Here is a 107086-nt window from a genome sequence, read left to right on the forward strand (position 1 = left end):
GCCAACAGAAATCAGCTTCACACATGGTACAACCCATGTCGGGAATCAAACCTGGGTCTTTGGGGTGATGAGTGAATGCTTTAACCACTAGGCTACCCCAGCGCCAACACAATGCCGTACTTGTGTTGGGAGTCACGAGCCTCAGCCATGAGGGTATTCCAGGGTCAGGACCTCCTCAGTACTCGTGGATAGAGCGTCTGCCCAGAGGGGAGTTTGGGAGTTCGATCCCTTAGCCGCGTCATGTCAAAAGACGTTAAACAATGGTACTTGTTTAAACAATGGTACTTGTTGTTACTCTGTCTGACCCTCAGCTTTAAGGGACAAAACAAGGACTGGTCGGCTCAGAGTCAGTATAATGTGTGAGTGGGGTATTCATGTTAAATTACGGCATGGTATCTAGTGGGCTAGCACAAGCACACCACACACGCACGTCACAACGTAAGTGCAATAATTTAAAACCCCTAGTTCACCTCAACTCAACTCGCCCATGCCATGGTCACTTCCTCACTAAAAAATCAAATAGCTGAATACCTTATGAAACAATTTATTTACCAAAAAAAATCAAATTACACTTGCATTTGTCAACAGAACATGATTACTAAATACTGAAAGTGATAAACAGAAGTACAATGAACATGTATCAAGACAATATTTGGCGTGCTTGCTCTAACAACTTGTATTTGTTACTTTCAAAATAGTCTTGAAAGAAATGACTGCAAAATTCCGAACAAGAGTAGTTTGTTGTTTAATGCTGCACCTGGCAATATTCCAGGCGTGTCATGGTGGGCTGTAAATAAAACCTGGACCAGACACACATGAATACTGAAACACTTCAATTGAAGATCGGTAACTATAATGGTTACACCAAGGACAATAGATTTCCACCGATTCTCCAGTATATTTGAAATATTTCAAAATTATGTTTCTTTGTGTTGGCATAATATACCGGTACCAACTATTTGTTAAGTTTAGATGTTTCTTGTTAAATCACTAAAAGTTTGAATTTTCAATTTTTATTTTTGTTTATTCAACAGGACTACATAGATATGGAACAGTAAACCCATCTCAATGAAGCTTGGTCAAACTGACCAATGACTACACTGCTTGCAACTCAACCAAACCATCAGCAGTGTTTCTGGGATAAAACCGCATCCGGAAATCATCCATCAAATGACAAAGGGGTACAAATTTTGATAATGACCTGATTACTGAAATACTTCAATTGAAAGTGATAAATTGTTTCAACTCAGTACTCTTAATTAACACAACTAGGCAATGAAACAATAACGAATATCTGTCTAACAAAGAACCAATAATAGGCCATTCCAGGCACTTCGAAATGATATTTTGAAATATCTGTTATATAAACCACTATGTGGGTAAACAGGAAAAGATGCGAAAGTCATGTTCCCGTGGACTGCGCACGACAGTCATGTAACGGGACATCAACATAAACACTGGCGTGGCCAGTAGGCTCAACTTCTTCCTCATACCATCTACTGAGGTAAGGGACCGGTCATTTATTACTGGGGGTGATGGGTCAGATGTTTTTGTTGCACTAATGTACTGAAGATGATGACCCTCCTGCAATGCTTGTCACATTTCTGGAAAACCCCATGTCCTTGTTTATTATTTTTATGACCCTGCCTGAAAAAGCAAAATCAATTAATATTTTTTTTATAAAGTGTCAATTTCCATGACCCTCCCCAAATATGTGCATTATTTTTTATTAACTTCAAATTTCAAGCACGTCATGAATCGTGTCGATGCACTATCAATTTATATTTGACAATATGTCTGATACATAATATACCTATCCATGTCTGAATTCACACTTTAATCCTGTTTTGATTTTCAAAAAGTACTATTTACTGTAAATCATGAATGTGTCGCCAAATTAATGTGAGGGTCAAAACATGGCCTCAAATGCTTCGTGACATTAATGCCAGTAGTCCTGTCCTTGAACAATAAAAACTAATCAGCAAACAATAACACCAAGACAAGACTTAAACATCCATGACATAGTAAGGGGCGACAGCAGTTTGCTTGAACAATATCACTATCTTCACAAACTTTGTTTCAACTGCTTGACACTAAATCAAAAGCAGGAGATTCCAATAGCTCAAATGAGATAGGTCGGGTCTCCCAAGGTCATACAGGTTTCATGTTGTTGCAAGAGTCGGCAGAATACTTTGATTGTAAATGAAAATGTGATGATTATGACTGCTTTTGCTTTACCGGACACATTCACTATGTGTTTTGCATGTACTAATGTCATCAGACAGGTTACCTAGAACAAACACAGGTTTGTTGTTTAACGCTGCACTCAGCAATTTTCCAACTATATAACAGGGTATCATGTTGTGAGGTAGACGTATCATGACCCTAAAAAAGTATTGACTGCACATTAACAATATAAATTCAAATGTAGGTTGTGAAAATATTGATATAAAAGTTACACATAAATCAAAAACAAATTACTTCTCAAGCAGTCCTGCTTTGAACAACTTTCAAAAATGTCAATATTTGTTCATCTATTCTTCGCATACATGGGAACTTCAATACTGAATATTGGACAGGCCAGCCATCGCCATTTCTACCATCAAGTTTATCGACAGGACCAGAATGGTCAACTGCAAAGACGATCGATTGGACCAGATTGGTCAACTGTAAAGACAATCGATTGGACCAGATCAGTTCATCATCAAGGCAATATATTGGACCACGTATGCTAACAAGTAAGTCGATTTATTGGACCAGATTGGTCAACCATAAAGACTTAACAATCTATTGGACCAGACCTGCATACTGCAAAGTCGGTCTACTGGATCAGATGAACCGTCCAGATGATCTATTTGAACAGAGAGGCCAACCATTAAGATGATCTATTTGAACAGAGAGGCCAACCGTCCAGATGATCTATTTGAACAGATAGGCCAACCGTCCAGATGATCTATTTGAACAGATAGGCCAACCATTAAGATGATCTATTTGACCAGAGAGGCCAACCGTCCAGATGATCTATTTGAACAGAGAGGCCAACCATTAAGATGATCTATTTGACCAGAGAGGCCAACCATTAAGATGATCTATTTGACCAGAGAGGCAACCGTCCAGATGATCTATTTGAACAGAGAGGCCAACCATCCAGATGATCTATTTGAACAGAGAGGCCAACCGTCCAGATGATCTATTTGAACAGAGAGGCCAACCATTAAGATGATCTACTTGACCAGAGAGGCCAACCATCCAGATGATCTATTTGAACAGATAGGCCAACCATCCAGATGATCTATTTGAACAGAGAGGCCAACCATTAAGATAATCTATTTGAACAGAGAGGCCAACCATTAAGATGATCTATTTGAACAGAGAGGCCAACCATCCAGATGATCTATTTGACCAGAGAGGCCAACCATTAAGATGATCTATTTGAACAGCGAGACCAACCATTAAGATGATCTATTTGACCAGAGAGGCCAACCGTCCAGATGATCTATTTGACCAGAGAGGCCAACCATTAAGATGATCTATTTGAACAGCGAGGCCAACCGTCCAGATGATCTATTTGAACAGATAGGCCAACCATTAAGATGATCTATTTGACCAGAGAGGCCAACCGTCCAGATGATCTACTTGACCAGAGAGGCCAACCATCCAGATGATCTATTTGAACAGATAGGCCAACCATTAAGATGATCTATTTGAACAGATGCCAACCGTCCAAATGACCTATTTGACCAGAGAGGCCAACCGTCCAGATGATCTACTTGACCAGAGAGGCCAACCGTCCAGATGATCTATTTGACCAGAGAGGCCAACCGTCCAGATGATCTATTTGAACAGAGAGGCCAACCGTCCAGATGATCTTTTTGAACAGATAGGCCAACCATCCAGATGATCTATTTGAACAGATAGGCCAACCATTAAGATGATCTATTTGAACAGAGAGGCCAACCGTCCAGATGATCTATTTGACCAGAGAGGCCAACCGTCCAGATGATCTACTTGACCAGAGAGGCCAACCGTCCAGATGATCTATTTGAACAGATAGGCCAACCATTAAGATGATCTATTTGAACAGAGAGGCCAACCGTCCAGATGATCTATTTGACCAGAGAGGCCAACCATTAAGATGATCTATTTGAACAGAGAGGCCAACTGTCCAGATGATCATTTGAAAGAGAGCACTCAGCAGTCCATCACCAAGACAATGTATTGGACCAAACAAACCAACCTTCAATGCTATCTATTAGACAAGTTCAGTCAACCATTAAGACGGTTTATTGGAACAGATTGGTCAACTGTAAAGGCGGTTGACTGATCTGGTCTTGACGGCTGGCCTATCTTGTCAAATGAAGGAGCTATCGAGTTTGGTTTCACACCCCAATACTGTCCAAAGCAGCATTAAACTCAGCTCAATCACATATTTGACCAGATAGTCAAACTGTCAAGATGATCTACTGGACCAATCATCAAAGTGATCTTATCACCCAGATCAGTCAATCGTCAAGAGGATCAAATGAACCAAACTGGTCAACTGTTAAGTTTATAGGCAAACATCAAGATAATCTACTGGACTAGCTGGGCCAACCATCAAGATAATCTACTGGACTAGGTAGGCCAACCATCAAGATGATCTTTTGGACTAGATACGCCAACCACAGAGCTCCAGATAACTTTTTGAGCAATTAAGTTTTCACTCAAAGGTTTCTATTTAAATTTTCACTCATCTATCCATCACTCCATTGGGGTTTTCCCAAAATGAGTAAGCATTTTGAGATTTAAAAAAAAATGAAATAATATTTTAGATGTATCTAACGGTTCTAAATACAGCCTTGGCTCGGAAAGTAAATTTGCTCGTAATTGTGTTTTGGAAATGAGCTCCGTTGAACGCATGCTGAAAAAGCTCCTCTGGGTATTTATGCGTACTGTTTTCAAACAATTGAGTTTTTAATTTAATGCATGCGTTTCTGTACACAAGTTAATTGAAAGTAATTGGGTTTTGAATACATTTGGGGGGTATTTTACGCAGCTTATCTGTAGCTATGCAACCATCAAGACAATATACTGGACTAGATAGGCCAACCATCAAGATAATCTACTGGACTAGATAGGCCAACCATCAAGATAATCTACTGGACTAGATAGTCCAACCATCAAGATGATCTATTTGACCTGATGGGCAAAGGGTTAACGAGATCGGTCAACCATTTCGATGATTTATTATACCACATAGACCAACCATCAATCTATTGGACAAGTTCAGTCAACCATTAGGATGATCTATTGGACCAGATTGGTCCACTGTAAAGACGATCTATTGGACCAGATAGACCAACCATCAACATGATCTACTGGACTAGAACAGTCAAACACCAAGATGATCTATTTGACCAGATAGACCAACCATCAAGATAATCTACAGGACTAGGACAGTCAAACACCAAGACGATCTATTGGACCAGATAGACCAACCATCAACATGATCTACTGGACTAGAACAGTCAAACACAAAGAGGATCTATTGGACTAGATCAGTGAACAATCAAGACCATCTACTGGACCAGATACCTCAGTCATTTGACATGACCTCTTGGAATAGAAATCTGAGTTCCTCAAGATGATGTCTGGACACCTTGGCTGTGCTCTCCTCTCTGCGAAACTGCTTGTACATGACTCTATAGATCAGTTGTTTCCGAAGATACAGATGCAGCTGCTCAGATCTCAATCTGATCCAGTCAAAGGTAACGTCTCTTACTCGTTCCTTCAGGTGCCTGGTGTGGTCTGTATACCAAACATAGAAATCGTCATATGTAATGTTGTCAACTATAGTGAATATATGACTTTGTTTTGTGTATGTTAAATATTTCCTGTAATCAAAGTTGGCATCAACCAGAGCCAGACAATCTGCCACAGTAACACTGACACCAGAACCACCACTATTGCTGTTTGATTCAGTGTCATCCAAGAGAGCCTTGAAGCCTGATGTTGTGGTCCTGGCACTGTTGCTCTTTTCAATGTTCTTTCTGGTTTTACAACTTGTTGTTGGCTTAGCATTGATGTGTTTTTGCTTCTTTGATATCCTGGAAGTTGACATTATGTTTCCATCTTTTCCTTTCAATAGACGGCTGACAGTGATCAACTCACAACCTTCTAGGGACACGGAGATTGTTGTGGCTGTTTTTTGTTTATCCTTATCTTCATTCATTTTGACAATTGCGAGTGACTTAGTCTTCTTGGCTTTAAGTTTTCTCTTCATTACCTTGCCAGAAGTTGGCACATTTGCTTCTCCTGATTGTTGAAATTGGTAGAAGGTCAACTGCCAACCTTGAAATAGCACTATGGTTATTGTATCTGCTTTTGTTGTGACATTGAGAGATTTTTTCTTTTTAGAATCTCCAATTTTTCTCTTCTTTGCCTTGCCAGAAATTGTCACATTTTCTTCACTTGATTCTGGAAAATGGAAGGTCAATTGCTTATCTTGGAATGGCACCATGTTGATTGAATCAAACTTTCGTTCAACTTTATCTGCTTTTGTTGTGACATTGGGAGATTTTTTCTTTTTAGAATCCCCGATTTTTCTCTTCTTTGCTTTGCCAGAAGTTGGCACATTTGCCTTACTTGATTCTGGAAATTGGAAGGTCAATTTTGCTTTTGTTGTGACGTTGGGAGATTTATTCTTTTTAGAGTCATTAATTTTTCTCTTCTTTGCCTTGCCGTAAGTTGGCACATTTGCCTTACTTGATTCTGGAAATTGACTGTGCCAACCATTTGTTGGCACTTTACAGGTTTTGGCAGATTTTTGTTTATCTTGATTTTCTTTCACAGTGACATGTGTAGGAAATTTATTCTTTTCAAGATCTTTATGCTTTCTCTTCTTTGCCTTGCCAGAAGTTGGCACATTTGCCTTACTTGATTCTGGAAATTGGAAGGTCAAGTTTGCTTTTGTTGTGACGTTAGATGATTTATTCTTTTTAGAATCCTTAATTTTTCTCTTCCTTGCCTTGCCAGAAGTTGGCACATTTCCTTCCTCAGCGTCTTGAAATTGGCTGTTCCAACCATTTGTTGGCACTCTACAGGTTTGGGCAGATTTTTGTTTATCTAGATCTTCTTTCCCTGTGATGTTGGGAGATTTATTCTTTTTAGACTGTTTAAGTTTTTTGTTCTTGCCAACATTTTGCACAAATGATTCCTCCACCTTTTGAAATTGGCTGTTGCAGGATGTCGATGGTTTAGCTAGAACTGTGTTGATTAAGTTTTGTTTGATTTCTACATCTTTGATATCTACCACGGTCTTGACATTGATGTGAGATTTAAACTTCTTTGATTGTTTCTGACTTGGTTTCTTTGGCTTTCTGAATGTTGAAACATTAGGTCCTGGTTGTGAAGGCCTGTTGGCTGACTGAGGGTGTGTAGGGAGAGTTGACTGAGCGTGTGTAGGGAGAGTTGACTGAGCATGTGTAGGGAGAGTTGACTGAGCGTGTGTAGGGAGAGTTGACTGAGCGTGTGTAGGGAGAGTTGACCGAGCATGTGTAGGGAGAGTTGACCGAGCGTGTGTAGGGAGAGCTGACCGAGCGTGTATAGGGAGAGCTGACCGAGCGTGTGTAGGGAGAGTTGACTGAGCGTGTGTAGGGAGAGCTGACTGAGCGTGTGTAGGGAGAGCTGACTGAGCGTGTGTAGGGCCAGTTGACTGAGCGTGAGTAGGGAGAGTTGACCGAGCGTGTGTAGGGAGAGTTGACTGAGCGTGTGTAGGGAGAGCTGACTGAGCGTGTGTAGGGAGAGTTGACTGAGCGTGTGTAGGGCCAGTTGACTGAGCGTGTGTAGGGAGAGTCTCGGTGTTATCAGTCATCATTCCATCACCAACCTCTGTCACCGTGGACAAACCTCCAGCCAACACTGTGTCAGTGAAGTTGGGCCTCTGTTTCTTTGATGGACCAGAGCAGTGTGACCTGTCGTCTGCTGCCACAGTCCAAAGTCGCTTGGAGGAAACTCTTTTGAATGTATAGTTACGAAATCGTCCCCTCTCATTGTTGCAGCTAGGAACACTGTCTGCATCACAAGACATCCCTTCAGTTCTACCGCCGGTCACTTCACTTCTACAGCCGGTCACTTCACTTCTACCGCCGGTCACTTCACTTCTACAGCCGGTCACTTCACTTCTACCGCCGGTCACTTCACTTCTACAGCCGGTCACTTCACTTCTACCGCCGGTCACTTCACTTCTACAGCTGGTCACTTCACTTCTACAGCTGGTCACTTCACTTCTACAGCTGGTCACTTCACTTCTACAGCCAGTCACCTCACTTCTACAGCCGGTCACTTCACTTCTGCAGCTGGTGACTTCACTTCTGCAGCTGGTGACTTCACTTCTACAGCCGGTCACTTCACTTCTGCAGCTGGTGACTTCACTTCTGCAGCTGGTCACTTCACTTCTACAGCTGGTGACTTCACTTCTACAGTCGGTCACTTCACTTCTACAGTTGGTCACTTTGTCAAGGAATCTTCCAGGATGGCTAACCCTTCTGGAAATGTTCATATTACCATTCTCATCACTTATTGGATTGGCCACTTGTGTTGGAATAGTGCCACTGTTAACACAGAAAACCTTTCTTGCATGAAAAACGTCACTGTTGACATCGTCAAGTTTTCTGGCATGAAAGTCACAGTCAGTGTTAAGACTGCAAACTTTTCTTGCATGAACAGTTTCCCTGTTAACATTCCCAACTGTCTTGGCACTGTTAACATCACCAACCTTTCCTGCTTGAACATCACTGTTAACATCAACTGTTCTTGCTTGAACATCACTGTTAACATCAACTGTTCTTGCTTGAACATCACTGTTAACATCACTGACTTTTCTTGATTGGACATCACTGTTAACATTGCCAGCTGATTTTGCATGAGCATCACTGTTAACATCCACAACACCATCACCACTTAGTCTGTCTCCTTCTAGGACTCCAGCCTTGATGTTGATGGGCACTAAAGCACCCATGGCTACTGCAGTATTTGTTCCATCCATGACCTTCCACTGAACCTTGGTGCCAGGGGAACAACTGCCGCTGTACAGGGCAAGTTGACACTCATCCACACTCTGGACCTTCGGCTTTGCCCCTGTGAGAGTTAAGGTAGCACAATCCTTTCTCTCACAAACTGAACTTGAAGTTACTGTATTATGCGCCGGTCTCTCTAAATTCCAAGTGACTTCTGGAAGCAGCTTCATGTTTTTCAGGTCTGTTTCTACTTCCATTATGCGACTGAAAAAAGTAAAGTAAAGTAATTCAATAAGATGATCAATACTCAAAGGAGGTTAAATCAGTCTAGCAGTCTTCTCCTGAGCTCAATGCTGATAGTTTCAAGAATCTTAGGTGTGAGCCTATGATGTTGTTTTAATGGCAGTTTGTAAAATTCATATAAGCCTTGCAAAGAGAATATGGGTTGAAAGCAAGCAGCAGTGATCAAGACTAAACATGGCAACTTCAGTTAAAACCTAAACTAGAGATTTATCTAAACCTGCTAAGAGTCCGATATTCGGCCCCATGTCTGCAGCAAATGTCAACAAAAGTTCCAAATTTAGAACTAAATATTTCACAATTCATATTACAAATGTCTGTTTGTTTGTTGTTTAATGCCGCACTCAGCAATATTCCACCGATATGACGACAGTCTGTAAATAATCGAATCTGGACCAGACAATCCAGTGATTGACATCAAGATCATCCATCCATGTAATTGGGATACGATGAAATGCATCAACCAAGTCAGTTAGCCTGACCACCCTATCCTGTAAGTCGGCTCTTACATCAAGCATGGTCTCCTTATACGTCAAGCATGGGATGCTGTAGACCTATTCTACTACAGATCTTGACAGTATGTATGTATGTATGTATGTATGTATGTATGTATGTATGTATGTATGTATGTATGGAGATGGGTGAATGGAGATGGATGGATGTACATGTCTTCTTTTAAATAAACAAGTATCGTCTGCTACAGGCAATCATTTTAGGATTGACGTCCTATTTGTTGACGCTCATCAGCTGATGAAGAAAGTGCCTCACGTGAGAATATTTTGTCCCTATTTGACGTTATTTTTAGACATTGGGGAATTCCCTCAAACTTGTTCTGTACCCCTGCTGGAATGATAACTTACTAGAACGTGATTTTGTAAACAAGGCGGAAAGTTCACTTTGGCATTCGTGTTTGACTATTTTCTAAAACATTCTAAATGACTAGGGTTATCAGCAATGTTTCAGAATGATCACTGGTAATTTGATAAAGAGCAGTTCCTCCAATCACAAATATGCTATTTTAGTAATTAAATTCTCCTTGTATCCGATATTTAGATTTCAAAACATACATGAAATATCGCCGTGAATGGTGATTTAGTATTATGTATCTAATTTTCAGACAATTTTCTACAGAATTCAAAACTAAGGCTGATGGGGTTGTTATCTACCTGGGAACCATCGATATGTACCTGGGGTACAATTAGACAATTAGATATGTCAAACTGTACCCCGAGTTTTATGTTTCATATACACCTCGCCAATAGTATCGCACCACCAAATCTGAAGTGTAATTGCAAGTTCATTTTCAATGTAGGGATATTCAAATGTTACACTATGTTAACACAGTCTCTGCCTGTAGAATGGTAGCCACCTTCACTGCCCAACCTTGTGGGTGTGTTAATGCAAGCCGTATGCACACCTAAGAGGTTTCTATAGAGAAATTTTATGTTTGATGACAGAAAGTTCATGTGTCTTTACTGCTTTTAATTTTGGATGAAAGTTCTACAAATTTGAAGGTCTGTGTTTGAAAAGATTGTAACTGAAACGCCAAAGCGTACTATTCCAGAAAATCAAAGTTGGTTGGTTGGTTTGTTGTTTAACGCCGCTTTCAACAGTATTCCAGCTATATGACGGCGGTCTGTAAATAATCGAGTCTGGACCAGACAATCCAGAGATTGACATCATGAGCATCGATCCACGCAATTGGGATCGATGACATGCATCAACAAAGTCAGGGAACCTGACCACCCGATCCCGTTAGTCGCCTTTTACGACAAGTATGGGTTGCTGAAAACCTATTCTACCCCAGATCTTCATGGGTCAGCGGGCGAGCAAGACCTGGGTACCTAATGACAGAAACTGGATACAAACAGATAACATCAAATTGGGGTACAATTCCATCTAATTGATAGACACATATATATATCCCTGTGGCATTCATGGTGTTAAGCTGACAATGAGGGATGAAGAAAAAACAAGTCAGGAACGGAAATTTCTTCCAAAATGGTCAATGGGCAATGCAGTTGCCATGGCATCATAAATCTGAAACTAGCTCGTAACTTTTAAGACTTGCCAGCCCACCTGCTCATAAATATTTTGAGTCTTTTTCACACTGTCTTAGTAAATATATTTTTGTTGCTCGTAATTTTGTCATCACAGTTTACACATTCTGGGGACGACCACGTGACATAGGTCGATCTACAGACTATGTCCCCGTACTCAACAGGATCGCGTGTTAAATATCAGTCTTCTATTTTTTAGCTGTTGTTTTAAGAGCGTTTTTTCTGTTCAGTGGTCTTTTATACATTGACTCAAGAAGTTGGTCACGTAGACGCAAATAAACTCACTGTTCTGTCATCTTTCGTCAAGTTGTCTTCTGCCGCCTGAACGTTGTGACGTAAGAGCTCGCGGGAGGAGACAACTCTGTAAGGCAAACTGCATCTGTGCAGCCACACGATGGAATTCGTAGAGAGCTACAAATATACTCACCACCAAAAGAAACGCGAACCATAGATAGATATATATATAGAGAGAGAGAGAGACGATTGTACGTAAAGAAGAGAAGTTTCCAATGTGTAACACTTATATTATAATGACAAAACTTTATCACAGAGTCTTTATTCTAATCATGATATATGCTGCACGTGACTTTACTCGATAATCCTGCTTCGAACCAATCTAATATCTCTTAAAATTTCTCTTCATATATCAACCAACATATGTATGGTATTCGCGTTTCTTTGGGTGGTGAGTATTTTAAACATAAATTTTATAAACCATCAAAATATATTTTTATTTGTGTACAGCTACGAATTCCAGTGGTGGATATCATTCATAAACTACCGGGCAAAAGAAGGTTTTCACCGACTTCACTTGACCAAACACCAAAAACAAAGGCATATGTGAGATTTATGATGATTAATTTATAAACAGAAATCATTTTCCATGAATTAGAATGAAAATGCATTGTAATGCCGATATTGCATTCTCCGCAATACACAAAGAAAGAGCCAAGGGGTCCAAATTATAAATTACACAAATCAGAGTTCATTGAAAAAGTGCACGAAGAGTCCATTAATGACACAGTAGTAGGTAACACGTCATCAATAGCGAGTGTGACCACCCTGGGCATCCATGCACGCCAACACGTACACGCCTCCTCATTGACGTAGTCAGTCGGCGGATAACGTCAACAGGAATCCTGTCGGTTCGCTGGAGGCGGTACATGTTGTCTCAGCTGATGATCCCAGAGATGTGCAATGGGGTTCATGTCTTGAGAACAAGGTGGCCAGGGCAATACGTTGACGTTAACGTTGTTCAGGTAGTCTTGAACCATTCGGGCGGTGTGAGGCCTTGCGTTGTCTTGTTGCAAAATTAATCCTCTTGGCTGATGTTGAATAAAGGGCACCACAACAGGTCTCAACACTTCATCCCTGTATCGCTGAGCATTCAGGTTTCCTCGGATGATAACCAGCCGTGTTGTAATCTGGCCACAAATGCCACCTCATACCATGACGCCTCCACCTCCAAACGGGTGAACTTCTCTAATGCAGTTTGGCGCCAGTCGCTCTCCCCTGCGTGGAAAAAATCGAACTCTGCCATCGTTCCTGAACAGACAGAACCGACTTTCATCTGTAAAGAGCATGCACTCTCGCCCAGTCACGTTGCTGCCACCGACGTACAGTTCGTGCCCATTGCAGTCTGCGTTGACGGTGTAGACGGGTCATGGCCACTCTACGGAAGGGTCGGTAGGCTCGTATACCAGCAGGACTGTTCGTCTGCTGATGGCATGCCCTAGTGCTGTTGCCGCCGTTGACGTCGCCGTCACACATCTGTTTCGGAGGTGAATCTGCCGGTTGTAACGGTCTTCGGCCGGTGTTGTCACTCTCGGTCTTCCCGATCTTGGCCGGTCTTGAGTCTGTCCTGTCTGTTGGTAGCGGATTATCAACTTGCTGATGGTGGTCTGGGAGCAGTTGAAGGTTCTGGCTATCTGACGTTGAGTAGTCCCCATATTGGCCATACCGATCGCTCTGTCTCGTTGCGCTTGTGTAAGTCTGGGAATATTCTTGGTGGTTTTTTTTGCTCACTGAATGCCTGCTCTGTCCAACGTCGGTATTTATGCCACAATCACACACGTGCATTTGGACCTATGTCTCAAAATAACGTTTTGCATGTTTTCAACAATGCATGATTTGGAAAGCTGCGTTTGAAAATCTGAGTTGTGGTTGTGGTCATGTTGCATTTGGTCGAATGTTTTCTGCGGGGTTTCAAACCTGCCTTTTTCCCTTTTTATACAACTATTTTTAAAGGGAAAACTTTCTTTTGTCCGGTAGTTTATATTCATAATGTTAAAAAAAAGTAGGGTGTACTCGAAAATAACTTAAAATTTCCAAAATTGTAACATTGGGTGAGTGAGTGAGTATGGCTTTACTCCCCTTTAGCAATATTCCAACAACATCACCAGAAATTGGCTTGACACATTGTACCAATGTGGGGAATCGAACCCGGGTCTTCGGCGTGACGGGCGAACGCTTTAACCACAAGGCTACCCCTAAAACTGTAAGAAATGATAGATTCTAGTAATAGTTGTATGATAAAAATGAACGAATTGGGAACACATTACAATTCGCAGTGAAGTATGACAGAAGATGTTATGGCCGCCAATTTCAATGTTGACGTTTTGCAGCGTAGATCTAATACCGCCTCGATTTGTTAAAAATTCATTCACTCGACGAGGCACGCTGCGTATGAGTCTGCCAATGGAGATTTAGGGAACTCTTTTCTCATGGGCAGTATTAAACACATGTCAGTGTTCCTATTCACCACGTAACCACAGTCGGAACACGTGCACGACGCTCAATTTGGATGTTTGTGTACATGGTACTCTCACACGTGTTTTTGTTAATGGGAACAGAACACAATGATTGTTTGGCTATCAGGCAGGCGCTCATAAAATACACTTTTGTTTAACCGTAATTTAAATAACTCTTACGCAATGCCACGGCTTGCAGAAAACCAATGCCTACACGCCACGAATATACTGCAAACATGCAGAAATGACGCAAAATGAAGTTGCCGGTCACTTTAATTTTCATCTAAATACAATATCATCTCTTTCTGCGACAGGGAATGACAGATGACTTGCCGCGAGCCGGTAGTCCACGTGTGACGTCACGTCAACAAGAAAACCATATTCGGTTCGTGCATCTATATACGGAATCAATACCAAACTGCCACAGCTCGGACAACAGCATAACATCAGTTTGCGAGCGGAAGTGTAATGGTGTGAGGTGGCATCACAACTCATGGAAGAACACAATTCATCATTTTTAATGGTAATTTGAATGACGTACTCAGCCGGGACGATATCGACATCCGGCGTACGTAATCGAATCTGGACCAGACAATCCCGTGATTGACATGAGTTAAGGCGAGGCAGCGGCGGTGCACCGGAGACACCAGATAGTTGAAAACAGCCTGAATCTGGGGGATGCTGTTTCAAATGTCAACCAAAGATTGTCCCAACTGAGCTAGCATTACCGGCTGGTTCTGGACCTGTCGTAGGCGCCCTCCATCTCATCCCAGACATATCCGATGGGAAATAGGTCTGGACAAACATCCGGTCATGGCATTAAAGCAATGTTATGATGCCTCAAAATGCCTGTTACAACACGTGCAGTATGTGGGCGGACATTGCAACGTAACGTTACGTCCCTTCATTTGGACAGAGGATAGAGTAGGTCTTCAGCAACTCATGCTTGCCGTAAGGGCTCACACATTCAGGATTTTTACTGCCGTCCTTGATAGGGCCATTCCAGATAAAAATTTGTCAAAAGTCTGATCAAGATCCTGTGATTCGTGGCAGAAAATTCACAAACAATCAGATATTGACCAGGAAGCGTCCCGATTCAGCCGTTTCCAGCCGAATTGGTCCCGAGTCTCCCGTTCTCAATCCGAATCTGATCCGATTTGTATCTTCCGAATGGTTAAAAACGACCGAATCTGTCCCGACAGCGTCCCGATTGAGATCCGACAGAGATCCGACAGTGACCGGACAGTGAACCGACAACGACGATTCGCATTTGGCAAGATCTGGACGCAGTCTTGACTCAATCGACAAGAAACGGCAATGAACAATTCATGCCCGTTCATCACGACAGCGTCCCGATCCACAGGACACCGTCCAGACAACACAGGACATTGATACGATTTTGATCCGATACAGCAGAATCTGTCACGACATAGTCACGATTGTAATCCGACTCGACAAAATCGGCTGAGTTTCCCAAATGTTACGGGACGCACCATATACCGTCGGGAGTGCTTGGCCGACCTCTCTGGACCTTTCCCCATCCGCATGACTCTGTTACGAACGTATACGACTGCGTATTCACAATGATAGGACATTCCAGATCATTGAGGATAGTAATCCGACATTTTTGCTTTTCGTGTCGTAGCGCTGTCTTATCTCAAACGGGATCCATAATCGGCACTGTGTGAACCTGCCCTAAAAGGCGACTATGCTTGTCGTAAGAGGCGACCAATGGATCGGGTAGTCATACTCGCTGACTTGTTTATTGCATGTCATCGTATCTCATTTGCGTAGATCGATGCGCATATGATGTCAATCACTAGAATGTCTGGTCCAGACTCGATAATTTACAGACCGCCGTCATATAGCTGGAATAATACGGCGTTAAACAACAAACAAATCTGAAGCACGGTTATACTTTTCCTCGCTAGTATCTAAGCAGTCCACGGCAGGTTATTCGATAACCCATGCATGGGGTTGTTATGTTAATACATGAACCTACACAAACAGCAGAGAATCATCCCGTGGGGTGTATAATTAAGAAATAAAAGACGAGTAGGAGTGTTTATCGTGCAATAAAACACTGCAGGGAGAATATATATCATGATAAATCAATATACCCCGAGTGGTTTATTGACCCTGCAGTGTTTTCAAAGTAGACACAATTTATGGATAACAACTTCTTTAATACTGTAAAGGTATATAGATCCTTATACCGTTGTCAAGACTATCTTGCTTGACAATGGTATAAGGATCTATACCGAAACGTCGCCTTTGACAGTATTGAAGAAGTTTTATCCATAAATCATCAGTGTATTTACTTTGTCATCCGTCAGCTTCTAAATAATGCTTATCAAACAATTCTGCGGTGTTTTATTTTACTTTCCCTCGATAAACAGCGACCACGAGTCGTTTATTTCTTATATGAGATATCAACATTATGTGCAGCCTCTTTAAGGATGATGATGAAATGTTCAAGCAATCATTTTCGGATTCCCCGCATATTCTCACAAACCTCACGCCGTTTACCTTTACTTTTCCTCCTAATGACGATTGTCATAGCATTTTTGTGTAAAATGCAGAAATGTCTCCTGTTGAACTTATGTACGTGGGCATACGGCCTTTTTTACCGAATTAAGATTTGTACAGTTAGTATAAACATTATGGCATGTGAAATTTAAAATGCTTGCAGGTTACGGAATGGGGCAGGTGGTTACTAATGGTTACGGAAAAATGCGAGTGTTCACGACTGATGTACCCACTGCATTCGTGACCAAATCGTGTTGTTCTGAGAGGTGCAGGTGACGGAAAGGGGCGAGTGGTGACGAATGGAATGGTACCCAGAGTTCTAACCTGGTTCCCGGCTCCCTATGCGCGTCGTAAACTTGTGACGTTAGAGACGGGGCTATCTTACAAGTTGAGGACGCGCATAGGGAGCCGGGAACCAGCTTACCCAGAGTTCCTCCTTCGCGTGGTAAGTTCAATGTTTGATACGCGCAACAATCCTAGCGCTTAATTTTCTCGGTTAGGTAATAGACAGCTCCCAGTCCGATTGCGTGTGTGCCTGATAGAAGGGAAATCCCCTTTCGCCATAGATTTCGTTCCCTGTTGTATATCCATCGAAAATGTGCACTTATCATGGGATAGAATGGTAATTCAGACGAAATACGAATTTCATCTTTTAGGATATATATTAGACAGTCGCATTTCAAGGTAAGTTGATCTAGTAAACCTTATAAAATTTGTAAACTACGCACTGACAATGTTGTTTCACCCATCAGTGACAATATCTCTCCGACTCGATTCGTCGTGACTTCCTCAACACGATTTTCGGCGTAGTCACTGACGTTGTAGCTCACAGATTAGAACGCAGTGTATGTGAACGACATCTTACTTGTTAAACGTTATATGTAATGCTTTATATTCAGAAATTATGAAGACGTTGTACAGGTACGTATATGATCATTGTCAGGCATCTGCGTAGTAGGACAAGTTTATATATTACATCATTATTGTCATATCTCACTAGCTGTCGTCATGCGGGGGGACATTCAATCGTAATGACGAAGTTGGTCATTTTGAGCAGAGACCATAAATTTTATTTATAATCCAATAATTAGTCTCTATTTCCAGTCAAGATCTAAACCAATGTTGTTATTATAGCTGATTTGTAGTGTGGAATCAGGACCGCCTTTATGTTTTGATTTGAGTTGTTATCTTGGTCATCATAATACATTTCGAGTTACGAGACATAAAGGGTTCATCCATCAGCAGACTGGTAAGACATACCTCAGTAAGTTTGCTTCCCACTCGATATGATTTGAGCTTAGTAACAAATTTCAGTCAAAATACATTATTATTTACTTAGACCTCTATGTGTGAAAGACTGATTTTTCCGAATTTAAGAAAAGTGATATTTTCATTGCATTGAACATAATAATTGCTATTTCACTGCGGTGAACATATCACTTCGAAGGAACTACAGTAAAGTACGGTTATAACGAACTCAAAGGGACTACTAATTTTAGTTCGTTATAACCGTAGTTCGTTATAAGCATATATACAGCATAACTACAGCAAATAGTCGGGACCAAAAAAGTAAGTTCGTTATATCCGTCAGTTCGTTATAAGCCTGTTCGTTATAACCGTAGTTTACTGTATTGTCATACAAGAGTGACTGCCCCTCGAATTGTCTCCCTTTATTTTTTCTGGCCTGTACACAATCTGTTGACTTCCTTTTTACATAAGTTCCACATTGACAAGGCAAAATAATGACAGATGGTTATTTATGGAGTTAATATTGCTTCATGCTGTTTGTTATTCCCTTGAAATATTTCGTTATTTACTGTAAATTTCTCATTTAACTCGTCAATCGAGACTGTTCATTTAGCAAAGCTCCATTTTTGTTCCTTTACCAGCGTGTATTTTTTTGCTTCCAACAGTGGCCTCAAAGTTTTCAAGAATATTTTTTGTTAGATTTGATTTTGTATATAATAATATCTTTATGTATGATACAGAATTTCGTGACCCTAAATCGCTTGTCCTAAAAGGAGATATTTTTTTCACTTGTGGCTACGCCACTCATGAAAATATCTCCTTTCCCGACGTCACTCGATGAGAGAAGCATGATATTTCACTCAAACAGGAGGGGCGGTCGGGTAGCCTAGTGTTTAAAGTGTTCGCTCATCACGCCGAAGACCCGGGTTTAATTCCCAACATGGGTGCATTTTTGGTGTCCCCTGCCGTGATATTGCTGGAATATTGCTAAAAGCGGCGTTAAACCATACTCACTCACTCACTCGAAACAAGAAATATCCTCTATATATTCATTATCATTGCAAAAACATTTTATCCATGTTAATTACACTAAACGGTACTTATTGACCTATGTTCATTATGATTAGATTAGATTGTCATGTAAATCTATTGACAGTTTGAATGTGTCACCACTGACGAAAGAATGGTTTATGACTGAGAGGGATGTATCCAAATCTTTTCGCATTTTTATCACAGTTGTTACTCTTGTTAGTTGAGATGTCTTCTTCTGTTCCTCATACGAACATAGTAATAAGATATGTTATACAGTGTATATATACAGTTGATCATATTTCACTCATCCATTTTCCTACATAATGTGTTTTCCCCATATGCTTGGACCACTTCTGCCACATGTAAGAGTGTTGATACACTCAGATTTACCTTCTTCAGATACATATAGAATACTAAACGAGCTCCCGTGTAATACCAATTTTATGAAACGAGTGAATAGTTCTGGTATCTGACGAGCGAAAGCGAGTCAGATACCAGAACTATTCACGAGTTTCATAAAATTGGTTTTACACGAGAGCGAGTTTAGTATTTTATTTATTACTTGTCATTTATAATGTTTTTAAAATTATACTGTTGAGTGTAAATAGGCTGACACCTACAGGATCCATGGCATAATCCAATTGAGTTTAACAGAATAATACTTCAAACACGTCAAAAGTTGAAACGTATGAATTTAATATCATACAATGGTCCACCTTTAGAATTCAGGCGTTCGTCCCACAAAATTATCGTAGTGCTAAGGCTATCACAACTCACATAATTTAACTTAGACTAACGACTGTCGTTGCGCTAGAGTACGATCGCCTTGTGGAACGGGGCCTTGCACCTCAAAGTTTACAATCACGTCACAATACCCGATGACGTAATTTGTGGAATTTTGTTGCAAGATCCATCGGCGAAACAATGCCATGTGACGTCAGCCTAGCAACAAGGTTGCTGGGGTCATCGAGTGTGCATAAGCTCCTCCCAGTGATCTATCATCTCCACACACAATGTCGTTGAATACGCCAAGGGATGTTGAGAGCTTTCAATATTTGTTCGTGAAACGTGTTCCGAGAGTACATAAGCACGCCTTTTGGTATTACACAATGTGTAATAAAGCTGTATGTTTATTGAACGGGTGATCTCTTCACGGGCAAGTAATAAAGGTTGTTATCACTTGGGTGGAACATACTCCAGTGAAAGTATGGCAGTCTTACACTGACGATTATGGGAAAATTATTTCCTTTTCACTTTTGACACTGATCCTCAGTATCTGGTGATGTACATATTCCAGTCCAATTATTGATGCTGATTGTGCAAGTTTTTGTTCCGAGTGTGATATGATATTAATTAAGTATATACTTATTGATGAAATGTCTTCATTTCTGTACTTTTAGAAATGGTTGTATGAATCATCAGGGTTAGAACTAAACTCCAAAGCTTCACTAGCCCGGGTAAGGATAGATAAGTGCCATTGTAATGTTAAAACAAGGGGAAACTGGGAAATTTGTACTAGCCTACAGGAATCTGTACTAGCCCAGGGCTAGCGACTAGTGTTAATTTCTAACCCTGATGAACAGTTTATCATTCTCTAGATACTGAAGGTACTTGGGAGTTTGCTTTAAGACACATAGGCAAGTAGTGGTCGGACGATACACCGATGCATTGGTGGATAGCGATTTTTTACTTCTCGTGACAAGTATCGATCACAGTCGCACACTAACTAAATGATGTCCATTCTGACCTGAAATGTTTGCTTTAATAACTGTTCCACTAAACACTAATCAGTAGTGCAAGTTAATAGTTAAAACTTAATATTTTCATCCACTGTGCCATTCTTGACACTGCCACCTGTAAATCATCAGGGTGCCAGGTATATTTGGCCGTCCTGTCTATGAAAAAGATGGCTTACGCACCACAGGTAAGAGCACATGCAAGTATCCTGATACATATGGGATCGTGAATAAGGTATCTTGATACATATCGGATCGCATAGTTGGTGTATCGTCCCAGCCCTAAAGGCTAGTGTGTCAGAAGTTATGAATACGGGGTAATTAGTCACTTGCGCTCATCGTGACTTCCTCAACAGGACAGACAACGTCACTGCTTAGCTCACAGATTGGAACACAGTGTATGAGAAAGACATCTTACATTGTTAAACGTTATCTATAACACTTTACTTACAGAAATTATTATTATTGTTATCTGCGTATTAGGACAAGTTCATATCTTACTGTCGTCAAGCAGAGAAGGGAGACTCAATCGGAATAACCAAGTTGCTTATTTCCAGCAGAGACCATAAAATAGTTAGTCTAATAATTAGTCTCTATTTCTAGTCAAGATCTAAACCAATGTTGTAATTAGCAGCTGATGTTATGAATACAGGGGAGTGTAATATAACAGGTATAATGTTATATTGCAATATGGCCATCAGCATGACACGTATTACAATACAACCCTTGTGTATTGATATTGTCCAATCCAGTCACAGAAGAATTAATATGTAATTATATAAATTATATCTACTATCTGGAGGTAATTTGATAGACTGGGTTCCTATCCAAACCACACGCCAGAAACTATTGTGGGTTCAAATCCAGGTTCGCCCTGATTATGTTTCAAGGTTTGTCTGCACCATACCCGTGCTCGTGGGTTTCACCGAAGTGGTAATTGTCTGAGACCTGCATCACTTTGGGCTTTCCTCCCACATTAAGTTGACACGCCGTGATATAACTGGAATACTGTTAAAAGCAACTCACTCACTATCCAAACAGCACACGCTTCACGCTGCTTGCGTTACATTCCATATTGATGACATAATAGGTAGCCTTGTTTATCCATACTAACCATCTCACAATCTGAAGGCTGAATTATTGAATGAAGAAGTACCATTTGAACAGTACAAATATATATCAGATATATAACTTGGGTCCCGATACATATTGCAATATGTATCACAATACCGCTCTCCATACTGGGATATATTGCAATATGATTTATATGCCAATACGCCAACCCCAGCATTAGAAATTGGCACTAGTCCTATAGTCCTTGCCAAACTGCCCAATAGTTAATGTATCATAAGGACTAGTAGAAATTTGCCATTTTTAAGGGTTTTGCTATAAGTTATCATTATAAGGACTAGTAGACTAAAACATTTTCTATTGCTGCAACCCTATCAGCCCTCTAAGTAGCGACCATTTTGGTGGCCAAATGTGACTTAAATGTATGATTTGTAACCTAACTTTATCTTCTTCTCGCCACTTGGCTACCTAAAAGTAAACATAACTGGCAACTATATCTGTTTAAGATATCTGTTGGCTCCTAAAACATTCCCGCTTGTCTTCCTTACAAAAAACAAACTTAGAGGGCTGCCTATCCTAGACGCATTTTATCTTCAATGTGTTGCTCCACACAACTACAGTGGTCCCTCGCTACAAGGCTACCAATGGGGTCCAAATAATTGGTGGGCGTTATAGACGATGAGCCATTTAACCGAGGCCAAGGCGGGGGAGCGCTTGACCAATCTCACGATCTTCGCCTTGTCTCGCACATTACAATGATACAAGTTGTTTACGGTTCATAGTGTAAAAATATATATCCATTATGTTTTCGCCGTTTGTTATTATTTACAAGCCTTAACTGTTACATTCAATGTGAATGTAGTCTACTTACATGAAAATATCGATCGATAATGGTAGTAACAGACGCTATGAGTGAAGAGCCAATCACAATTCATTACACATGTACAGAGTGATTCAGTGGCATTGATTGGTCATGTTGCTTAAAATACGGAAAACGAGAGTTTTGACCAGCACTACGCTCATTCATACACATCCATGCTAATATAGATACACATTCAAGCCAGATTAATTGGTTTGATACGGTTACTTGATCCAAATCAAAAGGAATGACCGCCGTGTAGTGACAGCAACTACATGTGAGTTGACAGTGTCGCCTCAAATTGGATTGCCCACTAATTAAGAAAATAAACTTCGCTTGTGGTTCTCTTTTATTGCATGCATGCGCTTCTAAGAACAAAGGATGTATAGTGTGAAAAGTTAACTAGTAGAACAATCGTATTTCCGGGACTTGCCGCGGATGTTTTCAAACAGATTATTAGAACTCCATTCAGCGATAAACGGTTGATTATGCAATGAGAAGCGTTATGTGCAAATGAACAACCAACAACAATACAATCACGGCTGTGTAAAACTCTCAGTATTAAAAGTGTACATTAATTTTGGGAGCCATGCGATACCGCGCGTAGTAACCGAGGTAGCGCTTTATCGAAGAGCCCAATAGCGAGGGTACACTGTACCAATATTTTCACATCCATGACCGCCAACGATTCACCCCGCGCAAAACAATAAGCTTTGTCTGAACACCAATTTTGTTGATGTTCACTTGGCCAGCCCCTGCCTTCCTGGTGGAGCTCCTTGTCAGTTATCTTTTCTGCAGCCATTGGTTAATTTTGTTGATGTTCTCTTGGCCAGCCCCTGCCTTCCTGGTGGAGCTCCTTGTCAGTTATCTTTTCTGCAGCCATTGGTTAATTTTGTTGATGTTCACTTGGCCAGCCCCTGCCTTCCTGGTGGAGCTCCTTGTCAGTTATCTTTTCTGCAGCCATTGGTTAATTTTGTTGATGTTCTCTTAGCCAGCCCCTGCCTTCCTGGTGGAGCTCCTTATCAGGGATCTTTTCTTCAGCCTTTGGTTAATTTTGTTGATGTTCTCTTAGCCAGCCCCTGCCTTCCTGGTGGAGCTCCTTATCAGGGATCTTTTCTTCAGCCTTTGGTTAATTTTGTTGATGTTCACTTGGCCAGCCCCTGCCTTCCTGGTGGAGCACCTTGTGTTCTCTTGGCCAGATTAATGGGACTTGACTGTAGTATACATTCCTTGAAACCATACTCACCCCACTTTTACTTCAAATTATTTGATGCAAAGATAACACCAATACATTGAAATGCGGCTGAAATTTGGGAGTTCAGTGACGTAGAACCACTAGAAAAAGTTCAATTGTATGCCTGTGAGCATGAAGTTATCAACTTCAAATAATGGGGTGTTAGGCGCATGTGGAAGATACTCTATTCAGTCGCTTGCTCTTTTGAAATGTGTCAAATATTGGCTGTCTCTTTTCAGTATGCAGGAATCTCATTTACCCAAAAAATGTTACAATATGTTGCGCTTGTACGATGAATAAGGCCACGTAAATTGGGTAACGAAACTTAAAACTGTTATTTTTAGATTAGGATTTGGTGATGTCAGGTTCTTTCAAACATGTGGTAATAAAACCATATTTTTAGATATGTTACGTCAACTGTTAAAAGACAACTCTTTTTCAGGTTTGTCATGGTAATTTATCTGATAGCCCCAAAATGGCTTATTATGCACAGTTTAAAACATCCATTTTATGTGATAACTATCTGAGTAGCATTACTGTTAATATATTAAGAAACACATTGACTTGTTTTTGGCTTAGTTCTCACAATTTATAAATTGAACGTGGACAACATTATAATATTCCTCGTGAATTTAGAAAGTGTAAAGTTTGTTACTTAAATCGCATCGAAAATGAATATCACTTTTTGTTAATTTGTCCAGCTTATAGCCATCATGAGCATCGATCCACGCAATTAGGATACGATGAGTCAGAGAGCCTGACCACCCGATCCTGCTAGTCGCCTCTTACGACAAGCATAGTCGCCTTTTAACGGCAAGCATGGGTTGCTGAAGACCTACTCTACCCTGGATCTTCACGGGTGTGAGTTTTGTTATATATGTCATTGTTTCCGCCCAGTGAACCTGACACGACGATATTCTCCAATATGTCAAGACCAAAATGCGTCACTATTAATTCAAGCAAGGGACAGTCACATTTTGTTAATTTTCTTATTTACAAGATTCGAAACTCATGTATGTCTTGTTTGGGTTATTCTTTTGACTAGGGTGAATTGAATATATTGGTATTCTTCTAATTGCTCCCTTACCTTTTCAACTCATGGACGTTTAAATGTTTCCCATGCCTGTCCAATTTTGGTGAGGAGACATTTTGACGATGTCAGCTCACCCCCTGTGTCTTGGCAGGCCCTGCATTGATAGGAAGGCAATTGTCACAGAGCCTGGCATGCCCCTAATTACTTTTTTCTAAAAATATAACAGAAAAGTTTGCTGTTTTTTCCTTCTAGATACCAAAGCGCCTCTTAACGAATTCTACTCCCAAACATGCGAATACGTAAGAGTTCTGTTTGTCTCTGTCTGCTAAGGGCGGTCGGGTAGCCTAGTGGTTAAAGCGTTCGCTCATCACGCCGAAGATCCGGGTTCGATTCCCGACATGGGTACAATGTGTGAAGCCCATTTCTGGTGTCCCCCGCCGTGATATTGCTGGAATATTGCTAAAAGCGGCGTAAAACCTTACTCACTCAATCTCACTCACTCACTCTGTCTGCTAAACTCCTAAGCTTCCAAATATCGTCCTTGCCTTCTCTGGGCGGTCGGGTAGCCTAGTGGTTAAAGCGTTCGCTCGTCACGCCGAAGACCCGGGTTCGATTCCCGACATGGGTACAATGTGTGAAGCCCATTTCTGGTGTCCCCCGCCGTGATATTGCTGGAATATTGCTAAAAGCGGCGTAAAACCGTACTCACTCACTCACTCACCTTGCCTTCTCACCAGATATACAGAACATTTCCCAGGACAACAGCAGCAGGCCTAGTGATTATGATCAATCTAGTTTCCTTTTCTTCACCTTTGACCTACTTCTTTTCCTTCCTCATGGTCTTGTGCTTTTCCTCGATGGCAACTGTGGTACAGGTGTGTCAGATCCTCTGATGTACAGGTGTGTCAGATCCTCTGGTGTACAGGTGTGTCAGATCCTATGGTGTACAGGTGTGTCAGATCCTATGGTGTACAGGTGTATCAGATCCTCTGGTGTACAGGTGTGTCAGATGCTATGGTGTACAGGTGTGTCAGATCCTCTGTTGTACAGGTGTATCAGGTCCTATGGTGTACAGGTGTGTCAGATCCTATGGTGTACAGGTGTATCAGATCCTCTGGTGTACAGGTGTGTCAGATGCTATGGTGTACAGGTGTGTCAGATCCTCTGGTGTACAGGTGTATCAGGTCCTCTGGTGTACAGGTGTATCAGATCCTCTGTTGTACAGGTGTGTCAGATCCTCTGTTGTACAGGTGTGTCAGATCCTCTGTTGTACAGGTGTGTCAGATCCTATGGTGTACAGGTGTGTCAGATCCTCTGGTGTACAGGTGTGTCAGATCCTCTGGTGTACAGGTGTACAGGTGTGTCAGATCCTCTGGTGTACAGGTGTGTCAGATCCTCTGTTGTACAGGTGTGTCAGATCCTCTGGTGTACAGGTGTGTCAGATCCTCTGGTGTACAGGTGTGTCAGATCCTCTGGTGTACAGGTGTTCAGGTGTATCAGATCCTCTGGTGTACAGGTGTACAGGTGTATCAGATCCTCTGGTGTACAGGTGTGTCAGATCCTTTTGTGTACAGGTGTGTCAGATCTCTTTAACTGAATAAAGTATGTCACAGTCAATATAGTATTTTGAATGTGCCTCAGATTTTCCATTGATCGGCTTTCATCCAGAGAAATAAGCACAGAATAGGTTCAGCATGAGAGAGTTGCCAGTTTGCTGTGTTTGTTCACATGAGAAACTACTGTCTCCTGCACCTACATGGAGAAGGCTTGGCAGGATAACAGAGTATAAGTCACCAGCTTTGCTTTCCTAAACATGGTAAAGCTGACAATAATATTCCCTGACATTGTTTCTCATGAGCTCATTTTTGACACTCAGCTAGACAGGCTTCCACAACAAGGAAATACATGATTACCTTAAATGGATCCACTGAAACAGGATGTATGGTGAGTATACTTCCATGTCAATGATAGATGGGCTGTCTGGATGAGTGTACAGGGTGTGTGGTGAGTATACTTCCATGTCAATGATAGATGTGCTGTCTGGGTGAGTGTACCGGTTGTGTGGTGAGTATACTTCCATGTCAATGATAGATGAGCTGTCTGGGTGAGTGTACAGGGTGTGTGGTGAGTATACTTCCATGTCAATGATAGATGAGCTGTCTGGGTGAGTGTACAGGGTGTGTGGTGAGTATACTTCCATGTCAATGATAGATGTGCTGTCTGGGTGAGTGTACAGGGTGTGTGGTGAGTATACCTCCATGTCAATGATAGATGAGCTGTCTGGGTGAGTGTACAGGGTGTGTGGTGAGTATACTTCCATGTCAATGATAGATGTGCTGTCTGGGTGAGTGTACAGGGTGTGTGGTGAGTATACCTCCATGTCAATGATAGATGAGCTGTCTGGGTGAGTGTACAGGGTGTGTGGTGAGTATACTTCCATGTCAATGATAGATGTGCTGTCTGGGTATGTGTACAGGGTGTGTGGTGAGTATACTTCCATGTCAATGATAGATGTGCTGTCTGGGTGAGTGTACAGGGTGTGTGGTGAGTATACCTCCATGTCAATGATAGATGAGCTGTCTGGGTGAGTGTACAGGGTGTGTGGTGAGTATACTTCCATGTCAATGATAGATGGGCTGTCTGGGTATGTGTACAGGGTGTGTGGTGAGTATACTTCCATGTCAATGATAGATGGGCTGTCTGGGTGTGTGTACAGGGTGTGTACTTGATGCACATCACAATGGCCTACTAGATCATATATGAACAGTGATAAGGCTATGTTTTGCGATGACTGAATGAATGCTTTCAGATTGAGATACCAGGAAGTGGAAATTTATTGTTTTCCACAGGACGTGTTTTATTGGCAATGTAAGTGAAATTTCTTGACCTTCTTATCTAGATATTACTTTGTACCTGGCTACTCACCCCAAAGAATTGGGCATGATATCGTCCACTTGTTTGCTGTGGCCATGTCTCCTTGATATGGCTAGAATGTTGCTGTGGCCATGTCTCCTTGATATGGCTAGAATGTTGCTGTGGCCATGTCTCCTTGAGGTCGCTAGAATGTTGCTGTGGCCATGTCTCCTTGATATGGCTACAATGGTGCTGTGGCCATGTCCCCTTGATATGGCTAGAATGTTGCTGTGGCCATGTCTCCTTGATATGCCTAGAATGTTGCTGTGGCCATGTCTCCTTGATATGGCTAGAATGTTGCTGTGGCCATGTCTCCTTGATATGGCTAGAATGTTGCTGTGGCCATGTCTCCTTGATGTGGCTAGAATGTTGCTGTGGCCATGTCTCCTTGATATGGCTACAATGTTGCTGTGGCCATGTCTCCTTGATGTGGCTAGAATGTTGCTGTGGCCATGTCTCCTTGATATGGCTACAATGTTGCTGTGGCCATGTCTCCTTGATGTGGCTACAATGTTGCTGTGCCCTTGTCTCCTTGATATGGCTACAATGTTGCTGTGGCCATGTCTCCTTGATATGGCTACAATGTTGCTGTGGCCATGTCTCCTTGATGTGGCTAGAATGTTGCTGTGGCCATGTCTCCTTGATATGGCTAAAATGTTGTTGTGGCCATATCTCCTTGATATGGCTACAATGTTGCTGTGCCCTTGTCTCCTTGATATGGCTACAATGTTGCTGTGCCCTTGTCTCCTTGATATGGCTACAATGTTGCTGTGGCCATGTCTCCTTGATATGGCTACAATGTTGCTGTGCCCTTGTCTCCTTGATGTGGCTACAATGTTGCTGGCTGACATGTCTCCTTGATATGGCTACAATGTTGCTGTGCCCTTGTCTCCTTGATATGGCTACAATGTTGCTGTGGCCATGTCTCCTTGATATGGCTACAATGTTGCTGTGCCCTTGTCTCCTTGATGTGGCTACAATGTTGCTGTGGCCATGTCTCCTTGATATGGCTACAATGTTGCTGTGCCCTTGTCTCCTTGATATGGCTACAATGTTGCTGTGGCCATGTCTCCTTGATGTGGCTACAATGTTGCTGTGCCCTTGTCTCCTTGATATGGCTAGAATGTTGCTGTGGCCATGTCTCCTTGATATGGCTACAATGTTGCTGTGGCCATGTCTCCTTGATGTGGCTAGAATGTTGCTGTGGCCATGTCTCCTTGATATGGCTAAAATGTTGTTGTGGCCATATCTCCTTGATATGGCTACAATGTTGCTGTGCCCTTGTCTCCTTGATATGGCTACAATGTTGCTGTGCCCTTGTCTCCTTGATATGGCTACAATGTTGCTGTGGCCATGTCTCCTTGATATGGCTACAATGTTGCTGTGCCCTTGTCTCCTTGATATGGCTACAATGTTGCTGGCTGACATGTCTCCTTGATATGGCTACAATGTTGCTGTGCCCTTGTCTCCTTGATATGGCTACAATGTTGCTGTGGCCATGTCTCCTTGATATGGCTACAATGTTGCTGGCTGACATGTCTCCTTGATATGGCTACAATGTTGCTGGCTGACATGTCTCCTTGATATGGCTACAATGTTGCTGGCTGACATGTCCACTTACAATTAACAGTCTCCGAAATGAAATTATTTTACAGAAAAAACAATAGTTAAATTATCTTAAAGTATAATAAAAAGTAGCCCACAGACTAGACTTGCTAACTGTTATAGACTTACATGGGCTGTATTGGATATACTGGTTTCGAGGACTGCATGGCCGACTTGGTTGTCAACTAAACACTGCTAAACAACACTTTCTGTGACTATTGTCAAGGCCCAATTGTTTCTCTCACTCACTCACTCACTCACTCACTCACTCACTCCACCCAATACCCACTCACTCACTCCACCCAATACCCATTCACTCACTCACTCACTCACTCACTCACTCACTCACTCACTCACTCACAATGTGTTGGCTAATGTTTGTAGTATCCTGATACCTTGACCTATGACCTCTGGCTATTTTCATGCACGAGAAGGAAGATGAAAATGCTGCTTCCTCTGTTCCGTTTGCTAAGAATGTCTATCATGCATCAATCTTGACAACATCAGACCGAAGGTAACATTCACAAGCAGCAGATGAAGTCTTAAGCTGATGAGAGAAGACACACAAACATATCCAAGCTGATATTGTGTTGGGTAGACAACCTAAAGCTACCCACAAGGTTCATTGTTCAGACTTAAACTGGGTTATCCAGTTTCAGGGAAGTTGAGCATATTTTGTTATCAGTCATTTATCTCTTACAGTACAAGAGAATGAAAAGGTTATTTTAAAGAAAATTATTGATAAGGCATTTCTTAGTTCTTTATTATACAGCAGTTATAATCAGTCCATCTTTTTGTCTTTTTTAAGGACGATTGTTATGATTGTCCAAACACCTTGACCTATTACCTATAGCTTTGGTGTATGATGTCATCACTTAATGTGTAAGAGCCTCACTATCAGTCAAATGTACAACAGTGCAATAAACGTTAATGTCGCCTGTAGTTTTATCTCTCACTGGTCCTCTAGGATGTGTGATGTTCATTGTTTTGGCGGGTCGTTATTCTTCATTATGAAACTGCACACACACCAATGTGCCGAAGCATGCGTTGGTTCATGGTTCATTGTCCCTGTAAAGTGTATTGTGTACATTGGCCTACATGACATAAGTAGTATAGTGCCCTCCCCCTCTGAAGACCTCAGGTGTTGAAAGTCTGTATAACCCTTGAAAAGTGAGTGAGTGAGTATGGTTTTAAGCCGCTTTTAGCAATATTCCAGCAATATCACAGCGGGGTAACCAGAAATGGGCTTCACACGTTGTACCCATGTCGGGAATCGAACCCGGGTCTTTGGCGTGATGAGCGAATGTTTTAACCACTAGGCTACCCGACCATCCCGCATAACCCTTGAAGAGGACACTGACCTCTATAAATTGACAGTATGGACACACAATGGCATTTAGAAAGTGGTCAAATGTAACAAATGTTATATTTGGGATAACATTTTCTCAGCAAAGTACAGATTCTAGTTCTTTGGGGGACTGAGCCACACTGCCAGAGTGAGGCACCTAATCGCCAGCACACAAAGTCAGCGATCTAACCCACTCAGCCACCGAGGCTTCCAAAAAAGAAAGTCTGACAACTGGTAGTCTAGATCACATACTTTGTATACCCCTCTGACAAGAGTATGCTGGCGATGAAGAATACAAAATGTCTGTACAACCGCGGCATCAATACACAAGATATTACTCTATGGTATGGTGAAATGTACGCATATATATACATAACATGATCTGACATTATGATGATTATGATGATGTTTATAATGTACTTAAAATTATATGTAACAACCTGAGACACATGTATGTGAATGTAAAAAAATATTCGTTGACTGTATACATATTTCTTGGGGAAATAAAAACATAAATAAAAAAAAAACAAAAAACATTCTACTAGTCCTTATACCTTAAATACTGGGCAGTTGGGACTATACGACTAGTGCCAGTTTCTATCGGTGCAGTGGAATTTCTAGCTTTGTTTATCGCATGCTAATAATACTTGTAAGATCCAGGTAGGACAGACTGTGGCTTACCTGTGAAAGGTCACCAGAATTCAAAACAAACTTCAACTAGAACATTAATATGCATCTGAATGAGTCTGGCATTTTACATCCTTTATGAAAGCTGCCCTATGACACAATAATGCTGGAGTCACATGACCTGTTTGTTACACTGTGTAGCGACTGTGCTTGCCGTAAGAGGCGACTAATGGGATTGGGTGGTCAGGTCAGACTTGGTTGATGCTTGTCATCATATCCAAATTGCGTAGATCGATGCTCATGATATCAATCATGGATTGTCTGGTCAAGACTTGATTATTTACAGACCGCTGTCATATAGCTGGAATATTGCTGAGTGCGGCATTAAACAACAAACAACTAACAAACAAACAAGCAAATGTTACATATACACTGTGTATTATTGAGATGTTCGTTTCTTCTCCAGGTTTCCTGCCAGGTGCTGAGCTGAGTGATGTTTGTTTAGGGGAGGCGTACAGCGTGCGTGGGAGTAAATGCATCTTCTTGAAGAAATTGTCTGCGTATGTGTAAGTTACTTTTGGGAAACTTGACCCGGAAAAGGTCCGTGTTCACTTATACACCGTGGACACAACGTTGTGTTTTCTTCCCATCGTCACCATGGCTGGATTTATACTAGGGCTGGGATGAGTCCAAATTTACTACCCAGGTACCCAACCCCTATAACCCGACCCAATCGAAGCCGGGTACCAGCTCTAGGTCTCAAGTTGGGTACAAATGTCCGAGAATTGTTTTACTGGAGCCGTGGCGAACTAAACGCAATCAGCAGCGAAATCAACACAATCAGTGATGACAATTCAACCTTGTTACACTTGCTTTATGTTAATCTTACCCGTACGTGTAATTGGACTAATCCTGTCTGTAAAACAAACATTAAACCCATGCAGTTTCAAGAATGCAGTCAGCAAAACGAGGCCAGAGCAAAATCACTGACTAAGCATCTCCCTGTGTGTAAATCGTGAAATGTTTCCGAGCGAAAACGTATATAACGAACTGATTTCTCAGGTCCCTTGTAGTTTGTTATATCCATGATCTACTGTATGTATATAACATTTTATATTTTATAAGGTCTTTATTACTATGGCGGGAGACATAATAATAAATATTTGTATGTTTATGATTTATTTCTGAGACCGGCTGCTTTCAGCAGGGGCACTGATCATGCATAAACTGAAGCTCACCGAAGCTCTATCTTTACTGAAACATATAAAGTCTGAACGAATGTGTGCATATATAGTCAGGAAGAAATGGGAGGTTTTAGCGCCTTGTGTAACCATGGAGTTTGACTGTTATGGTCTTTAAACAGTATATCACGTGACTAACCATGGGTCCGTGTAGTCCTGTTGGTACCCGGTCCTTTTAAGGACCCACCCGACCTGAGTACCTGAGTTATCCGTCATGTCCGTCCCAGCCCTACTTTATGCTGTATAATGGTTGGGGAATTTCATCTGGTCCCGAGACCATTGAAGATCTGGGTAAGAACAGGTCTTCAGCAACCCATGCTTGCCGTAAAAGGTGACTATGCTTGTCGTAAGAGGCGACTAACGGGATCCGGTGGTCAGGCTCGCTGACTTGGTTGATGCATGACATCGGTCCCAATTGCGTGGATCGATGCTCATGATGTCAATCACTGGATTGTCTGGTCCAAACTCGATTATTTACAGACCGCCGTCATACAGCTGGAATATTGCTGAGTGCGACGTTTAAACAACAAACAAACAAACAAACATTTGGTCCTGAAAATCTTTGTTGTAATTGGTAATGCTTATCTACATGCCCGAGTCCATGCATGTTTTATAGTTGGCACTATGATTGAGTCACAACATTCTTCAGCATGTGCAGGATCTCAATCACTGGATTGTCTGGTCCAGACTCGATTATTTGCTGACAAACGCATATAGCTGGAATATTGCTGAGTGTGGCATTAAACAGTAAACAAACAAATCTGACAAGCTAAAATGCAAGACCTACCTAACAATAATTATTCCTTCTCAAAATTTGTGAAGCATGTTTTAGTACCGGAAGTCTGTTTCTAGTTTGAAGTATGTTTTTCCATCCAGTTATTATTATCATGATTATCATGTGTGTCATCACTTGTAGGTGCTCACAGCGGTAACACACGTGGCTGGTGACTATGGGAAAAGAGATTTGTAAGTCAACTTTTGTCGATGCAAATCAGTAAATATCGCCAACAATATTCTTTTCACAATTTATTAAAGAAACATTTCTGTGTGCTTATTTGTATTTTCGGTATTTGTCTATCAAATGCTCTTGATTTGTTATTTTACAAAATTATTTTTGAATTGCCCTAAACAGAACTACAGACAAGCAGTGTATTTGCGTAAAATCCCCCCCCCCCAAATAAAAATATTCAAAACCCAATTACTTTCAATTAACTTGCGTGCAGAAACGCATGCATTAAATGAAAAACTCAAATGTGCAAAAACAGCATGCGTTTTTACCCAATGAAGCTTTTTCAGCATGTGTATGAAGGAGCTAATTTCCGAAACAATTACGAGCTAATTTACTTTTTGAGTCAAGCCTGTATATTTAGAACAGTTATATACATATAAAACATTATTTATTTTTTTTAAAATTTTAAAATGTTCACTAAGTTTAGGGAACCCAATAGATTGATGAATATGTCAATGAAAAAGTATTGGTTACGCAATGAAAAATGTAATAACCAAATTCAAATCAAAACTCTAGGGTAAAAACTCAATTGCTCAAAAAGTTATCTAGATCTCTGCTTGAATATATTTGTAATCATTCAGATTGAATATGATCATAGGAATATTAATGCCATACATATTCGATACATGAATTAACTTGTTTTCCCGTGTTTCAGCCGCTATATGGAGGATGGGGTCACGAAGTGGTGTGTTTATGGCACTGCAAGAGATATTGAGTGAGTATGTCTATAGATCAGGTGAATAACGAGCAGGGCGTTCGTGGAGACATCCCTCACACTCTCAGCTTGCTGGGGCGGTCGGGTAGCCTAGTGGTTAAATGCGCCAGATTCCATTCACCAAGTGGATGCTCATAGCGCTACACTATTATTACCCCGTTCAATGGATCAGTAAGCACTTGATTTTCATTCTCAGCTCCCTTGGGAGTATACAACCCAAGCTGCCTGTGAGGCGCTAGAAGGTTCACAGCCACATTACCATCTCATCCTACCGGGTACCCACTCACTGCTGGGTGAACAGAGGCACATTTTGAACAAAGTCACTTGCCTAAAGAGACACCACATGATATGTTTTACAAAAACATAATAAATAGTAACTATACACATGTGTGATCATGCTGATAATACTGAATATACACATGTGATCATGATGATAATTCTAAATATACACGTGTGTGATCATGATGATAATACTGAATATACACATGTGTGATCATGGTGATAATACTGTATATACACATGTGTGATCATGATGATAACTCTAAATATACACATGTGTGATCATGGTGATAATACTGAATATACACATGTGTGATCATGGTGATAACTCTAAATATACACATGTGTGATCATGATGATAACTCTAAATATACACATGTGTGATCATGGTGATAATACTGAATATACACATGTGTGATCATGATGATAACTCTAAATATACACATGGGTGATCATGGTGATAATACTGAATATACACATGTGTGATCATGATGATAACTCTAAATATACACATGTGTGATCATGATGATAATACTGAATATACACATGTGTGATCATGATGATAACTCTAAATATACACATGTGTGATCATGATGATAATACTGAATATACACATGTGTGATCATGGTGATAATACTGTATATACACATGTGTGATCATGGTGATAATACTGAATATACACATGTGATCATGATGATAATTTTAAATATACACATGTGATCATGATGATAATACTGAATATACACATGTGTGATAATACTGAATATACACATGTGTGATCATGGTGATAATACTGAATATGCATATGTGATCATGATGATAACTCTAAATATACACATGTGTGATCATTCTGATAATACTGAATATACACATGTGGTCATGATGATAATTTTAAATATACAAATGTGATCATGATGATAATTCTGAATATACACATGTGTGATCATGGTGATTATACCTAACATGACCACACATGATGATGAGAATACCAGTCAATGTTCGCAGTTCACCAAGCAGGAACATGTAAGGCTCCCATGAGTACCTGTGCCACTATGTACTATTCCTGTTCAATCATTGTTCACTATTTATTGGTGCTTCAGCTTCTAAATGCCACTTAAGGATAATTATATTTGTTTCAGACAATATGGCTCTGAGAGTCAGTGTACTGAGAAGGTCTTGCCCGTTGAAAATCATACTCTAAATGGAAAAGAAGAAAGATTTTATGCAAGGCTGGCATCCGTTGAGGGAGGCAGAAACCGATACATTAAAAGTAATTATTTAACTCGTCACATTTAGCTTACCGGTACAACTTTTTCTTCAAATCGAAGATATGTTTGCCGAAGATTGTGCTAATAGTGTTACAAACATATGCTTGTGAGTCTAGATTGGATTTCCAATGGCCCCATAATATGGTGTTCAGAGTTGCCTCCACTTTGTGTGCCAGAACCTATTGTCAAGTCTTCGAAATCTGGTTCTCCCAGATTGTGTTTCTAGGCAGTATTGGGAGCGGTCGGGTAGCCTAGTGGTTAAAATGTTCGCTCGTCACGCCGAAGACCCGGGTTCGATTCCCGACATGGGTACAATGTGTGAAGCCCATTTCTGGTGTCTCCCACCGTGATATTGCTGGAATATTGCTAAAAGCGGCGCAAAACCATACTCACTCTCTCATTTCTAGGCAGTATGCCCCATGGTTGTATTCTCAGGATATTCTCATTGTCATATTTCATCTTGGATTTCACCGAAGTCGTCAACATCTGAGACCTGCATGCTTCTGGAAGTCCTCCCACATTTAATAGACACGCTGTGATATAGCTGAAATTCTGTTCAAAGTTGCAATAAACCCTCATTCAGTCACTATCCTTGGATGACTGGGGGAAATTGAAGGTGTATTTGTATTGCTATGGATGACATGGAACAGACAACAGCGGTCACGCTGTCTATAGTTTGTTGTTAAACGCCACACTCAGCAATACTCCAGCTAGGTGACATTGGCCTGTAAATAACAGTGTCTGGACCAGTGATTGATATTAGGAGCAAAAATCCATGCTGTCAGAATACGATGACACGTGTTCAACCGAGTCACCCGATTTATTTGGTCGCCTCTTACAACCAGCACAGGTTGCTGGGGACCAGTTCAAACCCAGAATACCCAAGGGGAGCAGCTTCTTCACGCACTGAGAGTAACAACAAAGTGCTTTTGTTATCAGATGATATCAAATTTGAGAACATTCCACAAGTAAATTGGAGCAATAATTGTTCGTAAGAGGCGACTAACGGGATCGGGTGGTCAGGCTGGCTGACTTGGTTAATGCATGTCATCGATCCCAATGGCGTGGATCGATGCTCATGATATTAATCACTGGATTGTCTGGTCCAGACTCGATTATTTACAGACCGCCGTCATATAGCTGGAATATTGCTGAGTGCGGCGTTAAACAACAAAACAACCAAATCATGTGAGATGGAGGCACAATTTAATGTATGATGAGTTTAAGAGTTTAAGACATGGTGATGACAAAATAGAGAACAAAGCATATGACTTGATGACCAGGGGATGGTGTTGGGTAGTTCAGTATTAACTTTGTACATGTGCAAGTAATCCAGTAGCCATTATTGGTAGGGCTGGCTAAAAGTTCGATATTTTGAATTATCCTCGATGGGAAGAACTATTAACAATTTTCGATATGAAATTGTTGTCACGATAATAACTGACATAAACTATTGTGATGAAATAAAGTTTTAAGATTTACCGAAACAGACTTGTGAATGTCAGTAATGTCAATTGTTGAAGACGGGGAGCAACAGTTTTCGTTATATCTCAAATGTCCACAAAACAAATTTTTCACTGCTCACCAGTGAAATGAACTATGTTTATTTTCGGGAATTTCTCCCATATTTGCTTAAAGTTACTTTTCCGATATTTATTGATAATTTATCGATATTTAGTTACCATTATGGATCTATGTCGACAACGATAGCCAGACCTAAGTATTGGTGTAGGTTGTCAGTTTTCTTGATTAACTTAACTCTAAACTCCCTCCCGATGTATGTGGAAATTAATGGTCTGTATTATAGCATCCATTGGTGAGATATTGTGTGAGATCTAGCGATTTCTCCTAGCATATATCGCAACAATCAGTTACCATAATCTCACAATCAAATGTCATCACTATTGAATCTATTTGCCACTGAAGCTGGTCAGCATTACACTCAAGACACTGGGTACTATGGTTTACGAACAGAAAAAAGTTCGTAAATTTTTTATTTGGATTGTAAATAGAATATCACTCTTGTGTCTTTTGATATCAAATATATCAACACTTGGTGATAAAATTGTAAGACTCCTCAACAAGCCTTTGAGGTTTAAATGTTTATTGACTGGTGTAGATATATTTGATATCAGAAGACACTGTATTTCCTGTATTTTATGGAAGTGTCTTCCGTACTACCTGTTTAGTGGTGCTCTGAATGTTTGTATGTTTGGTTAAGAGGGATGTTTTATCTGTAACCATGGTAATACTGATGTGTTCTGGCTTCAGACTGCACTGCTCCACCGAACATCACGGGGGCTGACGTCGACTGCAGGGATTACAACGGTAATGTGGTTGTCCGAGTCTACGACACCTGCCGAGTCAACTGCGTCTCGCCTGGTAAGGCAGCCACCCAGGCGACAACCACATGTCAGACTGACGGACAGTGGGAGGACGTCAATTGCGTACCACACAGTGAGTCGAGAAGTCATTAACATCATGCATTGTGAAAACCCATCTTCCCAAGGCAAGGATGTTAACTGACTTTAAAAGTCCAGTTTCCACCCTTGCTGAACTAGGCTGGAATACTTGAGTTACATTTTGGCTGGCCTATGAGTCTATGCATAGTCCAATCAAAATCGTGTTACGAACTTGACATCTGGTCTGTAAATAACATGCATTAAATGTGCAGATGTTGGTCGACTGCAGGATTTACAAAACGTGTACTGTAAACATATCTTCGACAGATATTTTGCAAATGTTTTCATGTTTTTAAGCAAGGTGCCTACCTGTTTTGATGCCCTTTGCAGGGTAAGACCCGTTTTATTACAATATAGATCTTGATTATCGATCAGATCATCTTGACTGGACACCACCATTTTTTTTTAGCAAATGCAATCGATATGAGAGATGGAATCTGATTGGTCAGTAGGAGGGACATAGAAGGGACATAACTCATAATAGCCAATGGTAGCGCTGCCTGGAAATTCCAGCTTTGTTCAACAGGGTGGAAACTAGACTTTTATGGTCAATTAAATCCCTTGGGAAGATGGCTACAACCCGTAAAATTATCTTTTTTGGCATTATCAGCATTTCATACTTATTACAAATATTTATGTTTTTACTACATTTGGAATATTTATACTGATAGTTCATTATGAGAAAAATATGTGATGTCAATGCATTTATATATGTGTGTTTACAATGTCCATGTTGGTCCCTTACTTTAGGAACTAATATGGTTGTTGGTCTCTAGACAAGGGGCTATCATGTGCAGATATTAAATTATTATTAAATATATTATTATAGGTAGTATTCTCAGACATCTGTAGTACACAATGATAACTATTTTCTATATCTGGTGTCCCCCGCCATGATTTTCCTGGAATATTGCATCCTCGTAGGTTGTCGCCCATTGGAGAACTTCATGAGATCCGATGGGAATGCGTCATGTGACACTGCCGCCTGGCTTCCACTGAACTCAACATGTTCGGTGACCTGTCCTCCGGACTATGAGCCCGCGTCCCGAGTCTTCCAGTGTGTACAGGGCCTGTGGGACATCTTGAAGACCTGTGCTCCGCGGGCCCCAGGTAATCATTGCTTTACTTCTCTGATCTTTGGTCAATCTGTACCTTCTACTTGTGGAAGCTAGGATTTGGAGTCACCTCATGGTTCAGGAGAATACCTGGGATTGACTCCCCATGTGTGAGGCGCCACCTTGGTCTCTCGTCGGGATTGTCACAATCTCATTAAAATCAGAGTTCTCGCTATCGCTAAACAAAGATCTGAGGACATCCCATTATGGGTCACATCAGAACGACCTTTCATCCGACCAATCAGAGTGTCACTTACCAGATCATGAAAGTGACAGTCGGAATGTGTTTTCTAATCATGCAACCTCGAAAACCTTTACACAGTGTAATCCAAACAGTTACGGCTTGTACGACTGATTCTGTGGGATAAACATTTGAACGGAGGAGGTGTTGCACAGTACATAGGAAGCACTGCCATACAATCTCAACCATATATTAGACACTCCGAAATGTTGGTTTGTCCAGTTTTCAAAATTTTAATCGAGAACTGTGTCAACTTATTTTTCAAGTGTAGTCTGAAATGGAAGTCGCCAGGTTGAAACTAGTGCCGTAAAGCTCAAGAAAGCTGCTTTCTAATTGGCTGATGTCGACTTCTTGTCAGTCATTTCAGTGGTTGGTCAAAGTTCGCGAAAGGTTGTTCTGCCGTGACCCGTAATGGGATGTCCTCAGATCTTTGTTTAGATTTTAATGAGATTGGAATTGTCACAGTAGGGAGTAATAACATGGCCAGATATGAATTACCGGTAGATATATAGTTATCACTTTGTTAGCTAACCTAATTCACCCCAACGCAACCCAGTTTATTTTACAAAATATTCACTAACTCTCTTCCCTTGACTTCAACCCTGCCACTCGTATCATACACACATTTACTTTTGAAATTCAAATAATACCAACGCAAGAATGAATGTTCAATTTAACAGAACATAAGCATGAACTGATTTAAATAAATATGCTACTCATGCCACAAGATTGGGACATGTGCAACATCACAACAACGATGACGGTTTAAGCTGTATTAGGATTCGCAATGACTGCCTTGTCTCTTTATACCTTCTTCCATCACACAGCAATGCCTTTCATCTTACTCCAAGCAACTTACATAATCGCTCACAAGCCCCCCTCCTACCCGCCTGCCCGCCCACCTGCCCGACAAACAAAAGACCCACCCACCCACTCGGTTTAGCCCTCGCAACCACCAACCCACCCACTTGGTTTAGCCCTTGCACCCACCCACTCGGTTTAGCCCTCGCACCCACCCACGCATCCACTCGGTTTAGCCCTCGCACCCACCCACGCACCCACTCGGTTTAGCCCTCGCACCCACCCACGCACCCACTCGGTTTAGCCCTCGCACCCACCCACGCACCCACTCGGTTTAGCCCTCGCACCCACCCACGCATCCACTCGGTTTAGCCCTCGCACCCACCCACGCACCCACTCGGTTTAGCCCTCGCACCCAACCACTCAGTTTCACCCTCCCACCCACCCACGCACCCACGCACCCATCAGTGCTAACTTTTGAATAAGACCACATTCACACGCTCTCTGACGCATTCAAAATCTGTTCCTAGCTCATTCTTCATATTGAAGTCCAAGCTCTTAAAGATTTATACCTTGAATGTGATATTCTTAAGTGGGATTTAAATATCTGCTGTCAAACTTTTTGTCAGTTGTCTTTCCATTATTATTTCAAATAATGTTGTCAGTTTCAAGGAACCATGAACCTGAAGCTGCAGACGATTGGAAGATACCTACACTATGCATCGGGCTGTTTTTGGTACTCTTGGTAATTGGAATATGCATATATTATATGTATAGAAGAAAACATAGAAAAAAGCGAGGTAAATATGTCTCAGTTGTCATCACACATCACATCATTGTTAGAAAATATACTCTCATATTACAACTAATTCATTTTCACGTTGAATAGGACAAGTATTAGCTCACTTTGACATCTTCCATGAGTTTTGCATGTCTGCTGTATGTTCTTGTGTCAGGAATTCTTCAAAGAAAGGGGGCACGGGTGTCCCAGTCGTCTAAGGCGCTGCGATTCGCTGTGCGTCCCTTGGGCACGCCAGAAACCTATGATTGTGAGTTCGAATCCCAGTTCGCTCCGATTATGTTTCTATGCTCGTGGGTTTCACCGAAGTGGTAAACCTGCGTCACTTTGGGTTTTCCTCCCACATTAAGCTGACCCGCCATGATATAACTGGAATACTGTTAAAAGCGGTGTTTCCAAACTCACTCACTCACTCTTCAAAGAAATCTCCTCTGCCACAGATTAATGATGTGAATTCCTTTGTGGATCAGCTTGAGATATGTGATGATGTCCGCCAATTAGGACATAGGCATACTGTGTTTTCGATGTAGAGCTAGGTTACCTGAAGATTTAACAGTGTTATTTGAATTTGGAACCGAGCTCACAGTGCAAGGTTACAAATGTTATTTCAGTGCGGTTTTATCAGCTGTTTCGATGAGAGGTGGTTATTGTGGTTTGTTACCTCTGATTGACCAATCAAAATCAAGTATTTCCCAATTTCATGAAATTTAATTTCTTCACTGCGCATCCGTCATGTGTTGGACTTGTGGCAGAAGCTGAGGTTATTTCTAAGTTCTTTATACAATATTTGGTTGTTTGTAACCAGAATGATTCAGTTAGGATGGACATGCATTATCAGGGCGTGGAACACGGCGCTCCTTCTCTTCTCCTGCTGAGATAGGATCCAATGGAAGTGGGCTTCCATACCTTGTGTTTGTTATTTTACGCCACACTCAACAATATTCCTGCTGTGACAGCAGTCTGTAAATAATAGTCTGTGATTGACATCATGGGCATCGGTTCACACAACTGAGATACAATGGCTTTTTATCAACCAAGTCACCAAGCTAGGCCTGGCCACCAAATTGCCATCTTCCCGACGCAAGAGAGTTAACTGACTTTAAAAGTCCAGTTTCCACCCTTGCGGAACTAGGCTGGAATTCCTGGGCTCTATCGTAGCGCCACCAGTGGCTATTACTATCTCCCTTCTAAGCCTCTCCTTTAGACCAATCAGATTCCACCTCTCGTATTACCGGGGTACTTGCATTTGCTTCAAACAAAACAGTGGCACCCAGTCAAGACGATCTGATCGATAATCATGGTCTATGTTGTGATAAAACGGGTCTTACATCACGCAGTGCGTGAGCACCTTGATTAAAAAACATGAAAAGATTTGGAAAATATCTGTTGACAACGAGTTGGCAGTGCACATGCTTTGCAAATCCTGCAATCGACCGAAATCTGCACGACAGTTTACGAACCGGATTTCGATTTCGTTGCACGATTTTAATTGGACTATGCATAGACCCATTAGTCCAGCCAAAATGTTACTCCATAATACCAGCCTAGTTCGGCAAGGGTGGAAACTGGACTTTTATAGTCAGTTAACTCCCTTGCCTTGGGAGGATGCCAAATCGCATCTTACAACAAGCATGGGTTGCTGGGGTCCTATTTAACATGGAACCCTCAGGGGTCATACCTTCGGATGTGGGATCATCAATCTGGTCGGCACAATGACAGCTACTGGGGTACTTTCTCTCTTCTGACATCCCCGGAACCATATATGGATTGTAATGAATTAAATGGCTGAAATATTTTCAAGGCATCACAGTCATATATTTTGGTTTCTCTCTTAAAAAGGGTAAATAAGAATCCCTTTTGTATTGCCTGATCATTCATTTTAATACATCACTATATAAGAGCAATAATCTTGTACCCGACATTAAACCCTATTTCACCTCACCTCGTCATTAAAACTGTTGATTTCATATCCAGGTGAGCTACTGTTATCAAAGTCCAACTGTCCTTGAAAGCTGAAACCTGGATGGTTTGAGATTATAAGTAATCATAGACTCAAATATGGACAATGAATCAAAGTAAGAAATCAATCGGGTCATTTTCCTGCAGTTCCTCGCTCATAATGTTGCTTTTTTTGTTCTGAATTAAAATAAATGTACCTTTCCAGATTTATCATTGAAGAATCCAAAAATGGAGAATGTGTCTCTCTTACCCACATCCACATCCCCCTCCTCCTCCTCCTCCTCCTCATCTGTGATCACCAGCACCGGTTCCAGCAGCAGGAGTGAGGGCAGTGAGCAGTTGTCACAGTCCGAGGTTGTGGTTGATGTGGGAGAGGGAGAGGGAGAGAGTGATGGGCTAAGCACTGATGAAGAAGCTAAGGAACTACCCCCTTCATATAGAGCTGTTATGTGTGAGGATCTTGTTCGAAATGGTATGTGTGTGTTTCACCAGGTACTTGTGTTGTGGCCAGCTTACAGTGGCTTGTTGTTGTTGTTGTTTAAAGCCGCACTCAGCAATGTTGCAGCTGTTTGACGGCGATCTGTAAATACTCAAGTCTGGACCAGACAATCCAGCGATTGACATCATGAGCATCGATCCACGCAATTGGGATATGATGATATGCGTCAACCAAGTCAGCGAGCTTGACCACTCGATCCCGTTAGTTGCTTTTTATGGCAAGCATGGGTTGCTGAAGACCTATTCTACCCCGGATCTTCACGGGGAGACAAGCATGGGTTGCTGAAGATCTATTCTACCCCGGATCTTCACGGGGAGACAAGCATGGGTTGCTGAAGATCTATTCTACCCCGGATCTTCACGGGTGCAGTGGCTTGTGAATGGTGTTGAGTGCATGGTTGATTTGAAGAGTGCATGGTTGATTTGAAGAGTGCATGGTTAATTTGAAGAGTGCATGGTTGATTAAAAGATGTAGGGTTGATTTAATGAGTGCATATTTGATTTATACTCGGACCCTGTGGTACTGCAGCATTCATCATATCATGGCATTTGTGATTTCCAATGGTTTACGCGGGATTTGCTTCCTAGCAGTGGTTTACTAATGCAAATCAGTAACTAGGAAGTGCCGCTTCATATCAATTTCAATTTCTTCGTAATGTTCCGACTCCTGTAAGTAAGCAATTATAAACACATGGATACTTATTTCTGGCATCTTTTTAATATTGCCTTACCCCCATCTGTCAATGGACTTCGATATAACCCGCAGTTTGCCATGTAAACTTTTTCTATCGACCTGAACTAGACAGTCTGCATGTTCATAATGACAAGTAAGGTAACGGAAGTGAATTAATTATTACACATTCTGAATTTCTCTTGTGCTATGTTTGCACTTGTCTGGATCAATCAGTGAAGTCTGGCATCATCATACTTAGTGGAAGGTGGAATTATGTCCTGTTTTTGTCCATATCAGGCCTCCATACACAACTTTTCCCTGTACCGAGATACGCTGGAGTTCTCTCCCTTGTCAGCCTGAGCTATGAGGCCTGGCTTTCACTCGGCGTGACTATTCTAAATAATGAACTTTTATCTGTAAAATATGCATAGTAAGATAACATAAATTACATCTGATATAAAGGAAACAACTAATCATAAATGTTAGTGTTTTATTCCATTTAGCATACATAGCAAGTACCGCGAAACGCTGAGGCTGCAGGCTAAAGAGTTCGTTGTTGATTTAAGGAGTGCAATACTTACAAACAATACATTCCATACCATACCGACTTCTTTTTTTTATACATTTCAAATGGAATTTATCTTTCTCAATGCATCAAATATTCCACTGGAAATAATGCCAAATCTATCATTATAAGAAAATGGCAATGACTCTGAGTCAAAATATTGTACATCAAAGTATGTTCATCTCTCCTTCTTTTGGCCACAAATTAAGTTTGATTTCAAAGACAAGAGCTTTACAATAATTTGGGACATCTTCTACCCAATAGATGCCAAGTGGACTCATTGTTGTTGGGGACTCTTGTATATATAGGTGATGTCTGTGGTCCTGGATCGTGTGAAGTGAGGTTGTGGTACTGCTATGGCGATGACCAGTGGATTCCTCTGTCGCCGGGTAGGTTCAGTAGATTCATGTGGTAGAGTAAAAAACTAGTTTCTACACTTACAGTATAGTGTGCAAACAAACATACACTTGTATGATTGGATAGAATACATTTTAATGTGTGTCTTTCAGCCAAATTACATTGTTCATAGTAACTTCAGGTCACATGACATCCTATTCAGTGTCTTCAGGTCACGTGACATCCCACTTGGTGTCTTTATCAGGTCACATGACATCCTACTCGGTGTCTTGAAGTCACATGACATCCTACTCGGTGTCTTCATCAGGTCACATGACATCATGACTCCAATATCTGCCGTCATGTGTTCGTGTCCTGGTATAGTAAACACATATTTGCAGCATTTATTAAAATTATCAGTTATTATCATGCTTATTTGTTTCCAGTGTTTCATTGTTGATGCAGAATAGCAATGATTTTCCTAAGATATATTACCAGTGTCCCAATTTACATTCAAATGTATTTTCATGTGTTTTTGTTACACCTTTCAGAGAATGAACTTGCCGTTGCTGAGGAAACAGTATTGAGCATAAACGCTCATTGCTCCAAGGGCCATGACATACTCAGGTTGAAATGTGGGCCCCCATTTAGTGATTACCAGGAGTGGGCGGACAGGATGACGGTGACCATCAAACGGGGGGATGCTGGCAGCTTCTTGTTGTGGACGCAGTGCTCCCACCTGGAGGATCTGGTCGTTGTCGTTGTCAACATTCAACTGACTGGTATTGTATAAAACAGCATTCTTTTAGGAATTTGCAGGATCATGATATAAACCAATTTGCTTATAGGTTATAATTGGGCATGAACGAATGTGTCCCATGTCTTCTTAGTGTCTAGGTTAATATATGAGAATGCAGGAGGGCCACCTCTTGGGCCATTTGGTGGTAATGGCAAGTTTTATTTAATTTATTTAGGATACACATTGTTTGATGGATAAAAAATATTTTACGACAAGTCATGCTTGTGAGTTGTATTTCATGACAGACTTCGGTTGTGTGTTGTATTTCCAGACAGACTTTGGTTGTGAGTTGTATTTCATGACAGACTTTGGTTGTGTGTTGTATTTCCAGACAGACTTTGGTTGTGAGTTGTATTTCATGACAGACTTCGGTTGTGTGTTGTATTTCCAGACAGACTTTGGTTGTGAGTTGTATTTCATGACAGACTTTGGTTGTGAGTTGTAATTCATGACAGACTTTGGTTGTGAGTTGTAATTCATCGCAGACTTTGGTTGTGAAGTGTATTTCATGACAGACAACCGTTGTGAAGTGTATTTTACGACAAGTCATGCTTGTGAGTTGTATTTCATGACAGACTTTGGTTGTGAGTTGTATTTCATGACAGACTTCGGTTGTGTGTTGTATTTCCAGACAGACTTTGGTTGTGTGTTGTATTTCCAGACAGACTTTGGTTGTGAGTTGTATTTCCAGACAGACTTTGGTTGTGAGTTGTATTTCCAGACAGACTTCGGTTGTGTGTTGTATTTCCAGACAGACTTTGGTTGTGAGTTGTATTTCATGACAGACTTCGGTTGTGAGTTGTATTTCATGACAGACTTTGGTTGTGAGTTGTATTTCATGACAGACTTTGGTTGTGAGTTGTATTTCATGACATACCGGTACTTCGGTTGTGTGTTGTATTTCCAGACAGACTTTGGTTGTGAGTTGTATTTCCAGACAGACTTTGGTTGTGAGTTGTATTTCCAGACAGACTTTGGTTGTGAGTTGTATTTTACGACAAGTCATGCTTGTGAGTTGTATTTCATGACAGACCACAGGTGTGAGTTGTATTTCATGACAGACCATGCTTGTGAGTTGTATTTCATGACAGACTTTGGTTGTGAGTTGTATTTCCAGACAGACTTTGGTTGTGAGTTGTATTTTACGACAAGTCATGCTTGTGAGTTGTATTTCATGACATTCTTGTATGGTTCTTCTTGCAGTGTTTTTCTCCTCTGCTTTCAGATGTGACAGGCAACGTAGACCACACCAACGTAAAGGAAGTGGTCCGGGCTGAAGTCTGTCTGGGGTCACTGGCCAATACGGTGCAAGAAGCGACTATTGATGGTACAGTTTCAGTGGTGGTTTACAGAGTGTACTGAAAAACATTTTACTGTTGAGCGGCAAAGCCTCTTGGGCATTCGTGACCTACACGTCCAGATGCTCCACTTCGCTGTTGCATCCCACAATCCTTCTGGAATCCGATTACTGTGGGTAGAATAAGTCTTCAGCAACCCATGTCTGTCGTAAGAGGCAACTAACGGGATCGGGTGGTCAGACTCGCTGACTTGGTTGATGCTTGTCATCGTATCCCAATTGCGTGCATTGATCCTCATGGTGTCAATCACTGGATTGTCTGGTCCAGACTCGATTATTTACAGATCGCCGTCATATAGCTGGAATATTGCTGAGTGCGGCGTTAAACAACAAACAAACAAAGAAAACTGTGGTTTCGAGTCCCAGATACACCCTGACTATGTTTGTTCGGGCCACACCCCAACTTGTGGTCGTCACCAGAAGTAGAAGTCAAACATCACCACATTTAGTTGTAGCAAGGAATTTACTCGCAAAAAGTATGTGAAAATGAAGTGATCTAATTGGTCTTCAGCAACCCATGCTTGTCATAAGAGGCAACAAACAGGATCGGGTAATCAGACTTGCTAATTTCCTTGATGCATGCCATTGCGTAGATCGATGCTTATGACTTCAATCATTGGACTGTCTGGTCCAGATTCCATTATTTACAGACCTCGATTATATAAATTGAATATAGCTGAGTGTGGTGTTAAACAACAAACAAACACTACCCCCTGCCTTGTCTGGTCCACTGCATGGCTTTGTTCTTTTCACAGCCAGTGCCTGTCACAGTCCACAGTCCGGGTTGGACCAGATTGTATAAACCTACTGCCACTTGTGTATAGTGTGTTGTATCTCCTAATAACCTATTGGGAGGTTTTGCTTTTCCCCCAGAAAGACCTGATGAGTAGATCAGTAGATGAAAGTTGTACTTGGTGTTTCAAACGTTCAGTGTTCTCAAATCGAGGACAAGAAGTTTTCATTATGGATGACTGGTATCGAACCTGCAACCTCACATATCGTGTTTAGTTTTGAAACCCTATGTTTTCCCATAGAGCCACTGGAGCAGGTAATAAAAAATTGTTCAATTTTACTTGCCCTGACTTGCCATGCGCCCGCTGACTTGGTTGATGCATGTCATCAGTCCCAATTGCGTGGATCGATGCTCATGATATTAATCACTGGATTGTCTGGTCCAGACTCGATTATTTTCAGACCGCCGCCATATAGCTGGAATATTGCTGAGTGCGGCGTTAAACAACAAACAAACCAAACCAAAACTTGCCATGACTTCTGTTTGAGCTGCATGATGCACGTAGTCTTTCTCTCTCACACTTTGATAGAATTCCCTTTAAAACGCAACACACTGTATTCTTTCACTAAAAGATATTCCAATGTTTTCTTATTTTTCTGGTATTTTGTTGCATTAAGACGGTTCATAAGTTGGATAAAACACTCCTCCTTTGTTTTGGTTCATGGTTTTACATTTTCAACCAAAACCTCGGAGTCGTGTTTTATCCAACTAATAATTGTCTTGTTATAACCACATGTAAATTGGATTTTTGGTGTATATTATACTCTTTGTAGGGTTTATAAGCCAGAGAAAACACTAACCCTCGGTTGTGGTTGAAAATGTAAGCACTCGGGAGTCGGGGGTTTATTGTCTGTAAGAGTCCGGTTTCCACCCTTGCCGAACTAGGCTGGAATGAAGTGGCTGGAGCGTAGTGCCACCAGTAGCTAATACAAGTTAAATCCCTTCTATATCCCTCCTTTTGACCAATCAGATTGAAGCTCTCATATCACATGCATTTGCTTCAAACAAAATGGTGGCGCCCAGTGAAGACAATCTGATCGATAATCAAGACTTTTATTGTAATAAAACGGGTCATGCCACGCGAAGTTCATCAAATAAGTTCAGCACCTTGATTATAAACATGAACAGATTTGTAAAATATCTGTGGATGCCCAGGTGATGTTACACATGCTCTGCAAATCCTGCAATCCTGCAATCCTAAGTGATTTCCTAAGTCTTGATCATCTTTCTGTATTTCATTGCTGCACCATATTGTGTGATGAGAAGGTTTATAGTGAGCAAAACTCCAGTTTTTTTGTTTGTTGTTTAAGGCCACACTCAGCAATATTCCAGCTGTATGACGGCGGTCTGTAAATAATCGAGTCTCGACCAGACAATCCAGGATCATTATGAGCATCAATCCATGAAATTGAGATAATATAACATGCACCAACCAAGTCAGCGAGCCTGACCACCCGATCCCGTTAGTCCTTGCCTTTTACCGCAAGAATTGGTTGCTGTAGACCTAATCTAACCAAGATCTTCACTGGGTTACAGATGCATTAATAACATACCTGTTCTGTTTCATGTCAGCTTCCAGTGGTCCCTCCCAGCCACTGAAAGCGGAACTGACCTCCCTCCCGAGCGACCCATGTCTGTACAAGTCCAGCCTGACTGACATAGAGGAGAGGGTAGGGGGTGGAGCCAGAGCTGTGGGCAGAACTATGGGCGGAGCCAACCCCAAAGCTCCTCTCCGACCTGCTAGATCAGTTACCTCCCTTGCAAGCCGGAATTCGATCCCTCCCATGAATGATGGTAAAGTTCATTTGGTTACAAAAAGTGTATTTCTGTATTAATTGAGGAACTTGAATTGTTGTGTATCAAGGTAACCTCGTCACATGTTGCCATAAGCTGATCTATCATTGATATGGAATCAAGTGTCATAGACACTGAGTCATTTCATCAGAGATACAGTATTATTATTGAAATTAAAAAAATTATTGGGTTTTTCAATTTTAGGCCATGTTGCCTATTGTTTATTAACTGTTTTCTAGTTTGTAGAAAACAAACTAAGTGGAGTTAAAGTTCAGAAACTTTGACCTGTAACTTGAAAACTGCTTCATAGATTCCTGGTGTGCACAAACTTGGTGTACACTTTCTATACCTATAGGAGAGGTGTCGTGCAAAGTTTGATTTCAATGTTTGGACTTTCTAAAAACATGCTGCTTTTTCCATTTCTTGACTTAGAATGTTTTTACTTAAACATTTGTGTGACCTACGACTTGTAAAAAAACTACTTCATGGCTTCTTTTTAAATTAGGGAACAGTTTCCATACTAATAGTAGAGATACGGCGCAGTGTTTGATTTTGATATGTGTATTTTTTTAGAAGGAAAATATAGTGTTTTTGATGTTGTGAACTTAGAATATATTTTTACTTCAGCATTTGTGCGACCTCTGACTTGATAACTACAACATGGTTCTTTTTCCAATGCAGGGTACAGTTTCTATACCAATAAGAGAAGTGCCGGGCAACATTTGATTTTGATAGGTGGATTTTCTGAGAAAATAATGTTTTGTTTTGAACTTAGAAATGTGTTGGAGTCGAAGTCAGGGGTCTTAGTGAGCCAGGCTCACTTTGTGTCTCTCTTTGCGCACTGTGGATATATTTTATATGGTGACCAACCGCATCTAGTTGGATTCTACTACTGACAAGGTTAGGGTTTAACAAATATGGTGGCCGCTAAACAGATACAAAAAACAGTTCTACAGGACCAACATTGAAGTAACGTCACTGGTGTGAACACTCTCATTATTTGGCTTGTTGAACTGTTTCAGAGGAATCCGAGAGTTGTACTCTTCGGCTCAGTGAACTGAGGGAAAGGAGGGACTTAAAGAAGATATGTGATGATCTTGTTCTGAAGCTGCAACCTACAAACGACAAACACATCAATTTGACAATTTGTGGAGCAGCAATGGACATACTTGGCTTTTCAAATGAGAGAGTGAATTATGTGACGTAAGTGTTGTTGATATAGTTGAAGGGTGTCCATCAAAAAGAATAGACCTAAATCCCTTACCATCATTGATTTGAATCACGTGACTTGTTGGCGAAACAGGATGTTGGTGGTACGAGAAGGGAGCTAACTCTGCTTGCCTAATGAAAAGTGTGATGTTGGCTCACCTTCAAAAATAAGTTACAAACTACTATTGTGTCATTATAAAGCAGGGCTTGATTTTATTATATAAAACATGTACCAGTGCAACCTAATATTTATGTCTACATGTGCCAAGTGCATGTTAAAATCTTTCAAATTTGTGTCTGACTAAACACGTCTGACTAAACTAAACTTGTCCACACAGCATTGATCATTGAACACATTCAACACCTCTAAGCTTTATTTACCCTACTACATCACTATGTAATCAATATGTGTAATTTGTCACGCTTTTGGAGGCGTGATGTCATCAAACTGTGGGTACTTCAAGATTTAATGTGCACATTTCAACTTTGAAAAATGTATGGGACCAAGGTGCAAACAGATTTTGTCTGGAGCAACTAGGTATTATGTCAACATGCGCCAAGTGCCACTAGTCAAGCCCTGAAAAGTTTCCTGTATTTTAATTGAATTAGAATGTTCAGATGTACAAATGTGTTTGAACATCGCAAAACAAATTTGTAGGCGTCTCTATATATTCAGGAGTTATTTCTTTTATTTCAAGTTGCCAGAAAGGTTTGAGGTTATTGGTCCTGGGCTTGTCTCATGTTGAGAGTTTGACTCAAGTTTAGACACAATTTTCAGGTTCATATGGCCTATGACTCTTATGATTGGAGTGATGTGTTAATTTGCTGGCTGAGTGCTATAGCCTCTCGAAATGTAATTTGAAGTAAGTTTCCTATGTTTTTTTGCAAAACTGAATTTGTGAAAAATATAATGAGAGTGATCAGCAGGTGACATTGTTCCTGGGCTCTCTGTGCCTGCTGTGGAAGTCAAGTAATTATCATAATAATTTGTCAAGTCATCTCCCATTAATATAGCAAAATGAGAATAATATCTGTTGCTATATATCTATGGCGGCCATACACGACTTACAGAATGATCGTCCAGACTTTGAGGGTTTGGCAGATCTGCTCGACTGATCTGCATCGGTCGACTGGCTGTCGTCACGCTTTCGCTTCTTGTCTGAGGTTACGTATCGTAGCATTGTGAGGATAATGAGGTACATCGATGATGCGAGGTATTAATGTACAGTTGTAAACACCTTTCACTCAAATTAACAAGATGTTCTCAGTAATTAATCCTCGATTAATCAGTGTCAACTCAGTTTATTGCCTATTACAGTGATTGACCGATTGGACTATCATGTAGGTACGATGTATTTACAGCAATCAAAACAAACAAAGCTTGTCAGTGTAGTTAATCTTCATTGTGTTGCAACTGCAGACAGAAACTGCTCAGTCCTAACTGTTGATCATGTCCGGTCAAAATTTAAGAATGTCCGGACAATACTTTTTAAAATGTCCGGTAAGCAATATTTTAAAACGGACATTTGAGATTCCCAATCGGACATGTCCGGCGCATATGACGGTTTCCGTACCCCTGCTATGGCCCCTTAAGTCAACTAAATGAAGCTTAGTGTTTTACAAATGTGGGCACACCTGTTTCAATCCCAATACCATGTTTATCTAACGGGAAAAGTGGATGCACAGTTTAGATAATGGTTGTCTCTAAGCCAACCTATGGAAGTGTCACGATTTATAAATGCAGGCCCACCTATATTGATCACCATATTAGTGGGGAAAAAGTGAACAAAATGATCATTAGCACTAGTGAGTGAGTGAGTTTGATTTTACGCCACTTTTAGTAAATTCCATCAATATCACGGTGGGGGACACCATTGTACCCATGTCGGGAATCGAACCAGGGTCTTTGGCGTGATGAGCGAACGCTGTAACCACTAGACTAACCAACTGCCTTCATCAGCACTAAGCCAACCTAAGAGGATGTGCAGATCACAACTCCTGACTTTCTAAAATGTGGACCCACCTACCACCATCTCTATTCAGATAACTAATGTGGGCCCACATCTTGGAAAATTTAGTGTTCATTTTGTAATTTTTAAACATTTCTTTGGCAAGAACCATTTTCAATTTGCTGCAAATTTCAGATGGAAAGAATACTGATTACCTTAGGGGTTAGATGGCAAATTAATGTTTTGACACCATTATATGCAAATACTAAAACAACTGAGATAGCTCCAGATTGTAAAGAGAGTGACCTCCCTTTCCCATTATGAACCTCTGATAATGCGGTTTCGCCGATTTGTTCGAATGATCATAAGCTCGTATAGTAGTAGGAGTCAGTTAGTGTGGATTGGGTAGTTGCAGGGTATGACCTGGATGCTTGCGTCATCACTGCGCTGTCGTACCCGAGGGGGCACAGGTGTCTCAGTCGTCCAAGGCACCGCAGTTCACTGTGTTGAGTTGCGTTCCTGGGCATGCCAGAAATCTATGATTGTGGGTTCGGATCCCGGTTCACCCTGATTATATTTCTAGGTTTGAAAGTTGAAAACGTCTGAGACCTTCGGGATTTCCTCCCACATCAATCTGACACGCGGTCATATAATTTGAATACTGTTCAAAGCGGGGATAAAACCAACTCACTCACTCACTCACTCACTCAACCTGATTGTGTGGATCATGGCACATGCAGTCAACCTGATCCAGACTTGGATCATTAGCAGATTGTTGCGATATGGCTGAAATATTTTTGACTACATTGTTAAACAACATTCACTCGCTTCTTCATTCCCTGCAATGACCCAACGCTTTACAACATGGCACTGAAAAATGCATTCAATATCAGTGCTGAATGAAATACGTCACCTATCTGCTAAACTGATTGAAGAATTGCTAATACCTCTTTCTGATCTCCTTGATTTTTTATCTGTCTCCCCAGATCAGCCACCCATGCTTGTCGTAAGAGGTGATTAACGGGACTGGGTGGTCATCAGTGTCAGATGTTGGCACTGGTCCTGTAGTCCTTGCCAAATAGTTAAGGTATCATAAGGACTAGTAGAAATTTGCCATGTTTAAGGGTTTTGCTCGCTGACTTTGTACATTCATATAATTGTATTCAATTGCATAGATTTATGTTTTTTATGTCGATCTTTGGATTGTCTGGTCCAGCCTGGATTATTTACAGACAGCCATTAAATACACTGATATAGCTGATATTGCTGAGTGTGGTGTTAAACAACAGACAAACTGTCTGATTCACTGATAGTCACTTCTCTGATGTGGTGTCATGTGGTCCTGTGCACAGCACACAGGTAATAAATCAGGTAAGGTTAAGCATGGTCGGCATCTCCTTGGGAAAGTGGCTTTCTTCAAAATGTGCCTCTGTTCACCCAGCAGTTAATGGGTACCTGGTAGGATGAGGTTGTTAACCTTCTACCGCCTAACTGGCAGCTTGGGTTGTATACTCCCCAGGGAGCTGAGAATGCTTCTTTAGCTCACACAGATCCAGTGACGAGGGGATTAAAAGCGCTTTGAGCATGCCCCTGATTGTGTGGAATATGCACAATATAAACAGCCTATTATGATGATGATGATGATGATGATGATGTCCATTTGTGTTCTTCAGGTGGGCTAGGAGAGAAGACCTGCGCAACAGCCCTGCCCATGTCATACTAACGTACATGATCCAGAAGGGCACGACTGCGTGTCACCTGGTGCGGTACTTCGCTGATCCAGACCACCACAGAGTTGACATCATACGTCTACTACAGACAGCACACCCTGACTGTCCTGCTTGTAGAAAGTATTATATATATAGATAATGGGTCCCATCAGTTGTGAGGCTGAATAATTCATTTCCATCCGCAAAACCCCATTCTTCTCTTCTACCAGCACGTTTTAGTTAGATTCTCTCTTGACACTTGCTGAAACAAATACTAAATCTGAATCTCAGAAAATTATAGAGGTTAAGGACTGTACTGTCTCACATACTGATTTTTATATGTCCATGCTGTTTATAAGTGTTGACGTCCATTCACTCTCCAATCAACCCCCAACCCCCCCAAAAAAATATATTTTAGAAAAAATATTGTTCATTCACAACAGTTATTTATTAATCATCATCAGAAACCTGGAAAAGTTATACATACATACACATGTCATGTACATGTACTTGATATTTGTTGTACTAAAATAACTAAGAGATCATCTTCTTCTCATAAGAATGAAAGTCATATACCGTATTCACCATAATAAGGGCCTCGCTCTAATATGCGCCCACGGCGATATTTGCTAATATATTGGCTAGTGAACAATCCCAATTAGCACCCTTCCGAATGATCAATGTACACAAGACTTATTTATTTGTGTATAATACTCACTTGTGTGTTATATGGACCCTTAATTATGGGCAATTAAAATCTGGAAAAATATATCTGTCTTGTATAATACACACAGACTTTTCTTTTGTTTCAGGCTTTTAGCATAAAACACAAAATTTACGATCTTTCAACTCTGTTTTTTTTTCACCAAAATAATATTCTAATACGAGCCGCCTCTTTTTAACTTTGAGGAGAGCACCCTGGGTGCTTATTATGTCGAATACGGTACCAATAAAAGCGCTGGTTCATTCATCTCTCGAAGTGTATCTGATTGCCCTCTCTTATCCAGATGGATTGTTTAACATGTACCCTGCTGTGTGTCAAGCACTCCGCGTATCCAGCCTCCTGCATTATGTCCAGTGTAACTGGATGGGGTGTTCAAGCAGGGCACTACAAGAGTAGAATTTGGTGGAGAATCAGTAACATTAACATGAATATAACAGTGCAATATTTGTTTGTTTCCCGGTAGAATATAAAGAATAGAATGACCTTGACACAATGTTGTGTGTCCCATTGTTTCCATTGGCCAGGGGTCGTTAGTGCAAGGTGTCCAGGCATCATGATGTTGGTTTGTTTTGTTTGTTGTTTTTACTCAGCAATATTCCAGCTATATGACGGCGGTCTGTAAATAATCGAGACCAGACAATCCAGTGATTGACACCATGAACATCTATCCATGTATAATGGGATCGATGCCATGCATCAACCAAGACAGCGAGTCTGACCACCCGATCCCATTATGCGCCTCTGACAAAGACCATAGTCGCCTTTTGTGACAAGCATGGCTTGCTGAAGACCTTTTCTAGTGTGTTTTGATGTAGAATATTAATATAGTCTAGTAATGAATTGTCCAGTGTGCATTTAATACTTGATGTAACTTTGGTAAAAATTAACACTACTCCTCAATACTCTGCTGGAATGTCAAATCATATGAAGAAATATGCACTGTATATTCATGCCTTGTAATATCAAACCATTATGACAATGTTTATTGGTCTTTTTTTATAAGATACACACACCAGTTCACATTCATGTCATTCTCATCAACAGGAAGTGAGTGAAAAGAGAAAGAGAAAAACCCTTAAAACTTCATGTCAGTATGAGAATGTACATGATCACTGTTTACTGTTGGATGAAGTCTTAAATATGATCAGTGTCAACTTTTATGCAGTGTACATATTTAGCATGTTGGGATATTTTTTATGTTTCAATGAAATCCTACTAAGGCCACGATAGATTAATTATTTTTATACATTTGGCCTCACCACAAAGCACCCGGCTTCACATCAGTTTATGGTCCCTGTTAACTGACCCATCCTCACTGAGGTCACACCTCAGATCTCAGAGACACAGTCCATGACAGTGTTTGAAATAATTCAAAACCAAAAGACAGTTGGGCAGGTGACCCATAAGTGTTACCTGCCTATCTTCATAGTTACCTGGGGGCACGGGTGGCCTAGTCATCTAAGGCGCCGCGATTCGCTGTGCAGAGTTGCCTCAATTGGGCAAACCAGAAACCTATGATTGTGGGTTCGAATCCCGCCTCGCTGTGATTATGATTCTAGGTTTCACTGAAGTGGTAAACGTCTGAGACCTGCATCACTTCGGGCTTTCCTCCCACATTAAGCTGACACGCTGTGATATAGCTGTAATACTGTTAAAAGGGGTGTTAAACCCAACTCACTCACTCAAGTTACCTGCCCGCATTCAGACATAAGAAAAATTGAAAAATCTCAAAAAAAGAGATACAAATTGCGTGTTGTCTCAGTTGAAATAATGCAAACAATTACTTGAGAATCTACAAGGAGTTATGATAGGACTGAAAACATAAGTGGTATTAAAATTATCAGCCAGACAGTCGGGCAGTGGAGGAAAATTTCATGGCAGCCCAACTGAAAAGTTTCAACTGTAGTGAGAATTAGAAAATATGGAAAAAATGGTCGGATGTGACAATAATCAGACTTGTACTTGGCTGAGGTTGGGAACCTCCATTACATTCCTAACAAATTCACTTTGAGTATTCTGCACATGCTGTTAATCAGGGTATAAACTCTTCTGGGTAAGTGTCTGTTGGAAACAGACTGTTAGGAATGGACTTGTCAAGATAGGAATCAGTCCACAGTTCATGTACACAAAAGCTGTGGAACAGTCTGTATTAAAATTAGGGTGAAGATGCTCCATCCTCACTTAAAAAAGGCTGGGAAATCTTACGATTAGTTATTTTTGGCTTAATCGTGACAGAATAGTCCCCAGTGAAATCGTCAAGATAAACACATTTTTTTCTTGTTTAACAATCTCTGGTACAGAGTAATCATGGTATTATCCCTTTGTGTACACATCATTATACACATCATTCCCAACAACATCCAGTAGAAGTAGGGGTTCATTGTGTATTGTTTTTGTTATGATTTCTTGTGTTTTATAATGAACTTGTGCAGATTTTCCTTGTTGTAAAATGCTGTAAATATATCACGTATTCTTTTATGCAGAGCGTTCATGTGTGCATGTTTTTCCAGTGCCTCAGAAAAATATCCCTCATACGGATTTATTAATCTGAAAATGTCACCACAATAAAGAATTGCTGAAGGTTCAGTCAGCTTACAGAAAATAGAAGCCCTGATGTCTGTGATTACCATATTGGGTTCCTAGATAATCTACATGGCACTCTCCCTGCAGGATTTTGTACAGAAGTGGACCTTGGAGTTTTCTGTAATTTTATCTTTAGATCCCCTAACCTGACATCAAACAATACCATTTTCAGCAGCGTCATTTTACTAGCTGTTGTTTTAATAGTCCTGGTCAGTATTTAACTTAGTCCAACCAGCAGTAAATCAAGTCTGATATTGTGATCTGTGTATACATGTATATGGAGAACCTCACCTGAGTGTCTTTTGATATCAAATACATTAACATGAGTTGATAAAAGTTTTCCACTCTGAAGCTTGTCAAAGTTTTAATTTTTTTTCGACAAGTCCTGATTTATATCAAAGATATGACAGTAAGATTCTGTTTATCATACAAAATCATACTTCCAACAGTAATAACCAGTGTCTTGAGTAATACATACAGCTAACCAGCTTCAGTGGCAGAGAGATTAGTGATGTCATTTGATTGTGATGTCATAGTAACCAACGATGTCATGATGGTCTGCTCAGCATTGTGATGCAATTTCTTTGTAGCAATATCTCCAAGGAAATATCTCTTAAAGGAGAAGTGTGCACAATAAACATCACTTTCTTTGTTATTTGAAACAAAATGCAATTTTAGAAATAGTTCAATGTTAGAATATACACACTCATTTTTCTCACATTGAAAGTAGGAACCTTAAAAGAGTGTATGTACACCATGTCTTATAATGTCTAATGACGTCATATCGTTATCACCAATGACATCATATTGCAAGGGACATAAGCCATGGTGTGTTTATTATGGAAATAGAACCTCGATAAATGGGAAGAATATTCATTGAATAAAATAAATTAGTTGCTTGTGTTATTTGTATTGTTTTGGCTCAGAAACTAGGTAAATAATTTTAATGTCGAACAAGTATAAGAAAAATAGTTCAGTTTTGTATGAACTATCCCTTTAATCTCCCCAAAGTGATATCTCTTGTGGAAACAAGTTTCGGAGGATAAATTTCAAACTTTTTGATGTAATTTGTGTTTATCTGAATCACAACCCATGCTTCTTTGTCATGTCTTGTCAGTTTGATGTTCAAGATAATCCAGTGTCGGAGTGAACGAATCACTTTGGTCACATGTTCTTGATCACACCCAGGTTGCCTTGTAGTCTCAGGTGCCACAAACACTACTGAGTTGTGATTGCAGGTCAAATCCCACGGAAAGACTTCTCCAAAAGTTATTTGACCGCCTCCATGGTCTAGTGGTAGAGCGTCCACCCAGAGAGCTGAAGGTCTGGGGTTAAATCCCTGGCTACGTCATACCAAAAGACGTTCACGTCTCAGAATTCATTTTCAAATGCCATGGTCTCATTTCTACGAAGCATGGGGCGTTTATATGATTTGTTCTAGTTAGTTGAACTGAAACAATGTTTTGTTTTGTCTCTTCTCAACATAGAGTGGTGAGTGTAACTGCCTTATCTCGTCCTGTTTAATAAGTTTATGAATGGAATCAGAAATTATATTGTACACAGACTTACAGCATGTTGTAAGTGTCTTTTTCATTTAGTCATGACTGGACGTCATTCATCACCACTCGCCCCCTATCGATGAATGCTATGTGCGAAAATACGACAAACTAATGAGAATGCACGGTTGACTTCAAGTTCTTCGTCAAAGAATCCCTCAGGAATAATTTTGGTTTGTTTAATGTCTTGTTTCTAATATACCCAAGATACAGTTAAATGTGTTCAATCATACTGTATAATTCTGCATGTCCTGATGTGCTTTAAATTGCATCTGAAATATATATAACATATGGGGAAATATATGTGAACCATGACGCAACGAGTTGACAATTGTTTTAGGTATTCCTGTTTGCGCTCTGGTTTATTCAGACCCGTGAACATTCATGGTTAAAAAAGGGTTAACAGGTATTCTACTTAAAACAAGAGGCTTTGGCTGTTGTTTTGAATGTTTTGTTTGTTCATACATGGGTAATGAAGACCTATTGTAACCCGTATCTTCAGGAGAGTGTTAAGATTGAATTCACTGGGGTTTATGTGGAGGACTTGGATCCAGGTGGGTTACAGATTGTCACGTTGGGGGGGGGGGGGGCACTGCCATGCATGGTGTCTGGTGAAGTGATGTTTCATGTGAAGCGGGTTCTGTTCTCTCTCAGGCTCTCTGTACGAAGTCCTTCATATTGGGTCTCCTGTTCTCTGTCCCCTGTCTGTATTACTGTAAAATTGATCAATTAATCCATTTGTACATAAGCACATGCTATTACTATATGCTGTTACTATAGTGATACGCAGCGCGGGTCAATATAAAAGACCAACATGGACTTCTCTAGAGGCCTTCACATAGTTATTCTGTTGTCACCTGTCTTTGTTGCCTGCTCTTCATGATTTGTTCAAATCCTGTTAAAGCATGAAATCCATATAAATCTCCTTGTTTTCAAGAAACTGCCTTTTCATAATGTCAATGTTATTTACTGTTGTTATACATCAGAATCATATATCTATTATCCTTTCTTTACAGGAAAACTATAAGGCAAACTGTACATGCTATTTTTACAAGGGGGCGGTCGGGTAGCCTAGTGGTTAAAGCGTTCGCTTGTCATGCCGAAGACCCAGGTTCGATTCCCGACATTGGTACAATGTGTGAAGCCCATTTCTGGTGTCCCCCGCCGTGATTTTGCTGGAATATTGCTAAAAGCGGCGTAAAACCATATTCACTCACTCACTCACTATTTTTACAAGGTAACAGAAGGTACATGTATTTTCTTTCAGATAAAGTGCACTGTATATATTTGTTGTTGAAAGCCACACTCCGCAATATTCCAGCTGATAACGGCGGCACATGGTATATACATTTGCATTCACAAGTTATATTAAAATATGTAAGCATAATCATGAAACAGTATTTCCTCATGAACACTTGTGTCATCCCATGACAATTGTGCCTCCTGAATCAATACAATGCTTTGCATCGATTATTGTTTAATTAGCATTACCTTTGTTAGAGGATGTCAAGATTCTAATGATGTCAGTATGTTGCCTGTCTTTGGCTGCAGTTAGCAATCTACAGAACAAAAAACGTTAATAATTCACCTGAACTAAGGTTGTTTGAGCTGAGGACATCAAACTGTGAAGATGTATCCTTTGTGCCTACTGTGACGTGTGTGTCGCCGTGCTTGTATGTGAATACACTGTACATACTGTCAAGCTTGAAGTAAAGATGGTGGTTGCTACACTGGGAGAATATTGTGTTTTTTAAATAAGAATCCTGAGATATGTTATGTATGCACACTGTGTGACCTGGCAGGTGGGTGGTGAACCGGCAGCATGTGCCAGATTCACGATTTGGAGTGAGTGAGTGAGTGAGTTGGGTTTAACGCCGCTTTTAACAGTATTCCAGTTATATCGCGGCGTGTCAGCTTAATGTGGGAGGAAAGCCCGAAGTGATGCAGGTCTCAGACGTTTACCACTTCGGTGAAACCCACGAGCACGGGTATGGTGCTGACAAACCTAGAAACATAATCGGGGCGAACCGGGATTCGAATCCACAATCATAGGTTTCTGGCGTGCCCAAGGGACGCAACTCTGCACAGCTAATCGCGGCGCCTTAGACGACTGGGCCACCCGTGCCCCCACCTCACGCGTTGGATGGCTGTTATAGTGTCAAAGAGTGAGTGAGTGAGTTTATGCTTTACGTCTGCAGTATTTCATCCATGTCACGACGAGAAGTTATACATTATTAATACATATAATTAAACTAAAGAAAAACCTGTCATCAATGGACAGTGAAATAACTAGAATATCACAGATTAATATTTAAAACTAGCATACAACAAATAAAATGATACCACTATATGGAACAATACATTATAAAAAAGGGCGATAGATCGCCAACAACTGAAAGTAGATCGCCACACTAGGGGACTTACAGTACTTTTGCTACCTGCATGGACCCCAGCAGGATTTACACCATCCCTTCAGTGGCTCCTAGTGGAAAAGAGCATTCATTCACTCACTTCCTTCGCCGCACTCAGCAATATTCCAGTAATATGACGGCGATCTGTAAATAATCGAGTCTGGACCAGTCAATCCAGTTATTGACGCCAAGAGCATCGATCCTCGTAATTGGGAGACAATGCCATGCATCAACCAAGACTGTATGGTCGCCTCTTACAACAAGCGGGGTTGCTGAAGACCAATTCTAACTCGGATCTTCACGGGGGATATGGTTTTGAACATAATGGAAATGTATTGCCCCACAAAACGTTGATCTGTAACTGCCAGATTCATACGAGAGCTGTTTCACTCATACCATCTCCAACTAACACTCCATACAGTCCCAAACAAACCACGCACGCACAAGATTCCACACACTCTTTCTGGTCCACAACCCTTCACTTAAGTGAGGCGAGAAGCTTACTATATATTAAATGAGATTGTGACTTTGAGCGAATTGTAGAGTTAGCACTGCTGGGATACTTTTGAAAACATATTACATTAAACTCGGTGGTTTTAGGGGATGTACGAACACACAAAAAAGGAATTCATATCCTAGAATCCGGGGATCACGAGTCAAGAAAACGTAACGCGGCATCCTTTTTTTTCAAATACATAAAGGCTCTGATTCTCAGTAACCGCGAAAAGCGTTCAGTCGTTTGAGTTAGAAAGTTAAAAACTCAATGAAGTTGGCACTCACATATTTAAGGAATGACTTGTTTTCGCTTTGTTGAGTTATGAATAACAAAACCAGTGTGCCAACAGTACTTCAATGAACCGAAAAAGTACACAGGCAATACTAATAATAAAATTCTACAACGAAAACATATATTATCAACAATAGTTTAATAAAATAAAACAATTATATAAATCAAAACAGATAAATATGATGCGAATGATTAACATGTCAGGCGTAGGAATACATACCGTGGCTTGACCTCTATCAGGGATAATTTATGCTGTTGATTGTTGTTTAACGCCGCACTCAGCAGTATACTCATGATGTCATTCACTGGATTGTCTGGTCCAGACGCGATTATTTACAGACCGCCGTCATATAGCTGGAATATTGCTGAGTGCCTGGTTAAACAACCAACCAACCAACCAACTTGCATTTACATCAAACAAAATGGCGGTGCACAGTCAACAAGATCTTATCAAAATCTATATTGTGATAAAACGAGTCTTGCTTGGCGAAATGCATAAAATGATGTGAGGACCTTGATTAAAAACTTGAAAAGATTTACAAAATATCTGTGACGCCTGGTTGGCGGAACACATGCTTTGTAAATCCTGCCATCGACCGAAATCTGCACGGCAGTTCACGAACCGGAGGTCGATTTCGTTAAGCGATTTTGATTAGACTAAGCCTAGACTCGTTAGTCCAGCCAACATTTAACTCCATAATTCCAGCCTAGTTTGGCAGGACTGGCATGATGCGCTCCTTCGGGGCAGCAAAACAAATAGTTATACCCTTTATAAGATATCCTTCTGCTCGGAATTGATCCTTTAAGTTATAACTGTTTCAAATTTTAGAGTAACCCTGCTTTGCCTTATATGTAGTTCACGCCATTTAAACATAGAAAGAGGAAGATCTGTTTCGGCAACCAAGAGAACTATGTATGTGTGAATTATGTAATTATAACACTACTGAAGGTGAGTATAACTTTGTTATGACTTGTAATGCTTCTAATGCCATAATAGTTGTCAAAGATTTTATGTGTACCCATTTCGTTACAAATTTAATTAGTTGATGTCCTCATCTGATCCATGTACAATTAGAAATCTTGTAATGTGTATGTATCTTGCAATGTTCTTGAGACAATGTATGTTTAATGAACATAGTGTGTATTACCCTCTAGCCAGTATGACATGTCTTCAACTCATATGTGAAATTCGACATTTGAGACACGGGGGATACTGGCATAAGACTGGAACCATGACAGTGATAATGGGGCCCAGTTTTCCAGGAGTGAGCGAGTGAGGTGGGTTTAACGCCGCTTTTAACATTATCCCAGTTAATATATCACGGCGTGTCAGCTAAATGTGGGAGGAAAGCCCGAAGTGGTGCAGGTCTCAGACGTTTACCACTTCGGTGAAACCCAAGAGCACGGGTATGGTGCTAACAAACCTAGAAACATAATCGGAGCGAATCGGGAGTCGAACCCACAATCATAGGTTTCTGTCGCGCCCAAGGGACGCAACTCTGCACAGCGAATCGCGGCGCCTTAGACGAATGGGGCACCCGTGCCCCAGGTTTTGCTGGAGGCGATGTTATAGCCTAGTAGTTGAAGCGTTCGATCGTCATGCCGAAAGCCCAAGTTCGATTTCCTAAACGGAGAATTTGTGATTTTCACTGCTGTGATATTGATGGGATATTGCAAAAAGCGGCTTAAAACCATAATCACTCGCATGAGTACAGTGACCGGATGCGACTTCATGCCCTCCATCAATATTAAAGTCAGCACCACTGCTGCAGGATAGCCTGACAGAACGGACAGTTGCTATGGATTTCCTGAACCAAACGGAGAATATCTACACGGAGACTGTGTTCCTGGGAGAAGTACTCCACCAGATGGCCAAGGCGTTTTCCCTTTGTCTTTATTAGCCGGATCAGTTGGTGGACACAGGTGTTGTCAAAGTTTCCACGAAACGGTTCGTCACTAAAACAAGCAAGATTTAGTGTTAATACATTCTTATTTTGAAGTGTAAAGGATCTCCGTTGATGAGGCTGGATTATCTGCTGCAAACACTTCAACAAACTTCAAAAAGTGAGGTTTACGAAGAATAAACTTCATCTTTTGACATTTACACGATTTTTTACCGGAATTACTTCTCATGGAGAATCCCATAGTGGACACAAACACAGGGCAAGTGTCCGAAGTTCCATCGGGGATGTACTGGGGAACAAAAACTTACGACAACCCTGTTTCATTTTCCCCTGCTCACCGTACATCCCCCCAATAACAGAGCTTCCAAACCCATTAAAGGTCAAGGCTTAAGAGCCAGGGTCTAGGAGCCGTGCGCGAGTCCATTCCATTTGGTATTTGAACCGGTTACCATTTAAGCGATAAACCTACTGTATTTTGAAATTTGATGTAGTTCCAGTGTAGGGTAGATACCTCTTATTTTAATTTGGAGATATTTAGTAGGTTTATCTCCATTCTACCATGACAACAAGAGCGCTTTTAAAACAGCTCACTCTTTCAATGCGTACCTACACAGGGTACAAACATCCCCTATCTTAGAACATTCCAGAAAGGGGTCACAGGTTGTTATAAATGTAACAAATATTACTAAAGTTCAAGTGTTACTAAAGTCTTGACTAGTTAAAAATGGGGGTTCAAAACACATAATTTATCAAAATGAATTTGACCAATCAGAATCAAGCATTCTTCAATGTCTTCAGCATTCCCACCTCGATTAATGAATCTTATCTATTGAATCAGGCTTTACCCCACGTAGAACCACCCCCGACTTCCACGTGGCCCTTTGTGATGTCTTATTTCTGTGCCAAATCCATTTTTAGAAGAGAAAGTATCGCATGAAAGAGGAAGAATATTGAGGGTGGAACCCGCAAGTTGGTTTCATGGGGGTTCGCCCCTCTGAACAAAACTTAAACAACAACCCTGCTAGGATACATTGACATTAAGCAGGTTCAAAACTAAAAAGCAAAACTTTGTCGCTTTTCTTTTACACATTAAGTTTTGTTACAAAGAACACACATGTTTTGACCGTTAGATGTTTCATATAAATAAATATAAATCCGCATTTTCATTATTGCACTCTTAACACACTTAAACATGTTTTATACTCTTCAAGTGCATTTCTTCTTCTAAAACAACAGTTAAAGCAAGGCACTGAACAAGCGTTAAATACTCCATGATGTATAGTACGAGGGCTGGTCAAAAAGTAAAAAAGTCTCACTAACTTTCAACTTGGCCATAACAAAGTCAACTAGTCAATGTAGTACATTGTTTGAGTAGTTCATTGCAAGTGTATTTGGTCTGTTGAGGCCGCTTGTATATGACTGACAGCCAATGGAACGTGATAGGGGTCCAAATGGACACACAAATGGAAAAGAACGAGTGCCGAGCAGTCATCAAGCTGTTGACTTTAGAGGAAAATACTCACCAAGAAATTCACGACCGCAAGTCATGTGTATGGGGATAAGTGCGCTAGCTATTCCACTATTAAACATTGGGCAGCTATGTTTAAGGCTGGGAGAACAAGACTTGATGCTGGCCCTTGGTCTGGACGTCCCTCAACTTCCATCAATGAAGATTCAATCAAGGAGATAGAACAACTTATACTGTGAGATAGACGTATTACCATTGCTGAACTGGGGGAAGACACTGGTCTAAGCCATAAATCTATTGAAACTATTATTCTTGAACATTTACGGATGAAGAAGATGTCTGCTAATTTCTAATTTCTGATATTAAGGAAAAAGGAACTGACATTGCCAGAGACAATTTAGAGCTAATTGAGGAGGATTTCGTCAAATCTAAATAGAGAGATTAAAAACGGGTGATGAAACATTGGTCTACCACTATGATCCTGAATTAAAACGTCAATCCATGGAATGGCACCATTCCACTTCTCCGGCACCAACGAAATTCAGTGATCAAGATCAGTGAAGAAAGTTATGGAGTTCTACTACTCATGACAATGCCTCTTCTCACACCGCTCGACTTGGAAAGGATGCAAAGGAGCTTCCTCACCTTCCATACTCGCCAGACCTGGCACCAAGTGGTTTCCACCTGTTTCCTCAACTGAAGGAACACCTTTGTGGAAAGCGCATCGACGACAACGATGACCCAAAAACTGCCGTGAATGGGTTTTTCAGGGTGACTTCAGAAACTTCTTCTTTAGAGGAATTGAAAAGCTTCACTATCGATATGAGAAGTGCATTAAAAAGCAGGGAGATTGTGTTTAAAATTAAAATTAAAAACGCTTTCACAATTGTTGGTTATGTTTGTTCGGCTTAGAACTTTTTGACCAACCCTCGAATATACAACATAATGGACCGCGTAGACCTACCGGGTTAGAATAGGTGAGTGAGTTGGGTTTAGCGCTGCTTTTAACATTATTCCAGTTATATCACGGCGTGTCAGCTTAATGTGGGAGGAAAGCCCGAAGTGATGCAGGTCTCAGACGTTTACCACTTCGGTGAAACCCACGAGCACGGGTACAGTGCTGACAAACCTAGAAACATAATCGGGGCGAACCGGGATTCGAACCAACAATCATAGGTTTCTGGCGTGCCCAAGGGACGCAACACTGCACAGCGAATCGCGACGCCTTAGACGACTGGGCCGACCGTGCCCCCAGGTTAGAATAGGACTCAATGGTCCAAGTAGTCAGCATCAAACAACAAACATCATAGTGAAGTGTAGAAAGGACTGTTTGCTACTTTCTTCGACTGGTATTCTTAAATCAAACACTCCCCTGTCTGAGTCTAGATATATGTGAACAAGCATAGAATCCCGTGTTAAAGATATGCTTACCACAAGAGTCGGATTTGAATATCCGTGCCTGCCTTCAAATAACCTGCTAAACCTTTTATGGACTTCTGTTGGAAGTTCTGTGCATTTGGCATCAGCTCGTGGATAATTTCCTGTAATGTAGAAACACATTTTGCCTCGATCAGTACATCTTCAAAAATGTCAGCTTCACTTCGTGAGGATTTGTGGACATGACATATTAACTTCTACCCTCAATATGAAACATGCAGCCCTTACAGCCCTTAGTCCTACATGACTTGGGGTCGAAGTCCCACATGTACGCATAAAATAAGTTTTGAACTCTAAAAGTCGTGGATATTTTTTTCAAATGCCTCAAATCACATTAAAAGACGAATTTATCAATAGTGCATTCGGGTACTGACAGCTTTTTCATTTGTGTTCCATCTATTGAGAAAATAGATGTGTACATGAATGAATGAATGAAGAAATATTAGTTTGTATTATAATCTAGCTAAAGGCAAAATGAATACATACATCCTTTTTTCGCTTTAAATCTGTAGTGTCTTGTATACTGTCTGTAAGAAACCCGATACACTGGTTGCAATCGCTGGCTATAAAGAAATAAATTTGATTGGCAAACCCGGCATGCAAAGATTGTTAGTGAGTGGGTGGACTATTTAGTTAGGGGCGGATCATTGGTCCATTTGGAAGTGTGTGTGTGTGTGTGTGTGTGTGTGTGTGTGTGTGTGTGTGTGTGTGTGTGTGTGTGTGTGTGTGTGTTTGGGTTAGATTTCTTTTTAAATTACGTTTGAAATTCAACCTGTGGATCGAATGTTAAAGTTTTCTCACTGGTCACTAAAGTATAGTATCTGTACAGAAGTAGGTAATTTTGAAACAGAACAATGAAAGTAGCAGTTTAATAATGCATTTTGATATAATAAAAGACCATGTTTTACAATACCATTTGTTGCAAAATCCAGGGTGAAGTCATCTTCAAATTGACAGAAAACTGGTCAACTTGACATGTTTGTACTCCATCTACTGGAGGAATGTACCTTTCAATTACTCAGACTGTGGAACAAGGACTTACATGGCATAACGTTTGATGTAAACTGAGAAACCGTTACCAAACTGAAAGTTGGACACGTTGGGTCCAAACCCCGAATGGTGTTACAAAATGGTTGAGAATCAATCGCCCAAACACAATCAAAAACACTTTGCTGAGTAATGCACGTGCAACAGTACCCAGAAAGTGGAACTTGGGTTTGAAGTGAAACGTGTGGTGCACTTGCAGCATGCCGGCCTACAAAGATATGGATATAGAAGGAAGGGTGAACTGTTCTTTCGCACCCAAACCGTTGGACAGTGACAAATAACATGCTACGAATAATAATATATGTAGATGACATCATAATATTTTCTGAAACATTTTCGAACCTTTGAATCACCCCAAGGCAGTATTCCAAAAGATCCAAGAAGCAGGACTCACTCTAACACAAAGCAAATGCAAGTTCATGACAAAACATATTTTCAGCGAATATGGCATCCAAAGTAAGGGTATATGATGCTTAATGCCTTAATAGTCATACGACATCACAGTCAACCACTGTTATTTCCTCATGCAAGGGAAGATAGGAAATGATTATTCATAATTAAGGGTTACAGGCATACTGTCCCATGGTCATGACGCTGTCAAAGATTATGGCTTTGCAAACGAAATACTCTGTATTGATGAGGATGGCCATATTGCGGTCGAAACTTTTTAATTAGGCTGAATTATTTTTTTCAAGCAGATGGAGGCTGAGTTTATTATTTACACAAAAAATGTGAGCTGTGTTCTTTTCACCCAAAGGAATAATGCGAATCGAGTTATAAGTTAAAGTAGGGATTATTGCGACAGGTGTGGATAACAACATCATATATTGCCGGCTACTCTTTGTTTACACTCTTAAGCTATCAGCTTTCTGCTGCATAACTAACTACGTGTTTATTTGTCTCTACATGTCAATTCGTCCCGGGTGCAGCAACTAACTCTAATAATATCTGGGAGATCTAATGTAATATAACATTCGACTGAATAGTGTATCATTAAACCTCTAGGACCAGCATGACTTTGGGTTAGTTGGTTGGTTGGTTTGTTGTTTAACGCCGCACTCAGCAATATTCCAGCTATATGACGGCGGTCTGAAAATAATCGAGCCTGGACCAGACAATCCAGTGATTAATATCATGACCATCGATCCACGCAATTGGGATCGATGACATGCATCAACCAAGTCAACGAGCCTGACCACCCGATCCCGTTAGTCGCCTTTCACGACAAGCATAGTCACCTTTTACGGCAAGCATGGGTTGCTGAAGACCTATTCTATCCCGGAATCTTCACGGGTCGCATGTCTTTGGGGCTGACGTCATGTTATGTAACTGAAATATGGCTCCTCATTGACACAACTGCACATGTAATTTATATTTTCAGGTTATATAAATACAACTACAGTCCAAACCACCTTAGGAATTCCCGTAGCAGCTACCTGTAATCATCTACGTGTGTTGGGTGCAAGGTTTTATAACTTTATTAAGTTTCAAGGCTTTTCTACCTGAGTGTCCATAAACTCTGGGCTGCCTTTGAGCTGAACTTCCATCTCTGTTTAGGAAACCACCCATCACACCTGTCCCCATATAACTCTCCTGCTGATAGGCGCCCTCTGGGTGGAGCCGGGCATGTAACTCTGCATCCCGGCGGGAGTAGGAACTGCCTGGGGTTCCTGACCCGGAGAAGGTAGATGCGGAAGATAGCGAAGGTTGTCTCGCTAACGCTGCTCGAGTTTGTCCTGAATAAAACTGGTAGTATTAATCCATGGCAATACCTTGACGAGGAAATGTGGGATCAATTATCAAACCACGTTTTACGTCACACTGATGTACCCCTCGGTCTCCTTGTTTGACCGATTCTCTGTCTGTCTACACACTCGTCCGGCCATACAGCGACAAGAGGCAGATTTTATGCTGTTTCCTATGTATTGTTAAATACGTATCTGGTATGAGGGGTTCTCTCTCATGACGAAAACATCTTGATGAAACACGTCTCCACTGTATGTTAGACAATTTTCAAATTTACTGTATTTACTGTATTGCTGTATTTACTGTATTTACTGTATTACTGTAATTAATGTATTTACTGTAATTACTGTATTACTGTATATACTGTATTACTGTAATTACTGTATTTACTGTATTAGTGTAATTACTGTATTTACTGTATTACTGTATTTACTGTATTTACTGTATTACTGTATTTACTGTATTACTGTATTTACTGTATTTACTGTATTACTGTATTTACTGTATTAGTGTAATTACTGTATTTACTGTATTACTGTATTTACTGTTCGAGGAAATGTGGGATCAATTATCAAACCACGTTTTACGTCACACTGATGTACCCCTCGGTCTCCTTGTTTGACCGATTCTCTGTCTGTCTACACACTCGTCCGGCCATACAGCGACAAGAAGGCAGATATCATGCTGTTTCCTATGTATTGTTAAATACGTATCTGGTATGAGGGGTTCTCTCTCATGACGAAAACATCTTGATGAAACACGTCTCCACTGTATGTTAGAGAATTTTCAAATTTACTGTATTTACTGTATTTACTGTATTGCTGTATTTACTGTATTTACTGTATTACTGTATTAGTGTAATTACTGTATTTACTGTATTACTGTATTTACTGTATAAGTGTATTTACTGTATTTACTGTATTACTGTAATTACTGTATTACTGTATTTACTGTATTTACTGTATTACTGTATTTACTGTATTTACTGTATTACTGTATTTACTGTATTACTGTATTAGTGTAATTACTGTATTTACTGTATTTACTGTATTACTGTATTAGTGTAATTACTGTATTTACTGTATTACTGTATTAGTGTAATTACTGTATTTACTGTATTACTGTATTTACCGTATTTACTGTATTAGTGTATTTACTGTATTTACTGTATTTACTGTATTACTGTATTTACTGTATTTACTGTATTACTGTATTTACTGTATTACTGTATTAGTGTAATTACTGTATTACTGTATTTACTGTATTACTGTATTTACTGTATTAGTGTAATTACTGTATTTACTGTATTACTGTATTTACTGTATTTACTGTATTTACTGTATTACTGTATTTACTGTATTACTGTATAAGTGTATTTACTGTATTTACTGTATTAGTGTAATTACTGTATTTACTGTATTACTGTATTTACCGTATTTACTGTATTAGTGTAATTACTGTATTTACTGTATTTACTGTATTACTGTATTTACTGTATTTACTGTATTACTGTATTTACTGTATTACTGTATAAGTGTATTTACTGTATTTACTGTATTAGTGTAATTACTGTATTTACTGTATTACTGTATTTACCGTATTTACTGTATTAGTGTAATTACTGTATTTACTGTATTACTGTATTTACCGTATTTACTGTATTAGTGTAATTACTGTATTTACTGTATTTACTGTATTTACTGTATTAGTGTAATTACTGTATTTACTGTATTTACTGTATTACTGTATTTACTTTATTTACTGTATTACTGTATTTACTGTATTACTGTATTTACTGTATTACTATATAAGTGTATTTACTGTATTTACTGTATTAGTGTAATTACTGTATTTACTGTATTACTGTATTTACTGTATTTACTGTATTACTGTATAAGTGTATTTACTGTATTTACTGTATTAGTGTAATTACTGTATTTACTGTATTACTGTATTTACCGTATTTACTGTATTAGTGTAATTACTGTATTTACTGTATTACTGTATTTACCGTATTTACTGTATTAGTGTAATTACTGTATTTACTGTATTTACTGTATTAGTGTAATTACTGTATTTACTGTATTTACTGTATTACTGTATTTACTGTATTTACTGTATTACTGTATTTACTGTATCTACTGTATTACTGTATTTACTGTATAAGTGTATTTACTGTATTAGTGTAATTACTGTATTTACTGTATTACTGTATTTTCCGTATTTACTGTATTAGTGTAATTACTGTATTTACTGTATTACTGTATTTACCGTATTTACTGTATTAGTGTAATTACTGTATTTACTGTATTTACTGTATTAGTGTAATTACTGTATTAACTGTATTTACTGTATTACTGTATTTACTGTATTTACTGTATTACTGTATTTACTGTATTACTGTATACGTGTATTTACTGTATTTACTGTATTAGTGTAATTACTGTATTTACTGTATTACTGTATTTGCCGTATTTACTGTATTAGTGTAATTACTGTATTTACTGTATTACTGTATTTACCGTATTTACTGTATTAGTGTAATTACTGTATTTACTGTATTACTGTATTTACTGTATTACTGTATTTACTGTATTTACTGTATTACTGTATTTACTGTATTAGTGTAATTACTGTATTTACTGTATTACTGTATTTACTGTACGAGGAAATGTGGGATCAATTATCAAACCACGTTTTACGTCACACTGATGTACCCCTCGGTCTCCTTGTTTGACCGATTCTCTGTCTGTCTACACACTCGTCCGGCCATACAGCGACAAGAAGGCAGATATTATGCTGTTTCCTATGTATTGTTAAATACGTATCTGGTATGAGGGGTTCTCTCTCATGACGAAAACATCTTGATGAAACACGTCTCCACTGTATGTTAGAGAATTTTCAAATTTACTGTATTTACTGTATTTACTGTATTGCTGTATTTACTGTATTTACTGTATTACTGTATTAGTGTAATTACTGTATTTACTGTATTACTGTATTTACTGTATAAGTGTATTTACTGTATTTACTGTATTACTGTAATTACTGTATTACTGTATTTACTGTATTTACTGTATTACTGTATTTACTGTATTTACTGTATTACTGTATTTACTGTATTACTGTATTAGTGTAATTACTGTATTTACTGTATTTACTGTATTACTGTATTAGTGTAATTACTGTATTTACTGTATTACTGTATTAGTGTAATTACTGTATTTACTGTATTACTGTATTTACCGTATTTACTGTATTAGTGTATTTACTGTATTTACTGTATTTACTGTATTACTGTATTTACTGTATTTACTGTATTACTGTATTTACTGTATTACTGTATTAGTGTAATTACTGTATTACTGTATTTACTGTATTACTGTATTTACTGTATTAGTGTAATTACTGTATTTACTGTATTACTGTATTTACTGTATTTACTGTATTACTGTATTTACTGTATTACTGTATAAGTGTATTTACTGTATTTACTGTATTAGTGTAATTACTGTATTTACTGTATTACTGTATTTACCGTATTTACTGTATTAGTGTAATTACTGTATTTACTGTATTTACTGTATTACTGTATTTACTGTATTTACTGTATTACTGTATTTACTGTATTACTGTATAAGTGTATTTACTGTATTTACTGTATTAGTGTAATTACTGTATTTACTGTATTACTGTATTTACCGTATTTACTGTATTAGTGTAATTACTGTATTTACTGTATTACTGTATTTACCGTATTTACTGTATTAGTGTAATTACTGTATTTACTGTATTTACTGTATTAGTGTAATTACTGTATTTACTGTATTTACTGTATTACTGTATTTACTGTATTTACTGTATTACTGTATTTACTGTATTACTGTATTTACTGTATTACTGTATAAGTGTATTTACTGTATTTACTGTATTAGTGTAATTACTGTATTTACTGTATTACTGTATTTACTGTATTTACTGTATTACTGTATAAGTGTATTTACTGTATTTACTGTATTAGTGTAATTACTGTATTTACTGTATTACTGTATTTACCGTATTTACTGTATTAGTGTAATTACTGTATTTACTGTATTACTGTATTTACCGTATTTACTGTATTAGTGTAATTACTGTATTTACTGTATTTACTGTATTAGTGTAATTACTGTATTTACTGTATTTACTGTATTACTGTATTTACTGTATTTACTGTATTACTGTATTTACTGTATCTACTGTATTACTGTATTTACTGTATAAGTGTATTTACTGTATTAGTGTAATTACTGTATTTACTGTATTACTGTATTTTCCGTATTTACTGTATTAGTGTAATTACTGTATTTACTGTATTACTGTATTTACCGTATTTACTGTATTAGTGTAATTACTGTATTTACTGTATTTACTGTATTAGTGTAATTACTGTATTAACTGTATTTACTGTATTACTGTATTTACTGTATTTACTGTATTACTGTATTTACTGTATTACTGTATACGTGTATTTACTGTATTTACTGTATTAGTGTAATTACTGTATTTACTGTATTACTGTATTTGCCGTATTTACTGTATTAGTGTAATTACTGTATTTACTGTATTACTGTATTTACCGTATTTACTGTATTAGTGTAATTACTGTATTTACTGTATTACTGTATTTACTGTATTTACTGTATTTACTGTATTACTGTATTTACTGTATTACTGTATAAGTGTATTTACTGTATTTACTGTATTAGTGTAATTACTGTATTTACTGTATTACTGTATTTACCGTATTTACTGTATTAGTGTAATTACTGTTTTTACTGTATTACTGTATTTACCGTATTTACTGTATTAGTGTAATTACTGTTTTTACTGTATTTACTGTATTAGTGTAATTACTGTATTTACTGTATTTACTGTATTACTGTATTTACTGTATTTACTGTATTACTGTATAAGTGTATTTACTGTATTTACTGTATTAGTGTAATTACTGTATTTACTGTATTACTGTATTTACCGTATTTACTGTATTAGTGTAATTACTGTATTTACTGTATTACTGTATTTACCGTATTTACTGTATTAGTGTAATTACTGTATTTACTGTATTTATTGTATTAGTGTAATTACTGTATTTACTGTATTTTCTGTATTACTGTATTTACTGTATTACTGTATGAAAGATGACTCAACATATCTAGAGACATGGGTGTCTACAAAGACATCGAGGGCAATGGAGAAGGCCCGGGTTCAATTCCAACACGGGTACAATGTATGAAGTCAAGGAGTGTCTCCCGCCGTAAAATTGCTGGAATATTGCTAAAAGCGGAGTAACACCACACTCACTCTCTCACTAAAAAAAAAAAGAACTCACGGAACTGAAAAAAACCTGTTACATAGCTGTAAATACGAAATAACAAAACAACTCGAAAAGTACTAGTCTGGATTTGCTAGTTTGGTCTAAGTGAACAATACAAAATTACTTTACAGGAGGTAATTTGTCGGCACTTTCAACATTCAAAAATAAAACTGTCCAAATTGACATAGCAGAAACAGACTATAGGCATTATGCACCTGTTCTCACCTGTCGTCAAGGTGTCATAGGTCACCTTGATCTACTTACACCTGGTTATGCCCTGTTTCACAATAGTCTGTTTTATTCACATTTTTACACATTTTTACGTGTAAAAAGGCATAAAAACATTTGATCCGCTATATTTGTGCCAAGGCCCAATTAGTACTAATTTAGTTGTTTTAATATTTACATATTTTGTATAATAACTGCATTTATTTAAGATCTGAGGTCGAAAAAACATTTTATTTTCATTTCCGTGAGTACTTTAGCACGACATTCATCAATCCTGCGGCTCACCTTTGTCAAATAGTTTGGATGACGGTAAATCATCTTGGTCACTGCCCGAATCAGACTGCAGGGGCTGGTACAGTTCCGGAAATGCCAATTGATATTCTGCCATTTGCCCCCCACCGTCGCTACTGGCTACTGGATTCATCCCATCTAGCGGACAGAAAACTGCTGCTGAACCTAGACACAGTCTAATGATCGATGACTTAAAAAGATTGGTTGGTTGGTTTGTTGTTTAACGCCGCACTCGACAATATTCCAGCTATATGACGGCGGTCTGTAAATAATCGAGTCTGGACCATTGACATCATGAGCATCGATCCACGCAATTGAGATCGATGACATGCATCAACCAAGTCAGCGAGCCTGACCACCCGCCTTTTACGACAAGCATAGTCACCTTTTACGGCAATTAGGGTTTTGAAGACCTATTCTACCCCGGAATCTTCACGGGTCGACTTAAAGAGAGAACCGAAAGAGGCCCCTTCTCCAGATTTGAAATGTTTGTAAAATTACAACCGACGCCAATCGCTGTAATGTGTATCACGTTGTCAAACAACAGGAACCTGTGACCTTTAAGAGTCTGGCGACAGGCCATCGGATATCATGATGGGTGGTTTCAACACGCAGAAATGTTTGTTCGTTGTTTAACGCCGCATTCAGTAACATGCCATATATATATGAAGACGGCCTGTACATAATCGAGTCTGGATCAGACAATCCGGTGATTGATATTAGGAGCAATATAGGGGATACAATAATAAATCTCTGTATGAAAACTGTACACGTAGGAAACATCATTGTCCACATAAACTTCATGACGTTGTGAGCACCTTCTGATCTGCCTACCTTGTGATCTTTCGCCGCGAGACACACCCAACAGGTCGCCACAATTCCTGGCCCCCCATCCAGTAGCCCTCCTTCCAATAGCCTCCATTCCAATAGCCTCCCTTCCAGTGGCCTCCCTTCCATTAGCCTCCATTCCAATAGCCTCCCTTCCAGTGGCCTCCCTTCCAGTAGCCTCCCTTCCAATAGCCTCCCTTCCAGTGGCCTCCCTTCCAGTAGCCTCCCTTCCAGCAGCCTCCCTTCCATTCGGCCCCGCGCCTAGGGTGGGATGTTCCTTACTGCCGATGCCGCTGTCCATCTCAGTTGCACGCAGACCAAGGATGCGGTGACGGAACTAAGTGAGATGGTAACATACAGACCAAGGAGATGTGAACGCTGAGGTGGCGCCACTTGATAAACTGAAAATAGGTCATCATACAAGTATCACGTTAGACGAACATTTAGTATAGGAAATCCTGTATTACACAATACCCTTCTCGATTCTAAATATGATTACAAAATATGCTGTGGAATAGAGCTAGCTAGAGCTGGCTAGACTTGCTTTTGCATACGTTGCTAGATTGTTTTTCTTTCTTTCATAAAATAAATATATTCCGCAGTCATAGTCCAGGATTAGTATCACGTACGTCAATCCATACAAATGAGACATGAGGTTTTTAATGTTTGTGTTCAACGACTTAGATAACTCAATTTTAGATTGCAATTATACCATTTTTGAAAAAAACAACTTGTCGTTTAAAAAGTATTAAGGTGGGCATCTTCTGAAATAACTTCAATCAATTATCGAGTAGATGTAATATAAGATATAATATTTGCCAGAAATTTCCATTGAACCGTTTTTGATGGCCAGAAATAGACCGACAAATGAGTATTTCCACGTCCGTCTTAAAATAGTACCACGTTAGAGTATTGTAGTATATATAGTAACATGATTTGTGTGTGTTGTTAAATGCCACATCCATTCATAGTCCAGCTATTTGACAACGGTCTGTAAATGGTTGAGTCTGGGCCACACAATCCAGTGATTGGGAACACAAACATCGATCCACGCAATTGAGATACGATTAGCTGCTACCAGTCAAGACACCGGGCCCGACCAGCCAATCCATTAAGTCGCCTCTAACGACATGCATAGGTTGCTGGGACCTATATCCATACCCCGCATTCCCACTGGGTATGCCTCTAACAACATGCATAGGTTGCTGGGACCTATACCCATACCCCGCATTCCCACTGGGTATGCCTCTAACGACATGCATAGGTTGCTGGGACCTATATCCATACCCCGCATCCCCACTGGGTATGCCTCTAACGACATGCATAGGTTGCTGGGACCTATATCCATACCCCGCATTCCCACTGGGTATGCCTCTAACGACATGCATAGGTTGCTGGGACCTATATCCATTCCCCGCATCCCCACTGGGTATGCCTCTTACGACATGCATAGGTTGCTGAGACCTATATCCATACCCCGCATTCCCACTGGGTATGCCTCTAACGACATGCATAGGTTGCTGGGACCTATATCCATTCCCCACATCCCCACTGGGTATGCCTCTTACGACATGCATAGGTTGCTGGGACCTATATCCATTCCCCGCATCCCCACTGGGTATGCCTCTTACGACATGCATAGGTTGCTGGGACCTATATCCATTCCCCGCATCCCCACTGGGTATGCCTCTTACGACATGCATAGGTTGCTGGGACCTATATCCATTCCCCGCATCCCCACTGGGTATGCCTCTTACGACATGCATAGGTTGCTGGGACCTATATCCATTCCCCGCATCCCCACTGGGTATGCCTCTTACGACATGCATAGGTTGCTGGGACCTATATCCATACCCCGCATCCCCACTGGGTATGCCTCTTACGACATGCATAGGTTGCTGGGACCTATATCCATTCCCCGCATCCCCACTGGGTATGCCTCTTACGACATGCATAGGTTGCTGGGACCTATATCCATTCCCCGCATCCCCACTGGGTATGCCTCTTACGACATGCATAGGTTGCTGGGACCTATATCCATTCCCCGCATCCCCACTGGGTATGCCTCTTACGACATGCATAGGTTGCTGGGACCTACACCCATACCCCGCATCCCCACTGGGAATGCCTCTAACGACATCGTAGGTTGCTGGGACCGATATCCATACCCCGCATCCCCACTTGGTATGCCTCTAACGACATGCATAGGTTGCTGGGACCTATACCCATACCCCGCATCCCCACTGGGTATGCCTCTTACGACATGCATAGGTTGCTGGGACCTATACCTATACCCCGCATCCCCACTGGGTATGCCTCTAACGACATGCATAGGTTGCTGGGACCTATACCCATACCCCGCATCCCCACTGGGTATGCCTCTTACGACATGCATAGGTTGCTGGGACCGATGTCCATTCCCCGCATCCCCACTGAGTACAGCTTCATCAGACACACATCTATGTGATCTGTGCATCGTAGGCAATGTATCTGCAGATCTCATCTCACTGAGACACGGGATAAGATTCAACGTCATTAAACACATAGTAAAATACCTCAGGAGAGAAATGCCCCGACTTACGAAAACAACATAAAATATGTGACTACCACAGAAAAAATAAATAAAACATGCTTGATGTTTCCACTTACCTACATAGGTATTAAAACGAAAGTTAAAGTGTAGGATCTACAAGTCGTAATGCGCATGCGTTCTGCTGTTCTTCCTGTATCGAAAGAGAAAGTACAATGTGACACAACGCTGAACCAAGCCCAATAAAGCAAAGGCTGTTGTATGGTCTAAGGGAGGTAATCAATACATTTCCAAGGTTTGGCTCACCTGTTCAGCGGGGAATATATAACTCGAAGGACGCTAACACATATTGGTGAGTGTTCGTGTGTTCGTGTTCGTGTGCGTGTGCGTGTGCGCGTGCGTGTGTGTGGCTCTTGAGGTATAAAGCAGTGTATTATTTGACATCATACAAATTCATGAGTAGATAAGTTTACGCTTTCATCAATACAAAGCGGCTTAAATGGGCGATACGAAATCAGATCATGACAAGTCCCTGGTTGTGACCTGGCTGGTTGTATGTCATCGTAGCCCGACATGGGTGCTCACCCCTAGTCTGTCTGGCCTTGGCCTGATGAAGATAAAAGGCCGCGCCCATTTATTCAAACTGTTGAGATGCTGTTAATATCAAGCCAAAAAAATAAACATAGTATTCATTTTTTTAAACAAGGAGAATTTTGTTGAGTCGATCCCAATTGGCTCGTGGGGACCCGGGTTAGAATATGTCCGTGTTTCCCCGTGGAGGCCAGGGTTAGACTATGTCCGTGTTTCCCCGTGGAGACCTGGGTTAGAATATGTCCGTGTTTCCCCGTGGAGGCCAGGGTTAGACTATGTCCGTGTTTCCCCGTGGGGACCCGGGTTAGAATATGTCCGTGTTTCCCCGTGGAGGCCAGGGTTAGACTATGTCCGTGTTTCCCCGTGGAGACCTGGGTTAGAATATGTCCGTGTTTCCCCGTGGAGGCCAGGGTTAGACTATGTCCGTGTTTCCCCGTGGGGACCCGGGTTAGAATATGTTCGTGTTTCCCCGTGGAGGCCAGGGTTAGACTATGTCCGTGTTTCTTCGTTGGGCACAGGGTTTGAATAGTTAACTGCTCCTCGTGGCGAGCCTGGTTAGAATAGGTACGTGTTTCCTCTTGGGGACCTCGGTTAGAATGTCAGTTTCAATGTGAGCTTTCTATCATCTTGTGAATAGGCGTTATTTGTAGTTAATCCGGTGTTTGTTTTGGACACCCGTGAAAGTTCCAGTTGCTGAATAGTTGCAATTCTAGTTTTCCCTGTTCAGTAGTCTGAAAGGGAAGTGCAATATGAGGCGCAAGCTATCTTGAGAAATGCTTTATGTTCACTAACAGGGCAAACAATTTACCACATAACCAACAGTTATGAGCTTATGCATGTAAACAGCACATGTTCGATTAAAAGGTTAAACTTCTACTCAGCCATGGCTGATGGCGTGTTTTGCCTCTCCCTCAAGTTGATGTCCAACTTTCTCATTTCTCGAACGTTTTCATGTGTACAGCAATGGCTTCCCGTTCGTGTGCTTGTTTTGTTGTTCATCCAGAGTCTTAATATGAACACTGACCCACTTTGCTGGTCAGGTCAGGTCAGGTCAGGTCAGGTCAGGTCAGGTCAGGTCAGGTCAGGTCAGGTCAGGTCAGGTCAGGTCAGGTCAGGTCAGGTCAGGTCAGGTCAGGTCAGGTCAGGTCAGGTCAGGTCAGGTCAGAATGTCTACCTGCTGTTTGTTGAATGGCCCATCAGCAGGATGGCTCTTTTTACCAAGCGGTTGAACCAGTATCAGGGTGTTAGCCACAACACCACATTGGCGTTAATTTCCAAAGCCATTGCTACATAAGACTGGTTATGATATATTCTTTCTCAATACCTATTGCTGTTCCCCAGGTTCTCGACACAATGCCACTTTGTTTAGATCCAAAGACAAGACGCAACGGCCAGTGCATCTGCAGATCCAGGCACTGCAGATGTCCAGGTTTCCGCAGGTCTTAGTGCAGGCCTTTGGAAGAATATTTTACAAAATTGATACGGAATGTGACAAGGCCACCTTATTCATTTCCAGGGGACCCCGAAACCTACGTCCGACTTAGTCGCAGTGAAGTTTAATCTTTTTTTCCATTTATTCGCCAAAGCTAAATAAGACCCAACATCACCCGGCGCTACACGACTGCTTGGTGTGTGTGCTTGGCCCCTTGTAGATATCGTAATGGACGGGAATCGGGCAGCGCTCGTCTGTGGCAGACATAAAGTGTTTCATATGTCACCTTTGTCCAATTTCGCCCCCGCCCCTCCCCCCCCCCGTCCCAAAAAAAAGAAGAAAGAAAAAGAAAAAGAAAAAAAAAGAAGACAAACAAACTAAAAAACAACAATAAAAAACAAGTTATCTATTGCGTTCGGTCACATACTTTTACCCCTCTCATAACAAGAAAAGAAGACATCGAAACTTATCAATTCACAGAGATTATTTATTGATGAATGGAAAACCTAAAATATTGTGAATTAAGAAATATCAAATACAAGGAGAAAAATTAAATGACAAAGAAACACTCATCTAAATAAGCTTGTTAAGTACAAGGTAGACACAACTTACTAAAGCATCTTTTGTCCTATGAAATTAGACCATAACCCTTCATATAAGGAAGGATACATTAGTACTACTCTGACGAAAGTAACTAAACGTATTTAATTATTAAGAACAATTATATAAGGAATACGATAAAGATACGACACAACATAAATATTTCAGGGTAATAGCTTTGGACACAGAGACCAAAGTGTCCTTCCGAAACGCACCTTAACTCATAGTTTTCCACACTACGAATCTACAATAAATAAAAGCGACAAATACTATTCACAAACACATGCGAAGGCAAGTGTTCACCTTTGCAAAGACAAGGTACATATGGTACAAGTCAACTAGTGAATTGCTCATGGCATTATGTTTGTCACTGAATGTCCTGCCCGTGTCTATGGATTAACGTTTATAAACCTCTACCGAGGCCTTGAAAGTTGTAGTCCTTATGAAACATACTTTTTACAGCAAGAGTTATATGACTCTCTTTGAAATGTTCCTCAAACGAAAACAAATTTGCGTTTGTGGATAATATCAGAACCTTTCAGGCAAAATAAAGTTAAGTTCAACAATTGACCCAGCCATTGTCACATGTATATCCAAAGCAAACAAGAATAGGCAGTTGTAAAAAAATGGTATCCAATTCCCTTACTAACTTCTTTGTATAAAATATTGAGTACTTGCATAGCAAATAGAATTAAAAGTAATTAAATACACATATTCATGAAATTCAAACCGGTTTTATACCAGGAAGATGCATTATTGAGAACATTAGACTACCATATGCTGTTATGCTTGAAGCAAAAGAACACAGGGTCTCTTGATTTTGAAACGTAAGGCCACTACTCATTCCATGAAGAAATCCTAGTGTTGCCTTAAACTTGGCATTGTCCTCCGATAACATCCATGGCAGTTTGGTTGCAGAAATCACATTGGTGTATCTGCGTAATTAACTTAATGATGTCGTCTCGCTTCGTGTTCTCCTGGGAGAAGTACTGTAACAGATGTCCCAGCTTCTTGCCCTCAGCCTTGAGCTCCCTGATCATGTTGTGGACACACGTCTCATGGGCTCCCTTCACGGTGGAAAGCCTGAGAAAGTAAATCACAGTATAAACTGAAACTCACAACCATAAACACACTTTTCTGACAGCCATGCACATTTATGACACATCAGATATGTGTACCTGTGATTCAGAACTTGGCAATATTTGTTGTTTCTAAAACAAAGTATAAAGAGATGTTAGGGTGAGAAGGCCAATTTAAGGAATTCATATTCTTATCTCACATTCGTGCCTATTAAAGGAATTCATATTCTTATTTCACATTCGTGCAAATTTTAAGGAAGCCATATTCTTATCTCACACTCGTGTCACAGGAATCAAATTATATGGAAAACCTTTTATTATAAACATGGCCCATCCAATACAAACTGATATCCTGTTGCAGAACTGTGTGTACTTACATCAACTTGGTCAGCTGCCACTGTTTCCTGTTAGGAAGAAGAGCAACCACTGCTCCATATAGAGTCTTCATTCTGTCAGGGAACTGGCCTGGTTCCAACTCCAAGACGATATTCTAAATAACCAAAATAGCTGCAGTTCATATTTACATGTATTTGAATCAAATCAGGTCAACAGGCTTGCAGTTTTAGAGGGCTGTGCTGCAATTAAGACTGTACTGCAGTATCAAATAGTATGTATTATGAATAGTAGAATACTACCTGCGGTAACCGTATTTCGGCGCTGCTCCCTACAAGCGATTCTAATCGTTTACAAATAGTGACAAGTCTACATCAAAATCGTTTATAGGGAGCAGCACGGAAATACGGTTACCGCAGTTAGTGTCCGTCAACCATCATTTTGGCACTTGTGTATGTGTGGTGTGTGTGTATGTGCGTGCGTGTGTAAGTGGGTATGTGTGTGTGCGTGTATGTGCGCGCGTGTGTGAGTGTGTGTAGTGTATGTGTGGGGTGTGTGTGTATGTGTGTGCGTGTGTGAGTGAGTGTGTGTGTATGTGTGGTGTGTGTGTGTATGTGTGTGAGTGTGTGTTTATGTGTGTGCGTGTGCGTGTGCGTGTGCGTGTGCCTGTTTGAGTGTGTGTGTATGTGTGTATGTGAGGTATGGGGTTGGGGCGGGGTGGGGGCGGGGGCGGGGGTAAGAACAGACTTTACGTCTCACAACAATGACTTGTGCATGCATGACCCTTAGTACCCTACAACTCGCTGTACAAACAGTATCGCTACTGGCGAGGAATCTTGTGTAAGGTTGGGATATGTTATTATGGGATGCTCGTGTTATCATTCGTAAGATGCATTGCATTTTTTCAAACGTGAATCAAAAACAGAAAAACCCTGGATATCCCTCAGTTGTTTCCCGAATTTTCTCCCCTGATAGACGTTTACAACCTGCAGATGACGATCCAAAGAGGACCATCCCAAAACCAAAGAAGGAAAAGCTGGACAGTTTTGACGAGCGGGTATTGAGAAGTGTCTTTCGTGGGTTTCCCCATCTTCCCGAGGCAAGAGAGTTAACTGACTTTAAAAGTCCAGTTTCCACACTGGACTTTTATAGACAGTTAACTCACTTGCCTCGGGAAGATGGGGTTTCCCAGGAAAAGTGAAATACAAGCTGGAAAAGGATCGAGACAATGTCACATTAAGCATTATCTGCCGGGTTGTGAACTAGTTTTTCGGTCGCGCTCTACTGTTGGACGAGGCTACCATTCCGAAATGAATTTTCCTGAATGAATTTTCACAGAATATGTGATCAAACAACTGATCCCAGCCTTGTCACAATACATGCAATGGTATGATGTACTATACATGGTATGACGTTCTAGTGACCCGTGAAGATCCGGGGCAGAATAGGTCTTGATTAAAAGGCGTAAAAAGGCGGCTATGCTTGTCGTAAGAGGCGACTAACGGGATCGGGTGGTCAGGCTCGCTGACTTGCATTGGTTGATGCATGTCGTATCCCAATTGCGTGGAACGATGCTCATGATGTCAATCACTGGATTGTCTGGTCCAGATTCGATTATTTTACAGATCCCCGTCATATAGCTGGAATATTGCTGAGTGCAGCGTTAAACAACAAACAAACAAACAAATCCTCAAAAGAGAAAGAATAAAACTCTACAGTTATACACAGTGTAAACAGATGTTATGGGTGACGTTGTACCAGACAACCTTAGCGCAACGACTGTCCATGTTAAAGTATGGGAGTTACGACCACCTTAGCGCTACGACTGTCCGTGTTAAAGTATGGGAGTTACGACCACCTTAGCGCTACGACTGTCCATGTTAAAGTATGGGAGTTACGACCACCTTAGCGCTACGACTGTCCGTGTTAAAGTATGGGAGTTACGACCACCTTAGCGCAACAACTGTCCATGTTAAAGTATGGGAGTTACGACCACCTTAGCGCTACGACTGTCCGTGTTAAAGTATGGGAGTTACGACCACCTTAGCGCAACAACTGTCCATGTTAAAGTATGGGAGTTACGACCACCTTAGCGCTACGACTGTCCATGTTAAAGTATGGGAGTTACGACCACCTTAGCGCAACAACTGTCCGTGTTAAAGTATGGGAGTTACGACCACCTTAGCGCAACAACTGTCCATGTTAAAGTATGGGAGTTACGACCACCTTAGCGCTACGACTGTCCATGTTAAAGTATGGGAGTTACGACCACCTTAGCGCAACAACTGTCCGTGTTAAAGTATGGGAGTTACGACCACCTTAGCGCAACGACTGTCCATGTTAAAGTATGGGAGTTACGACCACCTTAGCGCAACAACTGTCCGTGTTAAAGTATGGGAGTTACGACCACCTTAGCGCAACGACTGTCCATGTTAAAGTATGAGAGTACGACCACCTTAGCGCTACGACTGTCCATGTTAAAGTATGGGAGTTACGACCACCTTAGCGCTACGACTGTCCGTGTTAAAGTATGGGAGTTACGACCACCTTAGCGCTACGACTGTCCATGTTAAAGTATGGGAGTTACGACCACCTTAGCGCAACGACTGTCCATGTTAAAGTATGGGAGTTACGACCACCTTAGCGCAACGACTGTCCATGTTAAAGTATGGGAGTACGACACCTTAGCGCTACGACTGTCCATGTTAAAGTATGGGAGTTACGACCACCTAGCGCTGAGATCGCTTTGTACAACGTCATCCAGTGAAGCATAGGCGTTAATAAAAGAGACAGTACCTCCTTCACCATGTTGATCTCAGTGGTAGTACCAGCATGGTCCAGCAACATGCCAACACACTCGGTGCAAGAGCGGGCGGTACCTGACACAACAAGTACACATAATTCAGTGTATATATGTATGCGTTCTCGAGCATCCAGTGTAATAGTTAGGTCCGATTCTAAGGATACACCACACAGAGCACTGGCCTTCCAATCAAATCAAACTCACGTGAAAGAGACATTCTGTGGGAATTTACTGCTGTGAAAGATGGGGAGGGTAACGTCATTTCCCAAACGAAGCTGTGGTGATAAATGGGTCCAGTGTATTTAACTTAACTGAATATAGATATAAAACACTGGCAAATGGTGTCAATGTATCTAGTAGTGGTATAACAAAGTCCGTAAAATCAGCAATGTCAGCTAATTATTAATATATATACTTGCAATATATATATGATAATTTTGTGAATTTCTTTGCAAATATGCTACTGTACACTAGAGCACTATCTTGGCACTTTATACAGTTGTGAGATTCACTGGTGTACAGTAGTATAAATGGATAGAAATTCAAAACATAATCACACGACACGGATAGTTCTCCTAGATAGTTCTCCTCAGCTTTATCTTGAGCGAGTCATAGACACACACACACACACACACACACACACACACACACACACACACACACACACACACACACACACACAAACACAAACACAGACAGACAGACAGACAGACAGACACATCCACGCATTTAAATGCTTTTCAGAAGGCCATGGGTATGGGTGTAACAACTGCCCCTGGACATGTTTCACGATGACCTATATGCCAGGTATATGTAAATATTACTTACGTTCTTCCTGTTTGGGCAGCTGACGTGAACTAGTGTGCGTATTGGGCTTTTCTGCGCCTTTCGTCTGTCCATGAATATTGATCTGTGAAGAAATGCTACTATATGACCACCGTAACAATACGTGCATTTACTATACAAAAGAAATAGCTACGGAAAATTACTGACAACTTTTTTCAAGATCGATAAACATTATGCGTTTTCTGAATCGCGGCTCTTGGTTTGTATCGATGCCCTGCAGTTTAGATTGGAACCGACGGCGTAAACACAAAATGTTAAAATCCAAAAAGAAAGCAAAGATGGTGTAAATATTATACAGAAACTTAACAGTACGATACCAACTTGATTTCCAGTACCTTCTTATGTATCCATCGTTGTGTCCGCGCTCTGTCTCGTCTTTGAGTCGATGGTGCTTTTCTCCTCCTGCGACGTGTACGGCTGTCAGGGTGGTGAATAACCGTGGTGCCATGCTTGTGTGAACTTGTCTTCTGGTCTGTGGACATCCTTGCGCCAGGAATGGCTGCATCGCCCGTATCTTCGTTGGCCGTTGTGTCATTAAAAGAAGCGGTATGGATGTGGTCATGGTGTGGTTTAGTTTCGTTAGACAGGTCATTGAGAGGTTTCTTTGTCTCTTGGACTTCCATGTCAACATGGTCCTGTTGAGTATCAGCAGTTGATACAGCATGTGCCTGGGTTGCCGAGAGTCTTGGACACGTAACAGCCTGAATATGCAAAGCTCCTGGCACCACAGCCGGTTTCAGTATCAGTATTTCAGTACTTGTCTGACTATTTATAAGTCGTGGCACTGGAGAGGTTTGCTTTTCACAAGCTCTCCATACAGTATCGGAACGGCTGTCTACACAGTGTGACACTGGAGAGGTTTGGTGTTCCGCAACCTTTGATATAGTATCAGTTTGGCTATCTGCAGAGCCTATCGCCAGAGTAGGCTTGATTTGGACCGCCAACGATACAGTATCGGCCTGGCCCTGGTTTTCCACAGCTCTCGATTCAGTACCAGTCAGGCAGTCTAGAGACCCTTGTACAAGAGAGGCTTGGTTTACCATAGCCTTTGTGCCAGCATCAGCCTGACTGTCTACAGGCCCTTGTGCAAGAGAGGCTTGGTTTACCATAGCCTTTGAGTCAGTAGCAGCCTTGCTGTCTGTAGGCCCTTGTGCAAGAGAGGCTTGGTTTACCATAGCCTTTGAGTCAGTAGAAGCCTTGCTGTCTACAGGCCCTTGTTCAAGGGAGGCTTGGTTATCCATAGCCTTTGAGTCAGTAGCAGCCTTGCTGTCTGTAGGCCCTTGTGCAAGAGAGGCTTGGTTTACCATAGCCTTTGAGTCAGTAGAAGCCTTGCTGTCTGCAGGCCCTTGTTCAAGGGAGGCTTGGTTATCCATAGCCTTTGAGTCAGTAGAAGCCTTGCTGTCTACAGGCCCTTGTTCAACGGAGGCTTGGTTTACCATAGCCTTTGAGTCAGTAGAAGCCTTGCTGTCTACAGGCCCTTGTTCAAGGGAGGCTTGGTTATCCATAGCCTTTGAGTCAGTAGCAGCCTTGCTGTCTGTAGGCCCTTGTGCAAGAGAGGCTTGGTTTACCATAGCCTTTGAGTCAGTAGAAGCCTTGCTGTCTGCAGGCCCTTGTTCAAGGGAGGCTTGGTTATCCATAGCCTTTGAGTCAGTAGAAGCCTTGCTGTCTGCAGGCCCTTGTGCAAGAGAGGCTTGGTTTACCATTGCCTTTGAGTCAGTAGAAGCCTTGCTGTCTACAGGCCCTTGTTCAAGGGAGGCTTGGTTATCCATAGCCTTTGTGTCAGCAGCAGCCTTGCTGTCTGCATGCCCTTGTACAAGAGAGGCTTGGTTTACCATAGCCTTTGAGTCAGTAGCAGCCTTGGTGTCTACATGCCCTTGTAAAAGAAAGACTTGGTTTACCATAGCCCTTGTCTCGGTAGCAGGCTTGCTGTCTACATGCCCTTGTACAAGAAAGGCTTGATTTTCCATAAGCCTCCACACAGAATAGCTCTGGGTATCCGCAGCCCATGGCACTAGCGATGCCTTATCTTCCATAGCCCACGATACACAATCAGTGTGATCACCCAGGAGTGTTATTATCACACAGACCTCGACACAATACTGACCTGATACTGCTTGTGTTGTGCCAGTAACCTCGGATACAGTGAGCATGTCCAAGACATCAGCTGTCGCAGGCTGTACGAAACATGTTGCTACAAAAACCAGGTGCAAATCCATTTTCCGTGGCATGTTTAAAATGGCCATTCTATCCTCGTTGTGGGGATCTGCTGGGATCAAGTGAACCCAGTTCACGTCGCAGGGTAGCACCAACATCATCCTGACATTTGTAATCTGCCTCTCCCGGCCGAGTAGCTTGCCTCCCATCGTTTGCCGAATCACGACGTCACGGGTGGCCGGCAACGGCTCTGGGGGGACCGACGCGTGATGGTCAATGAGGTCCCCTCTCAACATTCTGTCACACCGCTTTGGTACCCATAAGGAGGACCATGCTCCTCGCAATAGTTGCAGGGCAGTGATGACCCTTGCTAGTAGCCACGGAGAATGTAAAGCCATGTCGTGTTCAACCACGCCACTTGGAGTGTCTCCGCCATCACTCTCATCAATCTCTTCGTCTTGATGTTCTGTGTTGCAGATTGAAGTGCTTCGTTGGGTCAAACCGTTCTGTTTGTTTTCATTGATATAAGCCGTTAGCTGCAACAGGAGTTCAACGTTGTCAACGTTGCTTTCCGTTGGTTCCTCGCACTCCTGTGTACGCTCAGTGATCTCTGAATTCTTTTCGTCACATATGTTTTCTCTCTCAGATATCAGGGTTGCCTGGTCATGGCATTCCTTTGAAACTGCCTGACAGGTTACGGTTGCACCGGCATGTGTTACAATATCGACACTTTCGTTTCTCGTCAATATGGTACAGACTGTTTCAGTGCCAACTTTGACAGAAAATTTCAGATGTGTGGATGGATGAGACTTTTCCATTTTATAGATTGTGGTTTCTGGTTTATATGTTCACGTGGCATGTATAGTCCCGTGCTGCAAACGTCCATATATACAATGTGTAACAGTGTCACTGGCTACAACATCGCGGGCTGGACGCTGGACGTCGTCTGGGGCTGGACGCTGTTTGATTTATCGGGCTTTAATTCCACTGTGAGGTCAAGGTCACTGAAATGAGGAGATGATCAATGAGTAAGTGCACTTATTTATAACAGGTTATATTTGTAACACGTTTTCAATATTAACTGGTGACAGTGACGAGATGTTATGGGGCTTCATAAAAGACGTGTCCAGTGTGTACCCATAAAAAACGTGTCCAGTGTGTACCCATAAAAAACGTGTCCAGTGTGTACCCATAAAAAACGTGTCAAGTGTGTACCCATAAAAAAACGTGTCAAGTGTGTACCCATAAAAAACCGTGTCCAGTGTGTACCCATAAAAAACGTGTCAAGTGTTCCAAACACTGATCATAACTGGGTAGAGCCTGCCTGTACATCTTTACCACTCAGACATTCCTCTGTTAATCGGTGTTTAACACACAGTGAATGTCTAGTTGGTTTTGATACACGATCGAGGTGAAGTGAGGTTAAATTGGGTTTAACATCGCGTCCAAAATTAGTGTACGTATATAGTGACGTGCATGCACGTGTGTGTGTGTGGCTGCTTGTACTAGTCCGGACTGATGCCGATTTAAAGTGCTAGCTCACTGAAATACTATGCTGAGGTTTAACATGAATACCCCAGTCAGACACAGTATACTGACTCCGAGCCGACATACGATAGGTGACTTACGTGGTATATAAACCCGTAAGTTATAATTTACCATGAAATACACACAGCTGACGACTTGTTCCTGTCTTGGAACGGAAACCACAGCGTGGAACACTGCAACTCGTGTTTGGATTAGTTGGGAGCGGGTTCGGGCGCCGTCGAATGGTGCACGGTGAGTGTCGTAAAAAGAACGTTTGGTTAGAGGGTAGTATTCCATGAGGTATTGAGAAAGGTGTGTTGTGTTGTGTGGTTTAGTGTGGTGTGGTGTGGTGTGGTGTGTTGTGTTGTGTTGTGTTGTGTTGTGTTGTGGTGTGGTGTGGTGTGGTGTGGTATGGTGCGGTGTGGTGTGGTGTGGTGTGGTGTGGTGTGGTGTGGTGTGGTGTGGTTTAGTGTGGTGTGGTGTGGTGTGGTGTGGTGTGGTGTGGTGTGGTGTGGTGTGGTTCGGTGTAGTGTGGTGTGGTTTAGTGTGGTGTGGTGTGGTGTGGTGTGGTGTGGTGTGGTGTGGTGTGGAGTGGTTTAGTGTGGTGTGGTGTGGTGTGGTGTGGTGTGGTGTGATGTGGTGTGGTGTGGTGTGGTGTGGTGTAGTGTGGTGTGGTTTAGTGTGGTGTGGTGTGGTGTGGTGTGGTGTGGTGTGGTGTGGTGTGGGGTGTTGTTGTTTGGTGTGGTGTGGTGTGGTTTAGTGTGGTTTAGTGTGGTGTGGTGTGGTGTGGTGTGATGTGGTGTGGTGTGGGGTGTTGTTGTTTGGTGTGGTGTGGTGTGGTGTGGTGTGGTGTGGTGTGGTGTGGTGTGGTGTGGTGTGGTGTGGTGTGGTGTGGTGTAGTTTGGTTTAGTGTGGTGTGGTGTGGTGTGGTGTGGTGTGGTGTGGTGTGGGGTGTTGTTGTTTGGTGTGGTGTGGTGTGGTGTGGTGTGGTGTGGTGTGGTGTGGTGTAGTGTGGTTTAGTGTGGTGTGGTGTGGTGTGGTGTGATGTGGTGTGGTGTGGGGTGTTGTTGTTTGGTGTGGTGTGGTGTGGTGTGGTGTGGTGTGTGCTTTGGTGTGGTTTAGTGTGGTGTTGTTTGGTTTAGAGTGGAGTGGTTAGGTGTGGTGTTGTTTGGTGTGGTAAGGTGTGGTGTTGTGTGGTGTTGTTTGTGTTGTGTTGATAGTGTGTTGTGTTGTGTGGTGTGGTTTGGTGTGTGGTGTGATGTGGTGTTGTCTGGGTTGGTGTGTTGTGGGGTGTGGTTGGTTCGGGGTTACTTGGTGTGGTATGGGGTTATGTGGGTTGGTGTGGGGTTATGTGGTGTTGTTTAGGGTTATGTGGTGTGGTGTGGGTTGGTGTGGGTTGGTGTGTTGTGGGGTTATGTGGTGTGGTGAAGGGTTATATGGTGTGGCGTGGGTTGGCGTGGGTTGGTGTGTTGTGGGGTTATGTGGTGTAGTGAAGGGTTATATGGTGTGGTGTGGGGTTGTGTTGTGTTGTGTGGCGTGGGTTGGTGTGTTGTGTGGTGTGGTTTGGTTTGGTATGGGGTTATGTGGTATAGTGTAGGTTTACATGGTGTGGTGTGGGTTGGTGTGTTGTGTGGTGAGGCTTGGTGTGGTATGGGGTTATGTTGTATGGTGTAGGGTTACATGGTGTGGCGTGGGTTGGTGTGTTGTGTGGTGAGGCTTGGTGTGGTATGGGGTTATGTTGTATGGTGTAGGGTTACATGGTGTGGGGTTATGTCGTGTGTGGGTTGGTGTGTTGTGTGGTGAGGCTTGGTGTGGTATGGGGTTATGTTGTATGGTGTAGGGTTACATTGTGTGGGGTTATGTCTTGTGTGGGTTGGTGTGTTGTGTGGTGAGGCTTGGTGTGGTATGGGGTTATGTTGTATGGTGTAGGGTTACATGGTGTGGGGTTATGTCTTGTGTGGGTTGGTGTGTTGTGTGGTGAGGCTTGGTGTGGTATGGGGTTATGTTGTATGGTGTAGGGTTACATGGTGTGGGGTTATGTCGTGTGTGGGTTGGTGTGTTGTGTGGTGAGGCTTGGTGTGGTATGGGGTTATGTTGTATGGTGTAGGGTTACATGGTGTGGGGTTATGTCGTGTGTGGGTTGGTGTGTTGTGTGGTGAGGCTTGGTGTGGTATGGGGTTATGTTGTATGGTGTAGGGTTACATGGTGTGGGGTTATGTCGTGTGTGGGTTGGTGTGTTGTGTGGTGAGGCTTGGTGTGGTATGGGGTTATGTTGTATGGTGTAGGGTTACATGGTGTGGGGTTATGTCGTGTGTGGGTTGGTGTGTTGTGTGGTGAGGCTTGGTGTGGTATGGGGTTATGTTGTATGGTGTAGGGTTACATGGTGTGGGGTTATGTCTTGTGTGGGTTGGTGTGTTGTGTGGTGAGGCTTGGTGTGGTATGGGGTTATGTTGTATGGTGTAGGGTTACATGGTGTGGGGTTATGTCGTGTGTGGGTTGGTGTGTTGTGTGGTGAGGCTTGGTGTGGTATGGGGTTGTGTTGTGTTGTGTGGCGTGGGTTGGTGTGTTGTGTGGTGTGGTTTGGTTTGGTATGGGGTTATGTGGTATAGTGTAGGTTTACATGGTGTGGTGTGGGTTGGTGTGTTGTGTGGTGAGGCTTGGTGTGGTATGGGGTTATGTTGTATGGTGTAGGGTTACATGGTGTGGCGTGGGTTGGTGTGTTGTGTGGTGAGGCTTGGTGTGGTATGGGGTTATGTTGTATGGTGTAGGGTTACATGGTGTGGGGTTATGTCGTGTGTGGGTTGGTGTGTTGTGTGGTGAGGCTTGGTGTGGTATGGGGTTATGTTGTATGGTGTAGGGTTACATGGTGTGGGGTTATGTCGTGTGTGGGTTGGTGTGTTGTGTGGTGAGGCTTGGTGTGGTATGGGGTTATGTTGTATGGTGTAGGGTTACATGGTGTGGGGTTATGTCGTGTGTGGGTTGGTGTGTTGTGTGGTGAGGCTTGGTGTGGTATGGGGTTATGTTGTATGGTGTAGGGTTACATGGTGTGGGGTTATGTCGTGTGTGGGTTGGTGTGTTGTGTGGTGAGGCTTGGTGTGGTATGGGGTTATGTTGTATGGTGTAGGGTTACATGGTGTAGGGTTATGTCTTGTGTGGGTTGGTGTGTTGTGTGGTGAGGCTTGGTGTGGTATGGGGTTATGTTGTATGGTGTAGGGTTACATGGTGTGGGGTTATGTCGTGTGTGGGTTGGTGTGTTGTGCGGTCTGGGTTGGGGCACGGTGGGGTGTGGTGTGGTGTGGGATTATGTGGTACGATGTGGGGTTATGTTGTGTGGTAGGGGGGTTATGTGATGTGGTAGGGGGTTATGTGGTGTAGTGTTATGTGGTATGGTGTTATATGGTGTGGTGTTATGTGATGAGGTAGGGGGTTATGAGGTGTGGTGTAGTGTGGGGTTATGTGGTTTGGTATGGGGTTATGTGGTGTGATGTGGTGTTATGTGATGTGGTAGGGGGTTATGTGGTGTGGTGTGGTGTGGTGTGGTGTGGTATGGTGTTATGTGGTGTGGTATAGGTTTATGTGGTATGGTGTAGGGCGATGTGGTGTAGTGTTATGTGGTGTGGTGTTATGTGGTATGATGTTATGTCACGAGGTAGGGGGGTTATGTTGTCTTATGTGGTGTGGTGTTATGTGGTATGGTGTTATGTCACGAGGTAGGGGGGTTATGTTGTCTTATGTGGTGTTGTGTTATGTGGTGGGTTGTGGTAACATACATGAAATAGAAGTATAATATTACGTGAACTGTTAATGAATGCATCGTTGAAAAGTAAAAATATTTTTGTATTTTTTCACATCAACTAGTCAACATAAATAGCAACAGAATAAAAGTGCCTTAAATCCCTGTTTGTCAACACTTTTTTAAAAAACGCCTCATTAATATTATCGCGGCTAATGCAATGTCATCGTGTAATATAGTTGTGGAAAGTAATTAAACAAGCGAAAACAAGTCACGACGCAAGCCATTACCGGAAGAGGCAGTGTGTCGTTCATACAGTCATTGTGTGTAAACGGATAAACCGGTCTTAAAACAAAATGGCGTGCTTCGTATCGTAGAACGCGAGGCAATTTTACTAGGCTACTCACCTAGGCGACGTTAATATGCATGGAACTTACATTTCAATGATGTAAATAATTGTTTTTGTTTCAGTTCCTCCATGCAACAGAACTCGTCCATTACGACGAAACGTCACTCGATTCTGATCAGATTCAACGAAAAGGAAAACGGACACTAACCTATTTCGGGGCGGAATGTCACCTGTCAACAATCTCAGTACAAACTCAGCCTCTTCAGATCGATGATTGATTTGAATCAGAAATACACATGCAAGAAGAACCTATAAATTCGTGTTTTATCTCCTGATGATGTTAAACAACAAGATTATGTGCACGATATCAGTCATTGTCTGTCTTCGCTACACTAGGAAGCAGGAAGTGTAAAAACGAAAGTAGGTTTCTAAAGTAAGTCACGAGTGTGCATCGTGCTGCATATTTCATTGTCCCCTTGACCTGGTTTTATTTGTTCGGTATTTCTTAAGGTAAGCAGAGTTCAGGGACCCGTTCCACAAAGCGATCTTAGCGCTACGACTGTCGTAAATCAGTGTTAAAGAATGGGAGTTACGATCGACATGGAACGGGGCCCTGGACAGAATACGTATAACATTCCAACCTTCACCTCGCACTCCAACCGCTGGTTAACCTGATATCGACTGGTATATGCCATGTCATGCATATAAATAGATCAAAAGTTAATATTCATTCAGTGTAAGATGCTAGAGGACCAGTCACCTGTAAATTGGCATGGAGAGTGCATCCTATCCAGTTCACTCACAACGCCACTATGATAATCGAGTCTGAACCAGACAATCCAGTGATTGACATCATGAGCATCTATCCACTCAGTTGTGATACGAAGACATGCATAAACCAAGTCAGCGAGCCTGACCACCCGATCCACTAGTCGCATCTTACGACAAGCATAGACGCTTTTTACGGCAAGCATGGGTTGCTGAAGACCTATTCTACCCCGGATCTACACGGGTTTCTTGAACAGTACATGTCCCCAGCAGTCATATTGTCTAGGCGATGAATGTTGGAACCTGACTATAGACTGAACTCACTGCAGTTGAGAGTTGATGGTGACTGATTTTGTTTGTTGGCTTGGTTGTTGTTGTTTAATGCCGCACTCTTTGCGGTGGCCTGTAATTAATCGATTCTCGACCATATAATCCAGTGATTGATATTATGGGCAACAATCAAAGCTATTGAAGTACGTTGACACGCCATCAACCAGATCACCGAGCCGACCCCCTTATCCATTACGTCGCCAGCATAGGTTGCTGAGGGACTGTGGGTGTGTGTATGTGGGTGGGTGTGGGGTGTGTGTGGGTTGGGGGTGGGGCGGTGGGGGGGTTGGCGTTGTGTCTGATCTCTGTCTAACTACAAAGGTAATGGTGATCAATAATCATTCTGTTGAGGCTGAGTGAATAAGACTGACAATAAGTGTCCGGACCGCGTCTTCAGATGAGAATATGGGTGAGTGAGTGAGTGAGTTGGGTTTAACGCCGCTTTTAACAGTATTCCAGTTATATCGCGGCGTGTCAGCTTAATGTGGGAGGAAAGCCCGAAGTGCTGCAGGTCTCAGACGTTTACCGCTTCGGTGAAACCCACGAGCACGGGTATGGTGCTGGGATTTGAACCCACAATCATAGCTTTCTGGCGTGCCCAAGGGACGCAACTCTGCACAGCGAATCGCGGCGCCTTAGACGACTGGGCCACCCGTGCCCCCGATGAGAATATGACGTGAGAATATGTGTGGATGCTGGTGTGATGACGTGTACCCTGTGAAACTAGTGGACGCACTGCTGTGAACCAACATCTAGGATGGACGGACACATTCTGTACTATCAACCATATCAAAGGCTTTCTTAACATCAATAAACAAACAGTAAACGTTACCTCCATTCTTCTCTAAATATTTATGTGCTTGTGAATGAAGAAGAAATATGTTATCAGTTGTGGAATGACCCTCTCTAAAACCAAACTGTGATTGGGATCTGTACTTAAGGCCTCATGCCAAGACTATACGAAATAGATTCTGTTCTATTAGGATATCAGTACCCATACGACTAGGAGTCTATACAGGGGTTCCAACATCAATAGTGGATATTTTTAGATTTCATTTAGAGTTACATATATCACTGATCCTTATGGAATACTGTAAGGGACATTCTCGCGATCTCGCATTCTCGCGATCTCGACCTTTGGAAACGAGGTAAATATGCCCAAAACACGAGAATGCGAGATCGCGAGAACGCGAGATTTGGCCAAAATCTCGCGTTCTCGCGATCTCGCATTCTCGTGTTTTTGGTACATAGCATTTTTTGTCAAAAGTCGACAACGCGAGAATGCGACATTTGGACATGATGCAAAATCTCGCAATCTCGCAATCTCGACTTGTCAAATTAGGCCACAAAATAACGAAATCGCGAGAACGCGAGAATGCGACATTTCATTTTCTCGCGATCTCGCGTTCTCGTGTTCTCGCGTTTTAGACGCTGTCCGTGCGCATGCGTAATATCATAAGGTCAAGCGCATGCGCACGTTAGTAGTCCTTTGGTCATGCTTCTTTCATGCTCTTCATTCTCCAAGTAGTATTTAGCAAACTTATGACTTGAGCTTGAAAATGCTATGTAATTTACATACACAAAGTCTGAGTCATCTCCCGTTGTTACCGTTTCCTATGTACTTTATAATAAAACCCTAAACATGCTCAATATAATTTAACAAAAGAAATTGTGTACATGAATGTCCAATGATGGTGAAAACATAAATGTGTCCGAAAGCTGGAAACATAACTATTACCGTCAGTGAGTGAGTGAGTAATATTGCTTAAAGCCGCATCAGCAGTATTGCAGTTATTCGCGGCTACACTGTCAGTTACAGAAATAATCACAAGCCAGTGAGTTTCTCAATGAGGCAATTTTATACACGGCTAGAATATTCATTAAAATAAAATTCTCACAGACCAATTTGTAGCATTCGGATAAAATGATATTGTCCGATGTTGTTTTTTTGGGTTTTTTTATACGATACCATATTCGCTACTTTAATAAATAGATTTTCATCCGCTCCCGCCTGACAACAAAACATCCTGCCTTACATTATGCTAATGCCCTCAAATTCCTAGAAATAGAAGTATCGTTAATATGAGTGTTCCTACTTTCTTTACCTGATAAAATACTCCGTACACGTAGCCCCAGTGAGCACACATGATGCATGCGAATCGCTTCCGCCGACAGCAATTGTACACATATGCCTAAAGTAGGTCGATAAGAACAAATTAAAAACGTTAAAAATAAAATGCCTCCTGTCTCCCATGTTTTTTAAAAAATCAATCAAACTGTAACTATTAATTTTATTGCGGCCTTAACATTCAAATGACAGGCATGCTTATACTGGAAAAGTACCCCCAATATCCAGCCTGGGGGACCAGCATGACTCTGAATAAGTGAGTGAGTTTGGCTTAACACTGCTTTGAACAGTGTGTATATTTTAGTTATATCCCGGCTTGTCGGTTTAAAGGGGCACTAATCTTCTTCTCGGCTGTCTAACACTGCCAGCTGGGGCTCACCATCTGCCGATTTGCTCACTGACGCAACTGAGCGTGACAAGAGACTGGACTACCGTGTTCAAGAACACTGATTGGTTACCTGTAATCTCTGAATCTCAGACAAAGGGCGCCTGTTAATTAATTTCTTTAGCCTAAACAAACGGACAAAAATAACGATGGAAGCTCATCGGATGTCGTTATTTGGAAATACCCCAGATGGTTATAAACTGAGGGCCAAAAGAAACGTTACCAACATTAACTGATTTGCCACTTTGAAACAAAGATGCCAACCTGTTCAAAAACAGTAAAGAACACATTTCACGAATACAGCCTTCATGTTCTCTGTCGTTCTTTGCACGTGCTTTGCGGATTTTGGGAAATATTGGGTTTTTTCAGCAATTTTTTAAAACAATCTTCCCCAAATTATCGTGCAATTTCCGGGTATAAATTACGCAGGGATCTGTTCCCTATCAATGGTTGCGATGATTAACACCAACGAACATGCCAAGACTGACCGCTGTCCAGAAGGAGAGAGCCATAGGTATGCTGCAGATTGGAGCGACACAGAGAGCGGTTGCCATTAACATGAACTGCTCCAAGATGACCATTACCAGACTGGTCTCACGTCTCCGACAGACTGGCAGAACCGCAGACAGACCACGGAGTGGCAGACCATAGGTCACGACCCCGCAGGATGACCGCTTTTTACGGGTACGTCATCTGAGGAACAGATTTCTTACTGTGACGTCATCAGATGCCAACAGCTTAGGACATCCGGCCAGCAGACAAACAGTGACCAGACGACTACGACATTATGGTCTCCGGGCTTATCGCCCTTTCAAAGGCATGACCTTGACCCGTCAACATCGACGTGCCAGATTGACGTGGTGCAGACAACTCAGCGATGGCAACAAAGGGAATGGCGGCGAGTGCTGTTTAGTGACGAGAGCAGGTTCCAACTCTTCAAACCTGATGGGCGGACGCGAGTGTATCGACGACGTGGTGAACGTACGGCTCCTTGTTGTGTCCAGGAGGTGGAACCTTACGGGGGCGGAAGTGTGATGGTCTGGGGCGACATTTGCGGAGACGAGAAGACGGAACTTGTCATCATCGAAGGCAATCTGACAGCACAACGCTACATTGACAATATCTTCCTTTCACCCAGCGACAACAACGGACGGTGTTCCAACAAGATAACGCCACACCCCATAAAGCCCGTATTACTAGAGACTTCCTCAACGCCAACAACGTGACTGTCCTGCCGTGGCCAGCTCGAACACCAGATCTGTCACCCACAGAACATCTCTGGGACCAGCTGGGGCGTCGTCTTCGGAAACGTCAACATCCTCCCTTCACGATCGTTGCCCTCCGTGAGGAATGGAATCGGAAACCTGCAGTCGATGTGAGGACGCTTGTCTACTCAGTGCGACGCCTCATTCGAAGATGCATTGCCGCTCATTAAGGTCATATCCCGTATTGAACGGTCTGGGCCGTCGTCACATTAAAGTTGTAACCAATGTTGTTGATCGAATACTGGACGAATCCCTTGTCAAGAAATGTCCCTGTTGGAGGTCAAGGACTTTGTTGTTGAATTAGTAAATTCGCAATTTACTGTTCTGAATTATGTATTTCTACAATACAATTGTTATTGCTGCTTCAATTTGTTTTGGTCATATTTTATCCTAGAAATATCGTTGGTAACGTTTCTTTTGGCTGTCAGTTTATTTTTATAGTATCCGAGCAGTGAAAGCATTTTCGGATTTTGGATTGCGCGGATAATACGATTGCTATCTCTTGTTGTCATCCACGTTTTGGGGCATAACCCTACACCTGTGTCTTTGTTGCCATTCACTAGAAGCTCAGTTAATGAACCTATTACAGGTATAGTTAGTGGTAGCACTACTCAGATTACCTGACAACGGTTCCCATTTGGCATGTCTTGTGTCTGGGGCAATTATTTCATCTGAATCCAGGTTTGAAGTGAGGTGGAATGTATGTTATGTAATATTCACATGGCAGCCCAGCAAGAGGAGTGATCAGTTCATTTACTTTTTTGTACACGGATCATTCCTCGCCATCAAAAGTTCCACAGAAAATGCGTTTATTGATTAATCACTGTTATCTTGCACAGTGGATTTGTAAGTGTTTACATGTGTAGGTTTACTAAAGCAGACAGAATACACTCATATCATGGCGTGAAGTGCCGATGTAAAAACAACATACTTGGTTCAAAGGATTAGCCGATAATACGTTTATTGATTGTTCATTGCTTTCTAACTCCATGGATATTTTTAAAGCACCATGGACATCATGAACATAATTGTCACACGTGCTATCTTAGCTGACCGATGAGACTTGCCACCTTTGTAAAAACATCTGAAAGAAACTTAGTGATCAGTTGCAAAACGAACACGGGTTATAATATCCAGAAACGCTCTATGTATATATTTTAACATTTGAATGTATGTGACGTCGAATAAGTTTATTTGTACAGCTGCAGACGTATGAGATATTGTTCCTGTATGTGAATATTCACGGATACATTCCTCGAACAAGGAAGCTGCCCAAATGTATACATAAAACTGCGGTGGGTCGTAATTATGATATTTGCATTTTGTTTTCATTCATTTGCTGTTGCATTGGATAGAATCAGTTTTGTTTCTCTTGTACCTGTAGGCGTGTATACATTTATATTACACTTAATGTGTAAAAAGTGATTCACTCAGGCAATTTATAAAATGTCTAAATATTTCAGTAATATATAAAATTGACTGAATCCAAGTCCAGATTGACTAACAATTTTTAAAAGGTTCAAAAGGGCTTAAAAATAGACTATTTATCCTAGTATTAGAGTGAGTGAGTGTGTTTGTTTTTACCCCCCTTTTAGCACTATTTCAGCAATAACCACTAGGCTACCCGACCGCCCCGCTAGTATTAGAAGCCAAAACTATAGAAACGTACTTTGAATTTTGTTTTCTTTTAATCCTATCATTTTCAGTCATTGGGTGATGAAATTGACCGATTTTCAGTCAATTTGTAAAATAACTGAACATTTAGGCGTTGCAAAAATTGCCTTCGTGAAACTTTATACATTTTGGCTAAACAATATACCCACAATGAAATACTATCAATAAAAGCGATACATGCGCTTACGAATGGCGCAGCACAGGTCGCGAACTAGTCTTGATATCTGCTATATCATCCGGATACTCAAGGGGGAGGTTGGGTGGGGGCGGGGAGGGGGGACAATAACTAAGGCAACAACCAGTCTCGGGGCATTTCTGTAGATCAGTGTCCCTATAAAATGAGAGGAAACCTTCCATTGTAGGTTTCTGGCACATCCAAGGGACGCAACTCTACACAACGAATTGCGACAACTCAGACGACTGAGCCCCACGATGTCTGTATAGGAAATCAGCACAAAAACGCGAGAACGCGAGAACGCGAGATTGCGACATTGGTCAAGTGTCGCGATCTCGCGTTCTCGCGTTCTCGTGTTTTTGAAAATAGTTACATATAACTGTATAGGCAATTAGCACAAAAACGCGAGAACACGAGAAGGCGAGATTGCAACATTGGTCAAGTGTCGCGATCTCGCGTTCTCGTGTTTTTGTGCTAAATGCCTATACAGTTATATGTAACTATTTTCAAAAACACGAGAACGCGAGAACGCGAGATTGCGACATTGGTCAAGTGTCGCGATCTCGCGTTCTCGTGTTTTTGTGCTAAATGTCTATACAGTTGTATGTAACTATTTTCAAAAACACGAGAACGCGAGAACGCGAGATCGCGACACTTGACCAATGTCGCAATCTCGCGTTCTCTCGTTCTCGCGTTTTTGTGCTAATTGCCTATACAGTTAGTTATATGTAACTATTTTCAAAAACACGAGAACGCGAGAACGCGAGATTGCGACATTGGACAAGTGTCGCGATCTCGCGTTCTCGTGTTTTTGTGCTTATAGCCTATACAGTTGTATGTAACTATTTTCAAAAACACGAGAACGCGAGATTGCGACATTGGTCAAGTGTCGCGATCTCGCGATCTCGCGTTCTCGTGTTTTTGTGCTAATTGCCTATACAGTTATATGTAACTATTTTCAAAAACACGAGAACGCGAGATTGCGAGATTGGTCAATTCTCGCGATCTCGCGTTCTCGTGTTTTTGTGCTAATTGCCTATACAGTTATATGTAACTATTTTCAAAAACACGAGAACGCGAGAACGCGAGATCGCGACACTTGACCAATGTCGCAATCTCGCGTTCTCGCGTTCTCGTGTTTTTGTGCAAATTGCCTATACAGTTATATGTAACTATTTTCAAAAACACGAGAACGCGAGAACGCGAGATTGCGACATTGGACAAGTGTCGCGATCTCGCGTTCTCGTGTTTTTGTGCTAATTGCCTATACAGTTATATGTAACTATTTTCAAAAACACGAGAACGCGAGAACGCGAGATCGCGACACTTGACCAATGTCGCAATCTCGCGTTCTCGCGTTCTCGCGTTTTTGTGCAAATTGCCTATACAGTTATATGTAACTATTTTCAAAAACACGAGAACGCGAGAACGCGAGATTGCGACATTGGACAAGTGTCGCGATCTCGCGTTCTCGTGTTTTTGTGCTTATAGCCTATACAGTTGTATGTAACTATTTTCAAAAACACGAGAACGCGAGATTGCGACATTGGTCAAGTGTCGCGATCTCGCGATCTCGCGTTCTCGTGTTTTTGTGCTAATTGCCTATACAGTTATATGTAACTATTTTCAAAAACACGAGAACGCGAGAACGCGAGATTGCGAGATTGGTCAATTCTCGCGATCTCGCGATCTCGCGTTCTCGTTTTTTGTGCTAATAGCCTATACAGTTGTATGTAACTATTTTCAAAAACACGAGAACGCGAGAACGCGAGATTGCGAGATTGGTCAATTCTCGCGATCTCGCGTTCTCGTGTTTTTGTGCTAATTGCCTATACAGTTGTATGTAACTATTTTGTAAGGTAATTCGTCATGGTAAACTCGCGTGCAACGGCGTGAACTGAGGTGCGCACAAACCATTGTATCCAACATCTTTAAGACACTGCTTATTACTGTCTACAAACTCAAAAAGTTGGAAGAATGATGTTGGATGATGAATAAAATCTCACGCTCGTGTCTTTTGACATCAAAACGACGAAATAAACCACAAGGTTCATAGAAATTTCTGCTTTGCAAATTAATGCAGTTTATTTCAAAATGGCTGCTCAAAATCACGTGACTTTTGACAATGTCAGAATGCACATTTTCCAAGTCTTTTGATTATACAGAAATATATATGTAGACTGGTAACATAATAAAGTCAAGAACACGCTCCCTTTCTTGCCTGTGAACTGACTGAATTTGACAAATATTGTCTGACAACTAACAGTCAAATAACCAACATGGATGCCAAATGGTATTTTTCAGAAAGAGTTTGTTTGTTTGTTTGTTTGTTGTTAACGCCGCACTCAGCAATATTCCAGCTATATGACGGCGGTCTGACATCAAATATATAAACACTCATTTGGGTGGCCCGAATCTCTGTGCAGAGTTGCGTCAGTTGGGCACGCCCGAAACCTATGATTGTGGGTTCGAATCCCGGTTCGCCCTGATTATGTTTCTTGTTTCACCATACCCGTTCTCGTGGGCTTCATCGAAGAGGTAAACGTCTGAGACCTGCATCACTTCGGGCTTTCCTCTCATATTAAGCTGACACGCTGTGATATAACTGGAATACTGATAAAAGCAGTGTTAAACCCAACTCTCGCACTTACTCTATAGATGACTACGCGTTTAACCGCTAAGAACATCGAAGAACGAAGCGGGATGTATTATACGATTAATCATGACCTCATTTCTGATGATTCGATTGTTATCTTGTAACATTATAACGCAGTGAGTGACGACGTTAATTGTGAGAGGGAAGTGACCGTCAGTTTGCTCTCCACGGATGTTGTGGCACTTCTATGGTAATGGCGGCTGCATGAAGACGATAAACATCCCAGTGTCACCCACAGGGTACGGGTAATTTACATGTTTGTCGTGTCTCGAAATATGAATTGTAAATAGTGTATCGTGCCAAATATATGGTGAGTTACTGAATAAATACAGCAGTTTCAAGAAAGTGGTAATTGTATTTATAATGTTAAGTGTATTTTACAACATGGACCAGGTTTATATTGTATCTTATGAGTGATGTCGGGATCGAGTTATCGCCCTTGATGAATTGTTTGTTTATTATAGGGTTAAGATAATGATTTTGTATATCATTGATTATTAAGTTCATGTTCATGTACAGAATATAGACGTATGTTTATATGAACTGAATGATTGTGTGAATATGTATGTGTATGAAACCTATGCAGTATTGTTTTTATAATGTTATTGTTTTGTACATTAAAGGATGTCATTATCTACTCTGGCAATAAACACTCACACCCGTAGCCTATGTTTGAAATTGTATTTTCCTTCACAATCCCCGGTTACAATATGACAATCGGTTTTGGGAGAAAAGGTACGTGTAATCGACCTGAGGATTGTGTGAGCATATGCGGGAAATACCCGCCTTAAATAGGGGTAAATATTTTTAAACCTTGTACATTTTATCAACATGCTTAAAGAGGCTGTACATAATGTTGATATCTCATATAATCATTAAACGACTCGTGGTTGTTGTTTATTGTACATTCAATAAAACACTAGCCCCTCATGGTTTATTCTCCCTGCAGTGTTTTATTGTACTCCCACTCGTCGTTTATTTCTTTAACAGTGGCCCGCTCATTTATGATAACATGCGGGCGGTTTAATGATAGTTTTATCCATTTTGACTATAAAATAATGTAAAGCGGGATGTTTTGTAGTCAGGTTGGAGCGGATGAAAATATGATAATTAATTTTGTATTTCAAATTGGTCTATGAGAATTTTGCCTTTCATGAATATGCTAGCCGTGTATAACATTGCCTCATGGAGAAACTCACTGGCCTGTGATTATTTCTGTAACTGTAGTGCTGCTGGTGCGGCTTTAAGCAATATTACTCACTCACTCACTGACGGTAATAGTTTTGTTTCCAGCTTTCGGACACATTTATGTTTTCACTATCATTGGACATTCATGTACACAATTTCTTTTGTTAAATTATATTGAGCATGTTGAGGGTTTTATCATAAAGAACATAGGAAACTGTAACAAAGGGAGATGACTCAGACTTTGTGTATGTAAATTACATAGCATTTTCAAGCTCAAGTCATAAGTTTGCTAAATGCTACTTGGAGAATGAAGAGCATGAAAGAAGCATGACCAAAGGACTACTAACGTGCGCATGGGCCTTGACCTTGTGATATTACGCATGCGCACGGACAGCGTCTAAAACGCGAGAACACGAGAACGCGAGATCGCGAGAAAATGAAATGTCGCATTCTCGCGTTCTCGCGATTTCGTTATTTTGTGGCCTAATTTGACAAGTCGAGATTGCGAGATTGCGAGATTTTGCATCATGTCCAAATGTCGCATTCTCGCGTTGTCGACTTTTGACAAAAAATGCTATGTACCAAAAACACGAGAATGCGAGATCGCGAGAACGCGAGATTTTGGCCAAATCTCGCGTTCTCGCGATCTCGCATTCTCGTGTTTTGGGCATATTTACCTCGTTTCCAAAGGTCGAGATCGCGAGAATGCGAGATCGCGAGAATGTCCCTTACAGTATTCCATAGATCCTGAATGTCTTAAGGAATTATTTGAAATCGTTCAGTCATATGTGACGGGTGCCGACTACGATCACCATTTTACGAACATCTTATATCATCATTATTTCATAGGGAGTAATAAATTTCATGCTTACGATATAGTCGATATTGACTGCTCCCAGCAGAGATTTCTCTTGATTATGGAACGGACTTTGTCGCTCACATTCTGGTAAAAGTTAAAGCCAGTTACCAGTCTTGGGCCTTTGGGTGATCATTTGAGTCTGGAAATGACTTTCTTATGATCATAGAAAGTGTTCTGTCGCTGTTAAATATATAGAGGATACGCCACTCATGAAAGTATCTCCTTTTCCCTTGTCACTCGATGAAAGAAACGTGATATTTCACGAGACACATGGAATATCCTATTTATTATATACTTCTGTGCAGTTGTCTACCGGAAAATTAAACTAGTTAATTACAAATGTTAAGCCTTGAAACGTAACTTCTCCCTACCTGACACAAAGGGACGGTTCACCACTCCT

General features: G+C 41.2%; 3 protein-coding genes and 1 long non-coding RNA gene across 7 annotated transcripts; 2 read left to right on the plus strand and 2 right to left on the minus strand.

Moving 5' to 3' along the window:
- Positions 1–17185: 17185 nt before the first annotated feature.
- On the plus strand, positions 17186–55647 carry LOC124134397. 3 transcript variants are annotated; one of them, XM_046499178.2, is made up of 15 exons: positions 17186–17319; positions 31808–31907; positions 33499–33548; positions 34247–34306; positions 35725–35855; positions 38125–38310; positions 39240–39425; positions 41138–41272; positions 43436–43702; positions 45275–45355; positions 45854–46084; positions 47327–47428; positions 49824–50045; positions 51068–51248; positions 54877–55647. In XM_046499178.2, exons 2-15 carry the CDS (start codon positions 31875–31877, stop codon positions 55070–55072), a joined length of 2061 nt encoding a protein of 686 aa, XP_046355134.2. In that variant the 5' UTR covers positions 17186–17319; positions 31808–31874; the 3' UTR covers positions 55073–55647. The 3 variants fall into 3 exon arrangements, with proteins under 3 accessions (XP_046355134.2, XP_046355136.2, XP_046355135.2); XM_046499180.2 differs by having other exon boundaries at positions 31808–31901; XM_046499179.2 differs by lacking the exon at positions 17186–17319 and adding an exon at positions 17535–17556.
- Positions 55648–64510: 8863 nt separating this feature from the next.
- LOC124134399 lies at positions 64511–80073 on the minus strand. Of its 2 annotated transcripts, XM_046499183.2 has the most exons (7): positions 79931–80073; positions 77288–77682; positions 76448–76591; positions 70332–70565; positions 68269–68345; positions 67777–67886; positions 64511–64929 (listed from the first exon to the last, which is right to left on the minus strand). In XM_046499183.2, exons 2-7 carry the CDS (start codon positions 77580–77582, stop codon positions 64728–64730), a joined length of 1062 nt encoding a protein of 353 aa, XP_046355139.2. In that variant the 5' UTR covers positions 77583–77682; positions 79931–80073; the 3' UTR covers positions 64511–64727. The 2 variants fall into 2 exon arrangements, with proteins under 2 accessions (XP_046355139.2, XP_048237014.1); XM_048381057.1 differs by lacking the exon at positions 68269–68345 and having other exon boundaries at positions 64792–64929.
- Positions 80074–80102: 29 nt separating this feature from the next.
- Positions 80103–95566, plus strand: LOC124134400. Its single transcript, XR_006861088.2, has 2 exons — positions 80103–80163; positions 95381–95566. It is a non-coding gene; the product is annotated as an uncharacterized LOC124134400 (long non-coding RNA).
- LOC124134398 lies at positions 82308–95602 on the minus strand. Its single transcript, XM_046499182.2, has 6 exons — positions 95467–95602; positions 87831–90653; positions 87478–87559; positions 86643–86725; positions 83891–84003; positions 82308–83517 (listed from the first exon to the last, which is right to left on the minus strand). The coding sequence occupies exons 2-6, from the start codon at positions 90465–90467 to the stop codon at positions 83304–83306; spliced, it is 3129 nt and encodes a 1042-aa protein (XP_046355138.2). The 5' UTR covers positions 90468–90653; positions 95467–95602; the 3' UTR covers positions 82308–83303.
- Between the last annotated feature and the right edge of the window lie 11484 nt (positions 95603–107086).

This window comes from Haliotis rufescens, unplaced genomic scaffold (assembly GCF_023055435.1).
Source record: "Haliotis rufescens isolate VD_foot unplaced genomic scaffold, xgHalRufe1.0.p SCAF_35, whole genome shotgun sequence".
NCBI lineage: Eukaryota > Metazoa > Mollusca > Gastropoda > Lepetellida > Haliotidae > Haliotis > Haliotis rufescens.

What these genes read in the sequence shown, in the direction of transcription:
- LOC124134399 (XM_046499183.2), bottom strand. Translation starts at nt 77,582, where the DNA reads ATGGACAGCGGCATCGGCAGTAAGGAACATCCCACCCTAGGCGCGGGG. An exon ending in CAGAGTTTATGGACACTCAG is followed by an intron (nt 68,346 to 70,331) that starts GTAGAAAAGCCT and finishes ATTTCTTTATAG; the next exon opens with CCAGCGATTGCAACCAGTGT. An exon ending in ATTTAAAGCGAAAAAAGGAT is followed by an intron (nt 67,887 to 68,268) that starts GTATGTATTCAT and finishes TCTACATTACAG; the next exon opens with GAAATTATCCACGAGCTGAT.
- LOC124134397 (XM_046499178.2), top strand. Translation starts at nt 31,875, where the DNA reads ATGCATCTTCTTGAAGAAATTGTCTGCGTATGT. An exon ending in CAGAAACCGATACATTAAAA is followed by an intron (nt 35,856 to 38,124) that starts GTAATTATTTAA and finishes TTCTGGCTTCAG; the next exon opens with ACTGCACTGCTCCACCGAAC. An exon ending in GTGGATTCCTCTGTCGCCGG is followed by an intron (nt 45,356 to 45,853) that starts GTAGGTTCAGTA and finishes TACACCTTTCAG; the next exon opens with AGAATGAACTTGCCGTTGCT.
- LOC124134398 (XM_046499182.2), bottom strand. Translation starts at nt 90,467, where the DNA reads ATGGAAAAGTCTCATCCATCCACACATCTGAAATTTTCTGTCAAAGTT. An exon ending in AACGATGGATACATAAGAAG is followed by an intron (nt 87,560 to 87,830) that starts GTACTGGAAATC and finishes ATTTCTTCACAG; the next exon opens with ATCAATATTCATGGACAGAC. An exon ending in GCTGCCCAAACAGGAAGAAC is followed by an intron (nt 86,726 to 87,477) that starts GTAAGTAATATT and finishes TTGTTGTGTCAG; the next exon opens with GTACCGCCCGCTCTTGCACC.